The sequence below is a fragment of the Rhipicephalus sanguineus genome, chromosome 4 (genome assembly GCF_013339695.2).
Source record: "Rhipicephalus sanguineus isolate Rsan-2018 chromosome 4, BIME_Rsan_1.4, whole genome shotgun sequence".
Taxonomy (NCBI): Eukaryota; Metazoa; Arthropoda; class Arachnida; order Ixodida; family Ixodidae; genus Rhipicephalus; species Rhipicephalus sanguineus.
Window position 1 is genome coordinate 184031152 of NC_051179.1, and position 144179 is coordinate 184175330.

At 45.7% G+C, this 144179-nt stretch overlaps 2 protein-coding genes and 1 long non-coding RNA gene across 5 annotated transcripts; 2 read left to right on the top strand and 1 right to left on the bottom strand.

Annotated features, from left to right (window-relative positions):
* Nucleotides 1-914: 914 nt before the first annotated feature.
* Nucleotides 915-118347, top strand: LOC119390955 (ephexin-1). 3 transcript variants are annotated; one of them, XM_037658666.2, is made up of 16 exons: nt 915-1167; nt 8988-9132; nt 18663-18938; nt 19191-19242; nt 25847-25907; nt 35844-35924; nt 40432-40497; nt 48080-48170; nt 51698-51796; nt 65932-65977; nt 87023-87158; nt 97406-97966; nt 102612-103042; nt 103587-103666; nt 111920-112024; nt 118151-118347. In XM_037658666.2, the coding sequence occupies exons 2-16, from the start codon at nt 9003-9005 to the stop codon at nt 118324-118326; spliced, it is 2391 nt and encodes a 796-aa protein (XP_037514594.1). In that variant the 5' UTR covers nt 915-1167; nt 8988-9002; the 3' UTR covers nt 118327-118347. The 3 variants fall into 3 exon arrangements, with proteins under 3 accessions (XP_037514594.1, XP_037514593.1, XP_049270945.1); XM_037658665.2 differs by having other exon boundaries at nt 966-1167; nt 8983-9132; XM_049414988.1 differs by having other exon boundaries at nt 967-1167; nt 8983-9132; nt 48080-48164; nt 51695-51796.
* On the bottom strand, nt 65851-87116 carry LOC119390956 (uncharacterized). The gene is made up of 2 exons (XR_005183539.2): nt 87003-87116; nt 65851-66021 (listed from the first exon to the last, which is right to left on the bottom strand). It is a non-coding gene; the product is annotated as an uncharacterized LOC119390956 (long non-coding RNA).
* A 2680-nt stretch (nt 118348-121027) lies between the features above and the next one.
* Nucleotides 121028-138301, top strand: LOC119390957 (39S ribosomal protein L18, mitochondrial). The gene is made up of 3 exons (XM_037658668.2): nt 121028-121261; nt 134968-135199; nt 138038-138301. Exons 1-3 carry the CDS (start codon nt 121059-121061, stop codon nt 138104-138106), a joined length of 504 nt encoding a protein of 167 aa, XP_037514596.1. The 5' UTR covers nt 121028-121058; the 3' UTR covers nt 138107-138301.
* The last annotated feature ends 5878 nt before the right edge of the window (nt 138302-144179 follow it).

The following is a 144179-nucleotide window of genomic DNA, read 5'->3' on the forward strand; positions in this document are numbered from 1 at the left end:
GGGTTGTGGGCGTTTAACTTGGTTCGCGACAGCGTAGCACTCGAGCGCTGCCAGTTTCTGTGGCAATATGTAACGAATGTTACATTGCTACAACTGCGGATAGTCAAAACTTCAAACAAAGCTGGCGTTGCCCGAACACGAGGCTGCGCTCAGCGAATTAGGCAGTATCGTAATCGCCGGTGAATTTTTTAATTTGTCGTAGCTTAAGTCGTCGCTTCAGTTGTTCATCAGCAGAACATCCGTTTGAGGGGCACTTTTTCATTGGATGTTTGACTTGTCACTGGCCCATGTGCCGAACTTTAAATGGCTGAAATGAAAAAGAAGCAGGCATAAACAGCCTCCTGTGAAATAGCTGTCAGACAGGACGACCCGGGGACCTAAGCCAAGCTCTTAAAAAATACCCTGGGCCAGCGCCAGGGGGGGGGGGGGGCTCAGCCCCCCCCCCCATGAGGCAGTCCGGGGGGGGGGGCCCAAGCCCCCCAGCCCCCCCGTACTCTCCGCCTATGCCACGAAGTATGCGCGAAATGACGGCGTTGTGTTACTTCCCTATGCACGCGCGTGCGCGTGTTTAACTTGCGCAGATATATGTACACATGCGAGCTGAAACATTTCTGTGGGAAGCTGCACATCCAGCTCTTCCCCAGTAGACCACTGCGGCTGTGTACACCGGCAAGCGTGAAAAGATATAAATGTCCTTTGTTTACGAGCAAAAAAGCGCTGTATTTGAGCATCAGGTCGTTGCCTTATTGATTCGCAGTGACACTCAACCGCACACAACCTCTATTATAGCGTTAATGACTAACAGGGGCCAAAAAATCAAGCGCGTAGCAGACGACCGCAGCTATTCATTGCGGAGAGAGTCCATGGGTCTAGTACAGCAGCGCTCCTTGCGGGAGTTCACCGCGAAAGCTTCACGTTTCTCTCCCGTATTCGCGCGGCGCTTCGGTCACTTTCTCAGTCCGATAGGTCACTCAACCTGGCGGTTTCTGCAAAGGAGGTGTGACAGCTGTGTTTTAGCTGTCAAAATCGCGCGAGTTGGAGTGTGCGGACGAGCAGGAGCGCTCATGCAGCAGACGACAGTGTCATGACCCATGCATGGACCTAGGTGGTAGCAGCATGGCAAGACTCCTTGACGTCGTCCGGTGCCTTCGCCCATGTTGAGCAGCGGTGAGTCACCGGCTGTCCAGCGACCTACTTCGTGGGTCTGGCCGATGAAAGCTCGTCCAGTGCGCGGGTGTGGGGTCACTGCGAAGCCGGCGCGGCGGGATTATTCTCCGCCGGTCAAGTGGCCCACGCTTTTTGCTCCTTCAGAGCGATGTAATAAGCGATAGCCGGAACAAAGTTCTGCTGTCAACTGACATCTGTATTCACTTCTTGACGTCGCTCTCCTAAAGTAGAAGGCGGGGGCACATAAGTCGCACCTCCGTGTCGATTGCACAGCGTGGCAGTCAATAGGCAACCACCTGTCTTAGCTGACGCACAAGGACATCGCATGTCAACACAATGAAACGTCGCGCGTTATCTAGTTCCGCTTATCTCGGCAGCACAGCGCAAGGATGTGCTTGCCTCGCGAGTCCCAGAAAAAATACCAAGTAGGCTCTGGGTTCGTAGGTACGCTCGCGATTGTGCCACTTTTGAAATGTAATAATGATTTCATTAGTATACTTAAAACTCGATCTAACGTACGATCGAGACCCGATTTTACGAAGCCTCCGATCTAACGAAGAAATTTCCATTTACCGGCACGTACCCATAGAGTCCAATGTTATCAACACGAGTTCGCGAAAGGAACTTGGTGCCGAACCTGAGTTAACGAAGTAGCAAGAAGTAGTAACGAAGTTTTTCCTGAAACAAATGAGTAAATGAGAGCGGGGATTTCCTTTTAATTTTGACACAGACTGGTCTTTTGTTCATTCGCAAGGAGCGCTAGCGCGGCAGCCGCCATAGCCCTGGTCGCGCGCACGCTCGTCATCGTAGAACCCAGGGGCGTAGCCAGAATTTTTTTTTTTTTTTTTTGGGGGGGGGGGGTTCAACCATACTTTATGTATGTTCGTGCGTGCGTTTGTATGTGCGCCTGTATATATACGCAAGCAAAACTGAAAAATTTCGGGGGGGGGGGGGGGTTGAACCCCCCCAACCCCCTGGCTACGCCCCTGGTAGGACCGCAACCAAGGATCTTGGCCGCGCGTGTTGTTTTAACGCGATAGGGAGCAATATTCTAGGCATTGTCCAGTTCTACCATGTTGTGAAATTCCGCCGTTGATCAACACTGATTGGCCCAGAGGGCTGACGTACGGCCTCTCTGATTGGCTTAGAATGCCGCCATTATGAAATTTGACAATATGGCGGAATTTGACAGTGTCCAGAATAGCACCCAGGGTTCTATTTCGCAGAAGTTCCGGTGTCAGCGTCGTTAGTTGTGAGCAAAAAATCAGCGTTGTCCGTGAGCGAAAAATCAGGAATAAGGCACATAAAATAAATAATAGAAATGTTCGGTTCGAGTGAGGATCAAATCGAGGCATTCTGTGTGGCAAGCAAGTGCTCTATTGCAGAGTCACGCCATTGCTTGGAACTGCTTCAGAAAAAAACACTATATGAATGTCATTTAGTGGGAGGAGTCTCCTTAATGCATGTAGTGATGCGCACAGTGCCCGATTACATTATCGTGTTCTACTCTTGAAGGCAAAGCTCAAGTGTCTTCCGAGTTTTTGATATTTATTCTTATCTTTCCTCGTGAAATCAACTGCCTTATGCCGGATCGCTGGACGACCACCGCTATGTTGGCCGAAAGTAGGCGCTCGCTGATGCCGCCTGGTGGGCTGAGCTCAGTGAATACCTCCTATATATATTGTTAGACCATTTAGCCACCGTAGTCATGACCATACATTTATATTGACGAGGCTGCACGGCACGTTGATACGTGCAACAACAGGCGATAGCACTCTTAAGTACCAGATGGCGCAAGGGTTGGCGGTGATCCCTGTAAATAGTCCCCCAGCAGGGCTATTTTGTAAGCGTTCTATGACAGAACAAAACGAAACGTCATCAAACGAGAGGGAGCAAATAGCCAACAAGCGAGCTTAGGTAATTCAGAAATGTTTTCAGTGCATGGAGAAATATATAATTATTATAGCTGAACATAGGTATTGGCAGGCGTTGTTTTTGAAAGCTTGAAATTGAAGAGTGCGATGACTTTAACAATTTATTTGTGCTAATGGCTTGAGTGGATGTTAGGTGGTGTCACAATTTGTTCGGTGGTGGGGGGCTGGTTGCAATTTTCGCTAACTGTTGGCTGTATAAGCCAGGCAAAAAGAGGCTAATTCGATTCTCCGGCCCTAGCAATTACGTTTTCATCCAGTCCAAGTCGTCTGGAGACCATTTTGTATCCGTTCTATTGGATGGAACAGGGCCTTTGTTCGTTCTGTGCCTGTTCTTTGCCAAAATGATTGGCAGCACTGCCGTTTCTGGTCGCTATTCTGACGTCTGACCATCAGACGAGCCTCGACCAATCCCGTACGGCTCCCTTTCATGCTCTTCATGACGTTTCGTTCTGTTCTGTAACAGAACGCTTGCAAGATAGCCCCCCAGGAAGAGGACAGTGGTTGCTTACGTTACGTTCTGGTTTACGTGAGAGATGGAACTCCTCGCAACTTTCGGGCTCGGCATGCTCGCACAGTCACTGCATTCATTCTCCCCTTCTCTGTATATCAGCAGCTTGTCACAGCTTCCCATGACCGCCTGCATGGCTTGTGTCGCCCGGACATGGAGCCTACCATGTTCGGGCTGTCCTCGTGGACCTTCCGCGCGTGCAGGCATGGATTAGCACAAGTAAAATTCCGCGGTAGCTTTTGGGTATCATTGCGCTACAATTTTAGATTTTGAAGGACCAGACAATCCCTTTCTTGTTTTTATGAACTTTCCGATTTAATTAAATAATTGGACCATGGTTGTCACTTCGTTAAATCGAGTTTCAACTGTAATTACAGATTCATTCCATGCCAAAGCCAATTAAGCCATAGCTTGAGGAAAAATTATTTGCTGCTAGCAACAGGCACATTCTTGTGCAACATACAGTTTGGGCAAATGATTATGTGATCTGCGAAAGGCATGTCAAAATGAGCCGCCTACATGTCCGGAGACCTTATGCTGTTCATTGATTTTTTTTACTATTGTCCTGAAGTGGGCCGGCAAGAAATAGGCAGCCAGAGTATAGTTTTAATCAGGCATTACTTGTTATTTATTAGAACACAGTGCTAGCCTCAAATTTGAGGCTGTTGCAGAAAGGTGCAGGATACATATTAAAAAAAAAACACATTTCAATGAGGCGTCAACTAAATAAGCTAGGCAGAACAACGTTGTACATATGCACTCTATTTTCATTATAAAAATGCTAAAAAAATAAGAAAAACAGTAATAGAAGGCATGTTAGAATGTTTAGCACACAAAATAAGCACAAGAAAGAAAATGTAGAAAAATGGGATATTCATCACGCAAGAAATAAGCCTCGACAAGTACTGACGAAATTGTGAGTAGCAAGAAATCAAGGCAGGAAAACAAGAAACTGAGGAGTGAATTGGATGCGATAGTACCTCATAGCGTGCATGTACCCCGATCATAACCACAACGTATTGTTTGATATCTTGGTGACAAATGCTTCGAGTGTTGACAGTATCGTCCGGCAAGCTCCTTTTGTGGATGGCTTGGGGAAGGAAGGAGTGCATGAATATGTCATTAGGAAATCTGTACTCAGTTAAGTGCTTGGTGTGTTTAGTTTGGGAACTGCGTGTATGTGACTGCAGTAAGTAGCTGCTTTCTATGCCACCTTTAAGAAGAAGGAAACAAAACTTGGGTCGAAGTAGCTGGGCTTGATTTCGTCTAGTGGGAAGCTCGGATTGCTGTAAGGGAGTCATGCCAGTGATGCTCATTTAAAATAAGTCTAAGCACTTTTCTTTGTACACTCTCCAATGTACTGTTTGCAGAAGAGAAGGAAACATAATCCACTATAAAGCAAACGAGTGACATGTACGCTAGGCATTTAGAATCTAGTGATGCGGATCTAAGCAAGCATTTTAAAGGGCCCCTCCACAGGTCAGATATCCAATTTTAGTTAGACGCTGAAAGTTGTTGTGTGCCGAATGAAGAGCAGTATGCCGCAAGAATTTTTCAAGTCTGTTCATTACGAGCTGAGAAAAACAGTAATTTGTAGCGGCGTGAAATCATGATGCAAGGAGGCAAGTCTCAAACCCTTGCCACTCACCCCGTGTAGTCTTCACAAGCCAAATCCCTTCCCTGCCCTCTTCACCTGACACATACGCATGAACACGTCACGCGCATGCATGGTCACGTGCGCATGACGTGCCCGAGCCAGTCAGAGCACACGAGCGGCGATGCACGACCACTACCTTTTTTTTTTAATGTAGCAGCTGTGGGAGTTGTGTCGGCGTACTGCCTGTTTCTGCGGGACAGTCTTGAAAGTATTGACATTTGTACGGGCACGAGACTAGTGGCATCGAGCCAGTGCCGTGTGAACATTTAGGTAGACGCGGGAGAATAAATGAGCCTAATGAGTGCTCGGACGTGCCAGAACTTAATTTTCGTTTCCGGGGCTGGCATCTTTTCGATGCGTTAACCGCGGGAACACGAATGCACGCGGAACGGAGGCACATTAGCCCCGCATCTCGCCGAAATTCACGGGGAAAAATGAAAAAGACGCACACATTCCCTTTGTGTGCATCATTATTTCTCTGAAGTTTTATTCATCTATTCAAGAAACAAATTGCACAAACTACACATGTTGTGTCAAATAATTATCGCAGTGTCATGTGCTGCTGTTGGCGGCGACGTTAGAGCACAGTCATCTACGTAGAGGACCGAGGTCACAGCACTACCATCTACGTAGGGCCATTCCATTGTGTACGTCATCCCCTCGTTCTCTGGACGCGCGCTTGCGAGAAGAAGGGCAAGCAGCGTTCAGCTTGAAATTTGACCCATTTCCGCGGCGCATAGCGTTGCAAATTTTGGCAGACATGATCGTGAATGCCCAGTGTATGCATTGCGCTCGTCAGCTCAAAATTGTTAAACCTGGTGATGGGCCCTTTAACGAGACTACCAGTGCTTTTTTAACAACATATGTTACCTGCTTGTCCCATTTGAGATCTGATAAAACTCAAACACTATCTTTAACATGTGTCCTTGCAAATTATATGGGAAGTTCACAGGTTCTCTTCTATTTGTCGCCATCATATTCCCCGTTAATTCTCTCCTAATAACTGTCTGCCTCACTTTATACCAGTGTGTCATATTTTCAAGCACACTGTTTAAGGTTATCGGATCTTCAGCGCAGGTTATTTCCTGGTAGATAATATTGCCATCTGCAAACGTCCTTACTGCAGCAGTAGTGTTGATTTACAATTCATTGATAAAAAGAAGAAAAAGGATAGGAGCTGAAATGGTGCCTTGTGGGACACCAGGCAGCACATTGCTGCAAACATAAGAGTGCTCTTTGCAGTAGAGTTATTGCTGTCAACATGCAAGATATATTTTTATCCACTTGGTGATGTCATCACTGAGGTAAGGGATAAGTTTGTCTGAAGTAGCTTAGGATGGGAAACCCGATTGTACACTTTGTATAGATCTAGGAATATCATGTCAGTTTGGCAACATTAGTCCATTGTAAGCGCTAAGTCTTGAATTGTCTGAATCGGTTGAGTAGTCGTAGATGATCCTTTTCGAAAGCCATGCTGATTAAGGATGTACAATTAAGTTATTTTTTTTACAAGTGATACAATGTGTTTCATGATTAGACATCCGAAGATTTCGTCGGCTGTACAAGTAAGTGAGATTGGTTGATATTTGGATGTGTTAATAGGGTTGCCGGATTTATGTATTTATTGAAATAGCCTTTGCATTTCTTGGATTTAAATCCTTAGGTATAGAATAACCTAAGGATTTTAAGTGCAAATAACAGTTTTCCATGTCTCCAGTATTTCACCTACGTATTAGCAATGATTTTACAAAAATAATCCGTAAGTATTTTGACAATCATCCCGCATAGTGCTTCAATAATTGCGGCTATTGCGTCTGTCTCCGATTCTTTCTTCATTCAAGCCTCGTCAACGGTGTGCGAAGTTTCTCTTCAGGCAGGTTTCTGTGGTGCAGCTGCGTTCGAATACAAGCATTGTACCAAAGTAGCAGACGTCGTCTTGTAATATGTGTAATTCGGAGTGTAGTGTTCATCTTAAAGTTTGGATAAATAACTTGTGTTTTGGCTTCAGACTTGTCTCATTCCATCTTTTGAACACACACTGAATAGTGTTGCTGCAGATAACAAGTCTGGCCTAATGGCACCCCTCAGTGCATGCGCCCATTGTCACTCTTGCCTTCTTTGTCTTCTTTTTCTTTTCTATATATTTTTGAGCTGGAAATAAATGGACATGTTTTTGCCATGTGACATTCACTGGGTTTCATCTGGTAGCTGCTGGCCTCTGGCCAAGAGAACATAATGTTTGTGACAGGTTACTGTTGTGTCACTGCCAAATACATCATGGAGTGCAGGTAAAGAACTTCAAGCCAGCCGGGAAGCTTAGTGGGGACTCAAGTTTATTCAGAGAAAAGGTCAGGAGGGTTTGAGAGAATGGCCATTCTAGGCACACTGGTGACATTATTCAGAGTCAACATTGACTCCTAGATTGGCAATGCTTTAATTGTGTGACACCACAGCTACTTTCCTGGAAATGTTGTGCATTTGTTTATCGGTAACGTGACAGCATGGAGGGTGTTTCACCGATGGCTCCTTCATCCTTCCTGACAGTGCCACCCAGAAAGTGGTGCAGCAAAGCTGTGCAAGGCAACATCTCAGTGAAATGCCAAGGAGGCTGCATCTGTCCTGCAAACGGATGCAGCCACAATGCTCATAGACTGATGGAGAATTGCCTCTAGGGGTCCCTTGCACAGTTTTTTGCTGATAAGAGCCAGAACACATTGTTCAAGTGTCAACCAATTCATTTTATCACAAATGACTTTTGCAGAATCCTGCAAGGTGCAGTGAGGAGAACATTTCCTCTGAGCTTCATGCTGCAAACGGGTGGCTGAGAATTTTGTCTTTTTCTTCATAATTAAATTTTTTGCTTCACTTTGCAAGTCGACGCTTCATAGAATCTATGGGTTTTAGCGCCACATATCATGCTTCAGTCATGTTGTTAAGCAAATAAGATTTTAATTGTGTTTACTTTAGTTAACTGTAATTTACCTTTTATATGGAACAGTGCTTGTTGTTTCCTCGGTGGTGAAGAATATTGCAAGAAAAGACTTTTTGGGGGGGGGGGGGGCAGGGGGGGGATGCAACGATGTTGTTTGATGATTTGTGAACTGGTTTTCGGTGTTTTGATTTCGTAAGCTTGAAGCTTTGAATTCTTAGTGTAATGAGCCAGAATGCGATAATAAGTAATGCTTAGATGTGCAGACTTGTTTAGGTATGGGTCTACCAGTGTTTGGCCTGGTGTAGTTTTTTTTTAATGTATCGTTTTGAAATTATAGACTTAATTTTTCATTAATCAGTTTTGTTAAAATAGGGGGAAAAGAAGCTATGCGTGTTTGCTCATATTGCACTGAACCCAAGTTCAGCAGTGCTGTCTTTGCTGATTGTTGTGTTGTAGGCAGCAGGTATGACTGGCAGTTACTTTGTCAGCATGGCCGACCATCAGCAGTTTTGTTTTGTGCACCACCGTATAAAAACTGCTTTCACATGCTGAGCTGGAGCATGCATTTCACACCCACAGTGCAAGTTAGCTTTACTAGCTACTGTATCTTCGAGCAAAGCTAACTTAAAGAAGGCATGTTTTCAACAGTGTGTGCCCTATGTGTGATGCTGTGCATTCAGGACAAAGGTGGCTACTTGTTTTGAATTTTGATTTCTGACTGATTTTTCAAAATTGCTGCAGATGGGATCATGACTGGCCAATCAAATCTGTATTCTCCCACAAGTGCAGAGGACTCATCTAGCCATGAGTGGTGAGGGTGCCAAGCCTGAGGCTACCGTGTTGCCCATCCGACGTGCAAGTTTATCGCAGCAGGATGTGCGACAGCCTGTTCGGCACCAAGTGCCAGCAACGGGGAACTTGTCGAGGCCAAAAGGTGCGCATTTGAGTCTAGGCTGCGCATGAGAATAAGCAAAATGTGGGGAGATTACATTCAAAATGAAACCACATAAGCTTTCTTTTTTCAGCCCTGCATACCATTAGTGTGGATTGTTTGATGCACGCAGTTTCACATTACAAGAGAGATATCTGGGACCACGATTATTCATCTATATGAGGGTTTCCCACTCATCTGCCGTGAATTGCAGCTTCTTTCATTGTTGTTCTCTTTGAACTTCAGTTGTGCTACATGCTAGCTTCACATTTTTTTAGGGAGTGTTGTATGTTAACACACCGTTATTTCATTACATGTGTAGTTTCCAGTGCATAACTGTATACTGAAGTTTCAAACATGTGGACTGCGAAATCTAGTTTGTTGCATACTGTTGTGTAGGGCAGGAGCGCGGCGTAACCCGCGGCGGGCCGACGGAGAGGCCGAACGACGGGAGAGCGCATAAAGTGACGACGCAGAGACCAAGCTTCGGCGAGACTGACGGGAGACTGCTCTCCTGCGTTTATTGCAGGTGGTTTTAAGGAGAGAGAAGAAGGGCTATTCGTCAGCAAGGCACGGGTCACATGACCGGCATGGCCACGAAAGTGCATTTAGGAGTGTGCAGGCAGTCTACGTAAAGTGAACAACCAGCCTTAGACTAACGTGTGGTCTTCATAGACTCATCCGATGCTCACGAAAACACCAAATGGGACTACCCTCCCCCCTCTGGAGAGCATCGCCTTGATGTGTACATTGATACAGATAGGCGAATATGAGATAAAGATTTGATTATTTATTTATTTATTTGATACTGTCAACCAGGCCCGTAGCCAGAGGGGGGGGGGGGCCCCCCCCTCCCCCCAAGATTTTGATGGAGGGGGATGTTTTACCAAAAATAAATAATGGAAATCGGTGTTTTTCTCTAATGGTGATGGTTTTCAGCAGTTCAACCCCCCTGAAAAAAATTCCTGGCTACGGGCCTGCTCTCAACCTCATTCCTGGGATAATTACACTGAGGGTGACATGTTGAAAATATACTACACATAATATTCTTACATAAAGGTTAATATTCTAAGTAGCATACGAATTCACTAACGCTATTGGTGCCCAAATGCGGAAAGACAAGAAACAAAGAGACATTACAATACATTGAAAAGTGAACAGATACATGTTCCAGTCAAAATTTTGTCTACAAAATTAAAAAAAAGCATATAATGCAGTTTTAAAATCGGCAGACATTTCATTGTTGACAGCTGCTTTAGGAAAAATTCCACATTTGGACTGTGTCAGGAAAAATGGAGAAACAAAGCGCATCAGTGTGTGCTAAATTCAGTGCATGAATTCTTGGTGCAAGTGAAAGAGTTCACCATTCTGTGCTCTATTTTCAGTCTTTGCCAATTGGTCGCTGAAGCTACGAGAATAACTATTGTACTATTTGAAATACCCTTGACCTACTTTAGACTAATGCTGAGAGCCTAGCTTCTATTGTAACCTTCTTTATTTGCTACCTGTGATCACTCTGTACTTGCTTTTTATATTAAAGTGCCATTTTCGAAACGAGCAAATGATAAAAACCTTATTTGAGATCACAAGAAAGCAAACTTCAAAGCCAATAATTCTGAATTGTCTACTGTCATTGAGACACTTCTTAACAACTTCAGTGATCGCTGTGTTCAACTGGGAATTGTTTGCTGCTAAGGTGGACAAACTTATTACGAAATATACTCCTAACCGCATTGTCACCTCTAACCATCATGCATCGTGGTACAATGCCCACATAAGATGCCTATTTAATCGTGAAGAATCATTCTATAGGCCAGCTAAACCGTGATGCTGCATGTGGCTGATGACAAAGAAGGATTAAGGCTTAGCACTTTGTACTGAGTGGGAAGCTTAAAACCACGCACTTGTTGAGCACTTGGCATTGTGTGATGCCTGTCTGTTATTTTACTCTTCTGCCACACTATATTACATAGGTTAACGCAATTTCTTGCCCGGCATTACGCCTGTATAGAATTTTTATTGCGATAGCAATTATATGGACATTCTCGGCGGATTTTTGTCGTTGCCGTTGCCGTCATGTCCCAGATATGTATATGTATGTATATATAAATAAAAGCCACAAATAATAATTCAGAAGAAAAAATTCTGAAGTGCTTGACCGGGGTTTCGAACCTGTGACCCCTAGCTCTGCAGCTCGCTGCCTTTGAAAATTACGAAATGCCTCATTCGTTCGCCAGGATACTAACGGCAGAATACAAACGCCCGCCGCATTGGTTGAAACACACAGGACTCCACACATGGCGAAATTAAAACTATGTGAGACGCAGACTACGCTGCATCGTTGCCCACGCTGCGTTTGCGTAGTGTTGCTGGTGACCAACGCTACTTTTCCATTTTGTGTTGTAGCACCACGCCACTCGTGGCCGGTCGGCCAGGGAAAAAGAAGAGCGCCCCGTGGCTCGTGGTGGCGTGAGCAAGTGGGAACACTTTGGCTCTTGTAGACTTATGCCACAGGAGGAAAGAAACAAGATGGCTGAACTAGAATCACAGTATACTACAAACAAACCTCGGTGATACGAATCTCACGGGACCACGAAAAATATTCGTATCACCAGAAAGCATGAAAAATGAGCATGCGACAAAAGAAAGCTGGCGTCCATTTTCATTTATTGTTGTTCAGGGCCGCGGCAACATCAGGAAGAACCCTGAATGATTGTCAGTTAAGTTTTTGGAAGTCGGCAATCATACAAGCACTCGTAAATATACGGCCCGTACGCACGTATTTAATTAATGAACCAGGTGCCTTGTGACCTGCGACAGCAGTAGCCCCTTCCAAATTTTAGTATGCTTTTTTCCATGACACCGGAGTACTGTAGTGAAAGTACCGAAAGAAGCGCTTTGACGAAATGGATCAGGGCCAAGAACTTACAGAACCACGGTCCTGTGTTATGATTTTGTTATCGCGGAGGTGTTCAGGATGTTTTTTGGGAGATTTACGGCCGTACCCGCACAAGTGCTACCTCAACGTCGCGCATGTTGACGTTGTGAGGCCTGACTCCTTTGCCAAGACCGTCCTCGCCTTCTTTCGGTCCTCGACCACTTTTCATAGGATGTCTGATGCACGAGGCAGGCACGTGTAAACACAGTACAACAGCAGCCCGCGTCGACGCGTTAGAAAAAAAAAGCATGGCGCTAATGTCCTCTATAATCTAAACGCTAAGGCACACGGAGGCACATAAGAGCCTCAAAGATTTGCGCACACAGTCTCGGAGGCCGTGGCGCGTCTCTGAAGGTTTATTCTGACTGTAAGAAAAGTGTTTTTCTTATACCGTGATTCTGACGATTTCGCGGTGCGGCGCACGTGTGAGAGCGCATGCCCACGCTAGCGTTCCCGCTCTCACACGTGCTTGGTGCGTCTTCCGTGACAGCGTGGACAGCACCTCTTCGTACCTGGGTAGTAGCTTACGTTAATAATAATAATATCTGGGGTTTAATGTCCCAAAACCATGATATGACTATGAGAGATGCCGTAGTGAAGGGCTCCGGAAATTTCGACCACCTGGGGTTCTTTAACGTGCACCTAAATCTAAGTACACGGGCCTCAAACATTTTCGCCTCCATCGAAAATGCAGCCGTCGCGGCCGAGATTCGATCCCGCGACCGGTAGCGTACGTTCGTATCAAACGTCACTGGGTGAAAATCGGTTCGCAACAACCGTACTCCATTCCGTTGCAGGCCAATGGGCCTTGGCCGGGACCAACGAAAAATTCGTATCACCCCGAAATTCGCATGAGCTGTGATCGTATCACTGAGGTTCCACTGTATATGTTACAATGCGACTAGAATCCTGAGGCTAAAATTACAGCGCAAACGCACAAGACACCCACGACGAAAAGAAACATACGACTCAAGCGCTGACTAACAACTGCTTTATGCTTTTATACGCCAGTGCATATATCAGCCCGAGGCAATGTTACTGCACATGCACACACAACAATTGCTCTAAAGCAAAACGTGTAACAAGGATTATAATGCATTAGATACCCGAAGACATGAAATTATATTCGGATGGGTGCAGGGACAAAGAAGTAAAGAAGTAAGAAGGACAAAGAAGTGCGTTTGCACTGTAATTTTAGCCTCAGGAATACGTACCAACTAGAGCTTAATGAAGTTTTATCTTAGTGACCAGAATTGACGCCAGCAGGGAATGCGAGCCGTGGCTTCACGTGGCACTACCAAGCGCCGCCTTCATTTTCTTCTGTTGAGGTCGCGCGCTCTGCGGTTTTGTTTGCCGCCCAAAGGAAGGTGCTGCAGGGTCTTGGGACAATGCGAGCGCAAGAGCCCGAGAGTGGCTTGCGTTCTGCACATGCGCCCTGGCGGCTCGCAGTTTTATTGGGTCCCCAATTCTAAAACTATCTAGTGTTTCGCCTTTGTTGCGATGTGCGCCTCCGACTTGTACTTTGACATAGAAGGCGTGGACGACCGTGCTCGCGCTCTTCTCTCTTGCAGAGGAGTTTTGTACGTCTTGTGCTTTCATCGCAAAGTTTGCTTTGAAGCTATAGGCCACACGAAGGTCACTTTGCTCGCTGCAGCGGCCGCGTTTGTGAAAGGAGTGATCTGCTAGCTAGAAGAGCCAAATTAGGGGTTAGTTGAAGTAACAACTGTGACAGTTCGTGCTCGTCCTATGTATACCTGTGCGTTCATTTCGTGCCTCCTTCTTTGTGTTTGAGCGCCGCGCTGCAAGTGTTGAGCTGTGACAGTTACTCGCCTTGTGTGTTTTCTTTTCCTGCGTCATTTGTGCTTCAGCAGCCCGCAGCAAATTTCTAGCTGCTTGCTGGTCTTGAAGCACACGTTGTTGGGCTAGTCGGTTCATGTTCTTTCAGAAGCCACGGAAGTGGCTATTTCGCGCAAAGAAAACACAAGGGGGGGGGGGGCTTGAGGGGTCTTCCTGTGACATTCCCATTTCTTGCTATCGCATTCATTGCTTCGCTGTTGAGCCGAAACTGTGACTTTTTTGTAAAGGAGTTTCAAGCACCAGCGTGGCTCTGTGACAGAATACTCGACTGCAACGGAGAGGGCCCGGGTTCAAATCTCATCTTTTTTTCCTCTTCATTTTTTTCTTATTTCACGCAATAGCGGTTCCAGTTACCAGTGGCGGTAGACAACTACGGCACCGTTGCTGTGATCTCATAACAGCTTTTGCTGTAAAAAACACCCTGTATGTCTCCATGCCACCCATTTCCATTAATCCTTCTGTTATTGCTCATTTAGTAAACGACTTGCCTGTTCACTGTTCTCCCGGTCTTGATAATATTTGTAGCGAATTTGTGAAAAAGCACAGTTACCTCTTGTTCAGTTGCGCTTACTAACAAATATTTTTCCACAATCTTTAGATACATCTACCATTCCTACATAGTGGAAAATTAGTAATGTTGTTCCCATGTTTAAGTTTGGAAATAAACACTATCCAACTAATTACCACACAATTTTTCTTACAAGCACTTCGAGCAAGTTATTAGATAATTCACTTTATGCTATTGAATGTTTTTAATGTCTTCGTAAACAGTATGTTACAGCTAATCACCAGAGCTCTCTGAACTTGCGCGGTACACTCAGGTGTGCCAAAGGGTCGGTCCCTGGACCACTTCTGTTTGTTAAATTTAGATGAACAACCTCGCTTCCTCACTTTCTGCTAACATTCTCCTTCTTGCTGATGACTGCATCATTTTTCATGAAATAAACCTACGATAGTGACATTTTATGCCTCCAATCTGATCTAAACACAGTTGTCTCTTGGTGCAGCACATGACAAATGGATATAAACATTAACAATGCGTGTTACTAAAAGTTTTGACTGCGTGTTAACATACGATCTTAACAACATACTTCTAGATTTGTTGAATTGTTATAAATACTTGGGCATCTATATCATGTCTTACCTATCTTGTGCACTTCGCATTCAGTACACTAAAAATGATGCCAATTGTATGTAGGGCTACATCCTCGTAAATTCTCGAAAGCACCATCGGTACTAAAATTACTTCTGTACAAAACATTAATATGTTCCAAACTTGATTACACTTCATCTGTGTGGTATTTTTCCCATGATAACTTGATTACTTTACTTGAACTTGTGCAGAATAACTCCCTGCACTTCATTCGTTATAATTATAACCGTACTGCCAGTATAACACCAACAAAATCCATTCCAGTCCTTCCTTCCCTTGCTTCATGTTGAAAATAACTAGGCTAACCTTATTTCAGACATTATATTCCATCATCCTGCCCTATGTGACTCACTGATCCTTACACCTCACATCATATTGACTGCCATCGTAAGGTTGCTGTAGAATCTTGTAACACCTACTTTTTTTACCAATCTTTTTTGTCTTGTATGTCATTTGATTGGAACCACCTTCCACAGGTTCCTTTTAGCTGCAGCCGCTTCTTGGTATGGCAGATGGGTCGCTTGTGTTCACCAGAGGCTATTGGAACATAAGAGATCGCTAACCGGAGGCTCACCTTCTAATCTATCTTTACATTGTCGAGATTGTAAGTGCACGCCAAAATTTGATGAATGCGTAGTTGTGTACCAGCACAGGAATGAAGAAACGCGCCTGATGATTGAGGCATGGCATATCGAGAATAGTGGTAGTGCATGTGTGAGCCAACCGTCGATTAACCTGCATAAAGATGAAATCAAATGCCTTAACAGTTATCTTCCACGTTGACCGCCACGCGTGCCGGATAAGTAAGTTCGTCTCTTACCTGGGCATGCGCAAATTAGTTTTTGTGCCTTCTTTCTTATCCGCCATTGTGCGTCTCTTCAGTTGTTAGTTGGCGTTTGTGGTGTCGCGACTTCTTTCTTTTGTCCATATTTGCACGCCCAACTAGCTCAGCTCTCTGTTATTCTAAACAACCTACGTGTTGCTGGAGAAAGGCAAAAAAAGTGGGCCAAGAAGATCTGTGTTTATTTGGTCAGACGTCATATGCAGCGGCTCAGTTAGTTGGAGTTGGTCTGCCGCTTCACATGTGGTGATTTTTACCAGTGACATTCGCTAGTGCCTTTCACTGGGGGTGTGCAAATAGTGAATTTAGAACCGAATCGAATACGAATCAAATAGTGATGACGCCGAATCGAATACGAATAAGCATTGAACATCATTCGAATAGTTTTTGAATAACAAGAGAACCATTTCCAGAGCAATTTATTTGAAACAAATATTCACTAACTTTAACAAAGGAACATTACGATTGCTTTTAACCAACAAAAAATGCCACATTTATGTAAATACAGCAGCGACTGGAGCCTTCGACATATTTAGTAACTGTATGTTTTAACTACAGCAGTTACTTCTTGGTTATGATTCGTCATCACCTTATAAATAAAACTGAGACAAAAATGAAACCATGTTTGATGAATCAACGTCATCATGAATCCCATGGTGACGATAGAGTATCAGACGCATCGGCAATACTGGACTTTTAAGCAAGAACACCTTCATCCGGTGCCCAGTATAGCCTCAATAATCCCATAAAAGCTTGGGTTGCATGTATCTTAATAATTCAATAATTAAAACAACAAAAGTGATCCATCACTGTTTCAACGTTTTGTTCTTTTGGGGTCTTCCAGCCGGTGCCGATTATTCGAAAAGTATTCGAAATATATTCGGTATTTTGAATATGCACTGTTCAATTTGAGCACTGAATCAAATAGAGCGCTATAGACCCTTTTCATAATTGTAAAGCTAGCTTTCCTGCCATGCAGTTTGCCCAAGTAATGGCCGCTAGTCACTTACTGCAAACAGCGTGTTCTAGCGCATTTATGCTTACGCTATGACGTGGAAAATGTAGACTCGGCTCTCTTGACATAAATACGCATAATAGACAAGCCTCAGCACGTGCAACTAGGACCTCGTCTCCACTCTAAGCAAGAGAGGTGCCGCCATTAGTTGTTCAAATATGCAGCGCAGAGAAGCGCACTTGCGGATTATGAAAAGGGTCTATTTCATTTGTTATTCGAAATTTTCGAATATTCGCACGTCCCTACCTTTTACGTGTTGCATGACGCCGGCAGCAAGTTGAGGCCACTGGTAGCATAGTTGGCAGTGCATCTGGCTAATGTTCTTTAGCAGCCCAAGTGGCTGGTCATAGGTGTCATGGCAGACTAATAAAATGTCCACTCAGAAGAACTAGGAGATAGGGGCAGTTGCTGGCTATAAGGCATCCTTCCATGAAGGCAAGCCTCGAGAAACATAGCGGCACGAGTGCTTTCTAGCTGGTCATTGATGAGCCGTTTTTATGCATCAGCTAGCTCATTTAGAGCAAGTCGAGTATACTCAAGGTTCTGGTGGCTGATAAACATCATGCAATAAATCAGAGTTGGTTCGCAAAGATGAAACAAAGTTGCTGCAAAAAAGACTTGCCTCGCTACGAGTGTGAAATTCATAACGCTATTCTTTCATGATGCACCTCCCAAAACAACTTATGCCACATGTAAGTAGACGGCAGTATGAGAAAGCTGTGTAGGTAGACTTGAATATGAAATGAAAAAAAAAGAACATGAAGTTGCCTGACATATAGAACTTTCGAGTGATGTGTGTACCAAATTGGAAAATGGGAGAAAATTAATTTGTGAGCTGTAGACACGACAGACATGTTCCACTGTTTTCACGAAGAGGCTTCTCTCTTTGCGTACATTTCATAAAAAAAAATGTCAACCTAGGAACAGCTCAGTTGCAGCACGATCGCGACACATGGACGAAAGGAGGCACCCAAGAAGAACACACACGTGTCGGGTGTGCTTTCTTTGCGTACCTTCCTTTGTCTGTCGTGAACGCACTGCAACTACTGTGCTTCTGATGATTAACCAACAAGCCCGCAGTGCTACTCTCATTAATCTAGGGACCCTGGAAAATATACATATGTGCACAAAAAATTCCTCTTGTGTTATGAAATGTGTGATGTCACACTGATGTCATTAGCCATGAGGGATGGCTGAGCAACGCTTGTTGCTGGGTGAGTTGGTAGATGTCACAGGGTTAGTGCAAACAAAGACTCGAGAAAGAAGTAAGAGGAACTGAAAGGTTGGGCGCTAAACTTCAACTCTTTATTTGAAAAGCGCCCGACCTTTCTGCTTCCTGTTACTTCTTTCTCAAGTCTTTGTTTGCGCTAATAGGTACATAACCCTTTGAGCGATGGCTGGTTCACTTGCTAGGCTTTTCCTTTGAGGCCTTGTGTGACATGCTCGTTGGTGGGCCCATTTTAATGTGAAAAATGCACTACAGAGCACATTGATGGGGCTGAAATGCAGATATTTTGTTGTGCTTTACAGAAGCAGCCCATAAAGAAACCCATTTGCCAAAATCAATCTGGCTGCGACCTGCCTCATAGTCATATCGTGGCTTCGACATGTAAAAAACGCAAGAATTTTGTTATTGTGCAGATTGCGTTAAACTTGGGGGTGTCAAAACAGACAACCTGTCTCGTGTAGATGGTGCATGTGAAGTAAGCGAAGCCTCTCACTGGTGCAGTTGTGCCAAGGCCTGGTTCACGGGTGGCATCCATTGCCAAGAGCTTCGAGCAGCTCAGCTTGGCCGAGGGGAGGACGGTTACCAACCGCCGATCGTTCCGAGCCGCATCCGGCATTGTTCGGCCCTCGGCAGTGCGAAGGACGCATTCGGTGCTGACACAGCAGAAGCCACTGACTGCTGTGCAGGTGGCTGTGCGTAATCTGGAGGCCCGCTGTGCTAGTCCTGCCAAGGAAACTCCGGCCAATCACTCCTTCTTGTGGACAAGAGACAACAAGGGTACTTGCTAACACTACATGTAGTTGCCAAGGTTGCCATTCAAAGTACCGGTATGTTGTATGCTTGCACAGTTTTGTTGACCAGTTCTGTTCCCTGCAGAACTGGTCTAGACAAATCTGGTGAAGACACAAAACCAGCGTAGACAAATTCAATGCCAATAACTGGCACGCCTGAGCAACAGCCATTACAGTGCATGCATGGAAACTCAAATGTGCTCGATGTATATTGGGGATGTCGTTTGCCGTGTTGCAGAGCTGCCATATGGTGGATCACTAAGCAGTGCCAGTGGTGATGCAAGCAAGAGGTGAGTCACTGTGTTAGCTTATCTTCTAATGTGTGTAATACTGCCACACAAACCCTTTGGACTTTGAGGCTTCGAAAATTTTATTTGGTTTTTGCTAGTTTGGTTGGGATGTGTGAATGAAAGGTACAGTAAACCCTTGTTATAACTAAGTGAACGGGCAGTGGAAAAATTCAATATAAGCGGTAATTTGATAGCAGCGACTACTCAATAAAAGCTAAGAATGTCAAGCTTAAATTATGCTACAACTGTAAGGAAGTGTAAATACAAGATACTCAGGGAAGCACACCTTTTTGAGGTGTAACAAAGGCAGTCAGCCTTGTTTGTCTAGTCTTTTCGCCAGGCACGAGCGATTCCTGCTCCAATTTTCCTACACATTGCACAAGGCTGTAGTTGCCACGCATTTAAGTTTGTTCTGCAGCAGATGGAGGTACTGTTGAGTCTGCGCCATAGAGTTTCCTACTACATATAAAAATATTACACACATCTCCCCGTAAAGGGAATCCTGAGTAGCATGCGAAGCAGCTCATGGGTCGACTTAAAGTTCCGTAAAGAATTGCCGCGTGCTTGAACTGCGTGTCCGCGTCATCCGTGCCGGGTTGCAGCAGTTGCTTCAAGTGTTTCGCTGCCTTCGCCACTGACTCACGTTGCAGCGCCACTTTGGGATCCGCTGCTCAGCGTTTACGTTTTGCTTCGGCATTGCGTTGCCGTGCCGCTTCGATGTTTGCTTGCTGGCGTTGACATTGCGCTTCGGCTGCGCGAGCCCTCGTTGCTTCTGTGGATTCTTGCAGGCGGCATTTACGGCACGCTTCCGCTTCTCTCGCTCAAAGTTCGGGGTCGGCTTGCCGCCGCTGCCGCGAAATGGCAGTGGCTCGAGCCCTCTTCTCCGCAGCAGTAGCAGCAGCATTGCTGCCGGTGGCGCTCATCGTGACGTTTGACGGTGGCGTTGCCGGGAGGAGAATGAGCGGAGCGCGCGGGTCATTTTCATCTAGTGGAGCTGCCGTGGCGCCTCTAGCAGTCTCCTCCGGCAGCTTGGGCCAGCTGTTGCGCATGTGCAGTGGGGGTGTGGACGGCACAGAGAGGGAACAGGCTCGACCATAAGCTGCTTCGCATCTAAAACTAGAGGGAAATCTGGTGCTAGTGTCTCTTCAGGGCTCCTTGAGCGGTGCTTCAACCACAATGGGAATGATGGGACGTACAGGCAATGAAATCTGCTTTGTATGGATTTCGTGTTAGAGATTCGAGGTGCTTGTTTACCAAGCTTTAAACAAAGTGATGTCAAGTCATTTCCAGTAAGAATTTGCTTCATTCTTCTATAGGTAAAACTTACTGTAGAAGGTTTGCAAGACTGTGAGATTGAAATGAAGCCAGTACAAATTCAACCACCAGGGTATGCATTGCTCTGCAGTTGTGTTCCTGATTTGGCATTACCAAATAATGAATTTTTTTTACAGCATTGAAAACAAACATACATGTTTTCTCCTCGGAACTATGCATAATCTATTTATGGGAATAAAAATACTGTATTGAGTGAGAAACACTAAACGTACCCATCGTCTGCTGCAATGCCAGGTGTGTCTGCCCGTGTGCAGAATGATCCTGATAGCAGCGGTACGTATAGAACGCATCTCTCGCTTTGCTGTATAGCCGAGTCAGTGAAGTGCAATGATGCGTCTACTTGTCTTTGCCATGGTTTTGCAGCCGAGTTTACCGCGTCTTGGCAAGATGCGCTTATCATAAAAACGTGAACTCTGTGCAGTTTCCTGCACTGGCATTGGATGCTGCATCTGTGCAGAGCAGTGCAGGAACGTCACTTTGCTAAAACTGTCAAATACAGTGTAAAGTCGCAATGTCGTTGGAACCCAAGAGACCTAGCATGCTTCAGTCACTTTCAACAGAGGTACCGCTTGAATGCTTTGCGCCACACCCCACTACCCACCCACTGTATGCATTGTTGCAGCAAGGTACAGCTGTGGCACACTTAACGAAACTGAAACTGTGGAAAAAAACTTGCAGACAATTTGCTAGCTAATGCAATGCATCTGAAGCCTGTGCTTCCCATCATTCCCATGTTGGTTGAACGATTACAGTGCTAGATTGCCCTCTAGTTTTTATAGTATGAAACCCTATGGTCTGTGCAATAGTTGACATTTCACTTGGCTGTTCATCCATCGGCTCTTCATCAGGGCCATGAAGAACAATGTCAACTACTCCCGCATGCATAGCTGTGGCGACAACAAAAACAGCATTGTCAGCCAATGTGAATGAGTCAGAGTCACCTGCCACTTCTTTGCTGGCAATTCTGTGCACCACCTCATAGAGATTGCTGCAAGGCTGGTCATATTGTCAGGCTCGCTGGCACTCTTCTGATCTGCTATGGAGCGCAGGAAAAGCTGGTGTGCGTGAAGCAGGCCACAAAAGCATACGTGGGGTGCGCATAACGAAGCACTCCAACAACACGTGTTCACACATTTTGCAGCGGTCCAGTGCAGGTCCAGATGGGTGCACAGTGGGCACTGAAGTGACTGAGACCACTGAACCATGACTGAACTCTGAACTATGCTACCGCCAACCACCTACACAAAGAAACTAGCGTGAGCTCGGCCAGTGCCACAGAATGCCACTAGTGCGACTTATGGTTGAGTGACCTTGCAGTAGTACATCTGGCCGTTTCTTTGCGCACTATTTTTAGCTGCGCTCACTTGATCTGCTTGGCCCCGAACATGGGCATAGCAAAGAGGAAAAAGGGATCGCTGGCATTGAGGGATTCAGGCTTCTCTTATGAGGGCCCCTCCATCCTGTCCGCTCTTTTCTTCCCTTCCTCCTCTGCACACTGGCAACGGCGACAAAGGGCCACCTCCACTCGGGCTTTGCCTCGCTGGCATAAAATTTGTGTGTTTGGGTTGCATCTAAAAGAAATTTCTGTTAAAGCGATAATTCGAGTTAGGCAATTTCACTCTAACGAGGGTATACTGTAGCTTTTCAGACATAATGAACATAAATACAGTAGTGCCAGAAACAGGTCTAATCTGCAATATCATTTTTGTAGTAACCTGCAGGCTTCCCACAAAAAATAATTTAAAAATTCCGCATCCTGCTAGTCTGCAGTTGCACCACACAAAATACAAACATAAAGGGAGCATTTGAAACAAATAAACATTTTGTACAGAAATATTGGCCTTTTTTGAGCGTATGCAGTTGTACATTATCATATAATAAGAGGTTTAATGACCAGTAACAATGATTCAGCAGTTATTCAGTGTTAGCTCTATTCTCTCTCTACATGGTGTAGAACTTTCTGCATAAGGATAAACATAACCGAATTTAAGTTTATGCATGTTGTAAGACATACTAGCACTGCTCCTGTCTATCACATCAAGAATGTCTGTCTTGAAAGTGCTTCATCCTATAAATATCTCTGTGTTCATGCTTAATCTAACCTTACCTGGAATACACATACTACTCACGTGACTGATGCAGCTTTCTTTTTTTTTAATAACGCTTTCCCTGATACGACATCTTGCGTGCACCTTCATTCCTGAAACTGTTGCTCTGCAAAACAGTAATCCGTTCAAAGCTTGAATAAACCACATCGGTGTGTGACACGACAGCTAGTTCATACGGTAGAAGTGGTGCAAAATAGTTTCACTGATTTCATGCTCTCCAACTACAACAATATGTCAAGCATTGCCACAATGGAATCTTTTCTGCACTTTTCACGCTTAACATCATACTGTAAATCCATACATCGCATTCTGGCTCGTAAATTATTTCATCGTCCTGTACTATGGCACAAGCTTTTCTTCCTGCCCCGTTATGTATCATCTCGGGTGGACCCTTTAACATGATTAACATTTTTCATGTAAAACCATCATTTTTTTTCCCAGTATTTCATTCCGCATACGTCTGGAGACAGGAATCGCCTTCCGGCCTCTCTTGCTCCTATACTTCAAAGTAAATGTTTTAAAAATGCGTCATGCAACTTCTTTTCTTCTTCTTTTCTTTCTTCTGTGACCCTAAAGTTCTGCTCTACCTTCACACCCATTTTCATGAAGTAAATATTACTCTATTGGGGGGGTTCTGTGTTAGTTGCCATATGTAATATTATTGTTTATTATGCACTTTGTTGTTGTATTTACTGCTGTTGATGCTTTCTACAAATTAAGCTTTACAATTCTTTCTTTCTTTTTTGATTTTGACCCTGAGGATATCATAAATAATTAGGCATGTGTGAATAGTAAATTTTAGGTCCGAAGTGGATAGTGATTTGGTTGAATAATTTTGAAGCGAATTCGAGTAGTATATATCACATATTATATAGAAAGGTGGCATATTTGTTATGACCCAACTAACCTGCACAATAGTTTTAAAGTTGAAACAAGGCATATGCATATGCATACCTGCCAAGTCTCCCGGATTACCCGGGAGACTGTACGGGAGGTTGTACGGGTCATAGGTAAATCTCCCGGAAATCCAGCTTTGCCCCGCGCGTCCAGTGCTTTGTCTGGCCACATGAGCAAAGTTGTCTGGCCACGTAGTAGAAAGAATTCTTTTTTTTAACGATGGTAGAAAGGTTCAACTCAGTTTCATTGCGCATGAAGTAGCTGTGCACTTTGCGCCGCAGTCCAGCACTTAAAAGGGTAGCCGTTACCGATGTCTGTCGAGATAGCGCGTTCGCCAGCGCTCGCGACCGTCCCCGTCTCAACGGTGCCCCTTATGGTCCGTTGCCCGACGAAATAACTGGTAAGCAAGCGACGACAGGCCTCGCACGCGGAGCGATGTTATCGCATGTGCCTTTCGCGCGACGGCGACGGCCGGGTCGTTTCATCTCTGCTTCAACCGCGTTCGTCCCTAGCGCTAGCGCGCTTTTACTCGCACGTGAAACAGACGATGCGTAAGCGATGTTATCGGTTTGGACTCTGTACAGATCAGCGGCGACCGCAAAATCCCGCTGACAGTGTGTCATATAATTGCTATCGCAGTACCCCCCCCCCCCCCCCTATTGAGTAGATCTCCCGGATTCCGTTCCTCCAAACTTGGCAGGTATGCATATGTCATTCTTTTTGGTTCAAAGGGAAGTGGAAGCAACTGTGAGTAGTAGCAGGATTTGACTTTCGGTGGAATGCAAGTTATAACCTGTAAAATACGTTACGTTTTACAATTTACTATACTTAGAGCATATAAGGCGGTATAACGATCTTTTAAACTGAAAAAATGATGAATCGATGTGAGGGCAATACAGTAAAACCAATTTTATGGCAGTTCATTGTGGTTTTGCTAGAAAGTCTCTTTCCCTGAGCAGTGCAGGATGATGTACATGTTATGTGGATGAAATCAGTTCTATTGCATTTTAGATTCAGTTTTATGGTCGGTGGTGCAGTGACTTTATAAGGCCCCAATTGAACATGCAAATATTTGATTTATCATTCACTATTTCTGAACATGGACACACCTCTTAGCTGTAGCATGCTTCATTTTTTTCTGGTAGCTTTAAAGAGGCATGCCCTTTTTCTTTATTTATGTATTTATTCATTTATTCATGTTACCCTACAGGCCCCAGAGGAGCATTGAGTAGGGGTGGTTACAGAAAAATCACAATACATAAAGCATAAAAAGAAATTATATCGAAGAAGAAAACAAAGGAAATTGTACAATCGAAGGGAGAAGAACAAACACTATAAGCAAGTGCAGTAAAATACAAAATGAAAAAAAAGCATCTTTATACAAAATCCAGGGAACGTATAAACTTGCAGTTGCTCATGAAATTTGGCCGGATCTCTCAAAGAAACAATTTCATCAGGAAGGCTATTCGAAAGTGCGATGGCACGCGGCAATGCAGAATTATTGAATGACTACAAATGGCTTTTAGGGGTACTAGTTTGCATTTAATTACGGCATAATAGGACAAGATAAATATTGCCAAGTGCGCTTGTTGCTTTATTTTCACTCCCGGTCGTGATGACCACATATCAACGCTAGAGGCCCATGTACTTAATTTAGGTGCATGTTAAAGAACCTCAGGCAATTAAAATTTCCAGAGCCTTCCACTGTGGTACGTGCCTGATAATCATATCGTGGTTTTGGCACGTAAAATCCTAGATACTATTATTATTATCTATATTTTCATGTGACCAAGCTTCACTCACAAAAACTGTTACACATCTGTTACCACCACTTGGTGCAGGGGGTGCTTGAATGCTTGGAAACTTTTGCAATTGTTTTAAGTTGCTCTGATACGATTACATGCATGGCTCTAGACATGGAAGTTTATTGTGGAGCCAATGCAAGCACTAGCAATAGTATTGGCATGTTCAATCACACTTGTATAAAAGAAGACATGTTTCACTTGCAGTCAAATTATTGATGGCAGTGCTCACTGCTATCATTGCCTGTGAGTGCTGAGCACAGGTTCACCCAGTGAAGAATTCCATCTTTACTGGCGTGAGTGTTGCGTTCTTCACTGTCACAACCACGTGACTATGTCCAGTAGTGCTTCTTTACTGTTTTTGACATCCAACCAACTGTACCAGTCTGCCAAGTGTCGTGCGACAGTGTGTTAAGGGAGTGGTGCTCACTTGTACAAGGGTGCTCTGATCTGTTGATGCAGTAACTCACAGTGGAGCATGCCAGAAAGTGACAAGCCGTACGAGGACATCACGTGGGAAATGGTGAGTGGATCATTCTTGCCAGACCACGAGAACTGTGTGTGCGCTTTTCCTTTTTTCGCTGCTGCATGACTTCAGCTAGGCAAGGCCCCTGAGACTGCTTTCTAAGTAATGGTAGGATTACCGCATTGTATTGCCTCACAAGCGTTCTGGCACAAAGTCTTTTGCTGTGAGCAGGGTTACAAAGCACAGTAAAACAACGGTGGTACAAATATCACAGGGTGACGTGAAATATTTGTATCGCCAAAATTTCACCGAAAATTACGATGCTGCCTACTGCGAAGTCTGAGCGCAGCTGTTTATGTGTTTTGATTTTGCGATGAGTTGAGACAAACAATTTGAGAGCGACATGTATGTATTGTAAAAGAAGAGACAGACACAGCACTCGTTCACTGGGCCGGCTCTTCTATTCTGTTCCGTGCCACGTAAGCCCGCAACCCACAACCCACTTCAGCCTCCTTGACTTCAATCATCACACTCGGCCACACTCGGCCACACTGTGTCCGTGCATTTCATAAAAAACACACGAAATGCGACTTGTCAGTTCTGCCAAAGCTCTCTTTTCTTGAGACGAGACACGTGCACAGAAAAATTGTTTTTGCTGTGTTTGTCTGCACTCGTTTCACATGCCGGATAACCTGCATGTCACGTGTTCTCACCCAGCCTTTCAGTGATGATGAAAGGTCTTTCGTACTTCAGGTAAAGCTTTGTACCCAGCGACTGCGTGCATCGTTGGACCCACACCTCGTCTCCAACCTTGTACTGGCCGGCGCTGGTCGGTGACGGTGGTCATAGTACCGTTTCTGGGCCTCTTGCGCGTTTGCAGCTGTCTTGCATGCCTTAGCCCGGATGAAGCGGCAGGCAGTCTGTCATGAAGCTGTGCGTCTGACTTTTAGGGGGTGCCCAAATTCTGGACGGCAGACAGCTTCGGAATCTGCCCGTAGACAACTTCATAAGGTGAAGTTCCAATGGAAACCTGGAACACCGTGTTAATCACATATGCGGCTGCCTGCAGGTGATCATCCCAGTCTGCTTCATTTAGCAATAAGGAATGAGTCGAGCCAGTAGGGTCTCGTTGTACCTCTCCTTTGGGCCATTCGCTTGTGGATGGTATGCTGAAGTGAAATGATGTTCGACACCAGCATTTCGGAGGTACGATCGGAGTTCACGACTGCAGTAAGTAGTTGCTCGGTCTGAAATGATCTTCTTAGGTAGGCCGTGCTTCCATTCAAAACGGTCCTGTAGAAACTTGATCACAAAGCCAGCTGCGAGAGAGGGCACCGCAGCAATTTCCACAAACTTCGACAAGTGGTCCACTGCGACTACGATGTACCGGTTCCCTGCGGCTGTAGTCGGTAATGGATCAACGTGATCAATCCTGACAGTGTTGAAAATAGTGTCAGGGAGTGGAATAGGTGTCAGTAGTCCATGTTGGCATCCTGGGCGACGCTTATGCTTTTGGCAGACCTCGCAGCTTGCGACGTACAATTGAACGCTTCTCTCCATCCTTGGCCACCAGAAGCGTTCCGGGATCTTCCGCAGAGTAGCTTGCCTGCCTACGTGTCCGCCTTCTGTGGCATCATGGATGGCGGGCAGGATTTCAGAACGCATGGTCGATGGAAACACTTGGAGGTGGCGTTCTTCTTGGTTACTGGTCGAATGGCGTCGATACAATGTTCTTCCGTGGAGGACAAACTTTGAATTGCTCTGCGTGTCTTCGAGGGACGTTATTATTGCTGCCAAATCTGAATTGTACCGTTGAGAGTTTGGAACATCCTGCTGCGAGAACCAAATCCAGCCTTCTTTGGCTTGTGGTAAGCTTCCCTCGCGTGGGTTCTGCGACAGCGCATCGGCAACATGGTTTAACGCCCCTGCTCGATGCTTCACGTCGTTAGTAGAGCTGTGCGAATAGCAAAATTTTGGGTGCGAAGCGAATTCGAATAATAAAGATTGAGTGCGAATCGAATCGAATAATTTCGAATAATTTTCGAATATTTCTCAAACATTTTTCGAATAATTCGAAGTGAAATTACAGAAAAAGTTGCAGAGAATCCCTAAGTATGTTCTTGTGAGATAGCAACATGAAAGTGTTTCTTTTCGCTAGGTTGATGAAGCGCTGGTGGGGTCATATTTCATAGTTGTCTTTCTTATCAAGAATGAGGCAATGTAGAGGCCTAATTGTATTTGTGTATATGATTTGGTGCAACCAAAGTGTTGCCGACAACACTTTACACGTGATAGGCAGAGATGCCATTGCCTCAGCCTCTCCTTCTCTTTCAACTTCTGTGGAAGGCCAACTGATGTGGCAGACAAGGGCGTGCTCCCTTCAAGTCCGGAGTTACAAATCTGCCTCGTAGACGTCGATATATAAGAACATCTGAAATTTTAGATGCTGAAAAGCTTCGGCGTCCGATTTTTCAGACTTCCTGCCCAAATGTCAGGTCCAAAACAGCATTAATTGAGCCCCCAACTCTGCCACATCTTTCATCTCCATATTGGAACCAGCGTTTTCATGAGTTAATACATTTGCGACCGTAGCGGAGCTTGAAAGGCAGCTTTGCTGCAATACGGGGGTGTGATGAGATGAAGCATATTGAAAATCTAGGGACCACTTCCAAACGGACGTTGACCGTTTCTTGCCTAAGTTCGACCGTAACGGAGCTTGAAAGGCAGCTTTGCCGCAATACGGGGGTGTGAGGAGGTGAAGCATATTGAAAATCTAGGGAACACTTCCAATCAGACGTTGACTGTCTCTTGCCTAAGTTCGACCTTAACGGACCTTGAAAGGCAGCTTTGCCGCAATACGGGGTGTGATGAGGTGAAGCATATTGAAATCTAGGGACCACTTCCAACCGGACTTTGTCTCTTGGCTAAGTTCGACCGTAACGGAGCTTGAAAGGCAGCTTTGCCGCAATACGGGGGTGTGATGAGGTGAAGCATATTGAAAATCTGAAGGGGTCACTTTCAACCAAACGTTGAATGCATTTGTCTTTGGGAAGTTCGAATAGTTCGAATAGTAAAATTTCAGTGCGAATCGAATCGAATAGCAAACACTATTCGAAAAATATTCGAAGTTTCGAATATTCGCACACCCCTAGTCGTTAGTGTAGTCTTGCAGTTGGATGATCCAGTGGGCGAACTTGTGCTTCAGGTGTTGCTTAGCAAACACCCATGCAATAGCAGCATTGTCCGTGTCACCACCGTGAACTTGCGGCCGAAGAAGTAGTGACGAAACTTCTCGTCCACGCTTCATACAACGGCCATGCACTCCAACTCGTTTGAGTGATAATAGCGTTCCGTGTCTGATAACTTGCGGTTGGCGTAAGCTACAACATGCTCAACTCCGTCTGGGTCGCACTGAACGAGGACTGCTCCTAGACCAACCTGGCTTGCGTCAGTGTGAACCTCAGTGTCCCATTTGTCCTGGAAATGACTCAAAACGAAGCACTGTGTCAGACGGTGCTTGAAGGTTTGAAAGGCGGCATCTTGTGAAGGGCTCCACGCAAAAGTAGACGCTTTCTTAAGCATATTCTTCAGTGGAGCTGCTGTCGATGCGAAGTTGGGAACAAACTTGCGCAAGTACGACGCGAGACCAAAAAATGCCTGCAGCTGTTTCAAAGACATTGGAGTAGGGAAGTTTGCTACCGCTGCTACTCTTTCAGGCAAAGGTTGAACACCGTCTGCAGAAATGGTGCGTCTCAAGTATGGGATCGTGGCCGAGATAAATTGGCATTTTTCTCGGTTCAATCGGAATCCGGCATTGAATAGCCTTTGGAGAGCTTCATCCAAGTTCCGAAGGTGTTCTTCCTCTGCTGTGCCTACGATCGATGTGTCGTCCAGGTACACGACACAAGCATGATCTTTCAATGTGCCGAGGGCAATATTCATGGAGCTCTGAAATGTACTTGGCACTGTTCACAGCCCAAAAGGCGTGCGGTTAAACTCGTAGAGACCGGAAGGTGTCCGGAACGCTGTTTTGCACTTCTCTTCCTCAGCAATGTTAATTTGCCAATATCCCGCACGAAGATCAAGTGACGTGCTGATTGATAGTTCAGGAGCATCTTTTTTGTCCTGGGGTGGTACGTCCAGCAAACTTGTCCGTCTTGACATAGAATATTTAGATCCAGGAATTGTATCTGGTTGTTTTCTGGAGACTCAAAGGTGAACTCAAAAGACTCAAAGGTCCCATGCCCTGAGAGAAGAAAAGGAAGGTCAGGAAGAAACGTACAAGAATACTGCTTCCCTCCCGTATGTTCATGCCCTATTGCACAGGCTGAAGAAAATAGGAAGCAGGTATGGAATGAAGGTGTTTTTTTTGGCGCAGAACAAGTTGAATGCAATTTGTTCAAGTATAGAATGGAGGGCTCAAGGAAAAAAACTGCAGCTACCAGTCAACATGCACAGTAAAACATGGAGAGGTTTGTCAACTGTGCAAGTGCGGTGGTTTACAAGATACCCATTTCATGTGGACAAATGTACGCAGGACAGCAGTGTCTTAACAAAAGGTTAAGGGGAGACACTGCTCTTAAAATTTTTTTCTCATTTATTAATCGATTTTGATGATACTTGGTGAGTTTATGTATATTTGTGTGCTGATTTCAAATATTCAATTATTTTTCTAGTATAACTGGTAGTTTTTAAAATGCAATATATTTCATGTGCCTTTTGGGGAGGAAGATTTTTTTTTAACAGAGAGAGTTACAAAGTAAATCAGCGTATCAAAATAACCTGTAAATAGAACTGAGTGCAACGCAACAAAAATGGATGTTCTAAGCCCATTAGAACAAAAGTTACAATATGTTGAACATTCACGAGTGCGTCAATTTCAAGCTGCGATTTCCTTCGCGAATGTTCAACATACCATAACTTTTGTTCTAATGGGCTTAGAACATCAGTTTTTGTTTCGTTGCACTCAGTTCTGATTACAGGTTATTGTGATACGCTGATTTACTTTGTGACTCTCTCTATTAAAAAAAAATCTTCCTCCCCAAAAGGCACATGAAATATATTGTATTTTAAAAACTACCAGTTATACTAGAAAAATAATTGCATATTTGAAATCAGCACACAAATATACCTAACTCACCAAGTATCATCAAAATCGATCAAGAAATGAGAAAAACATTTTAAGAGCAGTGTCCCTCCTTAAGTGAGCACAAGTACAACCTGAAAGGAATCGCTGCATGCTCTCATTTGGCGGCACACTGAAATTGCGGAAACAGCGCATGTCATCTCCTGTTCGACCTAGCCACTGTTATGTACAAACACAAGGATACCCTCTCCAGAGAAATAATGGAAGCTTTCTACATTAAAAAGAATGAAGACAAGTGCATTAGCTGGCCATTTAGCACCCTCCATGACAGCGAAATAGCACTTCTGGACTTCGGATGAGCAGCAAAAAGAATGACATGTGAGAACCATTTCTAATCTTTGAAGTTAGTAATTTTTGCAAGCATGTATATCGCGGTTAACTGTGTATAGGCATGCAAGCTTGGCCCACCCTATATAAACATGTTTCTTGAATAAAAATCTTCAGCTGATAGTCAGCGCTGTGTCCTGTCGTATGTGTGCCTTAGCTTCTTCTTCGTTCTTGTCGCGCTGTAACATAATGAACTAAAGTTAGACGCAAGTGCTTGCCATGTTGAGCCTTGTCGCTGCCAAAAATGAGCATGTCATCCATCATGTTCACGCCTGGGATTCCTTCAAGTGTCTGCGACATTTTCTTCTGAAAGAACTCAGGTGTTGACGTTATTTCAAACGGCAGTTTCTGAAAACAGTCTCTGATAACACCCAACTGGCGTCATGAATGTATACTTAACAACTGGCTTTCGGACGACAACTTAATTTGATAAAAGCCAGAGTTGGCGTCCAACTTTGAAAACACAGAGGCCCCACTTAAAAGACCGAGGCTATTATCAACAGTTGGCATGACATAGCGCTCGCGAAGTACACTTTTCTTTAATTGCGTCAAGTCAACACAGATACAAACCGCTCCAGATGGTTTGAGTACTGGCACAATTCCTGTGCACCATTCTGTTGGTTCATCTACTTTACAGATTACACCATCTAGCTCCATACGCTAGAGTTCCTGCTTAACTCAGTTACACAAGGGTAAGGCGATGCAACGTGCGACATGAATTGCAAAACGTATCAAGTTCGGCTTTAGTCTAATTTTGTAGTCTGCTTTAATAGCTCCTAAACCACCGAAAAGCTCTGGGTAGGAAGCTTCAATGGCTGGCGCGCTGCTGACCGAGTCTGAGGACTTAATAACCTCCAGGACCTCAAGTGCTGGGAGACTCAAAAGTATGGAGTGTAATGGTGAGACCACGTACGCGCATTGCTGGACAGCACTATGTTACCACTGGATTGTGGCAGGAAACTTTCCGAGCACATTCAGTGGCTCATTCGAAGGGCCTGTTAGGGTTAGGTAGCACTTGTCCAACCTGGTAGGCAACCAGGAAATGTTGAGGGTACAGCATAAACTTCGGCACCGGAATCTACTTTAGCGAACACCGGAGTGCCATTAATGACGACCTGTACATATCGAGTACTAGAGTACTCCCCGTTCACCGCGCCACCGAAACACTCCACCTTGTCCATATGGAGAGATGAAAGTTGTGCCTTATTTGAATCACCTGCAACCTTTTTCTGACATACAGCTGCAAAGTGTCCGAAACAACCGCAGTAGTTGCATTTCACTGCTCTTGCTGGAGACGAGGCTCTGGGGTGCGCTCCTTGACCGCAGTTGTGGCATGACCCGGGGGTGTCTGGTTGCTCTGGGGCGCCGACCTTTTATTCCAGGTGAACAGTTCTTTGACGAGCTGCCCGAATGCGAATGCTGTCCTGAAGAATTCTTCCTGGGCTGGCCCTGCTTGCTGACTGTGCCAAGGTTTCTGATTGCCACTGCTAATGGTTCGACACTAGTTTCTTGCAATTGCTGCTGCTGTTGGTGGACAGTCTCCTTTAGGCGCACTTTTGCCAAAGTGCTGCCGAGACTCAAATTGGCATCCATTTGAAGTGACTCAGAGAGCTTAGCATCGCTGAGGCCGACAATGAACCTGTTGCGAGTCATGCGTCCTTTTTCCTTGTAGTCGCACCGGTCCGCCAGTGTGTGCAATGCGGTAATGAACTGTTCGACTGACTGTCCATGTTCTTGAATGCGTCGGTGAAAGCATGGGCTCTCATAAACAAAGTTCCTTGCGGCCGTTCTAGTTCTGGGTACAGGTACTTAGGGGTAATTATTACATCTGATCTTTGATGGAATGACTACGGCACCTATATTTAAAAGAAAGCCATGAGACAACTAGGTTAGGCAAACATTTCCCAAAGCTTCGAAAGATGTAAAGCCTTTGGCTTATAAATAAAACTTATATAAGGTCAGTGCTGAAATACGTAGCAGTAGTGTGATCCGGTCACACAAACACATATAAAGAATCTACATAAAGCATGTACTTCAAACCCCTTGCGGAGCGGTCCACTTGTTCTTTTCATTCAAAAAAGGTATTCCATGTAGGACTAACACTTTCATGAATTCTTTCTTTCCCCGTACCTACTGTCATAGGAACCGCTTACCCAAGGAAGTAGTCGAGTGCTCTGCTGTTTCCACTTTCACTACTGCACTTCTTAACCTGAAATGATGGTGCCCTTATCACCAGTGGTCTAACCACGCATTATCTAAAGCCACACACTTACGTCTACGATTTTTGTGATTGATAATTTGATATTGTGTACTGCATTCTTTTAATACTGTGGATCTATTTTTTTCGAGTGGTAAATAAAGTGTTTTCTGCATGCATGCCACATATGTGACAAGGTACCAAATATCAGCCAGGCTGCTGCGTATTGCATTACACGAAATGATGCTATATTATTTTGGGCCAATTTGCTACTTCCAGTTCACTCTTCTGCACACTACTCTATTTATATGTATTGCCGTGCGTGCTTATTCATTAATTTTTTTTGTGATCGAGTTTCACCCGCAAAATCTGTTACCGCCACTCGTCACAGGCCGTGCCGCATTGTTTATAAGCTTTGCAATTCTTTCAGACTGTCCTGTCAAGATTACGCGCCGGCCACCAGTAACCTAGTTTATTCTAGATCTGCTGCGAGCTCCAGCAATAACGCTGGAAGATTCGATGAGGCATGTATAAAAGCCGACGCATTTCACAGATGAGCAGATTATTCGACGACTGTGTGCGCTGATATCGTTGCACTCTGAATGTCATTCTTTTTACTGGGCACAAGTTCGCCCAATAAAGAGTTTCATCCTTACCAGCTGAGATTGCTTTCTTCGCTGTCACTACCACGTGACAGTATGCTCCTTTTTTTTTTGTGGCCACTCCCGCTTATGGCCCGATGTACACCTGGCAGCAAAATAAGTTGGTACGCGCAAGCGGCGACCGCAATCAGATAAAACTGCATCACCATGCCGTAGAATGTTGAGCATCTGGTGTTGAGACATCGCAGTGCATGTGCGTGTCCTTTCACGCTCGCAGCCATGTCTTTTTACTCGCTTGAAGCGGACTGGCTGATTACACGTACCACTTTGCAGTGGAGGTCGCTTTCTTTGTTCCATGTGTCATGCACTCAGTTCGGGAGGGGCACGGTGGGGGCGAAGTGTACACGGCTTGCTTTGCCCCTCCCTATTAACGCATAGCAGCCGGACCTTCTCTTCTCGTGTTCAGTAAACTGAAGCTTAAAAGTATACGTTGCTGGGCTAGTTGGTTCATAGTCTTCAAAATTGGATAGCGCGAAATCGACAAGGACTACGAAGGAACACAGAAGGACAGGACAGGCGCTACTTGCAACTAAGCTTTATTCAGAAAAGTCTCCCTACATATATACACAGCCCCGCCGCGGTGGTCTAGTGGTTATGGCGCTCGACTGCTGACCCGAAGGTCGCGGGATCATATCCCGGCCGCGGCGGCTGCATTTTCGATGGAGGCGAAAATCTCTGAGGCCCGTGTACTTAGATTTAGGCGCACGTTAAAGAACCCCAGGTGGTCGAAATTTCCGGAGCCCTCCACTACGGCGCCTCTCATAATCATATCGTGGTTTTGGGACGTTAAACCCCAGATATTATTATTATTATTACATATATACACAGCCGAGTGGTGCGCGCAGGCGCAATGCACATGACAGTCGCCAATTCTAATCAGGATAGGGAGGGCGAAACATATTCACATCATAACCAAGTTTCTAAGAACAGTTTTTCCTTACTGCGCAGACAACAGAAGTGTCACTTATACAATCACCGTTTTTCTTTTTAATGTGATAAGCCTCCATCACCACACCGTCAAGAATCAGCGGAGTTACGGGGGTTTGGCGCACGCTCCCAGCGCTTTCTCTCTTTTCTCGTGCTGACGAGCGCACTGGAAGCTAGACAGGGAGGGATGGCATGGGGGAAAGAAGTTACATCAGCGCGCGTCATGAAACGCGATCGCTCTCCCGCTGTGATTCGCTTGCGCGAGTGCGGCTACCGTGTACTGAGGAGTGCGGCGCCGGCAAGTGGCGGCACCCCGCGGCAAGAAGCGCATCTGATCCGAACGCCGCTCTCGATTTACGTCGGCTATCGGCCAATAAGCATGCTATGTCTCTTGCGACGTAAACGGACAGATCCGCGACGTAAACGGACAGACGCCCCGCCCACCGACGAGAGTGAGAACCGGCCTCTGTTTGAAAAGAGGGTGCCTGGGGAAACGGCAACTTCGCGCTCCGCTTGTGGCCTTTACGCGGCGCGCACGACTGTAATATTTGGCAGAGCAGTTCATAGCCGTGTCAGCTTTCCGCAGGATGTGCTTTTTCAACAAGCCCAAGGGGTGCTTCATGACCCCTTTAAATGAACTTGATGACACAGCTCATCGCACCTTTACCTGACTCACCTCATTGTATTGAAAGTAGCGTGCAAGTTTGACAGTGGAACCTCGATTGCTGCCGCAGGTGGACGACAGCAGCTCATCGTCGACTACGTACGAGCACCTGTATGAGCCCATCTACGATGTCCTCGACCATCAACCGCAGGTGAGGGTCTGACGGGGCAAGATTTCAACGTGAGAGCACGAATACTTGTAGTAAGGGCAACGACCTCACTTGAAATGCTAAGCACCAAAGCTGTTGGAGTGAAGGAGCTCCAGCAAAGGCAGAACATTGAACATCCTTTTTTATTTTTTTCGAAAGAGTTGTGATCTAGGTCAGGTGGTACATATTCTTCAGGACTGGAACCAGCCAAAGACGAAGCACAGAGGGGAGGAGTGGCGTGCACAATGGCACACGGTCGTGCGTGCCACTTCTCTCCTTTGTGCTATGTCTTTTGGCTGGTTTCATTCTTTTTATTTTTTTATTCAGCTGGATTCCGTGTAAGGCAATATATTGTAGGTCCTCGAGCATTTGCTGTGCTCTGTGCCAGAAAAAAAAACACTAACAATAGATAAAACATTTCTCTGTTTTAACAAACTACACTTAAAACACCTTTTCTAGTAAATGTCTTCCCAGTGTTGATGAAAAAATCCGTAAACACGGGGTGGGTGCTCGAGCCGACATTTCGACAAGGGGACTTGTCTTCTTCAAGGCTGGAACACTTGTCGAAACGTCGGCTCGAGCACCCTGTTTACGGATTTTTTCATTGCAAGCTTCCATCTTCCACTTCCTGCCGTTTTTTTTGGATTTCCAAGTGTTGAGACACCCTTGTTCCACATTTTGATGCGACAGTCATGTCTTAAAGTGCTTTAGATTAGGGGACACAAGAAGAACCCAATGTTTGCTTGGCTTTTACTGAAACCCAGTCATTTCACAAGTAAGGTGCAAGCCTCTCATGTTCCTGATACAAACATTCTCCAATTACAGTAGAATCCTTGTGATACGACTGCAGTTGATTCAGATTGTATCATGATCTGAGTTTTAGAAACGTTCCGGATGGACTATGTCATGTAGAACACATCCTGATTATGGCTTATAGGCACAGTTTTCGAACCTCCTGTGGGTGACAAACACATGGACCACTGGTGCATGCCTGCAGGCTGACAGGGCTGGTCTCACAAAGGAAAAGTACCCTCTCAAGGTAGACAGAACGAAACTACTGTTTGTCGCAACCGCTGCAGGTGAAACTTGGGTCGCTAATGACGTAATCATATGGATGACAACTGCAAAGTTCTTCAGGCACGCAACCAGCAAGATGTCGCACTTGGGGGTAAAAGTAATTAGGCTTGAAGCGTTGTCTTTCTCGTCGTTACTGCACAGTTCCCGCTGATGACCACGATGATTTGGACTGCACTTCTTCATTTCTCTTGGACACTAACGCCATGCTCTTTTGTACTGCACATTCACAGTGCTTTGCGCTCGGCACACTTCGAGTATTGTCGGAATTAATGCAGTTGTGGCCATGTATATATATAAAAGAAAAGTTTAATGTCATTAAATAATGTGTATGCTTGCTTGATCCAGAGCTCAAGTCCGAATGATCTAATTTTCAATATTTTTTAGGGTTGAACTAACGAGCTTTTACTAAATCACTTACTTTGTTCTTGTTGATCAGCTATGACAGTTCAGAGAATTCTATTTGATTTCTTGAATTCCGAAATTTTACAAACTGGTAACAATGACGATATTACCTTTAACTTGTTATTTTCCGACTGCTTGCACGCATTATAGGGATGGACAGCTGGCTGGAACGTGTGGCTAGATCCTAGTGGAAATGGAAAGACAAGGAACTAGAGTGAGAGAATTGAGCATTGTTTTCACAAGTTGAATAGGATTTGTATTTTTAGTTGTGCTTGAAGATCATAAAAATTAGTATACCGTGTGACTCGGTGGACAAGCATTTGTTCTGTGGAAAGGAGTCATTCATATTGCTATGTGTAGTCTGCTTTTGTGTAGGCACACCTAAGTTTTGCGTAAAGTTAGTCTGCATATTTTTAGACATCCGTACTTCGATGCCTATTACTGCGCTTATTCTATGCGTATTACTAGGTAAAAGGATTTGATGCTAGGAAGCAGTACTGCTTCCACGGCAACCATAGGAACTGCAAATCCATGTCGAGCCGGGGCACATGAGCGTGCAATCTCTCGAGGCTGTGGGTGCTCACATTACATCACTGCCGCTTTGAGTGCAGGCGAGCTCCACTTGCGCACATTTAAAACAACGCTCAATGGGTGATTGAGGTCAGGAATGTACCACTGTGAAAAGTGAAAGTTGTTAATCGCCAGCGAGGTTTGTATCGTGCATCAAGAACTGTGCCGGTGGCTTGCAGTGAGCGCCTCCAGTGCTGCGCACGTTGGCTGCTTCCTCTCTTCTGATGGTCCAAAAATCATTATGTCCTTTCTGTCTGCAGCAGATGACACTGAAAGCAAGCCTGTGGCATCTAAAGAAAGCTTTCACACATGCTCACGCTGGCTGGACGACACACACCGCAGTTCTGTTCTGTCTGTGAAAAGTGCAGTGCTGTCGGAACACTAGTTTTAGTCGGGAGTTAGCAGAAGTGTGTCCTTTGCGTTATGAAAGTGCCACTGATAGAATATTCTATTCTTGTGTGTCTGCAGACACGATATTCAACACAAGCCACGTGTTTATCACGACGTTCTGCAGCTTTGGGCATAACAGCAGAGGAAGATATACGTGTGTACTGCATACAGAAGGCGCTCACTGACTATTATTACTAGGTAAAAGGCAGAGTGTTTGTTGCATAATGTGAACCATGTGGTCAATTGACTGCATTCACTTTTCACAGGGATACGTTCCTTATCTCATTCACCCTCAGAATAATGTTTTCACGTGCAAATGGAGCTCACCCACAATCGAAGCGCCACCCATGTAGTGTGAGTGCCTGCAGCCTCGAGCGGCTGATCACGAGACAAAGCTGGCTCTGAATTTGTTGTTTTGGAATAGCTGCTTCATTATTATGTCACATTAAATTATTTTGAACAACTTCCATCTAAATTGCAGCATGTTAGGCTGAGTTGGTCACATTTGACGCATTATAACTTGTTTTCAACTCAAACAATGGAATATTTTTTTACGCAGAATGGTGGACAACGTGCTGGACTTCAGTCAAAGAGACTTAAAAAAAATAATAAAAATGGCTTTTCGAGAAAACTATTTTTAGATTTCAGCTGTAGCCATTCTAAGCTTATCAAACAGGGGATAGCACTCTCCTGCCTCTGCTCTGCCTTAGAACATGCGTACACGGTCTCCACCATAGTTTTGATGAACAAGTGGCTAGATTAAGGAGAGCAGGATTCCCGTGCGTCGCAATCACAAAGACGTATCAAAAATTGACAAAGTCATAGAAATCAGTGCACCAAAAAACAGCACACACTGAAAGCAGCCGCAAGCAAAAAAGATGCGCTGTTTTACCCTGCGCACACAAGCTTTCACAAAGCGCTACGGAGTGGACATTGTCTTTTCCTGCCCAAACAATTTGTCCGGCTTGTGCACCTGTGTGAACAAATACAAACAGCCCAGTACATCAAAAGAAACAAAAAAACGAATGTGGTATTAAACGCAAGTCCAAGTTTGTTGATTGCGTCGTAGAAATCGTGTATCAGATCCTGTTGTCGTGCGGCAGATCATACAAAGGGCAGAGTGGAAAGTGCCTGAATGTTCGACTGGGCGAACATAAGCGTTCAATAACACAAGTGACGCATTCCCACCTAGCAGATCATTGTCGTGAGTGTGGTTGTAGCCTACACCTTACGGACACCATGGTACTTTCTAGGCATAAAAAGCAGCTTGCCCGAGAAATTATCGAGGCCTTCCACACGAGTAGAAGGAACGAAAGATGCATTAGCCAGCCACCAATTAAGCTTTGGGATAAAAAATACGAATATTTGGTCAGCACGTGCAGTAATTTGACTTAGAATTTGTCGTGCGCATGTTTAGTTCAGGGGCAACAGCCAGGAAAGTTCTTTTCAATTGGAGCAATGTCATGTGACTTTTCTACTTGTAAACTCGACTTGCTGCCCAACCAGCAGGAAAGGAGGAGGGAGAGAGGAACAGTCATAGATTTTGAATGCATCTACTAGGGCCTACCTAGTTTCTAATCGGTAAAAATGAAGCACATTGTCTTCTGAGGAGTCCCGAGTCTTCGCATACCAAGTTTCAGAAAATTTGGTGAGCCAATGCTGCCGAAATATGAAACATACACATTGAAATCTGTGATTTCACGTGCGGAAATTTTCGCGCAAAATTTAAATACAAAACTGTGACCTCGATTTTCTCCTCTTAATAAACCTGTGATGGTGAAATTAATGACATTGCAGTTCTCAGAGTACAATTTATCAATCTAAAACGATTCATAATTTCACTTTAGTGTCTCTTTAAAAGTGGCAAATTTACTGCTCCCAGAGCTGCTCCAAAACGTGTCTGCCCGCTTCTGTCCCTGTTAGGTTGCATTCACTGTAGCCGTAGGGTACGCAGACGGGCAGCGAGACGTGCTTGTGCACCTACCATCATGTCCCACTTGGCCCTGCACTTTAAGCCTGTTTTTAGCTGATCGTCAGTGAATGCCGCCACTAACTGCACCATGGCTCGTAGGGGAACGAAGAAGCTTGTGCCAGCAGTGACATCCGGGTGGAGATCTCATCACATTGCACGACCAAGGTGGGCTTTCTGTGTGGCTTCATTAGTATACCTGGCAGAGTCTGCAAGAACATTGTCGTCTCTTTTAAATGCGAATGCATTTCTTAGTCGGGCCATGTCAGGCGTCTGTCGGTGTCCGCACGCCAGCAGGTGTTATCTCTCCGCTCTCACTCCCTCTCCCATAGCAACAGCTGCGGGTGCGCGCGCTTATCCTCGCCCCTAGCAACCGGAGCAGGTGGTGCGGGCGGAGTGGCGGAGAGTGAGTGGAGAGGAGGAGCGCGCTCTGGCGTGTGAGGGCGCTCGCATCCAAGCTCCCGCGTGTATGGAGAGAGTGTAGGAGAGGGTAGGTGCAGTGCTTTGCCGCTCCTTCTCTCACCGTTCGCTCTCCCTCCTCCCTGCGCCACCGCCTCAATGCAGTGCGTTTGAAACGTGTTTGTGCTGCCTTGGCACAGCCTGAAAACAGCGCGTTCTAAACGCGTTTGTGCTGCATTGAAGGCGGTGGCAACATCCCTGAGGTGATTACGAACGCACGTAGGAAGCGTTCGTTGAAAGAGGCGCCCAAAAGGGAGACACTTGAGCGCGTTGATGTGTCCAGCTTTACGCCATTAAAATTACTGCGCCATGTACTCTCGGCGCAAGAAATGCATTCACATTTCCTCACGATTCCCTCCGGGGAGGTGGGGGCATTTTTTTTGCATTTAAGATGTCATGCATCTGTCGTGGCAAGTAAGGTAAGGTGTCAAGTAAGGTGTCATACTGCTAGGCTTGAGGATGCTGTTTCAATTCATGGCCACGGAGGCCACATTCCGATAGGGCGCTCATGTATTCAGATTTAGGCGAACACCAAGGAACCCCAGGTGGTCATAATTAATTCAGGGCTCCTCGGTATGGCACACGTCACAATCATATCATGGTCTTAGCACATGAAGCACCAGAATTTAATTTAATTAACTTGCAATCACCAGTTGAAAGTCTGAAAAAAGAAATGTTTAGCACGAACGTGGCAAGAATGCTCACTGTGTTTCTTTGGGCTTTTTCAATAGAGGCACTGCAAGGATGTCATGCATTCAAGTCAAAGCATGGCCTCACAGTTAAGTTGCATTTCTGAATTTGGAGTTTAGTATTTGAAAGAGCACTAACCTGGGATTTGCCAAGGGCAGTGAAGGTGAACCCTAGCATACATTATTTCCACATAAGCTCAAAATAATGTTAAGACCAGGGTGTCAAACCAGACCATATAGTTCAGACATGCTGAAATTTCTGCCAATTTCTGCCAGAACTGAAGCCAAACCCAGACCAGTATTTTCAGATTGCACCCGAACCGAAACTGAATTTGAACAAAAAAATAATAATGACATCAGTTATCAATTCAGAAGTGGTTCATAGCATAAGTAAGAGTTGTTGCTGTCAACACAGAGATACTGATCCAAATGCAGACTCAGTGATTCTGGAGTGCTGCTGCTGAGACAACCGGCTCCCATAACACACATACTTAGCAGGTCACATATGCAAAAGAGTTACCTACCACTGAGTTAGAACATCCGTGCAGCCAGTCAATTTGCTGCCTCAAATTAGACAAAGGAATTTATTATTTCTCCAAACTCACCACATTTACACACATTCAGAAGGATGCATAATGCTGTAGTCTTTAACAAGCAGTGTACTGGACACTAGATGCATCTGCGATGCAGTGCTCTTTTTTTATCATTTATTTCAATTTGTTCATGCACCAAGATGTAATCCTGTGTACATTTATTGAATTGTGCAAATAGTTTTGTTGCCGAACAGACTGTGCAAAAATGTTCACTTTATTTCATTTCAGCTGATATTCAAGGATTGTTTTTCGCTGACATTCCTATCGACACTGTTTCGAAAATATCGCTCTTCGGACATGCATATAAATTTTTACTGATTTACCTGTTTTTAGTATGATTAGCATTAGAAAGTAAGACATAAAAGGAGCCCAGGAATGCATGCGTCAAAAGGCCACATACGCTTGTCATGCAAAGTGGTCTTCGTAAGGTGGCTGTGTCTGCGAACTTTTCGCTAAACTGAACTCGTGTTTATTTCACAACAGCGATTGCTGCTTCCGATCTGCCAAAGGGCTGATTTCTTCCGCCTCCTGCCAAAGCGTTCAGATGTGTCATGCACTCAGTGCAGCAGATGATTGGAAACACCAGGAAGATAAGTGGAAAGTCGCAGCAATACACAAGCACGCCAACTTACAACTGCAGTCACCTCAGCTTTGCTGCCTGGAGTGTTTCAAAATACCAGAGTTAAGTCGCTAGCACTTTGCAAATTGACACATTCAAGATATCTTATTGTGCCGAACTGGCTCGTCAACTGGTCATTGTTACGAACCTGAGATAAATTTTTGTTTATTCTTCATGGAATTGAACCGGAAAAAAATGCAGTAGGGCAAACCCAAATCACACCTGTACATAGTGAAACTTGTGGCACACAAAAAAAGGCACGGACAAAGAAAGTGACGGCAGGACGATACGCTTTCTCCTCTGTTTCTTTTCTCCTCTATCTCTATTTCTCTGTCACTTTCTTTTTCTGTGTCTTTTCTTGTGCACCACAAGTTTCACCACGTATCACCACCAACAAGCCCATTCTTATGTCCTTTCAAACCTGTCAAACCTGTATTTTTGTGTGTGTGTGTTTGACACCCCAGTTAAGAGCGATGTTTTACTTACGTTCAGAGTGAATTTTCTGTTGTGCTTGACAAGATTGCCACGTGTGCTCCACTGATGCTCCAACTTCTCTATGATACACAACCAAGGAAACCAACAGACAGTTAACTAATTATTAATTGGTTGGGTTTTATGTCTAAAAACCACAACATGATCATTAGGGATGCCGTAATTGAGGGCTCCGGAAATTTCGACCACCTGAGGTTCTTTAGCGTGCACCTAAATCGATAGGTACATGGGCCTCGAGCATTTCGCCTCCATCGAAAATGCGGCCACAGCGGCCGGGATTCAATCCCGTGACCTTCCGGTCAGCAGTTGAGCACCATAACCACTAGACCACTGTGGTGGTTACCAACAGAAAATTAAACTAAGGAAAGTAAAGGGGGACATGTTCTTTCTTTAATTGTAGTATAATATTTAGGTCATAGTCATTAGATCTATTTAGGTCAGTGGTTCTCAGCCATTGATGTTTCGGGGACCCCTTGTGGACTGGTGGAAGTGATGAGGGACCCCTTGCAGGGAGAGAAAGAGGGGTGCCATAAATTATCACAATATGCAGCGTGAAATATGTGCCTTTTGTTTCTCCCTGGCAAAGAATGGTCAAACTTAAGTGCCACGCCAATTCGATCTGAGCAGCTTGTCAATAAGCTGTGCGGTGTGCAGACACCTTCAACCTGTTTCTAGCTAAGTTTGCTCTTCAAATATGCCAGCCTGGAAGAAGCATGCCTGTGCGCATATGTCGTAGAAAACTGCAACAAAAGCTTTACAACCATATCATGGAGAAGGGGAAACATAAGTCAGCTCCGCCGCAATGCGAAAGTGTTACGCGGTGAAGCATACCACAAATCAGAAGGGGCCGCTGTTATGGGACAGTAACTCTAGACATAGTGTGCCTCCAAAAAAAGGCATTTTTTTTTTTCGAGAATCGGTATCACGGAACCCCAAATATGGCTTCACGGACCCTCTGGGGTCCGCAGACCCCCATTTGAGAACCACTGATTTAGGTCATAACCATTGCATTCCCTTGAAAAAAAATTTGGCAGATTCGACATACCGTGGAAAACATGCGACACGAAGGTGACTGTAGTGTAATTTTTTACATTGAGTGAAACGTTACAAAATGAAGCTAACGATAGGCACAAATGGTACATGCACATACATATGTTGAGTCGCACATGTGTTATATAACCAGTTGTTTACAGTTGCGTAACGATGCTAACAGCAACATGGGTATTACCAACGCCAGACGTGGTAAGCCGATATGTAGTTCACATAATTGTCTGTTAAGATGGAGAACGCACGCACGTTTCACGAACGTGTGTGCATGTGTGGAAGGGGTTCTGACAGTTCTCAGGTAGATGGCGTTAAGCGCAATTGTGATTGATGTGCACAATGCAGACCTCGCCAATTCCGCAGCTTGTCTGTGTGTGTTCGGTGTCTGGTGGCCGCCGGCAAAGTGGGATGCGGCCTACAATGAGGTTGTGCATCACCGTGTTCTTATATGTGCCTACGCCGCCACACCTGCAATGAACCCGCTTGCTGTGGATGACACACTGGAATTCCATATTGCACTGGGCTTATCGCTCCAGGTTTCAGAAAGTGCAAACACACCAATTTCTGTGAACAGAGTGTCTTTTTTTTGAGGACGTGTACGTGCACATGCACAGACTATACATTGAGAGCGGCGTGAGGTGATTGTTGTGGTTGGGGCATCGAATGAAGGTGGTAGTCCAGTCCAAGACAATGTCTAGAGGCGTATTTGCTAGCCGAGTCATGTCGTCGACAGACTGTGTCGATAGAGCCGGCGACATGTCGGAACCTGAAGTCACCTTTTGTGTTGGTGAGGTATAGGCCGTCGAGGCTGGTAGCCCTGGAAAGTGCCACGTAGACCAACTTCAGTGGATGGCACTTATCGTATCCGAAGGCTACCTGGGCATATGTGACCCTTTGGGACTTACTTATTGGCCTGGTGTGCGACCGATGGCGGCGCTGCGAATGGCGCCTGTATGACGTCAGAGTGGGAATTCGCGCGCTTTTGTCTGTTACGTAGGCCCAGCGCCGTGTTGAAACCACCGTTGTGGTAAATCTCAACAAAAAAACAGTTCAGTTGGTTATCTTGCGTCTGGTGGCTACTGACACTCCTCGAACAACCGTTGGTCTGCTTTTAACATTCATTTAGAACTACAGCTCTTTGTTTCGTAGAACTGCGGCCGCTTGTCTCCGGGGCGAGTGCTGCGCAATGGTGAAGTACTGCTCTCAGTGTACTCCGTCCGCTCGTGGAAAAGGCGTTAGCTTTCACAACTATCCTAAGCACCCGAAGCTGAAGAAGAAGTGGATAGTCAAGTTCAGAATGGGAAAGCGCCCCACGCCTTCATCGATAGTGTGCAGCAAGCACTTCACGGACAGTGACTTCTGCTACCCACTGTATACGCGCCTCGCCAATACTTAAGCCGTTTGTTGCAGGCAGGCTGTAAGCATAGGTGACTTACACCAGGTGCGATGCCGTCCCACAACCTGCCGCGAAGGCCCCTAGACAAGGAGCCGACGACGCGGCCTCCGAATCGCCTCGCAGGAAAGCGCGCCTTGTGAGCTCAGCTGAGCGGCGCAGGATATCTGAGACTACGGCTGCATTTGGATGGCGTACATACGTATTTTACTTATGAAAGCAAGCACGCGCCTAGCGGACTGCTTATCATAAATTGATAAGCGAAACCTGTTGCCGCTGTTTAGTGTACATTCTCTGAAAGTTTTCACCTGAGGCAGCACAGACACTTTTTCTAAAAGCGGGGCTCTTTAAGCTTTTCGTTAGGCTGTGTGGCGTGAAACTCGACCCAGCTTGCCTTTGTTACGCTAATCTCTGTGGCCCTGTGCGTGGTATAATCAGCGATTAACTATTTGTTATATTCTAATCCCCATGCGACGGCCCTGTGCGGTAATAATAGGAACTAGGACGTAATATCGTTCTCACTGAACCAACATTACGGGACCAACTGCGATCATGGGCATCGTCAGGGGGGTGTGCAACAAGGCGGTACTTGTGCACTTGTTTGCAGGACGAGAACTGTGACGGTGACGTGGTCTCCTTTGACGGCCTCAACCGCGCATTCAACAATGTGGCCTGCGTCGTACACCGCCTCGCCCTTGATGAGGCACTGCGACGTTTCACAAGCTTTATCTACATACTTGTAGATGCTGGAGAACGGCACGCTTACTGAAATATCGAAACAAACACCCAAACTGATTAGTATCGTACGACGGAAACAAGATAATGAGCGAGAACACTGACGTATAGTTTCACTTCCTTCCAGCAATGCGGTCGGTAGCATTGACGCACTCGTCGGCCATCCGGGGGATTTCTTGGCCCTGTCGATTGGGCCGCAATTAAAACAAGTTCAAGATTACACTCGAAAACATTCGTTGCAGGCATTAGTTGACCGTCGCGAGGCTGTTCGTTCGACAAAGTTCCCGCCTGAAGCAGACGATCCGCATACAGGAGCAGCGGCTGCTGCAGCGCGGTTGAGAGCGGAGTCCCCGCTCTGACGTCACACGCGAGAGGGCGCCCCTCCAAGATCTCGAGGCCAATAGTTATGGCATTTGCTTGTGCAAGGGAAAACTGTGTCCTCTTACACGAGATATTTTTTCTGGCATATATCGTGGTTGTGGTGGTTTGCAGTCCCATGGGCACTCATTTCAATTCTATTGAGGGTGTGGTTTAGTGATGTGCGTCGTCCTGGTTGGAACTACAATGCCAACCGTGGACGTTGGAAATTCGAGCCACGGTCGCATATGAGGTTGCCATGTTCGTCACGCTCGATGTACTACAAGGTGTCTGTGTTTCCATTAACGATGCCGTGGCTTACGTTGATGTTGGCCGTGATCATGTACAACTTGCCGATGCTCAGGTAAATTGAGGGTGGCATGTTGGCATCATTGGTCAGGGCATCCCTGTGTACCTGCTCATTCTTATAGCCAGTTATTTTATCGCATGTGGGATGACATAACACGTTGTCCACAACGTTGAGGCAACGTGCGTTATAGCAGTCGACGTCCACGTTGCTGTAGTATAGTCGTGTGCCGTCAGGGCACTTAGCGGCGGCTTCTTTGCGTGTCACAAAGTGGCTCTCAATCAATCTGGCGTCATACTCTGTCAGCATGAGCCCATCACCCAGCCTCATAAGAAATGAAGATAACACTGCATCATTCTGACGGACCATGTGGACGAGTGGATGGCAGTCGATCGTCTTCCAGGGGAGATCTGCCTTCAGCTCCCTCACTTGCCTTGCATTTCAGTGTGTATGTTTGCGGTTACTGTGTTGATTGAGACTGTGAATCACCTGTGGCTCATACGCGCATAACATGAACTGTGATATGCGGGTATGTGCCACACGTGACCGATGAAAAGGGTTTCATGACGTACGCGACAGGCATTTTGCGTTATTCATGTCATGACCAGTGAATCATGTTCATCATACACTGATCCCTTGCTATGCCAGTTTTGCTTTATTGCAATTTATGGAGGCGACCAGGAGGGTGCCCAGGCGTAGGCAGCTAGATAGATAGATACGTAACTAGAAACGGCCAAAGCGCCTGAGTTTCGCTAAGAAATGTTTCACATTTGAAACAACAACTAGTAGTGTCTCCTGTGATTTCCTTAGTTTATTTGTCTGTTGGTTTTCTTCGTCGTGTATAACAAAAAAAACTAGTGCTTCGAACAATTCTCCTGATTTTGTAAGATCTGTGCAAGTACATACTACATCGTAATCTGCATAAACTGGGAAATCTATTTCTCAAAGAAAGTTTGAAGAGGAAAAAAAGAATTGTCCACCCGAAAAGTGGGATTGTGAATGCCTGTGTACAGCTTTTTGTTGTTCCAGTTGTGGGGATTCGGTTGAGTGGTTCTTCTGCAGGAGGCGGCTGGAAAGGGCAGCCGGAGGAGACCCCTGGCCACTTTCTACGTGCAGCTCTCTTTGGACAGTGCTGCCACCACCACCACCACAGGTGGGCAAGCTCTGAAACTCAATGGTTTTTGAGAAATGAAGAAGCCCTCTCTGAAGGGAAGCATTGCTTGTGCAGTGTGCCAGAGTGTTGTAGCAGCAGCATAGGCTAACTCTGTATTTGCCTGCAGGGGCATTTGCTCTGGCAGGTACTCGGTGCGTAATGAGACCGCAAGCGCGAGCTAATGGTGGTGGTCTTAACCCCGCCCCAAATGTAGCCATGCCTGGCTGAGTTGTGTTCAAAGGAAAAGGGATTCTGGGAGTTGAGCCGATGCTTTGTGTTTGACCCTTTTAGGGCATCATGACCAACGCAGCGCACCCTTTTGGCCCTGGCTTCACGTAGACGGCACCCTTGGTTTGGCCTGCCTGGGGGAAATCGGCCATCGTCTTTTCTTGTCCATCCCGCACTTGAATTTTAGGGGCGAAGCTCCTTAAGGCGGCACCCGTTCGTCCCTCGTAGTCGTCGTCATCGTAGTAGTGCGTAACAAGTGTTACGCTTTGACCTCCAAGGTGGTGCCGGTGGGAGATTTCTCCTGTGCGTTGTTGAACAATAAAAAATTAGCAGCGTGCGCGTTAACTAAAAGCCGAATTCTTCTGTCTCTCATTCCCCACTAGCAGCCATTGGCATGTTCCAGTAGGAAACGTTAGTAGAAGTAGAAGTGTAAGTGTTAGCTAAAAGCCGACTTCTTCTGTCTCTCATTCCCATTAGCAGCCATTGTTTACCTCCAAGGTAGTGCCTGGTGAGATTTCTCCTGTGCGTGATTAAACAATAAAAATTTTGTTCAAAACGCCGTTGATTGATGAAATAAACCAACGAAAGACGCCAGATGTTTTGTAAAAGCAGAACGAAAGAACGCCAGATGTTTTTCCCAAAGTGTAGTAGTAGTAGTTGTATGTAGCCACCTCGCCCGATCGTCAGCGGGCGAGGTGGACCGGCAACGGCGCGAGGACCCTGCCGTACGAGAGTTAAATCACACTAAAAGACATACTTTGCGGGCGATACACTCTAGTGAGCTTTCAACTTTTCGTCTTAGTGTACATGATAAAGAAATTATTTCTACGAAAAACGCAAGGCACACCTTGAGCAATATGTTTGGTTTTGGGACGCTAAATGGAACCATGAGGCGATGCGAAGCCGGAGCACTTGCACGATCGCGTTCCGTTGGCTTTCGTTGGGCATGCTACCGACCTCGCGTCGTGGAACGCGCGTCCTGTCTTCCCTCTAGCCTTGCCTTTAATTCGCACAGGGCGAGCGGGGAATGCGGTCGCTCTTGGCGCTCTTTCGCTCGGGAGCGGACTTCTTCCTTGCATTTCACCGATCACAAGTGATAATGAAGGGACCACGTAAACCAACAGTACAATAAAAGTTTGATGTTTAATATATACACGATGATTCACACTCTTTATATTATGTACTGGGCGCATTTCACGGAAGAGTTTCACGGTTTACAGATGATTCCCTCCGTAGCTTCGCCCCACTCATCATCATTCACCCCGTGGATATGCTGCGATTTTTTTTGTTCCTTCTTTTCCCTGTCTGCTCTTCTTTTCTTATTTCTGAATTTGATGGTGAATAGGGTTAACCTGGTGTAGATGGGCAGCCTTGGTTAACCATATTTGGTTTTAGTGGCAGTATGCAGCTGGCATTGATGGGACATGTCAGCGTACGTTTCCTGCCAGATATATTTGTCGAACCTCTCTCAATAGCTGGTTTAGTTTCTCAGTTAAGGTAATGAGTGCCAGTTTGGTAAAATATTCTTGGCAAAATTCAAATTGTTGAGGTGAACAACGGTCGAATTTCTTCGGGTGGAGCAGTAATCGCGTGTAGGATAGCCTTTCCAGTCACATTGCCAAAGAAAGCAAGCATATAAACTGGCCTTCAACACTATGCATGTGGAAGTTCAGCGCACATCAAACCATCTCAGCTCAGTGAGCTGTTGCACCTCGTGGATATTACCTGCCACACAGACCCAATTGCATCTTTATTCAATACAGACTATGCTTGTGCAAATATCTAGTCGAAGCAAATAGCAAATAGTGTCAAACAGTTTCGAAGCAACTAGTTTGAATAGTGAAATTTCTATGAAACCTTGGTGTCCTCCTTGTTATTGGCACCGTGTGGTGTTGTGCAGTTGTGGAAGAGGGCCAGATTATTTTCTGAGCTTTTGAGTTTTGTCTTGCCTTTTTATCTGCTCTTCACTTTCCTCCTCCAAAGATGCTTACAAATATATGCAGCACTCTCTTAGAAACCTGTGAAGTTATTTTAAGCCTGGAATGCTTTAGCTCCTGTTGTAGGCTACCTTCGAGTGACCTTGAGCCAAAAGTAAGTGCCATTATCCGGGTACTCAAAATGAGACCATCTGGAAGGTCGAATGAAAAGAAAATGAGCAACCAGTGATGAGTTTCACAGCGCATGTTTTGCCACCACTTTGCGAGATGGCGCCCTGCAACACACGGCGCTAGAGTCACTGTGCATGGGTCGTCTGTGTGACGCACCAGTGTCCCGCCTGTGGACACTCAAGCCCGCACCGCATTGTGGATGCATACGCTAGGCAAAGCCCAGGATTTATCCCACACAGTGACAGGAAATACATATGGATCACTGCACAGTATGTTGAGGTGTGCCCTTATTACATGCACAAGACGTTTGCTAGTATAATCTCGAACCAATCCGCTTTGCCGATAGACATTTCATGCTTACATCTACCGTCGATTACAGGAGAGCCAGTCATTTTTTTTTTATTGCTGATATATAGGAACCTCGTTTTAATGAAATGCGTAACACAACAAAGTTTTCCACTCCAAGTGTGACTTCATCAGGCTGTATTACTCGTTTTGAGTAAGCATGCGTTGGCATAGATGGCTTGTGAATAGGCTGTTTCTATTTATACAAAGGTGTTTATTATTTTACCACTATTCAGATGATCAAGCGCTTCAATTGTATCTATAAATTGTGGTAATTCCTTCATTATCGCTTTCAGTGTTATTGTGCACCAAATCGCTGTGTCACTTGTAGTGTGATGTGCAGTACATGCAAACCAGGTTCTTGTCGCCAAACAGATTTCATGAAACTTAACTCTTCTTTCTCTTTTAAATACCAACATTTGATATTCAGTGGTGACTTTCCCTGAATACGTTTGTTCGATCCAAGCCAAATTTTCACTTTTAGAACTTTCCTATATATTTATTGTTCACCTGTACGGAACATTAACGGGAATAAAAACAAACCTGAGACAGAGGAAGCTCGGGCATAGACTCGGGCATACTTGTGGCTGTGCTTATGAGTGTGCCTTGTGGTAGCTGTGTAGCATTAAACTTCAGCACTTATTATGTAAAAGCATTGATCGCTATTCCCACGTACCGTCAAGCCAATTTCTTTCTCTTATCTCTTTTCTGGACCAAACCAGTTCAGCACTACAAATTGGATCTCCAAACTGAAGATGAGCGGGAACAGATGTTGAACAAATTGAGCACGAACCTGAGCCAAAGTGTTTTTTTTTTCTGTTCCTTGAATGTGTTGGTCGCATGCAGGGTCACGGCCACAGCATCGCCGCCGCTTGCGCCGCTCATCAAATGTGCCCAGGCGACCCCAGTCACCGCCACCACTGCCACCAACAGCAGCTACTGCAGGTGTGTTGAAACTGTTTACTTTTGCACATTGGAACCCACTTACCTTGTGCACATTGGAACCCGCTTACCTTGTGCACATTGGAACCTACTTACCTTTCACATGTACAGGGGGCATGGAAAGAAATGCAAACAGCGTGGTGTGCTGTTTTCATCGTGCACTGACCTTGGTGGCAATAAGGAGATGCTGGAAGCATTCTTCACTTTACATTGTTAACACAGTGCATTCTTGATTGTATCTTGGATGACTCTGGTAGCTGTTGATTGCCATCCAGGCTACAACCGCTTGAAAAGAAATGCGAAACAGCTGAGAATGTAGACGCCATACTGTTCGTGTTTCTTTCTTCCATCCCCACTGTACGTGCTCTGCAGGTGCCTTGCAGCAACTAGTACAGCTATGGCACGCTTGCTCCTGGTGTGGAGGAATTTGCCTTTCTCTGGTTAAATATTACTCCTGTATAAGGAGCCAAGCATGAGACAAATGACATAGCCACACTCTGTGAAAGGTGGATTATGCTACTTGGTTTGGATTCATTGTTAACACAGTGCATAAAACAACAACAGACACAACAGGACCACACACTGTGATTGATGAATTCAGCCAGTTGGTATTGATGCATTTATTACTACAGTGCAAGAACGAATATAAATAGTAGACACACAAAAATATAGCAGTAGTATTCACTCGTTATTACTACAGTCCAAAAAACAATGAGTAGACACAACAGGATTGCATGCTGTGCATGGCGGATTGGGCTTGGCGGTGTTGATTGATTGTTACTACATTGCCAGATGATGAAGATCTCAACGGGACCACACAGTGCCAATGGTGAATTAAGTTCTGGCTATTGATTCATATATTACTACAGCCCATAAAGCAAGAACAGTGGGCACAGCAGGACCACACGCTCTAAATGGTGAATTAGGCAAGTTGGTTCATTGTTATTGCAGTGAAACAAATCAAGTGCAGACCTAACAGGACCATATGCCATGAATGGGTTACTTGGTCATATTACAGTGGGGAAAAAAAATGAAGACAAAAAGTACACATGCAGTAAACACCCTGTTAATGGTGAACTGGGCTTGTGATTACAGATTCATTGCAGTTATACCTCGATATTACGAAACTCTTGATGCAGTGAAGCATTTCAGTCTTTATAACTTAATGTCTATACAACACCACGTATTTTTAACCTCAATAAGACGAAGAGTGCTTATCCCCTGCTTCAATGTAATGAGGCTTCACTGCAACCGCGGAGGAAGACCGAAGCAATAAACTGATGCTTCTGCTGGCGCCCGTGGTAACGTGGTTGACTTGCATATGGCTTTGCGAACACATGGTCCCAACTGCATGCACTCGACAAAGAACAGCATGCTCAATGCTCTCCTCGCCTTCGGAGAGGGAGAGGGAACACCAGCACCCGATACACTGTTCTTGTTACAGCCGCATCTCAAGTAACAAGCATGCGTAGCCATGGAGGCGACAGCAGTAATCGTCATGAGCTCTAAGTGCAAGCGATTGGGATCATTCTGGAAACAGATGTTGCTGACAAGCGAGATTCTTGCGAGTAGAATGAACTTGGAGCTTGGCTACAGATGCATTTACTGCAAATGGAATTTTTTTAGAGCGCAGCTCTTAGGTACCCATCATCCCTGGCCGTAATAGAGCAGATAAGCGCAGCGGTGAAGGACTTCCTGGCTTGTGTGCCTCGAGCCACGCGATGCTCTTCTTTTTTCTTGCCAAGGCCAGAAGGGTTACTCTAGGACCTTCGTCACCAAAATGGAAAAACAAAGAATAAACAATCAAAATATTAAAAAAAGGAATAAAACAAACAAACGTAAAGAGTTGTATGTAAATACAGTTTGCAGTGCCGAAGCAAGGAAATGAAGAAAAGGAAAGAAATATATGGTGGAACCCCTCTATAAGAGACAATGGAGTGCCTACGAATGGAATAGGGCTTGATGGTACCCTGCTCTGAAGAGACACCTCGTGTAGGGGACACCCTGGTGCGTGTCTCTTATTAAGGGGTTCAACTGTAGTGGAAAAAATTGGAAAAAGAACAAAAAATAAATATTAAGAAATACAATTTAGAAATAAGGAGTAGTCCGTGGCTGTATGTACACGTCTCCCTCATATTCTTTGCCTCAAGATATTGCCAAATGAAAACTGGCACAGACCTGCGCTCATCTTTTGCGTGTGGGAGTATCGTAATTTTCAGTAATTGTTCTTTCTTTTTTTGGTAAAAGCTCAGCTGCTACAAGCTTTAAACAGCCGAACAATATCTTTCGGAGCTGCTTGCACTTACCAGCTGCACTGCTATCTGCTCTATAAAATAAGTGGGGCATTTTGTGATCAATCCAACTTACACAGGACTTTTGCTTAAGTAATGCATAGCAACGACCGAAATTCGTGACGCCTTAAGAAGTCTTGGTCGATTCTTAATTTGGTGTACAACATCATGAAACAGAAAACATGGACACCATAGACAGAGCTGCTGTAATTCAGGTTGTCAGCTTGCTTTAATGCAATTTTGATTGCAGCTCGTTTGTTTTTGTGGCACGCAGCAGTTTTAGATATTGCACATCCATGAGGAAAAGAAGCAATATAGTTTGGTGAATGTGATAGCACTGGTGTCGCGCCAGTCTGGGCAACACCCGAGATTCTGATGACATGCTGCATTGACAGAATAGGCGCAATAAATATGCTTAACACTTATTGCAATGATGCATTTGACCTGCGTTGTCCTTTCTTCTTTTCCTTTTTTTCTTTTTCTTCTGTGCGTTTGATGCATGGCACTGTAAAGAGGACTTTGCCAGCGTGGCATCAAATCATGATTGCCAGATTACAGGTGTAGCAAAATTTCTTTTCTTTTTTTTTACGTCATTGAAATTAGCTGTTCTCGTACTGCCGTATTATATGAACATTCCTGCAGTACTTTCCCCGTAAAAAATGAATCCTTTGGCGACTTTACCTTGCACAAAAAGTCAAATTTCAAATTAACAAGTTTTGATGTAACGAAGTGAATTGCCGATTTCACTGACTTTGTTATATCGACATTAGGGTACAACTTTTTAAAAGGCAGTGGCATTTCTACCTCCAAGATGGATGCACACAAGCCTGCACCAATGGGCACACACTGACGTCGTGAGCTGTACGGCCGGTGACACAGAGAACAGCACCTAGTGCTTGAGCGGGACTATTTCTTTAGTGATGGAGGGGATCAGCTGCCGCGCTTTGGTCATCGGGACGGGGCCTCCCTGCATTTCTGAATCTTTCGTTACCGCGAGAAAATGGTCAGTTTTCATAGGTCTCGGGAAGAAATTTTTTGCCGGTATAAAATGTACTCCTGCATGCATTGCAGCATGCCTACCAGGATGTGCATAATGAAATGCTCTTTCCACAAAATATAAGTTGTAGAGCAAGAAAAATATTATGCAACGTATAAAAATTTGAAGTGTGGAACTTACCCGCCACGGTGGTCTAGTGGTGCTCGACTGCTGATCCAAAGGTCGTGGAATCGAATGCCGGCTGCGGCGGCTGCATTTTCGATGGAGGCGGAAATGTTTGAGGCCCGTGTACTTAGATTTAGGTGCACGTTAAAGAACATCAGATGGTCGAAATTTCCGGAGCCCTCCACTGCGTCATCCCTCATAATCATATCGTGGTTTTGGGACGTTAAGCCCCAACAATTATGCTATAAAGTGTGAAATTTTTTGTTGCCAGTTGATAAACAACAATTAAATACACGATATATACAAAAACATTAAAAAAAAAGAAAATTCAGAATATACATTTTGGAGATAAATGACCCAGGAATAGTTTAAAAATAATTAATGCTCTATGCAGTGCTGGTATTAATGTACATTAAAAAATCTGAATCGAGGTACTGCTTCATTGCTCGTGCCGTGTGGTGAAGCATTTCCTGGTTTAAGTAAGACACAGGTGCACTGTTTGCACATAATTTTTTTTTATGAGAAAAGCCTGCTGCCATTCCAATATAGTTTGATGCCCGGGATGTGAACACTGCCCATATAAGTCCAAAGTCCAGTGAACTTCACCAGTTCCTCTGGTGTCAACTCTTTCCATGAGCCACCTCTCTCTGCATTGGTTGGCATTCCAAAATATGCATCCAAGCATATTTATTTCTGTTCTTGCAGATGGTAATGGTCACGTCCGCAGCGAAAAAAAAAGGAATGAAATCACGTGCGGTCGTAAAATGTTTCGCATCGCTCCGTAGTGTGGGACCAAGATGCACTCCGGGCAGCCTTCTTGGCAGGAAAAGAAGCTTCTCAGCCAGCGGCAGCACGTCGCGCCCAAGCAACGTGTGGGCCTTGCACGCAACCAGAGTATCTCTAAGATCGCGCACAAAAGTCAGCAGCTACAAACGCGCGATGGAGACCACTTGAGGTCGTAAACGAAACCAACCCTTGAACAGCTGCAAATGTCCTAGGCTGACGCAAAGCATCGTCGCCATCAGAGCTTGAAGCTCAGGTGTCATCTTTGGACTCAAAGCTTGTCACTCAATTCAGGTGTGCCTGCAAGATAGTTCCAAGCAGAGCGTATTTCTCACGGCGCAAGCCTGTGCCTATGGGCGCATGACACCGCCGCCATGGGAGCGACTCCGGATGCAGCCGGCCCTCTGTCAGATTTAACGAGAGGAGGGAAACCAAAATTGCTGGAAACTGGCAGCAAAGGCCACCTCCACTCATTATACATGCGGCAGATCTCAGGGAATAAGTTTTGGCAGAATAAATCTTCCCTGACTCCAAACCATTCTCTAATGAATAGTCGGCATGAATTTCGGGCAATTATTATCGCTCAGCACTGTTGGATTGCGAAGCTGACACCATAATTTGATATTTGGCTTGCAAGGGTTTGTTTAATTACGGACCTTTCATGTTACTGAAGCATAACAATGAGCGGCACATATTTCTCTCAAGTGCGTCAGCCACGCCCACTTTCCCAACAACACACGCACATTGGTTCCCGCATAGGTCTGTCAAAAATCATTAAGTTGTCAAAGCGGGAAAATTCAAACTGATTTTGAAAGTGCAGTGGCTGGACTAACCACTAGCAGAAGCTAGGTGCATGAGAAACAAATCCAACACGCCAAAATCAGCTATTCAAAGCATCAATCACCGGTTAGCGATTTGAATATGCCTGGGGACAAAGGAGTTAAGTTGTACACAACCATATAGATTTAATGCTTTACTGCAAAAATGAAAAAGAAGGGAACAGGAGCACATGCTGTGACCATTGGACTAGTTTGCACTGATTTTTTATTACTATAGCGCAAAAAACAAAGGCAAATGTTTTTGTTTCTTGCACCATAATAATAATCAGTGCCAACTAGTCCAATTGACTGCTCTCTGTTGTTGCTTTAAGTTTCTTGGTGTGCTATAGATCTTCAGGAACACATCTCTATTACTTGCCTCAAAACGTTTATGAAATTTTGTGTTCTTGAAAATGCCTCGTTACAAGAATGTGTACTTGTGCTATGAAGTGGCTGCATTATAGTGCACCCACAAGGCCAGAACGCAGCAGCAGCAGTGCGACGTGGGACGGCGCAGCATCTTTCTCTTGCACTATGGCAGGCACTGTGACACCTTAAGTTAGTAGAGAGCAATAACCACACAAGTCAGGCACAGGTTGTTAACCAAATTTTATTAACATAGAAATGTATACCTGTAGCCGCTCCTGTTGCATGCACACAAAGAGAGAGATGACCCCGAACAATAAAAAAGTTGCACGTACAACCCACTAGCATCTTTGCACTCGTACTTGACGCTGACACTTCACAGCTTCCTCATGAAAGCACCTGCTACAACCATGGAGAAGGCCTTGTCCCTTGTCACATTTTGAGCACTTTATTTTAGCTACACCAAAAAATTACACCATTTCCCGCTAAACGGGACCATGAGGCGATGCGAAGCCGGAGCACTTGCACGATCACGTTCCGTTGGCGTTCGTTGGGCATGCTACCGACCTCGCGTCGTGGAACGCGAAGATGAACGCTACACGCGTCTTCTCTTCCCTCTAGCCTGGCCGTTAATTCTCACAGGGCGAGCGGCGAACGCGGTTGGCAGGCGTGCGAGAGGGGGGGAGGGGACGTGCATGCGCTGGCGCTCATCGCGGCGTTGCGCAGGAGAGAATTTTGGCATGTCTAGCCTGCGTTTCAGAGGGAGAATGGGGAGGGGTAAGAAAGAGGGGGAGAGGGGAAGTGGAGAGGAGGTGTGTGGAGAGGGTATGCACATGCGCAATAAGGGTGGTCCCGCCACACACCACCACCGGTTTGAACTCTGCTATAAGATGCTTCACATCTAAAAGGCCCTATTCAATCTTGGAACCTAACCTCGCTTTCTGTGGTCAACACACGACAAAGCAGTACTGATGAGGTCTAGTGTCCCTTGCAGTATGGCACGGCTTCTCAAACTGAGTCCTGCTGAACCTAGTAATTTTGTGAACACCGTCTCTGGGTACTGCAAATCATTAGAATAAATCCAACCCATTCCGTTTTTTTTTCCATTGCATTTCCACAGCTTGTCTATTTAAAGAAGAAATTTCGCATTGCATGTAGGATTTAATCTGCACTGAGGTATCCCATCATCCGAAAGAGGGAGAGAGCATCCGGCTACAATGCACAAGACACATTTGTGCAGACACTCAAGAAAGGAGACGATGAACGGTCGGAGGGGCATGCACATTGATGCGAGAGAAGCTTGAGCCACGATAGACAGTGAGAGGCCGGGATTATTTACATGGGGCAACGCTCTAGTGATGGGAGTCAAGGACGTCCAGGCTCAAATGCTGGGACACTAGTGGACCGAGCTGTGGCTGACAACCTTGCCAACGTTAGAGCAAGGCCCCTCAGCAGCACTGCAGCCACTCATGGCGAGTGTGAGCACAACTGACGCATTGCTGCTCCTAGAATCGGCTGGCACTGCCACGCCATTGCTGGAGCACTGCATTGGGCCAAGCCGCAAGTTCGGCCAATGAGCCCCACATCAAGAGTACGATAATCTGAGCACAGGTGGTGAGTGGCTCATTGGGCAAGTGCCACGAGGTTTTTACTTTCATTGTGAACAGAGCAAGACTGAGGCCGAGGCTGGACACTGCTGGCTAGTCAGACTGACTTGATGTCTCCACATTGGTCTCAGCGCTTAGAAGGCCACGGTTTCGAGACTGTCAATATGGTTTAACAAAGGATAGGCTAAATAGGACAGCATAGTTATTGGAGCCAGTGGTTTTTTATTAGTGCTAGTTTCTGTCAAGTTTTTTGTACTTTGTTTTCTCTATATGTGTGTTTCGAGTGCAGTGGTTTGTTTGGTTTAAATTGCTTTTTGCTTTGGTGCCAGTCTTGCCTCGTTCCACCTCATGAACACACCCCGAAAATCATGACGTGTTGCAGGCATATGGTGCCTACACTGAATTCAGTTAATTTGCATTTGCTTGAAAATTCTGCAGTCTCAGAGCTACTTCTAGGGGTGGCTGCCTGGTTTGTCCTTGTACTTGATGGGTGACAATATTGGCCATTTAAACAACTTAATATAATAGACATGCACTGAACATATTCGTACACTGTTTTTGGTTCCTACGTGTCAGTGTTGGCATGGTAAAGTTTAACTACAGACTAGTTTGTTTATCTACTGTATCAGGGCTGAAATGAAATTCATGAAAAGCATTTCAATTCATTAGCACAGCACTGCTGCATTTAGGCTTACCATTGTGATTAGTGTATTGAAAACTATTTCTCACTACAAGGTACTGGTGACGTGTGTTTGCAAAAAATAAAGTGAACTTGTTTGCATCCGACTTGTCGTTTGAAAACTTTTATGATGAAAGCAAGGGCATAACCAAGGGAAGGCATACTGGGCATGTCTCCTTTAGCATGAAGTACAGACTCACTCAATTCTAGCTTCCATTGTTGTTCCATCAAAGTTATGCATATCCCGTGGGTGAAAATTCCCAATAGTTTGAACGTGCTAGCATTTCGAACAGTTAATGCAAACATACCGCACTCCAACAATGCTCTCAGCAGCGCCTCCAAACGGCATTGCCGTGACTCAGCCGTGGAGAAGCTTAAAAGAGACCCCGTCAACATTGCTTGTATGGAAGCAAAAAACATGGTGGAAATCTCATGCCATCTCAAATGGCGAAGTCGCTGTTTCTGCATCAGTTCAGAACACATGTGTATGCACCTTCATCTGAGCCGCACGGCAGTGCACTCTTCTTTCGAACTGGAAGTTCAGGGGAGGGAAGAAAGGCGCTGTTTTCTGCTTCCACTCTGGCGGCACGAGCAAGGAATGCAGTCGTGAAGAGCAGAAATGCATTCTTCCAAGGGGAAAGGCTGCTTTGTGGCCAGCTGCTGATCCTTTTTTCTCCATTGTGAATAACCAACCAGTGACGTGATGACCTTGAATGCTACAGTGCAGAGGGCAGCAATGGCAGAGACCTAGTGGTGTCATTATTCTTAGTGCTGTGAGATGCTGTGTGTTTGCTTGGCTTTGGAGGGTGTGCATTACATTGTTACGTATGCAAGCGTCATGGAGAGCCACAGAATATACACCCACCAAAGGACTTCAAAAGAAAGATAAAAATTCTGCATGAAATTGCAGTCTCTTCCGAGGCAGAAATCGGCAAAACACAGAGAGCACTCTGTGAACGTGCATCCAAAACAAGAAGTCCATCGCTGCTGGGTATGAAAAGCAGCAAGTCGAGCCATGCAGGAAGAGGCTGCAGACATCAGCACATCCCCATCTTGAAGATGCTCTCATGATGTGAATTAAACAGGTCCATGCTTTAGTGCTGACGTACTGAAGCAAGTGCGCTTGAAACTAAAGATCTGCGTTTGCTGCCAGGAGGATCAGCCGTGGCTACTATCCTGCAAAAGCCTACAGGCTTGTAAGGCTTCAGTCCGCGTACTAGTAGTAGCAAAGGCAATATCTCGGGTCGTAAAGCCACATATCTTTTAAATTTGCCGTACATCACCTATACTGATGGTGAAGTTGATGTCACTCATGTGGGATATCTGCATCTATATTTATTTTCCTGACAACAAGCTGAAGAGTCAAATGGCAACGATGTACACTAATGCAGATGCAGGCGCGTGTTTTTGTGCGGAGCGCACACAGTCATCAGGTGGTTGGAGCCAATCAGACGCAATCGCTGCTCAGGCATCTTGCCAACTGCTCCATGTCCTCATGGCCACAATGCGCTGCGGCATTTTTCTTTTCCTTTTTCTGCCTCCACTCCTCCTTCGTTCACATTCTCTCCTCCTCCTTCGTCACACACTACTTGGCTGGCACACCTCCGCTTCTGGCATTATAACTAGGGGTGTGCAAATATTCGAAATTTGGAATATTTTTCTAATAGTATTTGCTATTCGATTCGATTTGAACTGGAATTTTACTATTCGAACTTCCCAAAAACAAAAAAATTCGGGAGATCCCACGTACCGTGGGAGTCGATGTTATGCGAAGCATGCGGCGGGTAGATGACTGTGGCGTAACGTTTTTTACTGAGCGACACGTTACAAAATGACGCTAAAGATTTGTATATATTTTATACGCACACACATATATGTTGAATAGCTGCATATGTGTTATATAAGCAGTTTACGGTTGGGTAACGCTGCCAATGACAACGTGGGTATTACCAACACCACAAGCGGTAAGCTGATATGTAGTGTATTACGTGTCCCGAGAGCGCACGCGCGTTTCACGAACCCGTGTGCATGTGTGCAAGAAGTTCTTGACAATTCTTGAACAAGGGCATCATCACCGTGATCAGTGAACACCAGCAGCTGGTCATGACTTGCTATAGGATCCGGTCGTGATCGTGGTGAAGAGGAGTCCATGTGTATTGAAGTATGTGGTATAGTAGAGCTGTTGGAATTCGCGGATGCCTCCGTCATTTCGTCGACAAATTGTCTGTCGACAGAGCCGGCGACATATCGGAACCTGAAGCCACCTTTCGCGTTGGTGAGGCATAGGCCGTCGAGGCTGGTAGGCCTGGATAGTGCTACGTAGACCAACATCAGTGGATGGTGCTTGTCCTATTCGTAGACTACCTGGGCGTATGTGGCCTACGTAGCCTAGTCTACAAATGGCTGTCAATCAATCTGACATTATCCTCGGTCAGCATGAGGCCATCGCCCAGCCTCTTAAGAAATGAAGAGGACACTTCATCGTTCTGGTGGACGAAGTGCACTTTACGATGCGGTGATGTGGATGTCATATGTAACTTGCGTTAATGTATTCCTCCGGGGTCGAGCAATGCTTCAATATAGCTTGCTGAATCATAGGAATACAAACGTAATGTTTATTAGACTGTTATAAAATCGGAGCCAACACTGGAACTACAGACGTCAATCTGATATGACGCCCGTATCGTAGGAGTATCATGTAGTGTTTATTGCTTTCTTGTAAAATTAGATAGCCAGCCCCACAACCACAATTGACGTTGCACCGCTATTACGCCTGCGGAGGCTATTTTTCCAAACCAGTTTATGGACCTGGCGTGGCTCAGTGGTAGAATACCCGATTGCCACGCAGAATACTTGGGTTCGATTCCTGCTGGGATCCCAATTTTCATTATTAAATGCGAAGCATTTCTTAGCGAACCTCTGGCACTTTGAGCGTTTCTATCTACGTATCTATCTATCTATCTATCTATCTATCTATCTATCTAGCCGCCTACGTTTGGTTGCTCTCACGGTCGCGTCCTTAACCTGGTGTAGACCAAAATTGGCATGGGAGGGTAAGAGCATTTCACGAATATGGCTGTCGGGTCATGACATGAATAACGTGAAAATCCTGTCGCGTATGTCGTCAAACCCTTCCCTCCCGACATGTGTGGCACATACCCGTTTACCACGAGTCGCGGTGTACGGGTATGCGCCACAGGTGATTGAAAGTTTATATTTACCCAGCAACGGCGAGAACAGACATTGGTAACCAAAATGCAACAGCGTTAAGAAAATCCGACAGCGGCAGCGTTGACCCGACGAATGTAAAGAATGAAAATTAGGATCCCAGCAGGAATCGAACCCAAGCATTCTGCGTGGCAATCAGGCATTCTAGCACAGAGCCACGCCAAGTCTATCAACTGGTTTGGAAAAACAGCCTACGCAGGCGTAATGTCGGTGCAAAGTCAATTGTGGTTGTGGTGCTGGTTATCTAATTTTGCAAGAAAGGAATTAACACTGCATGATACTCCCACGATGTGTACTCCTGCGATACAGGCCAGGGGCGTAGCCAGAAATTTTTTTCGGGGGGGGTTCAACCATACTTTATGTATGTTCGTGCGTGCGTTTGTATGTGTGCATGTATATATACGCAAGCAAAACTGAAAAATTTCGGGGGGGGGTTTGAACCCCCCCAACCCCCCCCCCTTGGCTACGCCCCTGATACAGGCGTCATATCAGATTAACGTCTGCGGTTCCAGTGTTTGCTCCGCTTTTATAGCAGTCTAATAAACATTGCATTCGTACTCCTATGATTCAGCAAGCGATATTGAAGCATTGCTCGGTGCAGGAGGAATAAAGCAACGATAGTTACGTATGATATTGCCATCATCGCACCGTAAATTGCACTTAGTCCGCCAGAATGACGGAGTGTCATCTTCATTTCTTACTGGGCGATGGCCTCATGCTGACCGAGGTTGATGCCAGATTGACTGACAGCCGCTTTCTAGACTAGGCTACGTAGGCCGCATACGCAGAGATAGTCTACGAATACGACAAGCGCCATCCACTGATGATGGTCTACGTAGCACTATCCAGGCCTACCAGCCTCGACGGCCTATACCTCACCAACGCGAACGGTGACTTCAGGTTCCGACATGTTGCCGGCTCTATCGACAGACAGTTTGTCGACGAAATGAAAGAGGCATCCACGATTTCCAACAGCTGTACTATACCTCATACTTCACTAAACATGGACCCCTTGTCACCGCGATCACGACCGAATCCAATAACAAATCATGACCAGCTGCTGGTGCTCACTGACCACGGTGATGATGACCTTGTTGAAGAACTGTCAAGAACCTCTTCCAGACATGCACACGGGTTCGTGAAACGTGCGTGCGTTCTCCATCATAACGGACAAGTGTAAGCACTACGTATCAGCTTACCGCTTCTGGTGTTGGTAATACTACAGTGTACTGTAGTAATACCCACGTTGCCGTTGGCAGCGTTACCCAACTGTAAACAGCTGGTTATATAACACATATGCGGCTCTTCAACATATATGTGTGCGTATAATATTTATACAATTCTTCAGCGTCATTTTGTAACGCTTCGCTCAGTAAAAAAAAATTTACGCCATAGTCATCTTCCCGCCGCATGCTTCGCATAACATCGACTACCACGGTACGTGGGATCTGCCAATTTTTTTCCATTTGTTGAGTCAACGCTGCCGATGTTGGTTTTACTTAACTCTCTAGCATTTAAGTTACCAATGTCTGTTCTCGCCGTTCCTGGGTAGACATAAGCTGTCAATCACCTGTGGCGCATACCCGTACACCGCGGCCCGTAGTAAACGGGTATGTGCCACACGTGTCTAGTGGAAAGGGTTTGACGACGTACGCGACAGGATTTTAACGTTATTTATGTCATGACCCGGCAGTCATATTCGTCAAATCCTCTTACCCTCCCATGCAAATTTTGGTCTACACCAAGTTAAGGAGGCGATCATGAGAGCACCCAGACGTAGGCGGCTAGATAGATAGCTAGATAGATAGATAGATAGATAGATAGATACGTAGATAGAAACGCTCAAAGTGCCAGAGGTTCGCTAAGAAATGCTTCGCATTTAATACAGTCAACGTCCTATTGAAAGTGACCCCTTCAGATTTTTAATATGCCTCACTTCATTACACTCTCGTATTGCGGCAAAGCTGCATTTCAAGCTTCGTTATGGTTGAACATTGCCAAGACACAATGTCCGATTGAAAGTGACCCCTTCAAATTTTCAATATGCTTCGCCTCATTGCACCCCGGTATTGCGGCAAAGCTGCTTTTCAAGCTCTGCTGTGGTCGCAAACGTACTAACGCAAGAAAACGCTGGTTCCAACATGGAGATGAAAGATGTGGCAGAGGTGGGTGCTCAATTAATGCTGAATGACATAATGCAGCGCTAAAAACACACACACCACAAGGTAAGGAACACAAACCGACGGGACAGGCACAATTAATGCTGTTTTGGATCTGAAATTTGGGCAGGAAGTCCGAAAAATCGGAAGCCGAAGCTTTTTAGCATCCAAAATTTCAGATGTTCTTATACATCGACGTCTACGAGGCAGATTTGGAACTCCGGACTTGAAGGGAGCACACCCTTGTCCGCCACATCAGTCGGGCTTCCACAGAAGTTGAAAGAGGAGGAGAGGCTGAGGAAATGGCATCTTTGCCCATTACGGGTAAAGTGTTGTCGGCAACACTTTGGTTGCACCAAATCACGTACATAAATGGTATTCGGCCTCTACATTTCCTCATTTATGATAAGAGAACTTTGAAACACCACCCCGCCAGTGCTCCATCAACCTAGCGAAAAGAAACACTTTCATGTTGCTATCTCATAAGAATATGCTTGGGAATCCTCTCTAACATTTTTTTCTGCAAGTTCGCTTCGAAGTATTAGAAAAATATTCGAGAAATATTCTATTCAATTCGCACTCACACTTCAATATTCGAATTCGCTTCACACCCAAAATTTTGCTATTCGCACAGCTTTAATTATAACTGCTTTTTCTTATTTGGGGCTGCACAATAAGCGGTACATTTGCATACATGGAGTTCCATAGGAGGGAGTCTGAAAGGCCATAGCAGGTTACATTATGAGTGGTCTGGGCTGTATATGGATCCTGGCCTGGAGCCACATCCCAAGAACGCTTGCAGCATTTGTCGCACAATATGTTGCCTAGCTGGGCAACATAGTGTGCGACCACCAACTAGCCCAACAGTCAACTCCCTTATAGCTGGGCATTTTTAGCACCATTGAATAGGAGACTGCTGGGTTCCCAAAAGAGTATGTTGTGCACCAAAATGTGCAGAGTACTTACTGTTTTTGTTGATGCCTGTAACAAGCAGCACATGTGGTGCTTTCACCGTCGATGTGACAGCCAGCGTGATGCCTTGCAGGCTCCTCCTCTTCCCTACCACCAGAGACCCCCTGTGCTGAGCCCAGGTGCGTGTATTGCAGAGCTGTGTGGAGAACAATCACGGTATTCCCTGCACAAATAGTGTGTCGCTGCTTTTTATGCTATCCACACTTTAGTTGCACTGCGTGTTTAGGTTACTTTGAACCTCTGTGCCAGTCAGCTAACTAGTTGTTGCCCAGCTTTTGGTCCTAGTGGGATCATGGCTGAGCGCCATGATCCCACGAGGCTGATGGTGCCATTGTACTTTTGCCAAGGTCCACAAACAGAGTAAGGAGTAAACAGAAAAAAGAATTTCATGGCAAGCATGGCTAGAATGCTCAAGTGTTACTGGCCGTAGTTGTGTACAGTGGCATTCAATTTGAGTTCAAACACGGTGGCCATGGTTGAAGGAGCCCAAAGCCCATAGACTAACGCCAGCTAACGTGAGATTGGTTTTGGAAATAACAGTAGTGAGAACTGTGTTTATGTCGCTAACTGTTTTCTGTGTCGGCACCACTGTGCATTGTTGGCGCCGCTTTGACCACGGGCAGCATGTTGCAACTCATATTGAGCGCAACTGTACCTAATATATTGTATAGATTCAAGAGCTCCTTTTGATACATTTATTACCTGTTGACTGGAGTGTATTGAACCTGTGAATAAGGTATAACTCTGTATGCTTTCTGTCTCTCGGGGACTGGAAGGCTGACTGAAGTATATAAAGATTTGCCAATATCACTATTTTAGGTAGAAGCAAGGAGGTGATTGAGCGAGAGATGCTAGAAGCATACCTCATCCGAAAGAAAAAAGATATATGTATTAGCGATACGTCGGTGGTACTGCGTTCAGCTGAATTTGATTTTTTTGATAGGTTTCTAAACTAGCACGTGCATTGAGAGTGGGCGATTGTTGGATGGGACGCATGGTGTGTTATTGCGCATGTGTGGCATGATGTATATATTGCGGTGGATTTGCAAGAATAAAATTAGTTGCGAGTTGACGCTCTTTCCTTTCGCCTACTTTCCTCGGTGGTGTGCGTCGTCGAATTTTCTTGGAAGTATATAAAGGTTGAGTTCATCAAGGTTGGGACCTTCCACATTAAAATGCAGCACTTTGGTAAGCTTTTTGCTGTGTCCACACAATGCCTGTTTAATCTAACATGAGGTGGTTGTCCCATTCTGCCAGTGTATTAACACGGTAGTATTAAAGAGCTCGTTTTGCAGAAATTCCAGTGCCGGCATTGGCATTGTTAATTGTGAGCAAGAAATTGGCATTGTCCATGAGAGAAAATTCGAAGCAAATGCAAATAAATAAAAGAATCTTTCGTCTGACTGAGAATCAAGCCCACACCTTCTGTGAGGTAAGCAGGTTTTCGAGCACAGAGCCACGCTGGTGCTTGGAACTGCTTCGTAAAAGAACGCTATAAGAATGTCATGTAGTGGGAGTCTCCTTAGCACATGTAATATTACATGGCAGAATCATAGGATTGCACCAGGTGTCAAAACATGTCAATTGCTTAACGAGAGGGTGGTTTAAGCTGCCCATAAAAGTGCTTACATATGTTGGTACAAAAGGAGTTTCCATACTAGTGCCAAAAATTTTTTGTACGTAGTAGGTTGAATCGAATTTAAACAATTAAATGTAAGGAAATATTCAAGTAAATTAGAGGTAATTTTTATTCATATGTGGTTAATTGCAATCTTTAAGTAACCTTGAGACTGCTTGAATCTCTTCGAATAAATTCTACAGACGATTCAAACAAGAAAAGCATCGGGAATATTATTTACAACACTATTACAACATATAACATCCCCTGTGTTTTCCTTGGCTCAATTTTCTGTTGGATTCATTTGGTTTTGCTTAAGAAAGAAATGAGCCCCTTGGAAAAATTGTCCTTCTTTCGTTCTTTCAATATCATTTGTGGTAAGTACATTCACAGTGGTGGGAATGCTGCCACAATTGCTGCAATGTGGTACGTTTCACTGAAGCTGCTGTGTTCATGCTACAAGTGAGAGACACTCTTGCAGTGCTGCTCCAAAACGTGGTCTTCAAGATGCACACAATGGCAAAAAATTTCTTGCACTACATTAGAGGCTACAAACAACAGAACTTGTGGCCAGTGCCAGGCAGTCTCCACCCTGTGTGAAGAGGGCTGTCATGTGTCCTGCATTTCTGAAAGCTCCCCAACGTAATAAAATTCGGTGTATGCTCATGCGTAAGTCAATGTGGAGATCTGTTGGTGCTGTTGTGCATATTTCCCTGCATTTATAGAGTCACTGTACATGGGTCCCAAATGCTTCCTTTGGGATTTGTGTGCGTTAACTCAGTGCACTCGTACCGTTGGCCTTTGTGTGAGCGGAGCAACAGTCTGTATCGCAGCAGCTTTCACCATGGCGACCACATTTTCTGTTTTGCAACATTGTGCGTGAGTTGTGTTAAAAGAACGGAACAACACCCTGTTATAAGAGAAGCACACGAGTGTGGTGCATTGGATGGTTCACAGCAACGAAAACGATGAGGGCTCTGTGCAGCGTGAGGTTCTCACGAGCACCCTGAGCATCGGTGCATCGAAAGCCAACTAAAATAAGCACTAGGGTTGCCACCTTTTACCGAAAAAAAAACCGGCCCTTCGGGGGGGCGGGGGGGGGGGGGGGAGTTAACAGGAGATTAATATAATGTTGAACAATAGACGCTGTGTCAATTCTTCGGCATGCATTGCCATTTAATGTAACATTGCTTTCATTGAGCCAAATAAACCTAATGCACAAACAAAAGCAGCACACTCAGCTAACCATGCAACTTGACATAAAAGTACCCGTGATTGGAATGATGCTTCGCTTATTAGTCTGAATGTGCTGCACTGAAAAGTAACCACAATGCTTCGTCCATAAAAAAGCTCTTCTTTGCGTCTGAATCCAACAGGCCAGTGGCATTATAGTTAAGGAACGTTAAAATGTGCCTATGCCACGAAAATGTCGCATATTCATGTACCATACACGCGCAATAATATGCTCTATTCCAACGATCGCTAGACTTGAAGGGATCCCAGAAAGTGGTTGACTAATAGCGTAAGAGTTTTGGTGATTGACGATAAATATTTACCGTCGTAGTTGTTAAACTACGCGGTCGGGGACTGACCGCCGGTCAGTCCCCGACCGCGCAGGTGGAATTCCTCAGTCAACACGTGCGGTCAACACGGAGAAGAGTAAAAAAAAAATATACTCGGGATACGATGAGCAAAAAACCGGCCAATGATGGCCGGTCTTAGGTGCAAACCGGCGACCGGCCCCTTGTATAAAAAACCGGCCCGGCCGGTCCAAAACCGGGCAGGTGGCAACCCTAATAAGCACCAGTCATTAAGAACCATGACATCTGTGAGGGAAAGAGGGAATCGACACGAGGGAGAGATGGGCATTTTGAAGAAGGGATGGCAGCTGGTGTGCAGAAGATGATTGTGACATGCATTTGGAGTCAGGCTCATGAGGCTTCTACCTAGCCGGTGATGGCCTGGCGTGCTTAGTGAGCTGACTAATTCTACGACTGTGGCACTGCTCTGGGGTAACGGGGTGCGGAAGGGCACGGTTCCAGGAGCTAGACCAAAAGGCCTTCCACTCAATCACCCATACAAGTTTCGCAGGGGCTGCGAGTATTAAGTGCAAACCATTTCTCGATGCCAAAATATGTCGAGCACATCTTAGTGTCAGCCACCGAGACCTGCTGTTTTCCTTCAGTGCTGCGCCTCTACCTCCTAGTGCTTGCCTCTGTCTTGTCCAAATGGCCATCATCACAATTTCATTTCCTATGGCTTCATTTTGTATTGTTCCATTTTTTAACATATAGTGAGCTCAGAGTTCACTACATGTCCTTTTATTCTTAGAATTTCACCCAGCCAGACAGAGTGCTGTCAAATATGTTTATCTTTAAACTCGCAGTTCGTTTGGTACTTCCATATTGTGTCATGCCACAAGTCCTGTGGACTTTTCCTTGTGTTACATTTTGTACTGTTTGTTGATACCGGTTGTTTGTGTGTGTGTGTAAGTTGCTACCAGCCTTGCCTCGTTGTAAAAAGGTTTGCTATCAATAACTCGATGACGCTGAGGTTTCTAAATGATACAAGAAGTTTATTTACATTATTTACAACTGGGGTTAGGTAGCTGAGGATCTTTCATCCTTCGTTGTTCAGTTGTCTGTCGTCTCTCTTGGGCCGCCGAGTTCCCCCGCTCCGGCTACTCTCTCTCTCTCTCTTTCTCTTGTTCTTTTTGGTCGCACCGTCTGGTTTAGCAAGGGGCAGTCTGGTCCTGTTCCTTATCCTGTTCCCAGAACTTATACGCTGGAGCCCCAATCGCCCAACCTTTCCCGTAGGCAGGCAAGTTGTTGGCCAGACACCCCGCAACGGTTCTGGTGAAGGGAATGATCTTTTACGTACTCCCCACCGAATGAGCAGAGCTCATTGACCTCTTGCTTCTAGCGGGTGGACAAGTTAAACAGGCCATTGTACATTGATTCCCCCAGGCAGGCGTACTATGCAGGCGCGGTTGCATCCATTGTGCCCCGGAAGAACTTCAATAATTTGCCCAACCTTCCATGCTTGTTCTGGGTGAAAGTCATCACGTGGGAACACCAGGTCGATGTCGCATAGCTCACTTGCTGCTGCACGAGTGGTGATGCAGTGGCAAAGCGCACAAGTACTATGCTCGCCAGCGTTTCCATAGCAAGTCAGACGATTTCTGGCGATACTTCCACTGACGCGATTGTTCTTTGGCGGTAGAAGCTGTTGGTTGTTCTCTGTGAATCGACGGGGAGGTTGGGTGTCTTCCAAGAGGATCATATATCCTTGCCGAGGCCTGCAGTGCAAACCACTTCGTATTTCGATTTACGGTGACAAGCTCTAATACCGTTCTGAGTGGATACAGCACCACGTTGCACTTCCTATTCCACTCGAGCCCCAGCACTGGCGTTATTCCTGACGTCGCGATCTCACTGGCACTACGTTGATTCTCAACTCCATTGGAAGTGAGTCATTGTTGCACTGTGTCGCTGTTAGAGCTCTGCATCTTCAGATTCATTTCAGCTGAGCTCAGGGTTCGCTGTGCTTTTTCTTGGAAAGTCATGACCTCTTGCACGGTGTCATGGCCCGTAATTTGGTCATCGATGTAATGACACTTCTTTAGAACGTTGATCGTGTCTGGTAGGTCAGCGAAGGTGCCAGCGAGATGGTGTATCGCCGTGGCCGAGCTCTTTCTCCTGAGGTAGTCGGGCTGCTTATCTTTAGGCAGGTGACTTTTAGCCGTCTGATGTGGACCTTGTGGGTTGCTCGCGTGGATGTTTTCTCGGCTGTTCAGTCCCAGGCGAAACGAGCCGAGAATCGCCTCAAGAGTCGAGCTGTCAAGCACATCTTTGTCCGTTGCGTGAGTCTTGTTGAACTCGACAGCCCACTCTGTGGGCAACACATGAAACAAGCTCGCGCACGGTATCGCATCGTATGTGTCTGGTTCAAAACCAAAATTCTTCAGCCTAGCGATGTTTCTGTAGACGTTGTCATACAGGCTACGGAGCGCATTCACGTCATCCAGTGCTTCAACTGTATGCACATTCAACAGCTCTGTGAGGTGTTCCTGCACAAGCGCGTCCTGTCGGACGAAGCGCTCTTTCGCTGTCTTTATGGCACACTCGTAGTTTTGATCAGTCCCGTGGATGCCACTCAGCGCTGCAGCCGTCCTGCCCATCGGTGCCTCACTGTGATACAAAAGATGCTCGGTGTTTGAAAGGGCACCATTGTCGTTGGAAGTCTCTTCTAGTCGGTCACCGCTGAGCTCTTCGAGTTACAGTTCTGGCAGCTTGAAGGTACCTGCATTGCTGGTGGATGATAAGGCCATTGTGCTTCCATTACCCGTACCTCCATCGGACATGCTCTTTTGTTGCAAGCACCGAAGTCGTATCCGCATATGTGTGATCAGCACTTGGTATTTCCGCATGCCTGCGTACTCCTCAGCGAAGTCGTTGTCACTAACGTGCGGTTTGATAAGCGTATCTTGCTGCTTCAATTCTTTGACGATGGACTCCAATTGATCTCTTACTGTCGCGATGCGATCATCTCCGTCTGACTCCAAATCATCTCTGGTCTTCAGTAGCATGAGCTCCTTGCTCAGCTTTTCCAGCTCGACGCGCAACACGGTAAACAACACTAGCTAAAAGAGTCCCTGTAGCACAGCCCAACCAGCCGCTATCATTTAGTATAACCAAACACTCAAATGCTCTCCCAAACATAAATAATATCCTCTTCAAGTATTATCCAATATTATCAAGCAACGAGTGCCTTAGAAAAGTGTTTCCCCAAGTACCAAAAGTCGTGTATCGCCGCAGTAGGAATTTTAAGGACATGTTAGTGCATGCAAAAGTAACACATAACACCTTGTTCGTGTCCAAGATGTAAGACTTGCAAACACCTTCAAGATGACGTTATAGTTGAAAGCACCAGAAGTGATTACGTCGATCATATAAAATGTAGTTTTACCTGCACTAGTTCAGACGTTATCTACATGATCGAATGTTTGTATTGTCACAAATAGTACACTGACGAAACGGGACAGCCTGTTAATGTTAAAGGGGCATTACGTGGACACAGTGAAAAAATTAGCGTAAGCAGTGGCACAGCATTTTAATGTAGCAGGTCAGAACCTGCGACGATCTCGAACTTTACATACTTCAGTGAAACTTCCGGTCCCCAAGAGAGAGAAAATATACAGAGTCATACCTTATTCACAAGTTCAATACAATCCAGCCAGCAGGTATAAACGTTTCAAAGGGGGCTCTTGAATCCATCTGACATGGCACATACACAACGAAAACCAATGAGTGTTAAGCCCTTCTAGGATTTTCTAATTTACCATTGTTAAGTGGTGATTCTGACAACTATAATTCAGTGAAACATGTACCCTTTCCCCCCCCCCCCCCCCCCCAACACACACACCTAGAGGTACATTTACAGCGCAAAAGTAAAGACACACCACAAAGAAAGAAAACGACACACACAAGCGCTGACTATCAACTGACTTTATTAAGGCGATTGTCAATGCATTTATACCTCCAAGGCAGACTTACCGCACATGCGCCACGCAATCAACATAAAAACAAAACTGAAACAAGGTGGAAACAAAGAATCGGTGTATTACATACGTGATGAAATGAAATCAAACTCAGATGAGTGCAGAGACAGAGACGTGTCGCTTATGCAAAGATGAGCCCTTTTTCTGATATGATAGGCTTCTAATGCCAGCCGCGCATGCTCATTGTGGCTCCTGCCAACACACACCTCTCTTCTTTTTTTTGTGTGTGGAATACCTCTTTCCTTTTGACTCACTCAAATCGTCACGGCGGCCTCTCCCCCACCCCCGCTTTTACAGTTGCCTTCTCCTCCTCCTTTTTTTATATGAAGGAGAGGGTACAAAGCATATACACACAAGCGCTAAGGAAATCAATGGCAGCCTTGAAAAAGACAAGTCCACTTGTCGAAACGTCGGCTCCAGCACACACAGCCCTGTTTTCATATTCCTCATCGCAAGCTTCCATCTTCCCCTTCCTGCCTTTTTTTTTTTGCCTAGTTACAATGGCATGCATCCACAGCATCTCATCAGCATCGAAGTGCTTGCCCTGCCATAAGCTGCACCGCTGTCACTGCCCGGAGAATATTGCAACATTTTCCCGAGAAAGCAGTGTTGCAGTATCCCAGTATTCTATATCTACTTCTTGACGGTCGACAAATGTTCATGTTAAAGAACTGCTCAAAATTACATAAAAAGTCTTTCATTACTGCAGGTTTCGTAGTACAGTAGCTTTTAGACACAAAAGGCCATTTTATTATTCAACGCTATATTATACTAACTCTCTACCAACCTGGAGCCTAATAATTTTATCCATAAAGCACAACAGCATGTTCTTCACCAGACAATGCAAATGGCTATCTTGTAATGAAAGCAAAAATGTCATAGTTCTTTCCAGTAGTAACAAGATTACGTTTATGCAGCGTGCACTTCCAGTGCTGCAGCTAAAGCCCCTCATTGAGTTGCGAATGTCAAGTGCATTGCGGGGACACGTTCGCCGGCCTAAGGTGATGGCAGTAAGGAGGCTGTCCATGGGAAAATGAAGAGCAGCGAGTTGATTTCGTCTTCCGGGTGATTATAACTAAACATGCATGCATGCACACATATACGTATCCCCTTCAGGCACGAATTATGATGGACTCTAAAAATGTGTCAAATTCACGCACCTTAACTCCAAGGCACTTGATCTTGCATCCCTAGAAAGAAAATGAGGCAATACGTTGTTTTGCACAATTTTCAGTAATTTATGTTAATTAGCGTGTAAATAAAATCTAATTATTCTGCAATCGGTTGGCTTCAATTCTTGCATAAAAAGAATAAACTATTAGGCTCAAGATGCTTGGCCAGTTTGTTTTCTGGTTGTATTTGTTTCGAGCAAAGAAAAATAACACTCTTGACGTCGGTCCTGTAACGCGGCCCATCAACCAATCATCTAACATGGTACTGTCTCCAGCAAAGTGATCTTCTGCAGCAGTATGCAGCATGATGAAGTAAAATGACCACTAGTTTTCCATTCGGGAAGCCTGTACAAAAGTGCATACTGCGTTTCAAGCCATTTGAAGAAACACGCGTTGTGTGACGCACCTACGTAGCTGATGTGTAGAATTCTACACACTGTCACTGAAGGCAATATAGATTTCACTTAACATGGTACACCTGTTCCAGCTTGGAGACTTAAATAGCATTTGGGTCCACGCCAAATGTCCTAGCCATTTTGGCGACCATCTCAGATATGTTCGAAAAAATCGTGCTAATTTGTAGCATTGAAAACAGTGAAATGCTAAAATATTTCGGAGAGAAACAAATTTGTAGTCGTGTCACATGTGCGAGGCTTCCAAGTTTCGCATAATGTCGTCTGAGTGAGGTTTGTCAGAAAATTTATTCTGAGCATATCATTGCACGTTTCAATACCAAATTTGGTTGACATATTAAGGACGGGTGTTTGTGTAACGTGTCCGAAGCTCAGTAATATTACTGCAACTTTTCTGCCACATACAACTCCATAAATCTTGTCAAAATCTTGTATGTTTGCATTTTTTCTCTCTTGATATTGCCCTAATTATGAATATCTCAGTAATCAATACTGATTCTACGGAGGGTAAATTTTGCGTTAAATATATTTTCAGACCACTGATGTTTCTTAATTTTTACAAGAACAAATCATGAATTTGACGAAATCTTCATTTTTGGCCTATATTGAGACACAATTTACACCATGTGATGCTTCAGTTAAAAATCACTTTTGTACCTGAATCGAAAGCAAATGAATAGTTCTTCTTATATGGCAAGTTTTATCATTGCATTTTTCACTTTTACAAAGAAAATAATTTTTGAGGTTTTCCGTTCGCGGCTATCTGACCGTTTGTTCAAACAACAGCTTCCTCATTGAAATTTCCCATTGCTGTCAATAGGGAATTTAAAATTATTTTCTTCCTTGAAGCAGAAAATGTAATGGTAAAACTTGCCATATAAAAAGAACTATTTATTTGCTTTTGATTAAAGTATAAAGCTTATTTTTAATTGGAGCACCACATGGTGTTAATTCCATCTCAATGTGGACCAAAATGAAGATTTTCTGAAATCCGTGATTTTTTTTCTGAAGATTTACAAACTTCATAATTATCATCATGCGCCTGACTGCACTCACTGCAGGGCAAATGCCCCTCCCATGTTCTGCCAATCAGCACAGTACTGTGCTTGCTGTGGTCACTTTATACCCGCAAGCTTCTTAATGTCATCTGCCCACCCAACTTTCCATCTCCCCCTCGCGCATTTGCCTTCTCTTGGAATCCATTCTGTCACTCTTAATGACCAGCGTGGTTATCTTGACCACGTGCTACATGCCCATTTGTTCTTCTTGATCTCAACTGAAATGTTCTTAACACCCATTCGTTCCCTTACCCACTCTGCTCTCTTCTTGTCCCTTAAGGTTTCACTGATCATTTTCCTTTTCATTGATCGCTGCGTCATCCTCAATCTCAATTGCGTCTGTCAATACTTTCCTTTTGAGGGATAATGGTAAAGCACCATTCATGATTTGAGAATGTCTGCCAAATGTGCTCCACCCCATTCTTATTCTCATAGTTACTTTAGCTCCATTGTTCGGCTCTGCGGTCACAGCCTCTCCTAAGTAGACGTATTCCTTTACAACTTCCAATGCCTCGCTACCTATCGCAAAGCTCTGTTCTCTTCCGAGACTGTTGCACATTAGTTTAGTCTTCGGCATGTTAACTGTCAGACCAACCGTTCTGCTTTCCTTGTGCAGTTAAGTAATCATGAGTTGCAGTTCGTCCCCCGAGTTACTCATCAATGCAATGTCATCAACGAAACGCAAGTTGCTAAGGTACTCTCCATTTACTCGTAACCATAACTCTTCCCAATCTAGGGCCCTGAAAACTTTCTGCGAGCACACGGTGAATAGCTAAGACGAGATTGTGTCTCCCTGCCTGACACCTTTCTTTATTGGGATTTTGTCGCTTTCTTTATGGAGGACTGTGGTGGCTGTGATGTCACGGTAGATTTCTTCCAGTATTTTTATACATGGTTTGTTGATGCCCTGATTTCGCAGTGCCTGCATGACTGCTGTTATCTTGACTGAATAAAATGCCTTCTCGTAATCTATAAAGGCTATATATAGGGGCTGGTTATATTCCTCGCATTTCTCTATCACTTGATTGACAGTGTGAATATGGTCTGTTGTCGAGTAGCCTGTAGGAAATCCCGCTTGGTCCTTTGGTTGATTCAATTCTATAGTGGCCTACGAGCAAAGAGAAAGAAATTCGGCGAATTCACTATAATTTACAAAAACTGGAATAGCAGTCATGTTTATTTTTAGCACGCATGTCACAAGGTTGCAATTTACAAACATAGGTTACAAGCAAAAAAAAAAAAACTCCTTCAATGCTACTTTTTATCAAGGGTGCTGACTGACAGATGCAGAAAGTTGTGGAGTTGTGTATCGGTTAGCTAGGAATGCAAGTTTGATTTGATGAACTTCATTGTTGAGAAAATACCTGCCAGAATGCTCTAGTGCTTATGTGGCTCGACTGCTGAGCCGAAGGTTGCTGGATCAAGTCTCGGCTGTGGCGGCCACATTTTCGATGGAGGAGAAAATGCTTGAGGCCGGTGTACTTAGATTTAGGTGCACGTTACAGAACCCCAGGTGGTTGAAATTTCTGGAGCCCTCCACTGTGGCGTCTCTCATAATCATATCAGGGTTTTGGGATGTCAAACCCCAACAATTACTCTTTCTCAAGAAAATCTGTTTGCAGAGCTATGCATTGCTGAACACCGTTATCATGGCTGCTGCTAGTTTCTTCAAACTCAAAGAGTCTGTGAAGCCAGCATAAAAGCTGCTGGCCGCATGCAGCCTGCAGGTTGCCAACCTCTGCTTTACAGCCCGTTCAATTCTCTCCATATTATACCTTCTTATGTCAGCTACCTGGTGGCTAATGATTAACTTCGAAAGCTCCGCCAATTTTATTTTGTCTGTTGTGTTTGAGGCTATCATGTTTTGACGCTTCTTAATGACATTTTTCATCTCCTGGGAGAGCTTGCCGGTGTCCTGTCTAATGACTGTACCTCCAACTTCTACTGCACACTCCATAGTGATACTCATCAGATTATCATTCGTTGCGTCAACGCTAAGGTCGATTTCCTCGATTATAGCCGGGTATCTGTTCTGGAGCAAGACCCGAAATTTCTCTACTTTCCCTCTCAGCACTAACTCATTAATTGGCTTCTTGTGTATCAGTTTCTGCCGTTCCTTTCTCAGGTCCAGGCAAATTCAAGACTTTACCATATTATGCTCACTGCATTGGATCTTGCCAACCTCTTCCACATCCTGCATGATGTCTGGGTGTGCGCACAGTATGAAGTCTATTTCATTCAGTTTCGCCATTAGGGCTCCTCCACATGCACTTGCAGTTCGCTTGTTTTCGATAGAAGGCATTCAAGATTCGTAAATTATTGTGCTCTGCGAACACTACTAATAACACCCCTCTGACACTTCTAGAACCAATGGCATATTCCCCCATTGCCTGATCTCCAGCCTGCTTCTTGCCTAGCTTATCATTAAAGTCGCCCATCAGTACAGTATACTGTCTTTTTACCTTACTCATTGCCGATTCCAGGTCATCATGAAAGCTTTAACTAAATGGTCATCATGGCTGGATGTAGGCGCGTAGGTCTGTGTCACTTTCATCTTGTACCTCTTATTAAAAGTTTAATTACGATACTTGCCACCCTCTCACTAATGGTATAGTATTCCTCTGTGTTGCCAGCTATATCTTTATCGATAAGGAACCCCATCCCCATTTCTCTTCTGTCAACTAAGCCACGATAGCGTAGGACGTGCCTGTTCTTTAGCCGCGTATAGGCCTCAGCTGTTTTCCTAACTTCACTGAGCCCTATTGCATCCCATTCAACTCCCTCTAGTTCCTCAAGTAGCACTGCTAGACTCCCCTCACTAGATAACATTCTGGCATTAAACGTTGCCAAGTTCAGATTCCAATGGTGACCTGTCCGGACCCAGAGATTCTTGGCAGCCTCCTCTAAGTCGCAGGTCTGACTGCCGCCATGGTCACTTGCTTCTCAGCCGCTGGGTACTGAGGGCCGAGGATTAATCGGTGTATTCGTGTGTGAGGTAGTGGCCAAATACAGCACCAGGGTGGCCAATCCTTCTCTAGTGAGGGAGTGCATTACCGGCTGTGGGCACCGGTGAGGCCGCTCCCCAGGCCTCTTTATGCAATTCCATCATCATGCATTTCTTTTCTTTATACAAGGTGTGTTCAAATGAAAAAGTACGAAATGACACTGTCGGTATAAATGCAGACTTTATTCAAAGTATACACCATAGGCCTGAGCACAACGGTCCCATTGAGCCAAAGGATTCCTTGTTTCCAGAATTCCTGTGGCTGTGACGAGACCCAGTTCGAGTTGAAGCGCTTCCGCTTCAGATGTTTTTTCAGGGGACGGAGCACATGGAAATCGCAGGGCGACATGTCCGAGCTGTAGGGCGGATGGTCAAGCTGCTCCCACTGGAATTTGGCCAGTTCCACGTGTGCGAGACATGTGGATGAGCGTTATGATGGAGCAGAACGATACCCTCTGTGAGCAGCCCCGGTCTTTTGTTCTTGATGGCCATGCATAGGCTTCAGAATGTCTCACACAGTCCTCCTCGTATACGGTCATCATCCGGCGATGACTGGTCACCGGTTTAACACATTCCATTGTCAGAAATCGGATAACACCTCGCTGCTCCTCAATCGTCGAATTTTGTAATGTGAACGCCATCCTGTCCTCTCACGCACAGCCGCATGAATTGGACGACACTCTATATAAGAGCCTCTGCTTTCTCCTGCGCATGCGGGTGCCCCTGCATGCTACGATCCACGGTGGAGACCCCACTCGCATCCCTAAATGTCTTGCTACGTTCTCCCATAGCAGCATAGGCATCTGTGTTAACAGTTTCGTTGTTACGACCTTTCGTACCTCTTAATTTGAACACACCTCGTATAATCCGGTGGGGAATTGGGCGGCACCAGGATTCGAACCACAGACCTCTTGCATGAGAAGCTGATGCTCTACATCTACACCATCGCTGCATGTTTTCCATAGTGTGCAGTGGAAAGGGATGGTGTTTTTTTTTACAGTCTGACGTCCTCTCAGCAACCAAAAGTGGTCTCGATGTCCAGAGGAAATTGTTCCCACACCACTGTGAATAGTGTGCCACTGTTACGAACTTAAGCAGTCTGAAAATATTTGTAATGCAAAATATACCTTCCGTAGAGTCAGTATTGATTACTCAGATATTCATACATGGCACAATATTACAAGAGAAAAAAATGCAAACATGGCAGATTTTGACTAGATTTATGGAGGTGTATATGGTAAAGAAGTCCAGTATGATATTATTAAGCTTCGGGCACTTTACACTAACGCCTGTGCTTAATATGTGAGCCAAATTTAGTATTGAAACGTGCAATGATATTCTCAGAACAAATTATCTGACAAGCATCACTCAGACGACATTATGCAAAATTCGGGAGGCAGTCACATGACCAAAAATGTTTTTCTCTTCGAAGTATTCTAGCAATTCACTGTTTTCAATGCAAGAAATCGGCACGATTTTTTTTAACACATTTGGGATGGTCCCCAAAATGGCTGGGACGTTTGACATGAAGTGACCTATTTGCATTGAGAAATGCACCCCACTAGTGATTTCTCCAAAAGGTCTGTTTGCTGTTCCTAAGTGAGGCTTTAGTTGCTCCAGAAGCTGTACCTAAGTGGCTTTGGTCAGTAATACCAACAGTTTTTTGCTGAAATAAATAACTTCTCTGCTGCTGACTGAAAGCCAGACTTCCAAGTCCAATCAGCAGGTCTGTTTTTCAAATCGGTTTGTTTTGCTTCTTTGCAGTGTTGCTTTGATGTCTTGCTGTTTGCTGCTTTTTCAAAACATTCTGGTGCACTCCTGTTGCCATTTTAGTGTGGATAAAACCTGCACTTATTCATTCTAGTCATTTAAATTTGTACTATATCATATCTGTAATAAGAGCAACTTTTATCCAGTTTTTCTTGCCTTCACATGCTACTGCAACGAGGGCATCTGCTAATAGTAATCGCCATTTTGCATGATTTAAAATGTGCTCCAAGATTCTCTTGGCCGTTACCATTCGTGTACAAAGAGCAGGCATTTAATGTTATCAGAATGGCCTGACCAGAGAGTGTTTGTGTTTTGTTAATGGAATTTATAATCTGAAAGAAGTGTATTCTGAATAAAGGATGGAAGGAAGGATGGTATATTAGATCAATGATGTTTTGTTGGATATATAGGTCTGTGCGGGATTTGTGCAGTGATTTGTCTATGGAAACCTTATGAACCTTGGAAGAAGGTAGAAATGGACTGCTTGTTTGTTGTTAATTAAGCATCAAGGAGCACTACTTGGTGTGTGTGATTAATTTTCTGGCCAAGAAATCTGTTGTATTTTGTATAATGTGACTGTATCCCGGAGTTGGGTAATAAGAGTAATTGTTGGCGTTTTACAGCCCTAAAGCACGTCATGATATGAAAGACACCATAGTGGAGGGCTGCGGAAACTTCGCCCACGTGGGGTTCTTTAACATGCGCCTAAATCTAAGCACACAGGCCTCTGGCATTTGGTCTCCACTGGAATGCGGCTGCCGTGGCCGGGATTCAACCCCGCAACCTGGAAGTCAGTAGTCAAGCACCATAACCTCTAGACCACCGTGCTGGATTTCTGGAGTTTGGTCGGAATCTAATTTTCTATAATGGATGTTTTCACTGAGTTGTGTGAGAGCCTGGTTTTTATATTTTTCCATTGGTCAGAATACTATTCTACTTCCTTTTTCCGCAAGGTTTTATAAGGTCCTTCCTGTCGGTGAGTTCTTCCAGAACACTGTGGTTTCAGTGAGATAGGTTCTTTTAACACCGTCTAGTTGTGCACAGAATTCTACAGTAGACTCTCAGTAAACGGAACCTGAAGGGACCAAGAAAATGTGTTCCATTTAACAGGAGTTCCGTTTACTGAGAGATGAACAGGAGTGCAGAATCCAAGTATGAAACCAATGATATTAAATGCAGTTGTTCCGTTTAAGCAGCAGTTCCGTTTAACAGATTTCCGTTTACTGAGAGTCTACTGTAGTTTTATGTTCCGATCTAGTTCGTGGCATTGTTTTGTATCTGGTGTACATGTGCTTGGCAGTCGCAGAGCATCATTGTCTGCATTTTCTGCATCCGCTCTATGAAAAAGAGGTATTTTGCAACATGTGTTTGCTTGTTAGCCGTTCTCACTTTGTGTAAGGAAGCTTGGTGAAGAAATGGGCTTTGCACTCCTCGAACATCACCTTGTGGTTCCAGCAATGTTCTCACCTCACGGCAATGGCAACTCGTAGACTGTGACATGTTTTGTTGAAATCACTAACCACGCTCCCATAAAGGGGTATTCAGACGGGGGAGAAATGCTCGGGGGGTAAAGGTGGAGCCTAGTGACGTCAACTCGCGAGGAGAAGTCTCCACAAATGCCCCCCACTCACACGAATGAGGCAAACAAAGGGGGAGACCAGTGTTACTAGACTACTCTGGTGGCTTGCACCACCCGTTTGACGAGCTGCAGACGACCATCGCTCTCTGCAGGAGCAAGTGCAACAATGTGGCCAAACAAGAGCCCAAAATTCCGCCATATCCCCCACCGCCGGGGGATTGTTTGTCCTTTCGGGGAAAACGTCCCCGTCTCCTCCGAGGAGGCGCGCGGGGGTCACGCCCACTCGCTAATCCGTGAGGTCGCGGTCACGTGATCCGCAATCCCCCCGTCTCCCCCAAGCATTTCTCCCCCGTCTGAATACCCCTTAATGTGCATTCAGTTACGCTACGCATCAGTCTGGGTATGCTCTCCCCAAATTTTATGCGGATGTGGTGAAGTCGCACACTGCCATTTCTTACGCCCAGATTTTTCGGAATCTGACGTCCTGCACCCAGAAGCTAGTACATTGGCTGCAGAGGTATGTGAAATATAAAACAGTTTTACAAATGAATAAAACAAGTCTACAAAAGGAGGTTATACTTACTCTTTAAATGCCATAACATTACTGATATCATTTCACGAACACAAGACTACTACTATAAACCAGTTTTACTCTGTCATGTGCACAACCTATGTGTTTAACCGGCCCATTACATTATGCTGTATGCCTGGTGTTAGAGAGAGAATAAGAAGAAAGGCAGGGAGGTTAACCAGGGCTGAGGCTACCCTGCACTGGGGAAGGGGGAGTTATAGAGGAGGAGATAAAAGTCACTCTTCAGCCGACGTCACTGTGCTGCGTTTCGACATCACAAACGGTGAATCAGTCCGGTATCCTTGAGAAAACGCAACAGCGCTTTCGTTGCCTTTCGGAACTGCGATGGGCAGCCCCATGGTCCCAATATCTTCTCGACAGCGAAAGCACTTCCGTCCAGTTGATTTAGAGCCCGACATACGCAAATGAGAGGCTTCACCTCCGCACTTCCTGGTGTTAGGAATTTGGTCGGAGAAGCAGGCTTACTGGCGGGATTCAGAGACGCTTGCAAGGGCAGCTAGGAAGAGGAGAAACTAGCACAGCACAGAAACATGCACTGAAACGCAGAAATGTACAAGCGGCAGTTATGCAAAGCACTGGCACAGAAGTACGATGCAAAGTGTGTCTACAGAAGAGTTCAAGCAAATAGAACGCTCACAAGTTGGAACTTGAGGAAGCTGTTGTGGCTGTGTCGCTCATCTGACAAGAAAAGGCAGGCAGGTCGAGGCCCCTCAGGCATTAGCGTTCGACTCTCGAACGTTCTATTAAGCCGATGTGTCTTTTCTCTCGAGCCTCTGGCTCCATTTGCCCATTCTTTTCTTCTCGTGTGCCACGTAGACACGTTCAGCAGAGCATCTTCAATGAGTGGCCCAAGGTTCTTGCTGCGGTGTGCATGCCTGCGCGCTTTTATCATTGTTGTGGCATCAATGTGGTTCATCACAGTCAAGAGTCCGACGGAATCCTGTCTGGTTGGGGACAAACATGGTGAAATAAAAGAAAAGCGCGGACCAAGGGAAAAGGCACCAAAATTTTAAAAAGACGTTCTGGTTCCCGCACGGGAGCCTTGTTCACATTGACAGCGAACGGCCTAGTAGCATACCACGCTGTTTGCTGTCAATGTGAAATCCCGTGCGGGAGCCGGAACGTCCTTTTAAAATATCGTGCATTTTACCTTGGTTGGCGTTTTTCTTTGATTCTGCGTTTCATCACACTCGGTCACAGTGGCATTCTTGCAGGTGAAATAGTCACGTCTGTTGCATTGAAACCTTGAAACTCCTCTGCACCAGCCTACTTTAGGCCTAAAGTCATTTTTTGCATGATAAAGTTACATTAACAATGTATGTGCGATATAGAAACATAGAAGAAGCTTTAAGTCACATACGGGAAACTCGCCACAAGTAATGAGAATATTACGAGCTGAAATAATTTTTTGTCAGCTTAGAATAGCCCGTACATGCAAGACGCACTCCTATATTTGTTGAGCTGTGATGAACCTCCACTTTGTGGTAGCTGTGGCAAACTGCTGACTATTCTTCATGTGTTGCTGTAGCCTAATGAAGCAAAGGAAAGCATAGCAGACATTATTTGTAGTTTTCAACTGTAGTGTAGTTATATTGGTGTAATGCCTTGCTGTAGTCTTCCCGTAGTGTTAGGAAGTTTAAGGGGTCCTGAACCACTTTTCAAAGTGATCTTCAATTGACCTCCGTATCAAATTTATTGCCTCGCAAATTGGTTGCTGCAAAAATTTCTCGAATCCGTCAAGAATGAGCGGAGTTACAGAGATATGTTTCACACTTTAAGCGCTTTCTCTCTTCTCTCATCTTGATGAGCGCGCTGGAATCCAGACAGGGAAGAATGGCATGGCGGAAAGAAGTTACGTCGGCGCATGTCATGACTTTGAGATTGCACGATGACATGCAATCACTCTCTGTCATTCTGATTCCTAAACGAGCAAGTGTGGCTACATTGTAATGTTAGCCAGCTAATGTCACGTGGTCATGACGGTGAAGAAGGCGGCAGTCGGACCATTAAAGAAACTCTTCACTGGGCGCCTAGGAAATAGAAAGTCAACGTATGAACAATACACGCTGTGCACCAATGGTGGCAATCACATTTGTCGGCCATCAGTAATCTCATTGGCAGCGGAGCATGCCGGCTTTTATACATCAGTGACCGAACCTTCCAGCGCTATCGCTGGTGCATGCGGTCTCTCTAGAATAAACTTGGTTACTCGTGTACTCCACATAATCTTAACGGAACAGTCTGAAACAATTGTGAAGTTTATAAACATTCCATTGCGGCCTACGACGAGCAGTGGTAACAGTTTTTTATGCGTGAAGCCTGATCACATCTATAATAAAGGGATAAGTGCGTGTGAGTCTATGGAGCGCAGCACCAACATGTGGCAGCACCCGATGGCAATAAGTGCATCGGATCCAAACGCTGCTCTTGATTTATGTCGGCTATTGGCCAATAGCATGCTGTCTGCTGTTCAACGTCAAACAGCAGGCACTGGCAGCTGCAAAGAGAGTGAGCACGGGCCTCTGTATGAAAAGAGGGTGCCTGAGAAAATGGCTACTTCATGGTCCGCTACTAAACTCTCCTTAACGCACACGAGTGTAGCTTTTGGCTGAACCGTTCATAGCAGTGTCTGCTTTCCACAGGATGCGATTATTTCTCCAATCCCAAGGGGTGGTTCTTGACCCCTTTAAACCTTACTGAAAAAAAAAAGAAAGAAATCTAACTCAAGGATGCAGGCTCGATTCCTGGCCAAGCCAGCTGCATCTCGATTAGAGTGATATGCAAATTGTATGCAGACTTAGGTGCACATTAAAACACACCACTATAGTATGCCTCATAATCATATTGTGGTTTTTGCACGTAAAACAGCACAAGTTATTACTTCTAAGAAAAGATTCACTTTTTGAGAGGAAGTCAGTTTTGCCTTTCTTTAGTGATGCTCTGCAGGTCATCCTTTGAAGCAATCCTTGTGATGGCCTCTTCTCAGAGGCTGCTGCTGTGGCTGTATCAATTATAGAAGGGGTGCAGGTAGAGGCCTTTCTCTCTTATGCCTCACTCACTCCCTGCCCTTTGGCCCCAAGGAAACTTGTTAATTATTATCACTTTTTCATTAATCTTAATCCTTCACTGTAAGTGATTTCATGGCTGCACTCTCGTTGCTCTGATTGCTTCCGATTTTTGAGAGCTAACCAAACTAACATCTGTGGATTCGTGGATCCCCTAAGGCTCAGAATTGAGCCTTTCTGAGCCCGTTGGTTCGGCATTGGTGGCAACCTGTAGCGCAATACAGATGACAACACAAAAGAATGTGGTCATCTTTCGTGTCCTTGTTTATTGCTCTGCTAGTTGCCGCTCACCTAATGCTCACTTTTTGTGCCTTTTTTTTATTGACATTGTCTGGTAACATTGTTCCTTCTGTGCATCTTTCTACTGATAACAAAGTTATTTATAGCAAATTCACTGATGACTCTGATTCTTCTATTCTTTAGTCTGATGTTAACCAAGATTTGGAATGGTTTATGGAACATGAAATTTACTTTTAGTAAGCGTAAACACATGCAGATTTCCCGATATAGAACCGAAGCAGCCACTTATGAACTTAGCAATGCTCCCCTTGACGCTGCGACTTCTTACAAATACCTCGGTGCACATATAACAAATTTCTTCAGTTATGAAAATATAACTTCTAATCTTTCTTGGATACTGCATGTAACTGTTACTAACTGTGCTAACCGCATGTCAGGCTACCAGTGTTGAAATTTCTGCCTTCTTCTAGTTCGGTCACATTACCTTTGCATGAAGAATGCCTAATGTGTCCTAAATTGGAATATGCAGCATTTGTCTCGCTCTGTGGCTTGGATTCACATCGTCTGAACTTAATCTGTGCTGAGCCAAGCATCGTGTTTCATGCTTTCCAGTTACCGTTGTCATTACAGTCATGAAAAAAGTGCTTTTATTATCATTGCTGTCACAACCCAGATTAATCACTCCTTTATGTCTTTTTCCAGACTCTATGAATTTGTAAGAGCAGGCTTGTCACAACACCTGCATACTGTTCAGCCCGCATTCATCATTTTAGCGTCAAACTGAACGTTCTTTTAATCCCCTTGTTTCCAGCACCCCTGTACATAGGAACAACCATCCCTGACGTGTTGTTGTTGTCGTTGGCTTTACTTAAAAATTGCATATGTAATACCACTTCATAGCTTTTGTCACTTTTTACTTTTCTGGCATTTTCCACCATTTATGTATCTCAGCCATATTAGTTGTTGCTGCATTTTTTTGTCTTGTTGTGGTGCCACAGGCCGGCTAGTGTTTGCTCTGTTATTTTCTGTTGTGTAATGTACGTAATCCCACTCATGAACGAGAAATGTACTACTGTGCTGTTGTGGATGACAGTGACGGCCGGCTGTTGGAGGAAGAGCCTTTGTACCAGTTCTACCAGCAGGCTGTGGTGCAGCAGGCATGCCAGTGGGGATCGGTTGAGGCAGATGAGCCTTGTGGACAGCGCACCCTCTGGCGAGAACTCCCACAGGTGGGCCATCTCTGTAGCACATGCTACAAAACCATATCAGTGGAACATGCAAGGAGCCATTTGTCTTGTAGTGCAGTTATTAATCAACAGCGCTTTCTTTGAACTGACTACGCCATACATTGCAACTTGTGCATGTAATGTCAAATGACATATTTGTGCACCTTTTTTGTACTTCCACCATGCCATATATGACGCCTCGGTCAGGAATGGAACCAACAACAAATGTCTTTAGTGAGCCTATATTCACAAAAAGGAAATAACGCTGCTGTTGTACTGCAAAAATGAACAGGTGCCATAAACACAGTACAATGACACTGAGCACTTTTGGCATGCCATAACACATGCATAGGAATGAGTAGTAACAGTGCAGCAGAATACTTTGCTGCAAAGGAGAGCCTACTTACGAAAAGGAAATTCACCAAAGAATAAGGATGGGCTGGAATGCATATGGCAAGCACTCCCAAATAATGACAGGCGGTCTGCCACTTTTCTTAAAGTAAAAAGTGTACAATCACCGTGTACTGCCAGTTTTAACATTTGGGGCTGACATGGAGTATAACAAATAAACTAGAGAAAAAATTAAGGCAGCTTTGCACTAGGGGCTGAACCATGAGAGTGAAATAACTAGAAGAATAAGGATGGGATGGGGCTCATTGGGCAAGCATTATCAAATCATGAATGGTAATCTACCACTATCCGTCAAGAGGAAGGTATATAACAGCTGCATCTTACCGCTACTTACCTACGGAGCAGAAACCTGGAGACTTACAAAGAGGGTTTAACTTAAATTAAGGACGACGCAGCGAGCGATGGAAAGGAAAATGATAGGTGTAACCTTAAGAGACAGGAAGAGAGCAGAGTGGGTCAGGGAACAAACGGGGGTTAAGGATATCATAGTTGAAATCAAGAAGAAGAAATGGATATGGGCCGGGCACGTAGCACGTCGGCAGGATAACCGGTGGTCATTAAGGGTAACTGACTGGATTCCAAGAGATGGCAAACGCGTGAGGGGGAGACAGAAAATTAGGTGGGTAGATGAGATTAAGAAGTTTGCAGGTATAACGTGGCAGCAGAAAGCACAGGACCGGGTTGATTGGCGGAACATGGGAGAGGCCTTTGCCCTGCAGTGGGTGTAGACAGGCTGATGATGATGATGATGATGCACTGGGGGTGCCAAGCCTGAAGGAAGTGCGGAGCTGGGCAGCCTTCTTTGTTTCTCTTCGGTTTTCACTTTCTCTACTCCTCTTTCTTTTTTTTCTGTTTTTTTTTTCTGTCTCTTTTTTCTCTCTTCATTTCTATTTATTTCTTCCTCTCTTTTTATCTATTTCTTTCTCTTTCTTGCTCTTTCTATTTTTCTTCCTATTTTTTCCCCTTTCTTTCTCTTTCTTCCTATTTCTCTCTGGCTTCCTCTTTTATTCTATTTTTTATACATGGTTTTGCCTGCGTTATGCCAAGCGATGACAGCATACGACAGCCCGGGCCTCTAAAGTGCTCCGCACTCCGCATCAAGGCGCTCAAAGAACAAGAGGAAGAAGACTTGTCTTTGGTGCGAGCGCGTGCGCGCTCAATATGATACTGATGGCTATGCTATTCGTGGTTTTGCCTGCGTTACACCAAGCTACGACAGCATACTGCAGCGCGTGCTTCTTTTGTTATTCATATGTAACTAGTGCGTTACACACGTAACCGCTGCTTTGCACAAGCCGCGACCTAATGTCTCGGAACCTTCCAGATTATTTTAGAATCGTATAGGCTCTAGCACGCAAACGTGAACAGTTGAGATTATTATGGAACTAACGCAGCCACCAGTGATAAGGCTCAAATGTTCGATGCCACATGTATAAATGCCGACGCGCCTTACTGCAGATCAGATTATCGACAGCCAATGCTCTGTTCACCGCTATCAGTGTAAGCGTGTGTGTATCACTTGTAGTTTGACTTCTCATTTATCGAGCACAGGTTCGCCCACATAAAAAGTTTAGTCTTGAGCAAGTCGACTGCTGCCTTCGTCCATGTCACAACCCCATGACTTCTGGTAGAGCTGCTGTTCATTCATGTTCCGGGTGCCCCCGTCAGGAGGCCATGAACCCAGCCCCATTCGTGAAGGAGACACCGACACCATCAGGGACAGTCAAGCAAGCCACACACTTAAAGGACTACCCCCTCAATTTGGACTACTACAAGACAAGCCAAATGCCACGGCGACAAAGACAACGGGCATTATGACAGCCACAGTGTCCCCTGCAGCTGCCGTGATGCAGCCGCTCAGCGAGCCGCAGACCTTCCGTGGATCGCCAAGTGAAGACCCCGAAACCTGGCTGGAGATGTTCGAAAGGGTCTCAACATTTAACAACTGGAACTGCAAGGACAAGCTGTGCCACGTGTACTTTTACCTGGAAGACACAGCAAGGACGTGGTTCGAGAATCGGGAGTCCGCTCTTCGAACCTGGGACATCTTTTGCAGCGCTTTCTCGGAAATGTTCACAAGCGTCGTCCGGAAAGAAAAGGCCACAGTCTTGCTGGAGACACGGATGCAACTCCCGAACAAAAGTGTAACCATCTTCGCAGAGCAGATGACCTGACTGTTCTGCCACGCTGACCCTTTCATGACCTAGGTGAAGACAATATACTACGACAGCATACTGCCACGTGCACCTTTTTTGTTATGCTTATATAGCTAGTGCGTTGCACGTGTAGCTGCTGCCTTGCACAAGCCGCGCTCTAATGTCTGGGAACCTTCCAGATTATTTTAGAATCTTCTTATAGGCTTGAGCGCGCAAATATGAACAGTTAAGATTATCCTGGAACTAACGTGGCCACCAGCGATAATGCTCGAATGTTCCACGCCGCATCTATAAATGCCAACGCGCCTTACTGCAGATCAGATTATCGATGTACGACGCTCTGTTTGCTGCTATCAGTGTAAGCGTGCATCGCTTGTAGTTTGACTTCTCTTTTACCGGGCACAGGTTCGCCCAAATAAAAAGTTTAGTCTTGAACAAGTCGACTGCTTCCTTTGTCCACGTCACGACCCCGTGACAGTACGATGACAGCATGTGACAGCATACGACAGGCCAGGCCCCTAAAGTGCTATGCACTTAAAAATTGAGGATCACTCGGCACACGATGAAACAGAGAATGGTAGGTGCAACATTGAGAGATCAGAGGACTGCTCAATGGGTCAGGGAACAGAGAGGGTTGACATTAAGGGATGTAAATGGACCTGGGCTGGCCACATAATGCATAGGACAGACAACTGGTGGACAGCCAGAGCAACAGAATAGGGAGTTTTAGCTTGAACGTATACTTCTTAACGTTACCGTGTTACCGGATACCGGATGGAATCTGCGCCTGTGCGAACCTTTACGGAACGTAAACTTTTGCGGAGCGTAAACTACTCGCCGGATAGGCTTTACGTTCACGGCCCTATCTCGCAAATCCACCTTCATTCATAGCTATTCGCGATATCCGCTTCGCGGAGAGTCCAGCCGCCAAGTCAAAATAAGCCGAAGTGCGAGCGCCACTTACGATCACCTTATTTCAGCCGGATTACCGAGGCTAGAGCGACCTAGAACACCGAATCCACAACCGTGAGAGGCCTAAGACGCTGACAGGCTGGATAGGTGGCACCATCTAGAGGGGCCAAGGTGCACCAGGCAAGCACAAAATTGTTATTGCAGAAACATTGGGCATTCTTTTCCCAATGTAAATGCCTTGCAGCGGCATTATTACGAATGAGCTGCCTTTTTAATCATCTTTTCCCCTCAAGAACACTAAGCGAAAACAAACGTGTCCATGATTGTGGTTGCACGAAGCGTCACAAGATGTTGACACCATCGCCCAGTAAGCTGGTATTGCTACACCCCTTCGCTTATACCGGGATACTGCACACGCTAAAAACCTCATGATTTTCCCGCAGCGTAATTCAATATTGTCTAAATTAAATGTAGTTTAAAAGCAGTTATCATCACCATTTAGTAGTTTGCGCAAACGTAATGGTTTACGTACGTACGTAAAGGTTTACGTTTGGGCAGCTAAAAAGCTTTACTAAAACTCGAGTTCCGATAAAACAGTAAACGTAATCCAGTAACGGTAATGTAAAGAAGTATACGTTCAAGCTAAAACTCCCTTATGGTTACCAAGGGATGGGAAACGCAGCCGTGGAAGGCAGCGAGTTGGACGGAGTGACAAAATGAAATTCGCTGGGATATAATGGAATCGGCTCGCACAGGATGGGGATTATTGGGAGAGGTGTTCGTCCTGCAGTGAACCTAACGAGCCATAAAATGATGATGATGATGAGTGGCATTAGGAGCTGTACATTTTTCTTTCTAGGGGAGATGGTGTGGTGTGACGGGTCTCTGACTCAATGTTATGGGTTTCATGCAACCAGGTAGTGTGGCATCATGGAGCTCTTTATACATATACAGGCTGTGCTTGTTAAAATGTGTTCCTGACCAACCCTCAGCCTGGTATGACTCCATCTACATGTGCGAGCGTGTTTGTTCACTGGACAGCACCAACATTGCAGACATGGGTGATATTACAATACATGGTGCTCACCATGTATGCACCATGTATTGGCCTCTCAAGGAAACATGTGCTCTCTATCAGTATTGGGATTACATGTTCCCTTCTGCTGCGCACCACAGTTTACAGGCATTAGCCATGGAGGAAGGAAAAAGAAAGGAGGGAGCATTACGTTACGCAATTGAAGCCCACCGTGTTGGCCCCACACATGATCAAAACGTCAGAGCGCATGGTAGGTTTTAGTACTGCCAGTGGCGTTCTGTTTTTGAACTTCCGTGAGCCGGCCGGTCTGCGCCGAACAAGCGTGCTTCGATTAAAAGCTACCGGGCGTCATACCCTGAAGTCTCGGCAAATCTCATTTCTGACGTGATCTTGTCGCAAAAGGTCACGTGTTGTCCCGGCACTGCTGGCTTCAAAACGGGTTGGCTTGCCAAGGCTGGCTGCATGATGTAATGCTCCCTCCTTTCTTTTTCTTTCCTCCATGGCATTAGCATACTCGGAAGAAACGGTGATACTGTGGCAAGGCATCTCATCAGGAAAACGGGTTTCACTTGTGTGCCTTCAGTATCAACACAAGTTTCTTTACATGGCTTTGTAATAGTGTAGTATTTGGTTGCACGCATTAATTACTCTTTGGATTTGCATATACTACAATTCAGTATATCATACACACATTTTCACTAAATAAAGTTACTTACGGGTTCATGCTCTTTCTGCACCTTTTTTTCCCCCCTCTTATGTCACAAATATTGACAGCTGTCCCCTCACTAGTCCATTGTCTTACTTTGACTGCAGAAATGTGAATGTTCGCTCTGTAATGCCTACACTGGGGTCCGCTGACTACATGAATCCTGAGCAGATAAAAGGTTACATCGGTTCTCAGTTCCTATCTTCCGGTGTCGTTAAGTGCTTTCATATCAATTCTCGTTCAATGTGCAACAAATATGATGAGTTTACTGTACTGGTGAATCGATTCGGCTTCTGCTTTGATGTGATAATGATATCTGAGACATGGTATGCAGATGACAGTGTGTTCACATTACCGATGTATCAGACGTATTTTGTTAACCGTCCAAGTGGACGTAGAGGCGGTGGTGTCTCGGTGCTTGTTCGTTCTGGTCTCGAATGTCACTTGATTCGTGAGTTCTTTTATGTCTGATAATTGCGAAGTGCTCTCTCTTCGTTCCAACCGCACCATATTTTCTGTTGTCTATTGTCCTCCAAATGGTGTTGCATCAGAGTTTATAAATTGCTTAGATGGTCTTCTTCAGTATGTCAATGAAAATAATTACACTATTTTTTGTGGTGGAGACTTCAACATTGATATGTTGGGTGATAGTGCACTGCGATTTGACTTTGATGTCACGGTAACTTCTAATGCATGTGCACATGTGATTACTTTGCCAACTCGCGTTACACAACAGTCGGCGACACTTCTTGATACATTTATAACTAACGTCGAATTATCAATGACAAAATCTGGTGTTGTTTGCTGTGACCTCAGCGATCATATGGGAATATTTTTGTGTGCGCTGAAGCAAACGTGTAAACGTCCATTACAGTGTGCTCGATACTATCAGTCAATAACTGATAACAGCCTTGAATCATTTCGTGCTGCTATACGGAATGCGTCATGGGATGACGTATACTGCGCAGTAGAAGCAGATACTGCATATGAAACATTTATTAATAAATTTAAAGCACTATACTCTGAGCATTTCCCTATGAAGAAAGCATCACGACGAAAGAGAATTCGGAAGCCCTGGATTAGCCTCTTTTTGCTTCATCGCATCAGTGTCAAAGACCAGCTTTACAAAACATTTATCAAAACTAGAGACCTTTCAACGCTATCGGAATACAAGGTATATAGAAATAAATTGAACAAGGATATAAGAGCTGCCAAGACGCAGTATTATGCGGACATTTTCCAGCGCAGCAGTGGCCGTAGCGACGCTCTCTGGCGGCAGCTATCCACTCTTCTACATCCTGGATGTAAAAGTGAAATACCTGATAAAATGATTTGCAACGGAACTGAAAAGAGTGGTCCTTCACTTGCTAATTCTTTCAATAACTCTTTCCTTGCGCATTCCCAGTCCACTGGTAGTATAGACGCATTGAAATTTATTTCACCGAGTGCCCATGGCAGTGTTTTTCTTTCTCCTGTTGATAGCCATGAAGTGGCCACCATATTTCGTAGCCTTAAAAACAGCACTTCGTTGGATGGAGACGACTTACAGATATTGCCTGTTAAACATGTTATCGACCTCATTGCAGCCCCACTGACCCACATTTTTAACCTTTGCCTTATGACGTCCACTTTCCCTGTTCAAATGCAAGTCGCTAAGGTCATCCCGGTTTTCAAGAAAGGCGATAAGAATAACGTTGCTAACTATAGGCCGATATCGCTACTTCCTGTTTTTTCCAAGGGCTTAGAAAAAGCTATTTTAACACGTCTATCCAGTTTCATTGAGCGACGTAACGTTATGACGCCATTTCAACACGGTTTCAGGAAAAATAGGTCGACTGAAACTGCGTTACTGGCGCAGAAAGAATTCATTCTTCGAAACTTTGAAGAAAGACGCCTAGTACTTGCCCTTTTTATTGACTTCAAGAAAGCCTTCGATAGTTTACATCATAAAATACTTCTTGCCAAACTTGAAAACTATGGGATTCGAGGACGTGCCGCTGGACTCGTGAACTCGTATTTGGCGCATCGACGTCAATATGTTAAAGTTAATGGGAACTCGTCAGAAACGCTAGGTATTACCTCAGGTGTGCCACAGGGAAGTATACTGGGGCCTTTTCTGTTTAATTTATATATTAACGACATCGTCAATATTCATGATGACTCATTTTATGTTATATATGCGGATGACACCAGTGTATTTTTCAGCGGTAAAAATCCTGACGAACTGATAAGAAAAGCTAACGAAATGCTTACGACACTGGAAGGCTGGTCGAAACTAAATGCGCTAGAAATTAATGCAGCCAAAACGAAAGCGGTCATTTTCCGCCCTAAGGGTAAAGCCGTATCATTTTGTGAATCTTTGACTTATAGCTCCAAAAACATAGAAATCGTAGCAGCCTTTAAAACCCTTGGTGTTTGGTTTACGGAAAAGCTGCTGTGGGATGTCAACCACGTGTGTTTAGCTGTCTCGCGTTTTGTTGGTCTCTTATATCGCAATAACTGCGTTCTTCCAACTAATATCAAATTGTTGCTTTTCAAATCGTTGTTTATGTCTCAAGTGAATTATTGCCAACTTGTATGGGGCACTGGCACGCACACAACCTTGGGGAAGCTCTACGTCCTACAAAAGAAAGCTTTACGCCTCATTTATAACTTGGCCAGAGATCACCCTTCTGCACAGCTCTTCCGAGCTGCCGATATCCCAACGGTTTTTAATACTTACGCCTTGTTCTTAGATATAAATATGAAATAAAGAACAATATTCCAATGCTTGCAGATTTGGCAGAGTTAGCTGAACACTCTTCTTCGTATCCCTTACGGCTCATGAGAAAGTACGAAACAAGAACACCACGCACAAATTACGGGGCCCAGATGCTAAGAGTAACTTTGCCTTATGTGTTAAATCTTTTATCGCAAAATGATTTTGATATTTCTTGTTGCAGGCCTGCGCTTCATGCTTTTTTCGTGAGCTGATACCTAAAATGTCAGCTTTGAACTTATCTTTGATGTATGTTTTTATTGCGTCCACCTGTTGCGTTCTTTTTTTTTTGTTTATATGTGCATGAATAATGTATGCTCTCTGCGTGTTTATACTTATGTACGCCAGTTTTTTGTATACCGTCACTGTATGCTGAACTGTAATCGGCTGGGAAGCCTAGTCAAGCTCACAAGAGCTTTTTCTTCCCATGCCCTCTACTTCCTGAAGTGGAAAATAAAACGATTGATTGATTGATTGATTGATTGATTGATTGATTGATTGATTGATTGATTGATTGATTGATTGATTGATTGATTGATTGATTGATTGATTGATTGATTGTCTGCATGATGTTTGAATGTTTTGTATGAGATGGTCCCCTGTGGTCATGTAAGTTGCCTAGGTATTCTTCTAGCTGTTTGCCAAGCAGCTAATCATTTTGTTCAAAGACACTCTGATGAGCACAGATAAGCAATGTACGAGGGTTATTCAAAAAGTAAGGGCCACTTGGTCCCCAACTTTTTCACTTAATTACCATTAACTTCTAAGCACTTTTAGTACTGCTGCGCCAGTTCCTTTAGTTCCTCTGCATAGAAGTTCGCTGCCTGCAATTGAACCAGTTGACAACGGCAGTCTTGAGTTTCTCACTGTCCTCAAACCATTGTCCCCCAAGCCACTGTTTCAAGGGCTATAAGAGGAAATAGTCACTTGATGCAAGGTCGTGACTGTAGTGTGGCTGGTCGAAAAGTTCCCAGCTGGAAATCTTGCATCTTCTCCGTCGTTCTGGCTGCGGTGTGAGTATGCACGTTGTCGTGGAGGAGAACGATTCCAGACAACAGTTTCCCGCGCCATTAATTTTTTATTGCCTGTCTCAGTTTGGTGAGCGTTTCACAGCATGTGTCAGCTGTAGCTCTGGTCCCATATTTCATGAAATCAACCAAAAGAATGCCCTTTTCGTCCCAGAAAATGGTAGCCATCTTTTTCCGACTCTAGTCAGGAGATTAGTCGAATTTTTTTCGGTTTTGGTGAAGAGGAGAGGTGCATTGCATTGATTGTTGTTTTGTTTCTGCAGAGGCTTAAAGTAATCAAGTCTCGTCGCCTGTAACAATGTGCGAAAGCAAATTAACTCTTTCTTGTCGGTAGAGGTCCAAAAACGCTTGTCTACTTGGCATTCATTGCTGTTTCAATTGGTTGATAGGCATTTTTGGTAACCACCTTGCACACAATTCGTGATATCCAAACTTTTCAGTTACAATCGTGTGAATTGTAGTGCGGCCAACGAGAGGAAATTTATCCGACAGACTACTAACAGTCAGTCGTCAGCCTAATCACTACTCCCAGTCCACTTGTTGAGCATTTTCATTGGTCTGGATGCTGGGCCTGCCACTGCGTTCTTCGTCACGCACATTTGTGCGACCATTTGTGAGGTCTCGACACCATTCTCTGACCTTTCCTTCACTCATCACTGTAGGTCCATAAACTAGGCACAACTCCCCATGAATTTGAGAAGCTGATAATCCATTTGCATGCAAAAATAAAATTACAGATGGCACTTCACAACAAGCTGGAGCAACGAGTTTCACAGACACTGTTGTCTGCATTCCCCAACAAGCCGACAACTACTGAGCCAGAACGATAACTTCAGTATTTTTGTGAAGAATTAACAAACGATGCTGTACAAATACATCTCTATTCTGACCTGTAAATATTTAAATATTGGCAAACGGCCCTTACTCTTCAAATAACCCTCGTACTAGTAGGCATGAAAGCAAGCCTGTGCTTTATACTTATTATGCTTACTCATATGTGTAAGATAAGAATGAATGTCTGGGTTAGGGACCAGTGGGTGGTTCATGATAAAAAGAGGTAGGCGCGCAAACATTGACACAAGAAAAGAGATCAGGACAAAGCTTAACTGACTCCACTTTGTTTTTCTACGCTTCATTTCTAGTACTCTGAGCCTTGATCTGTGTTCTCAGACTTATCTGCCTACTAGCTGAACTTTCTGTCGTTCTAAGCTTCAGTGAGCGAGCTTGGTTTGGCTCTATGCAGGTTCGTGCAAGTGGAGTACTGGAACATCTGACGGACACTGAGCAGCGCCAGCAGGAGGCACTGTTTGAGGTTCTCACCTCAGAAGCATCGTACCAGCGCAGCCTGCGCCTCCTTTCGGACCACTTTGCGCAAGGGTTGCAGGGCACACTCGAGCCACGCGAGTGGGATGCCCTGTTTGGCAGCCTGGCACCGCTGCGAGAGGCGAGCGAGCGACTGTTGGCGCGCCTCGACTGGGCCTGGGACGGCCCGCTGCTGTGTGAGCGGCGGGTGTGCGACGCACTGCGGGAGCATGCCTCGCAGAACGGGGCCTCCTACGTGCGCTACTGCTCCCACCAGGGCCACCAGGACCGGCTGCTGCGTGAGCTCACTGCTTCGCGGCCAGATGTGGCCTCACAGTTGCGCGACCTGGAGGTGGCTCCAAACTGCCAGGGTCTGCGTCTCCACTCGTTCTTGCTGCTGCCCATGCAGCGCGTCACCCGACTGCCCCTGCTGGCCGATGCCCTGCTGCGGCACGTGCCCGACAGCACGCCTGCCAGAGATGCCCTCGGGGCCCTCAACCAGGTGAGACCGACCTTGGTTTGGCATCCTTGTAAGCACTCGTTACGAAGGACGGACCAGTGATGAACACTGAGCCACCGTCTTGGACCTTGCAGAGAAAATGTAACATCTATTCGGCATTAAGGTGGTAGCACTAAGGTGTGACGAAAAAAAAAATCCACACAGAATCTTCTTTCAGAGTTTTCCAAGTGGTGATGCGTAAACACACGATTGTAGTATAAGTTCTGGGCATCCCTAGAATGCTGTTCTTTGGCAGCATGGTGTCTTTCATATTTCTTGCAGCGTTCGTCAGCGTCTGGCACGGTTGCTTCTGAAAGAGCATCTTGCAACCACCGAAATGCGAGTTTTGCATTAAATCTTTGCGAAGTATCAATTTTGCTGATGAACACAATCCTTCACCTCAGCTCTACATCGTGTCCTGCAGAGGGCTTTTATTCCACTACTGCGAAATTCAACGACACCTTCATAGAGGGTGTTCTCTTTCTACATTTGTTTTGCCCTGTGTATGTAATGCATTCATATGGTTCAGATAAATTCATATTCTGCAAGCATCAGTGTGTAGCCCAGTGGTTAAGACACTCGCTTACATAGTGCGGGGGCCTGGGTTCAAACCCCAGCACTTGAAAGAAAACTTATTTTGTTTTATTCATTTATTTTTTATAAAGAAGTACAACGCGGGTGTGGACAGCACGGGGAGGTGCCAGAGTGCAGGTATGGCCAGTTCTAGCAGCAGCACGAGCCGCTGCTGCGTAACACTGGCAATCCAGCTGTGAAGCTCTGCAGGGCGCACCTCTTCTTCATTATGTTGTCCCACCCTCACTAAAGACAAAGCCATGCAGGTGGCTTAAGGCATTGCGAGGACAACAAGTTCATGATACGGTTGGAGGTGATCTACGTGCACAGTCTTGTGGCCTCAGTGATGCAGGTCTGTAGTAGGTGTGAGAAGTTCAGTGAGGTAGTTCACGGGAGAAGTTTGCTGGTGGGGTCCATATGGTACCTGGTGACAAGCTTCAAGGAGACGCCTAGCATAGAAGTGGGAGGCACCCACAGCCAAATGAGAGTTGCGCGAAAACTGGTGGTGTGGCTGCCATCTTTGTGGCGAAATTTCTGTTGCGCTTGTTTCTTGAGTTGTGAGGGAGCAGGCAGTCGTCAACATTCTTCTGCATATTGCACAGCTTCGGGAAATGGTGTGCCCTCTGATGAGTCAGGATGGTAGGGAAGAGCAGAGTTGAGGTGACGGTTCTCGGCCATAGAGTAAAATAAAAAGAGAAAAGCCCATCGTCACTGGGGGTGCCGTATTGTAGGCATACATAATGTAGTTCGGCGTAGCGTAAGAAACAGGCAACAGACGAGCGAGAGGACAAGGACACAGCACATATGCGCTGTGTCCTTGTCCTCTCGCTCGTCTGTTGCCTGTTTTTTGCGCTGAACTACATTATGACTGACTCGCCCAACAAGCAACGTTGCTATGTAGGCATCATTACATAGGGAAGAATGAGGTCCCATTCGCTGTAATCAGAGGTGACATACATCAAAACCATGTTGCCAAGACTGCGGTTTAAATGCTCTGTCAAGCCATTTGTTTGTGGGTGATATGCGGTGGCACAGTGGTGAATAACATGGCATTCAGTGAGAAGTTCTTGAATGACATCTGCAAGCAAGACGCAGCCTCGATCGCTCAGCAGTACGCAGGGAGCACTGCAATTTCTTTATGGTGATGATTGTCTTATGGGATGAATGGACGGACATATGGAGAATTTTCTCGTTGAGTTGGCATAGAAATGTTTGCGCATTGAACACTTCGCCTCTTCGGCACAGGTGTGGTGGTGACAGATTTCCTTCGGTCACAAAAAGTGCCCGCTCCCAATTTATTGCAAGGGGAGGAGAGCGTGTGCGTGGTAGAGGTGGGTCAGAGCAGGAGTCCGTGTGTGCCCTGTGCCTCTATGGTCGTAAAGGCTGTGAGTGCTTCTCTAGTTAACCATGAACGAGCCACGTGTGCTCCATGCGGCAACGATCTTAGTGGACGGGTACATAAGTGCCCTTATCTAGCAGGTAATCTGCAGCAACATCAAAGACTTCGTGTGTGCCTAGCGTTGGAAGTCGTGTTATCCGAGAGTTTCGGAGACACGTTAAGGAGCTTTAGGACTGTTCATATGAGCACTGCGTATGTAAGGATGCTGCATCTCACACAGTGTGCATGAGCAGAGGTTGTGCACATGTGTTCTGTGCAAAAATGGTGTTTTTACTAGGGGTGTGTGAATATTCCAACTTTCGAACATTTTTCGAATAGTGTTTGCTATTCGATTCAATTCGCACCGGAATTTTACTATTCGAAGTATTCAAACTTCCAGAAAATAAATATAATGGTTTAAAACAACGGAAAATAATTGTAACGACGATAAATTGGCATGCAGCGTGCTTGGTGTTGCCTTTTCGGCGCCGACGTGCAAAACTGCTAGCGCTTCCACCGGTGCTCCGAGCGGTCACTGCGCGACGAGCCGGGTCAGGGCAACACCTCCTCTAGAAAGATGCCTGCAGCGTCGCTGGCTATCCCATTGTAGCCGTCCTGCCTTGAGTTGTGGTCGCTTGTCGAGAGATGGCACCACATGCTGCCCTGTTGTTTTCAATGGGGCTGACGTGGTTTGACGTCATGGATGGTAATGTGCACATGCGCAAATGTGTGTTGCAAGCGGCCACCGCGAGGATCACCAGCTACCGCCTCCATTAGAAACGAGGAAGGAGGGAAAGGGAAGGGCAGGAGGTTTTTGGCTCACGCAGCAGACATCTTTCTAGAGGAGGCGTTGGTCGGGGGGTCCGCTGCCGATGCCCATCAGTGGTGCCGCGGATCTAGCGGGCGATGCAATTAGTTGCTTGTGACGGAGCACATTGTGGCTTCTTGCATGTCCTCTGCAATGTCCACTAGCGCGATGTTATTGCCCACAACATTCGGATATGTCTCGTACATCAGCGCTCACAAAGTTAGGCCTAGCCACGACTCCGAGCAGTAAGCTCGGTCGCCGTGTACGTGGCCGCGGTGCCTGATGTTTTTAAGTGCGTCATGCTCGATCGCGAGTACAAAGAATCGTGCTGCAATGGTCTTCGTCACGAGGTCTGAAGTGCTGATAAGCACAATATCTAACCGCAGCTCCCACGAGTCAGTCGGTCATGGACGTGCATCTGCGATGTTCACGACGAGCGTGGCGCACTATCGTAATCTGATAATTCACGTTCCATTTGCAGCTGCTCAACTAAAGCGTAATTATACGTCGACCCATAAATACAGAGCGATTGCGAACGTGTCACTAAGTAGCACAATTGTCGATAGCCGTGACTTCGTGATGCTCAAGCAGCAGACAACGCTCTCCCGGAGCGAGCATTGGGGCGAGGCATGCTGAAGCAACATGGTAAACACAGCCAATCGGAGGCCTCAAAGCGAGCTTTAAACATTTGTTTTTTGTACGTGTTTCTCAGTGGAGGGCCTAGCTGAAGCTTGAAATTTGAAGACGGATAAATGCTGTTCCCGAAGAGCCCAAAATGACGGTGCCTGGTTGCGCCATTGCGGAGCTCTAATGTTTTTAGAATGCAATTTAAGATATGCTTAGGAATCCTCTGCAACTCTTTTTCTATAATTTCGCTTCAAAGCACAGGCCCGCGCAGTGTTCCCCATTAAGAGGGCATGGGGGCAGATTATCATCGCAGCCCCTCCTCCCCCCCTCCTCCCCCCCCCCCCCTCCCTGTTGTTTCAAAAAAATGAAAATGAAGTGATGATGTGCTTCTCACAATGGCCTGCCGTGGCCCCTGGCTTTTCTTAAGTAAGGATTGGAAGTAAACAGTTTTTGGAATGCAACGCCAGGGTCCTTCGGCTGTCAGTGTCGCTAAAAGCCTGCGTGGCCATAGGTAAACGTATGGGGCAGGCTTTGTGCCCCCCTCCTAGATGAATGGGCGGGGGGGGGGTGCTCTCCCCTCCCCCTTCATGCGCACGCCTATGCTTCGAAGTATTCGCAAAATATTCGAGAAATATTAGAAAACTATTCAATTCGATTCGCACTCAAACTTTATTATTTGACTTCGCTTCACACCCAAAATTTTGCGATTCGCACAGCTCTAGATTTTACTTATGCAGCGCTGCTATGGACACCACGTGTGCAGTACTATTGAGCAAAAAGTAATGGAGTGCAACATTTTTCCAAAAGGTAGTCTAGCAGTGAGAAATTTTGTTTGAAATAACCACTGCACAGTTAAAGTTCAAACTTGTGGGAGTTTTTTCCCATTCAAATACTTGCAACCATGCAAGGTACACTCGTGCAATCCATATTATCCGGCAGTTTAAATTAAGAGATTTAAATTTTTAAATGATTTGTGTTCTTCTGTACTTATAAACAGTAGTTGACAATTAGTGTTCTGTAATAACGAACTCGTCACTTGAAGCAAGAGACAGCTTTTGCAAGTGAGAAAACAAAAACAATGCAAAATTTGAGTGGCAGTGCCCATTCATCCATTGATTCATTTACTCATTCATTCATTGATTTGTTTTTAAAGTTTGCATAAACAGCTATAGCCTTCTTTACACTACGCTTGAAAATTCACAAAGAAATCAAAGGATGAGACATGAACAAGCACGTAGTTAATAAGTTAAATGTTGCTGCAGGTTGTAGCCGAGTGCAACGAAGGCGCCCGCAAGATGGCCCGCATGGAAGAGATGCTCCACATTTCACGCACCCTGGAGTTCCGGGAGTGTCGCGCAGTGCCCCTCATTTCGTCGAGCCGCTGGCTGGTCAAGCGGGGCCCGCTGGTGCGGGTGTCCGTGGACAGCCGGAGGCGTACCTGGGGGCGCCTGGTGCAGTGTGCGCGCACTTCGTTGCACCTGTTCCTCTTCACCGACCTGCTGCTGGTGACCAAGCGCAAGGGGGACGACTACTACGCCGTCCTCGACCACTGCCCACGCAACATGGTGCAGGCGTACGCAGAGGCCACGCTGCCTTCGCGCCTGCCCGACTGCTGCCGCCACTTGTTCCAACTCACCTTGCTACAGAACAGTGCCGGACGTACGGTCGAGATGCTGCTAGCAGCCGAATCCGAGTGAGCCTTGTTACTGGCTGGACTGAAGTGTTGTTTGTAACTCACATCTTGGAACATCGGTGCCAGATGAAAAGCCTTGCGAGTGATCAGCAAGCACCGAAACACATGTCAAGAGTACTAGTGTCTGCAAGCAGTGCCCTCTAATAACTTGCAAATAGAATATGTAAACTTCGTACAGTAAGTTCCTAACATGAAGCTCACGATTAAATTTATCCAGTTTTACATTACACTGGCTTCCGTAACTGATAAGGGCTGTGAAAAAGTGGACACAAAAAAAGCACCTGTGAGCAAACACTCTGCTTGAGTGGCATGAAAAAATGTGCAGCTGTGATATAAACAGGTTTCAGTATAGTGACGTGAACAGCACGTGGAACACACAAGGACGAGTAACCGACAAGGACTTGTGTGTTTCACACGCAGTTCATGTCGCCATGGAATACCAACTAGCCCGGTCACACACCTTGCTCCAGTATAGTGTAGTTTTACACTGTAAGCTTTTTTCTCTTAAGCTGAACTTGAGCTCGACAATGCCATTTGTTTGCAGGAGCGACAAGACACGGTGGATGGACGTGTTGACGCCCATGGTTTCCAGTGACCCTGATGAACGCATCTACGAAGAGTGGGGTCAGTCACTGTGTACAACACTGTTATCTCTTCTTCCATATGTGCCCCTCAAATATATAACCTCACTTCCCAGTTCATACAATTTCCCAACAGCATCACTCGCGATCTGGAACGCAGAAAAGACCGAATACAGTTATGCTTCTTTTGCACCTGTTAATGCCTTGCCAGAAAACACTATTCCAGTTGAACCCCTTTGCGTGAGAGACACATACCGGGGAGCAGTGTTTGTGTCTTATGTGAGAGGTCTCGTATAAGCGAGGTACCATGTTTTCATTTCATATCATCATCATCATTCTCAGCCTGTTTTCGTCCACTGCAGGACAAAGGCCTCTCCCAGTGATCTCCAGTTTATTCCATCCTGTGCTAGCTCATTGCATTCTATCCCTGCGAAGTTATTAACTTCGTCACTCCATCTAACTCTCGGTCCACCCCGACTGCGCTTCCCATCCCTCGGTAACCACTTCGTTGCTCTTACTGTCCAGCGTTTGTCTGTTCTACGCATTTCGTGGCCAGCCCAGGTCCATTTCTTTCGCTTGGATGTCAAGTAGGATATCTGCAACCCCTATTTGTTCCCTGACCAATTCTGCCACCCTTCGATCTCTTAATGTTACTCCTAACATTTTACATTCCATTGCTTGCTGCGTGGTCATCAACTTCTTCTCTAGTTGCTTTGTTATCCTCCATGTTTCAGCCCCATATGTTAGAACTCACATGCAGTCCTTATTGCCTTGTGTACTTCATTGTGATGAAGGCAGCTATAACCCTAAGGGTCCGCAGTGAATCGTGGGTAACAGCAGCGATAAGCCTATTCTAGGCGCTGTGACCACAGCGTGATGGTAAAGCAAATCTAGTGTAGTAGCAGGGCGTCTGTTGCACACTGATGTTGGTGGCCGGCAGTAAACACTGACAGCAACGATGGCGATGACACGATCACAAAGTGGGCATGAAGCGTGGTAGCGAAACAAGTGAAGATGAACAGTTGTGCAAGCAGTGACGCATAGCCTCTGAGACTCCAAAAGCATAGCCTCTGAGACTTGTAACTCGAACTTTTTTTTTTGCGTAGCCTGTTCTGGCCTCAGCTTGGCTATTGTCATGCTTTGAAGCTTTCAGTAGCTTTGAAAAAAGCAAGCCCACGATGATCAAGTGTCCATGGCAAGACAAACAGTGCAGCGCTGATTGCTACATTCACGTTTGCTAGGTAGAGTTGTTGTAAATGGGGCATAACACTTAAAAGAGCATTCGCTGTGCACTCAGGCTATTTTTCAGGCTTGTGGACACAACACATGCAATGCGTTTTGATTAGGGGTGTGCGAATATTCGAAATTTCGAATATTTTTCGAATAGTGTTTGCTATTCGATTCGATTCGCACTGAAATTTTACTATTCGAACTATTCGAACTTCCCAAAGACAAATGCAGTCAACGTCCGGTTGAAAGTGACCCCTTCAGATTTTCAATATGCTTCACCTCATAACAGTTTCGTATTGCGGCAAAGCTGCCTTTTACGCTCCGTTACGGTCGAACTTAGGCAAGAGACAAAGTCCGGTTGGAAGTGGTCCCTAGATTTTCAATATGCTTCACCTCCTCACACCCCCGTATTGCGGCAAAGCTGCTTTTCAAGCTCCGTTACGGTCGAACTTAGGCAAGAGACAGTCGACGTCCGTTTGGAAGTGGTCCCTATATATTCAATATGCTTCACCTCATCACACCCCCGTATTGCGGCAAAGCTGCCTTTTGAGCTCCGCTACGGTCGCAAATGTATTAACTCAAGAAAACGCTGGTTCCAATATGGAGATGGAAGATGTGGCAGAGTTGGGGGCTCAGTTAATGCTGTTTTGGACCTGAAATTTGGGCAGGAAGTCCGAAAAATTGGACGCCGAAGCTTTTTAGCATCCAAAATTTCAGATGTTCTTATATATTGACGTCTACGAGGCAGATTTGGAACTCCGGACTTGAAGGGAGCACACCCTTGCCTGCCACATCAGTTGGGCTTCCACAGAAGTTGAAAGAGGAGGAGAGGCTGAGGAAATAGCATCTCTGCCTATCACGTGTAAAGTGTTGTCGGCAACACTTTGGTTGCACCAAATCATGTACATAAATACAATTCGGCCTCTACATTGCCTCATTCTTGATAAGAAAGGCAACTATGAAACATGACCCCACCAGCGCTTCATCAACCTAGCGAAAAGAAACACTTTCATGTTGCTATCTCACAAGAACATACTTAGGGATTCTCTGCAATTTTTTCTGTAATTTCACTTCGAATTATTCAAAAAATGTTTGAGAAATATTCGAAAATTATTCGAAATTATTCGATTCGATTCGCACTCAATCTTTATTATTCGAATTCGTTTTGCATCCAAAATTTTTCTATTCCCACAGCTCTAGTTTTGATTGGAAGTTTTGTGCTGTGAGTTCACACCGTGCACTTGCGGCATTCTTGGCTCCTTCAGGTGCTTGTGAAGTGCACGCACAGTCATACTCGTTCCCTTGGCTTGAAGTGCTTCTCTGCCATGCGAACCCATTGGATTTAGGGGCTTTCAATCGTTTTGTAGCTGACTGACTCACTTTATGTTTGGTGAGGTTATCATAAACACAGTGATTCCACTCCTGTGCCAACTGCGCCAAATTGGATTTACTGCACCATCCTGATAATATTGACGGAAATTGCGCCAAACTGCACCAGCGTCTCGGGTTTGCATCTATCACCCGCAATTGCGCTGCCGGTGCGTCAAAACATGGGCAGTTTGATCTTGGGGCCGCCAAAGTTACAATCACGGATGAAGAGTTAATCCGCTAAATAAACAGTGCTCGCACGTGCATCCCGAGTAAGCCGCGATGTCATGCATGATTCGACGCAGCTTCTGTTGTGAAAGTCGGCTCGACAGCAAAACGCCCTCTCTGCAGGGGCTCGTGACGTCTAGGCCACTTGGTAGCGAGAAAGTGTGGCGGCAATTCATCGGCGGACGTCGTCTGTTGCATAAATGCTGCTGGTAGCCCGTTTCAAGCGTCGCACGGCACGTAATGAAAGCTATGTTCGGTAATAACTAGACGTGTGCCTCTAAATGTCTGTCACTTCTGTTTCTGGACATCGCGGAATGAAATCTGGGAACGCTAGCAATAGATATATAGAACGATATTGAATTTTCCGTGCTTCGCGTCCATTGAAGAGCACGTGAACGATGGGAACGCGTTGGAACTTTTTCTCAAATATATACTTTTTCCATGGATCATTGCTCGAAAGAGCTTTCACATAATTCCTTCCACCCGCACATCCAAGTTTATAATCGCTCTCGCAGTGAATACCCCCTAAAAGGCCCTGCCCTTTCGAGTGCTAGGATCCCAATTCGAATTTTTTGCTTGCTTTTTAAAATAATATCTCATTAATAAAAGCACGTCTCCTGGTCGGAGCAGCAGAAATTCGGTTTCGATATGCGCAGCTGTTAGTAGCGGGCCCGTCGCTGACGGCCATGGCGTCGGAAGGCCCACTGTGAAGCAGCTACGCCATGTTGCACGTCCGCCTCTCGCTGTCCAGGGTCAATAGCTGACGGTTAGCAAAAAATCACAGTTTTGCTTAAGGGCAAAGCAGTTAACGCGATACCAACAAATTGTATTGTTATACGAAATAAGGCTAGCAGCTAACTCGTTTGGATCCGATCTCGCGTAACTAAACAAAACGCTGGTGTATGGGAATATGGCCACTCTAGAGACCGAAATGATTTTCGTGCTGTCAGTTTCCTAAGCACGAAGACATTGCGAGCACAGCAAGTTTACGAGCCATCTCCTGATGCCTCGAGATAGTGGATGCGCCAGCGACTGCACCCTACGAACGACGCAGCCCCCCTCCCCTCCCCTGGCGTCCCTTCATGCTCCTTATGAAAGACGGGCGGGGCGTTTCCTCTCTGTTTGATGAGCCATCGACGGCAGGCTTTGCACGTGGGCTGATGTTATCAAATGCACCCTCCGCGCAACGAAGACGGCCGGCTCGTTTCATCTCCGCTTCAGCTGCGTTCATTGCCAGAGCTCGGAGCTCTTACGCGCGGGTAGAACATAGGATGCGCAGAGTTACGTTATCAATTTGTACTTTGGAAGGGAAATGACGACAACGGCGACGGCAAAAACCCATCGGGAGGGTCCATAAAATTACTATCACAATAAAAAAAAATTGATGAACCATTCCACTCTGTGAGGTGGATGACCAGCGAAGTTGTTTAGTGCACGGCACAGAAGTGACATGTTGGAGGCCATTTTCCTATGTAAAGCCAGGTTAACGTTCAATTAATTATTCAGGTGCTTGAAAGCAAATACAATTGCTTCTCCTGTGTACTCTGGGACATAGGCGTGCGCAGGGTTCCCCATCAGGGGGGGCAAAGGTTCATCGCAGCGCCCCCCCAGTCTACTAAGTCAATGAATGGGGCAGATTTTGCGCCCCCCCCCCCCTCTTTGGCGACTAGAAGGGTCAATGTACGGGGCACATTTTGTGCCCCCCCTCTTAGGTGATTAGGGGGGGGCGGCCGCCCCCCCCTGCCCCCCTGTGCGCACGCCTATGCTCTGGGAAATGAAATTAGTTGCTCCTAGTGCTCCAAGATGGAAATCTTTGCTGCTCCAAAGTGCTCCAAAATGAAAATTTTGCTGCTCCAAAAAATTGCTCCAAATCAGGAGTCCTCGGTAACATCACTATAAACAGGGACTGTGAGCGTCTGTTGTTTCCTTTTACATTGTATAACCAAAGGCAGACACAAGTCAAGTTAGCGGTTGATGGCACTGCGTTTAGGTTTGAATGTCTGTCATATGTAATGTTGCTGACCAAAATTCACTGATAACTTGTCCTTTACTACCGATGTCTTCTATATTCAGCATCCCCTGCAAAAATGGTCAAACTAATGGGAGAGGTCAACTAAGTGGGTGGATGGTATCTGTTATACCCATTTGTCTGTTACATCCATACCTCCTATAACAGGGTTCATCTGTATCTGGCACCAGTGTTTGGCTTATCACCAAACTAGTCATGCTTTCCAGCTGCTGGTTCCCAGCAGAGAAGTGGCAGAGTGTGGGCTTTTGGGAGGAGTAGCAGCCCACCCTGGCAGCTATCTTGCACCCGCCCCTGCCACAAGAAAACGCTGGCTCTTCCCACACCAGCAAATCACCGTGCTGGCCGTTGCACATCACATTCACAGCTATTGCCACAAACCCTATTGGGATAAATGCAGTTTTGACAGCATGCATCTTGTAGAGCGGTTGGAAGCACGCTACACACTTTAAATAGGTGATTACCTAAATGCATCAACGTTTCCTTTCGCCTCTTTCAGTGATAACGATTTAGTGTGCATTGCTTGCAGAAATGACACAGCTCATAGCCGCTGTATTAGTATATGGGGGGACATGGGCATCGGATGTCTGAAAGTTGCGGGAAAAATCAATTTTTCAAAACCATTGGTGTCAACATGTGGAAGGCCTTATCCGTGATGTATCCATATAATTTCCTGCAATTACCTAGAGGGAGAACTGGCACTGCATTGCTGTTTTATGCATTGGAATGCTGGGATGTGTCGGGTCAGATTGGCATTGTTTGCAAAGAGGCCAAACACCTCGAAGGTGCGTCTGGCTTGAAGTGTTCTTTGCTGTCACAATGGTTCATTTTGTACTGAAACAGCACGTAATTGACCTAACTTCTTCCTAGCATTACAGAAAAACAACTTTTATTTAACTTTGATAACTTCTGCTTTGATGCATGTACAGCATTATGAAATGCAAAAAGTTGCGACCGGCCGCTAAGGTTGGCTGACAGATAACAAGACATCTGTTTAATCTTTTCACTGCTTGATTATGCCCTGCAGGCGAGTAAATTTTTATTGTAAAATTTTATACGGGTGAATGAGAGCCGTCTATGAAGATTTTTTTTTTTAGCGAATCCATTTTTGCAGCTGTATCTATGTTTTGAAGCCTCGCTCACAGCCAGCCAACACAAGCCTCGCACACACACATACCATCATTCCCATGATGGCACAGCACTCCTTAGGGAACTTGCATAGGTGTTGGCGCCACATTTCCCTTCAGGTATTAGTTTGAGAAACTCTATGGCTGTGTCATATAACTTAGGCAAGCACGCACTATAAGTGCCAGCAAAAAAATAATTTTGTCAGTGCGAATGCCAAGACAGGAGCATAGAATCGCACAAACACGGTGCTTTTCGAGGTGGTGCATCTCGTCTTTCCCATTGCCAAGCGCCGCCACCTTGAAGTTGTTGAAAAGCTAAAAGTTTTGCCTTTTCATTCCCACGCTCCTCACCTCCGATAGCCACACAGAGAAAATGCAAATATGAATTTTTAAAGAAAAAGAAATCTGGCACAGTCAGCATGCACCAGCAGTGCCAGCGGAATTCTCGCCAGCCTGCTCTGAAAACATTGTCTATCCTGCCATTTGTGATCATAAGGCTGCAAATTGTTGTTCACAAAATAAAGGAGTTTAAAAGCCAACAAATGCGCAAGAAATGGAGTGTATGCATCTTCTGCTCTTCTGCAAGTTTCAAAAAAAAGCTGAATGTTTTCGAGCACACAAGGACTGGATCAATTAAAGTGCTAGCGCTCACTGTCAGCATGCACACACACAGGATGTGCAGCCCGTCCACCTCGGTGTTACAGTGGTTGTGGTGCTCGGCTGCTGACCCAAAGGTTGTGGGTTCGATCCCAGCCGCGGCAGTTGCATTTCAATGGAGGCGAAATGCTAGAGGCATTTGTATTGTGTGATGTCACTGCACGTTAAAGAACACCAGATGGTCGAAAATCAATAAAATCCAACAAAATTGGCCTAGAATTGCTTGCAGTATACTATCACTAAGCACAATGTGATCCGAAGTAGTAGCAGCCATCAATGGGTTGAAAGCCGGAAGTGCAGTCCCTTTTCTGGAAACTTTCGAGTTCTTTAAGGAACCATACATTATTTCACTTCTGTGAATTTTTTACAGGACAATTACTGCATTAAATTCAGAAGGCTGTGGGATTGGGCATGTTAGTACAACATGATTAGGAGTGCAAATTAGCGCAGCCAACAGGAGGGGACAGAAGAGAGGACACAGTGCTCTGTGTCCTCTCTTCTGTCCTCTCCTGTCGGCTGCACTGATTTGCACTCATAATGCATTAAATTCATTGACTATGATTTTGTAGAATGTAAGGAAAGATGAGCACAGTGTCTTGGGTGCTTGGCATAGAATGAGCCTATGTTATCTGGTGGAGTAGAAAGCCAATTTCATAACACTTATGTCTGTTGACCAGTTTCTGCTCATTGGTAAACACTGGCTTGCTGCATACAAAGAAGAAAGAAAGCATGGCTCTGCTATCGCAAGCACCAAAAACCAGTGGAGCTCGGGGAAGCCGCTCTTGCTGAACCTAACTTTTTGCTGGGCTTTCCCCAGCTCTGCAGGTCTTTGGCGTTTGTGATAGCAGAGCCACGCTTAATTTTATATTCACTGCAAGAAATCGCTAAGCAAGCGCCATGTCACTCCTTTTATTCCACTGCACGAGCGAAGAGGACTGCCGAAGTGAGCGAGCGGGGAACACGAGCCCAGAAACATGTCTGAACATGCCCACACAATGAGAGTGCTGGAATGCTAGCATTAGGGTGCCTTAATGCCAGTGTTGCGAACAAACGCTTGCATTGAGGTGCCCTAGCTAGCACAGTGTTGCAGCGCTCCCTCAGGCGCATGCGTTTGTGCACCAACACTTCATGTGTGTCCATGGTACGGGCCTCACCACGCTTGCGGTGGCCTTTTCCGCATGACGTAGTGATGACGTCACTGCGGAGCGCTCTGGCCTTCTCCTGTCTGTAGATGGTATTGTGCCACTACCCCGCTTCCCTGCTATCCTCTAGCTGCATTGCTCTCCTCCTTTCCACCTCGCGATGCTATTTTTAGCTCGGTGAAAACTGCACACGACGACATGAGAAACCTTGCGAGGTTTTAACAGCTCTGTTGTAAAAACACTCCCAGCACGATACTATTTTATTTTATGAGCAGCATTGTCCTAACTTGTTTTATTTCCACAATACGTCAGCAAATGTCACCCGGTCATAACATCAAGTGGTTGATGATGCCACGATTTTGAAGCCACCTAGTTAAAATAACTTGTTTCTTGACCTTGGTGCTTGCCTCTAATGAGTGCAGTGAGCCAGCTTTGCCAGCAAGCAAGCTTGCTGGGTAAACAATTTTGTGGATATTTACTGTGTGATGCACGCTGAAGTCCAGAGTTTTTCTTTCCAGACTGCCCACAGGTGCAATGCCGGCACGCATACACGCCACAGCAGGCTGATGAACTGGCATTGGAGGAGGCTGACGTGGTCAACGTGTTTCGCAAGATGTCCGATGGTCAGTGCACATTTTTTGTGGGCTGTTTGAGCCAATGGCAGAGCGTGATGGCCACCAGTGCATCCCATAGAACGGCATAGAACGGTATCCATGTTTTATTACTATGTTGAAAGCAGATGCCTGGACACTCTTGAAAGAACAAGAAGGGTTTTCAAACTTGAGTCTTTTTCGGGGTGCCCATTATGCTTGTATACAGTCTCACTAGTTTCGTTAAAGCATAGAAGTGGCGTCAGCTGCGCACTAAGTACTGTGAGAGCCAAAGTGCCAGCATGTCCACGGGAGAGGAGGCATGTGTAGCCTCATTGCCTCTGCATCTGTCTTGGACATCTCTGTGCGGCCTTCGTTATTTATGGTCGAGCGTGCCATCAGTAATGAAGAAGGCCATCACCCTTAATGAGAAACTCGCAATATTTAGACAGACCGTTTTTGTCTCCCGTGACACTCTCTGCACAGCGATGGCGCATGCACACGGCTTTCCACTGAGCCTTAAAGGGTCCCAGAAACAGTGTTTTGAAATTGTGTTAACGCTTAGGCTACAGCACAATCAAATCATTCGCACCATAAGTGAAGTCATGCTCCTTTTATCAAGACAGCTATGGGCAATAGTACATTGCCCTCCTCGGCACTGCTTTTTCTCGTCAGTTGCGCAGCCATCGATGGCAACAGCAGCGCATACGTTCTGCTCCAGACCGGATTCCACTTGCGCACGGTTGAACACTGCGCCGTTGCATACTCTGCAAACACTCAGAAGTATGCGAACAAAGTAAAGCATTCTCAGAACAACCACCGAAAAGTGTAATTGTGGGCACTGTGGTGGCATCTTTGTGGGTGAATTTACGGCCACAGATGCATGTATCCTGGCATTGATCGGATAGTGAGAGCCCAACGCTCACTGTACCAATGAGATACTCCGAGTGGCAGTTGCCTTGCTCGGGCACACGATTTCTCAGCTTGACATGTTACCAATCACTGGATTTACAGCCCATAAAGCAGGAGGAACGATTCAAGGTGTCAGAGAAAAAGAACCTCTGGATACACTGTGGTCCCACAGCTCACTTAAACATGATGCATGTTGTATCACGTGCAGACGACGTTCACTGTCCACTGGAAGTCCCCAAGTGTAGAAGTAAACTGTGATGGTGTAGTTACTGTTCCAGAGCAAAAGCTCTATTACTCCATGTCTAGACAACCTTGAGCTACTGGAGCGCAACGCAACGCGCATCCTGCGGGCCTTGGCAAAAGAAGATCTGGACGGCTTGAGGCACAAGACAGAAAAAAATAGCACAACGCTCTTGGCTCTCGGCCAGCTGAGACAATGCAAACCCAGCTGTTGCTCTTCCGTCTCTGCATCTCCCTCACTCCAAGTCGCGCCACATGATCCGCTGCAAAGAGGATCATGTGAACTCGCAGCTGCACTCGCTCGAAGCCTTGGCGCTATGGTACAACATGACTAGGTGAAGCTTTAACAGCTGCTTCACCGGTGCTTGGTACCTCTGTCTCGCCCTGGATCTGTGCGTGCACTTTAGCACAAGCAACAGGCTGAATCCAATCATTCAGCAAATGCAGCTACACGGTAGGCTGCAAAATTCCAGCCATAGGCAAAGCTTTTTAAAATAAATGTATACAGTAAAAGCTCGTTAATTCGACAGTCGTCGTTAATTAGGAAAATCGGATAATTCTGACGTGGTCTCTGGTCCTAGCCACTGTATGCATTGTTTAATGGCATCAACCTCTCGTTACTTCGGTCATATTTGGCTGCGACCCAGTTAATTTGTACGTTCCTCGAAGTGCGCTGTATCAGAACTGTGACGAGTGGAAGCCAGTAACAAAAGAACATTTATTCACTTGACGAATGCATATATAGAGCACTCTGCATGATAACTACGTGGGGTGTTTATCTATAGTTAGTTTCACTGGTGGTGGCACATGTGCACACATGGCATGCAAGCATTGCTCGATACATCTCCCTGCGGTCAAATAAAACAAGTTAATTGATTAAAGTTATCATCGTAGCCTAGTCGACCAGGTGATCTTGTCTGCTGTGAGGATCTGCGAAGGGCTTGCTGAGGAACTGAAACTTCAGAGCTGCACTGACGTTGATGGCCCCGAGTATCGGCTTGTGCTGGGGGATCTGTATGTTCCTGCTATGCTCACGCTGGAGCCATTCCGGCTCGGTGAGACCATCACTTTTGTCGCTCCATGAGGACTCACTTTTCGCTGGTTCCTCACGATACTACTCACGTGTCCTCAGTAGGTGATGCAGATTACGTCGTAAACTTCTGCCATCCTCCGTAGCTACCTCGTACAATCTTGGTGCGACTTGTCCCAGCAGTGGTGCCTTCCGGGTCCATGCCTTGTCCTTGACTCGTACGACTTTGCCTTCCTTGAATGCTGGCAAGCATCTGCCACAAGCTTCGGGCTGTTTGTGTTTAGTCACATGAACGCTTGAGTGATGGCTCAAGTCTGGAATTCTCAGTCACTCACCAGGTGAGCGACCGTCTTCGAGGGGGGATAAATGGTAGCTGAGTGGCCCAAGCCAGAAGTCCTGTTTCATTTCTGCAGTCTTCTTCATGATTCGTTTGACAATTTGAACGCCTTTCTCAGTGAGACTGTTGGACTAAAAATCTGGGGCTAGACGTCACATGCTGGAAGTCGTACCTGGAGGCAAAACAGGCAAATTCATAGAATGAAAACTGAGGTCCATTATCGCTGGAAACTTCTACTGGAATGCCATATCTGGAAAAAATAGCACTCAGATTACAGATATGGTGGTCAAGTCACTTAATCTTTCTACTTCTGGGAAATTGGACAAAACATTAAAGACACAGAGGTATGAACTTCCACCTTGCTGGAAGATGTCGACTCCAACTCTGGAGCATGCATACTACGGCATGGGCGTTAAATCAAGAGGCTCACTTTGCCGCGTGTAAGCGTACTTGTGGCATGCGTATGCTCCCGGCTCCCGTATAAGCTGCCTCAGTTCGTCTCGCACTACGTCGACGACAGACAGTGCAGTTGTGGTCTGAGGTGCTTGCAACTTGCTGAGTTCTTCCCTGATTACTGATCAGATTAGCTCTCGCAGGGTTTCCATGTCATTCCGTACGCCTCCAGAGAAGACATTGGCAGGTGAACAGTTTATGTCCCGGTTGTATTGCCGAGCCCGCTAGTTCCAACGTTCTTTGGATGGCCGTTGCTTCGGAATGAAACTCAGTAACTGTGTTTGTTGGGTTTCGGACGAGAACAGCGAATAGCTCCTGCTTCACTCCATGCATAACATGGCGCAGCTTCTTATCCTCGGCCATGTTGGGATTGGCACACTTGAACAGGCGGATCATGTGCTCGATGTACATCGCCACACTTTCGTTTGTGAGCTGGATCCTGGTTTTAAGAGCAGCCTCCACCTTTGCTTTGCGATCTTTGCTGGCGTAAGTAGCCAGCACTTGTCATCGAAATTCCTCCCAGGTAGAGAAAGAGGTTTCATGGTTCTCAAACCACTTCTTTGCAAAGTCCTCCAAAACAAAGTATACATGACGGAGTTTCTCTCTCTCGTGCCATCCATTCAAGATCGCCACTCTCTCGAACAGGTCCATCCAATCATCCACGTCTTCGAACGAGTCATGGAATACTGGCGGCTTGTGAGGTTGATTGATGACCACATGTGCCGGTGTTACCTGGCTAGTCGTAGTGGCGGCGTCCGTTGTCTTAGTTCCCCTTGGCGTGACGTGAGGAGGACTGAACTCAGGTGAATTACCTCAAAGATGGCAGCTGGCCCTCTGATGTACAGGTGTCACTTCCATGGGATCGACGTGGTCGGGGCTACACTGTCTCGTGTTCATGGGGCTTTGATTCATATGCCGCATCTCCACCAGAAATGTAGCGATGCTGAAGCACACAGGCTAATACAACAAACGTATTTATTAAGGGCAAACCTGTGCCCACAACTCAAGGGAAAATAATGACATTGAATCGAAATTGAATTGAATCTTAGTTTTGTAAAACAAAAACCTGCCCTCGTCAAGCAAATTCGAAAATCTCCACTGAACCAGACCTGCTTTTCGTGAATTACGCAAGAATGTGATTTTGATGAGATCCTACAAAAAAAACTACTGCACTTGTTGGTCTAAAAAATTTTCTTGGAATACTATGAATAGCTTATGCTTACAAAATGCTGTTACCTTGCAGTTTTCGGGCACCCTTTTTAACGAAAGAAAAAATCACGAATATGGCGCATTGTTCAATAATGCTTTAATTACAGATTTTTTTTTGCTTTGCTGGTATGACAATCAGCATTTCCACAATTTTCCAAAGCGTTGCCACTTATTAGGTTAACAATTGTGCCAAATATAATTTTCAAGTAGAATGTCAAACACAAACCGAAAATGCTTAAGTAAGGACAAGTTTCTAAAAATGCAATACAATAGACTCTCTTAAACGAAATTGCTACTTAAATGGAACAACTGCCCCTACTATGATTGGTTTCATAATAGAATTATGCACCCCTGTTCATCTCTCAGTAAACGGAACGCCTGTTAAACGGAACATGTTTTCCCAGTCCCTTTAGTTTTCATTTAACGAGAGTCTACTGTATTTTGAAAATCAATTTTAAAAAAAGGCCACCTTCGATTTTCTTTTAAGGGGCCCCGCAGCACTTTTCCAAGTAATGGTCGAATGGCTTCATTAAAAGAGCTTATTGCTTCACAAATCGACTGCCACAGAAATTTTTAGCATCCATGAAGTACGAGCGTAGTTGTTGCATGCTTCCAGCGCTTTCCTTTGGTTCTAGCGAGTGCGCTGAAGGCTACCCAGGGAGGGGGATGACAAAGGGGCACGAAGATGCGTCTCTTCGTCAGCGCGCGTCATGACCTTGAGCACTTTCTTTTTTTCTTCAAACACGCCGCTAACTTTCAGTGTGATCGAGAGCACGCACACGAGCATGTGGCGGCATCCCGCAGCGGCCACAGTAACTATGCAGCTCACGATGCTCAAATCAGCCATTGTCCATAGACTTTGTGAATATAACGTGGTCATTTTGGGTATATCGCATCATTTGTCGAGAGAAGAGGGAGCAATTTATAGCCGACTGTAAGAATTAATTGTAAATTCCAGGTCGCGTGCTGCACAGTAGTGTTTGACTCGTGTGTTCTCGGGAGCCTCGACTAATGATTGGCATCGTTTTCTGACCGTGCTCAAAAAGTGATTCAGGGTCCCTGGCACGACGAGCACAGACACGGCGCGATAGGGCCAGCTAGAGCAAGATGCTAGTGCTACGGTGACGTCGTCTTGAAGCACAGATTCACCTAGCGACAGTCAATGCATGTCAGAGTTGGACTGGGCCGAGAACCACACTTTCCGTCGTTCACATTTGTTTTCATCACGGTAGTACATGTGTCTACGTGATGTGAATATATTGATGCTATTGCCCAGGTTCTTTTCTGTCTTATTTATTTATGTACCTATTTATGTATTCATTCATTTAAAGATACCTTACTGGCCTCATGGAAGGCATGATGTAAGGGGGGTAACGCAAAAAGAAATAAATGCATTGCAAATAAACATTCTTATATAATATCAATGCATATCAGCATCTTTCAGGGAAGTACAAATTCTAAAAAGTTAGAACAGTGGAGTAGCTAATAAATTTTATAAAGAAGGTAGTGCAGAAAGTAAAGATAAATTTCTACCTTGCAACGTTTAGTGACATTGATACCAGCATATTGCTTGGAAACCGAATACTAATAATAAAAATAAATTGCGATACAAAAGCAGAACAGTTGAGCAGTGGTGCAACACTGCTCAACTGTAGAATACAACTTTACATAATGCAAGAATGCAACAATAATAATAGAATATGTAGAAGGAATCTATGTACTGTCGCTAAGCATTTGAGGTGACTACTCGCTTAGGCTTGCAAAATTATTTGTTAGCATATGGCAGAAGCTATTATAGTAAGTTACTAAATGCATTACTTGTACCATCATTGTGTGTATAGCAAAGGTGTAGTCTAAATGAGGTGAGGCAGGGTTTTTTGTTGTTTTTTTTTTTAGATGTGCTACAGTTTGTCGACAGGAATTGTGTGAAATAGTGAGAGCAGTGTTGCAGCACTGACTGTGTGCTGACTCCCCGCAGGCTGGTATGAAGGAGAGCGTCTGCGAGATGGTGCACGGGGCTGGTTCCCAGCATCGCACACAGTGGAGCTGGTCAACCTGCACGTGCGCTCACGCAATCTGCGCCTTCGTTACCGTCTCCTCATGGCCTCCCAAACATTGCTCGAGAAGCAGCAACTTAACAAGAGCGATGCCTAAATAAACTGCTGTGTTTTGCACCATGTATGTTTTACTTGTGCTGGTAAGATAACACAAATTGCCAGCCCAAAACGCTCATTTTTGAGTGAAAATAGTTAGCTTATGAAATGACGAGGACACATAGAGATGTGGTACACTCACGCGCAGACTTTCAACAATGTTTAGTGTAGAGAGTCTAAGAACCACTTTTATAGGCAGCAATCATCACAAGTGTGCAGACTGTGCGCAAACATCACATATATGTCTTCACACAGATGGAATAACTCTTTACAGGAATATCCTATCTCCTAAAGATAAGTGATGTTTGCAGTTGAAGTTGTGATCTCGAGGCCCTCCGAGAGAGTAGTAGAAAGCATGGCATGGCCGCCGCCGCACTCGCGCGGCAGGAAGTACTGCAGGTCTTCTTGCTGTCCAGACCCTCAAAGTGCTTTTCGAGCTTCATGAATCTTTTGTGCATGCAAACCCATGAAGCCGAAAACCTCTAAAAAACCTCTCGAGACGGCCACAAAAGCTTACAGACGTCTTGGTCTGTGAGAAGGCTTAGAATATATATTTTTCAAAATTTGACCTTCGGGCCTCAAATGTGTTAGCGTACTCTTTATTTGTATTTTTAGAGGTTGGTGTCACGAGAGTCTATTCCAGCAAACACGTTCATAATGTCTGCTTCAAGAGCTTTGCTAGACATTTTGTCTGAAATTGCATGGCTTTCTTTTGATAGTTTGTCTGAAAGCGCAAAAAATGACAGAACGCCACGTAAAAAGAGCAATGACTGTCGGTTTTATTTTTTTAGATATGCCGCAAACGTAAGCTCAATAATAATTAATTTACATCACAACTGACAGAACATCGACAGTTGGGGTAGTACAGTATTTTCAAGCCACAGCACACACTGGCTAACGATGCCTCTCGGGCATGATGGCTGACATTGGAAGCGAGGGAAGGGACAGGGAAGAGCTCTGTAGGGCGCTTATTCCCCTCCCTTCATCTGTATCTTCCTACCTTAGTCTTCCTACGGCTGCTAGCCGAAAATGCGTGCTGTAAGGCTGTTATAATGGCTTGTTTTATGTTTGTAAATCCATAACAGCAATGTTACGAAAAAGTCTAAAATAAATTTTAGGCTTGAGCTTTTCAAGTTTTTTTAGCCATCTCTTAGCGTGCCACTAGCAGGACTAACTGATGTATCTGTAGACGCGAATGTCTTGACCAGGACTATTACATTTCTCAACTATCCATTCAAGACATTTTTTTTTAAACACGAAACAGCTTCTCTTGTGTTTAACAGGAAGCGAGATGTTGAACGCATTAATTGGAACAATGAAGGCGTTCCGCCATCCACGTCAGACGGCATTGTGTAGAAATTTCAGGTGTTAACTGATTCCTTTCAGATTGTCATGCATGTATGTAATTGTATGCTGCAATCGTGAAAAGAGATCATGCCACGCCAACTATCCCAACCTTGGCGCTTGACCATCTGCGACTTGATTGAAAAAAATTCGACTACCTAGTTAAATCGAGAAGTCCCGCAAGCTATCTTTTGGGAAAGATTTTCAGTGCCACAAGCTGCGTGAAGTTTTTCGGAACACTCGAAACTATATATAACTCGCAAAACGCGTCAAAAAATGTGTTTATTTTAAATTAGGTTGCAGAACATGCATCTTGCCTGCAGAACAGGTTTTATGGTCTTTTATGCTTTCATGAGGTTTTTTTTTCTTTTTTGCTACCTTAAATGTGGACAATATATGGTCCATCTTTGGTATTTTTTTATAGAAAGATAACATTTAGTGACATGGGATTTTTGATCGGACTGATTGTCAGAAAGTTTTACTGTAATCAAAGAATAGTTTGAGATGTATATAGCAGGAAATGCTGTGTACAGCTGGTGATAATTAAAGCTGAAAAAAAAAGTTAATCATTGCACATGTTTGGTCTTAAATTTAAAATCGAGGTGGTCCTAGTAAAAATGTGATAAATAGCGCATTTACTATAGAACCTTCATTGGCTACTGACTGAGAAAGCTTTATCAAATTACTTTTTTGTTTTAAGCGAGAAAAATATTTTTTGAATTTGTGTTCTGCCGGTCTCTGTGCTTGTACGTGTTTAATCTTCGTAGGGACGCGTCCTAGCCGTAAGTACAAACTGCGCGGGCGCGACGTCTGCCACCGAACATCTGGTCCACATAATCAAGTCTGCCCGCGCTTATTTGAATGCAAGTGCCACTCTGAGTCAACGAGAAATGCGAACCCTACTAGGGTGCATTTAGCCATCCAATGTCGGCCTCGAACAAGTCACGAGATCATGAAGAGGCTGTGCGGCAGCGGACGAGCACAACTGACAGTGCTCACTAGAGTTAACTAGTGAGCCTGAGGTTATCTCGGGCTGAGCCTGAGATAACCAACAAGCGAGCGTCTCTCTAACTCGTCGCAGTCAAAACGTTGCTCCAATGTCCGAAGCACTGTGCAAGCCCAGCTAGCCGTCGCAGAAGCAGTTGCATAGAATATTTCATTTCTGATTGCGTTACGTGGTCACTTTATGGGGTAGATACCAAGGTAGATACTTTACTGACTTTACGTGCAAGGAACACTAGTCGATCGCAGTGCTCCCTGGCAGCGTGATCGCATGATTCTCTCTCTCTCTCTCTCTCTCTCTCTTTTTTTTTTGCTTCCGATTGAGATAGAGAGATGTTTTCAGCTGATGTGCACTCTAGCGTGTGGGGATGTTTTCCCTCATGAGAAATGGCGTCGGCGTTGCTGCGCGGCGTGCGCGGTTCTTGCCGGCTAAGCCGGCGCGTTTTACACAGCGGAAATGCGCTGAGTGAAAATGACGCGGTGTCGAGCAACTTTACGAACCGCAACCCGCGCAACTTGGAACAAATGCTGCTGGCACACAAGCACGGGGGCTTCGAGCTCGACAAACCCAGCTGCAGCTACTGGCACAAGTGCGTGCGTCGATTTTTTTCTTGTTACGTCTGTGTTGGCCGAGGCTTGCTTTCTGACTCCGCTTCCTGCTGCTTTTTGCTCCCTCGTCAGCGCATGAAGCACGTGAAGATACTGCTGCTTGATTAATATTGCAGAAGAGCACCAAGTTGAGCTAGTTGGTTGACGTTCATTCCGCAATGGTTTAACTGCGCTAATACAAGGGCTACAGAGAAAGTAAAGACAGCTTAAGAAAGCACGCAGCAGATATCTTTGCCTCTGGTTGATATCTCTGCCATTGTAATCAGCGGCTGCATGAATATCGGCTGTCCTCGTGCAGCCAGGGTTAAAAGAAAAAAAAAAAAGGGAAGGTTGTGTGCGAGCCAGACACATACCAAAAGTAGGAAGTTATAGTTAATAGTTAAGCTGCCGACCGTGACGCAGCTCATACTGGAATAAAAGAATATAACTTGGAGCAGCCATTAGGCTGCTTCAGTAGATCACTGCGCAGAAACTGTGTAAGTGTCCTTGGACGTCATCTTCATAGTGAAATCGGGACCCTTCGCCGAAGGCTGAAAAAACTTCCACACAGAATTGCCACTGGGAGTGTTCTTAATAATGCGTAAGCATTTCCTACTAATCGCCTGCTGTTTTGTTGCCGTGCGCTGCTGTGTAGCACTGCCAAAGAAATCGTGAAATGGACACGGTTGCAGCATCAAAATGTTAAGTGCAACCAACTTGAGACGATGAAGAGGAGGCAACCGTGAACTTTTTGTTACCACTGACATTCAGTATCACACCTTTGTTCTGCGTTGAGACCTTCCCTGGAATGTCGTCTGGTACAGCGTCCTTCTTTCTTGCATATTTGTCAGCATATCGCCGTAATTCTGCTGGTGCAACACTCTGATATGGTTCAGATATCTTCATCTTGGTCGAGCGTGGGTACTTGGCCCAGTGGGTGAAACACACAACTTCTTAGTATGGAGTCATAGGTGCAAAGCTCAGCATTACCAACTGTAAAGAATGACAAGCAAGCACATAGCGTTGCAACTGTAGTCAAACTGATGGTTTATTCAGGGTTACCAGATGGTGCGAGCCTCAAACCGCCAAATTGGACTCTGAGGTAGCCCAAACATAGCCCAACGCGAAAATTTGAAGTAGCCCAAATATAGCCAAAATCAGCAAATGTATGCGTGAATCCGTTGTATTGCGTAGTATATTTTCTGCTATTCAATCCACAATGATTGAGCGATGGCTGCAGAATCTAGAAATTTAAGTGCACGAAAGTGGCCGAAAAATGACAAACTGCCACCGGCAGGGTCACTGAACCTGCAACCTTCGGATGGGCGGTCCCCACGTGTCACGCGATCTGCTAGCTTTACTTTCACAATCATGTGCCCACTACTTCCCCTTTTCGAGAGACTTGAAAATATGCGCCAATAACTGACCAAGCGCCAACCCCCCCCCTCCCTCTCGACGTTTTTTCTTTTCAACCTGTTCTCCGGCACATAATCCCGCAGCAGCGGTTCCTGTGAGTCTTTAGATATGTGCACGATTTCTTAGTACTTGTGCAGTGTGATGTCTCGGGGTCGCATTCCGGGTTGTCGCAAATTGTTGGGGAATTTGAAGAACGTCTTTCCACCCTTGTCAAAACACGTGAAATCTCAGACACACAACCTCCGATTCAGTTAAAACTGTAAATGCACGCGTATTCAAGAAAGCATTTCATAAGAAACACAGGTGTGCATTCTACTTAGAGGCACTTCCGCTGCTATCTTGGATTTTGGTCTGGGACTGAGCAAGAGGGCCCCCTCCACATCTTTCTTATTATCTTTCACTGTGTGGTGGGGGGAAGGGGGAGAGGGGGTGCTTGCTCGCCATTATACGGTAGTAGAAGTCAAGAAAGTCTAGAGAAAACGTGAGCCATCAACACGGTTGCAAACTGACGACACGTGAAGCCCTTTCTTGGGCTACGTCACCAGTTGCAGGGATCGTTCAACACACTGGAATGTTCTCATGGCGCGACCTATTAGCGGCATGTGCATGTAAGCTTTGGCGTTCTTTGTAGAGAGCCTTTTAACAGAAAACGATCACCACCTTTCTTGGCTTCTGCACGGGAGTACAAAAGCTGAAGTCGCGCCTCGGTACTGCATTTTTGGGGGGTCAGGCATGTTAACAACAGCCCAAAGGGGCTTATGGCGGCGGCCAGGGGGCCTTCGTTGACAAGGTGCATTAGAGTTACTAGAGAGTTTTAGTCCTGGGTAGAATATACAGTGACTCTAGTCCTGAGGACCCACAGACGATCGCGTACGCACGCTCCTGCTTTCCTTCGTATTCTCCGTGAGTGCAGCTGCTGGGAGTCCCCGGCACTTGTAAGTCAGGAGGTACAGACGAACGCAAGAGCGTGCGTGCGTAAGCCGTTTGGGGTCCCCGATACTAAAATTATCTATATTTTGTGGCTTTTTGGAATTCTTGCCTAGTCAATAGCAATGTAGCCCAAAAATAGCCACATAGCCAAAGAGAAAAATTCGACGCCAACTCGAACAAAAAGTAGCCCAATTTGGCTATTAATAGCCCAATCTGGTAACCCTGGGTTTATTGGGCCAACCCGTTGGAGACCAATCCCGAGCCTGTGTTGCCAGACCACCTGGGTGCCGGCCCCCTACCGGTACATCTTCCCTTCTCTGGAGAAGGGAAGGGCCTCGTAGTCCCGTAGATAGCCTGGAGGCCTCCGCACTCGAGTAGAACGTCGTAAAGGTGGTGTCGTTGGACTGGGACTTGACGACACTGCAGAGGTAGGATTGGGCTCATCGACAGTTGGCTCCTGGGATGTCGCTGCAGATTGGGGGCACTCTGGTGTTTGTGGCATTGTTGGGCATGGGGTAACCTCCGGAGGCCCTTCATTTGGCGCGAAGTCCTCATCCAGGACAGCCTCTGGCTCGAAGGGCTCGTCCGTCTTTAGAAGATGCTGCCGATTTCTTCTAAACTGTTGGCCCCCTTCCGTGCGAACAGTGTAGGACCTTGGAGCCACTGAGCACTGCACTTGAGCCTTAGGACCCCAACACCCGTCCTGGCGTATCCTCACAATATCTCCTTCATGTAGTATCGGGAGAGGTCGACCCTGTGTTAAGTTCTGAGGGGGCTTGTGTACTGGACTCGCGCTAGGCACTGCAAAGTCCGGCAGCCTTCCACGAAGCCGTCTTCCCATGAGCAGCTCGCTGGGTGTTCGCCCATCCTCTAACGGGGATGTCCGGTAATTCAGCAGTCCCACCCAGAAATCATCTTCTACACCCTCACTTTTCTTCAACAGTCGTTTCACAACTTGGACTCCCTTTTCAGCTAAGCCATTGGACCTGGGAAATCGCGGGCTGGATGTAGTGTGGAGAAAATCACACTTGTGTCTGAACGCCCTGAACTCTCGACTGGTAAATTGAGCACCTCCATCTGTACACACTTCGAGCGGTATTCCATGGCGGGCAAACATCATTGAAAGTTTTGATATTACCGCCTTGCTGGTTGTCTGAGATAAGTACTCTACTTCGGGATAGTTTGAGTAAGCGCAGTAAGCTACCAGATAGCTCCGGCCACCGTACTCGCAAAGGTCTACGCCAATGCGCTGCCATGGTTGCTCTGGGACTTGCCTCAGTATCAGCGGCTCTGCTGGTTGGCGGTACGCAAACTGACGACACTTTTCGCAGCGGCTAACCAGTGCCGCTATGTCCGCATTCATTCCTCGCCAGAACATCAACAATCTGGCGCGGGCCTTGCACTTGTTAACTCCCAAGTGGCCCTCATGCAGGCGCTTCAGCATCTCTTGACGCAGACTTCTGGGTATCACCACTCTACTGCCCCGCAGAAGAATTCCATCTATGCATGTCAACTCAGAGGAAAATGCAGCCAGCTCTCCATTGACAGGTCTCTGCTGTTGTAAAGACTCCATGACATGCCTTAGCTCAGCATCTTCGTATGTTGCCGCAGCAAGGCGGGCTTTCATGTTGTCACTCACAAGGACGGAGAGAACGTGGGCAGCGTGGACGGTAACATCATCTTGGTCGGGGTCAGGGCTGTGAGATGCTGCGCCTTGTATCCTGGATAGCAGGGGCGTAGCCAGGGGGGGGGGCTTATGGGGCTTCAGCCCCCCCCCCCCCCCGAAATTTTTCGTGCTCTCATACACCACCAACCAGCGGCGTCACCCGGGTGGTGGGATTTATTGGGCTTCAGCCTGATTATCATTTATTTAATTATTTATCTTTTTATGACCCTCAAAATGTTAGCAGAAGCAAGTTTGATATCGGGCTCTACACAGATGGCTCAAAAGTGGATGATGACACAAAACAGCAACTGCTAGCTTCTCCTTGGATTCCTCCGCCATGCTACATGTTTAAGTCTATGAACGATTTTAAGCAGAAACGAATGTTTACGTGGCTTGGCTGGACAGGTACCGATGGCTTAGCTTCTCAGCGCTTCAAGAGGGTGCGTTTTGCCGAGTGTGTGTCCTTTTTAGCAGAAGTGAGATTGGCAAGGGCCAACATGCGCGCACTAAGGCCCTCGTATCCAATCCATTTCAAAAGTGGAAGCACGCCCTCGAAGTCTTCGGTGCACATGAAGTCACTAAATATCACAATGACGCTCATCTGGTAGCCGATAGTTTTCTTCAAACCTTCTCAGGATGTGTGCCCAGTGTTGTTGATCAGCTGGACCATGGCAGGCAAATTCAAATAAGAGAGATCCGAAGGAAGTTACAGCCTATTGTTGAGACAGTTCTCTTTTGCGGGTGGCAAGGTGTGGCTCTCCGTGGACATAGAGACAGCTGGTCCCATGGATTCAAGCACAGCCTCCTCTACAAATACAGGCAACTTCAAAGAGCTGCTTCGCATGCGCGCGGATTGTGGCGACACAGATAAAAAAAAGCATTTGGAAAGTTGCCCAAATAAGGCCTCATATTTTAGTTTGTATGTACAAAACCACATTATAGAAATCTCTGCTGCAATCATCAAGGAAAGCCTAGTCGCAAAAGTAAACGCTGCAGGCTGCTTCTCCGTACTTGCTGATGAAACGACGGATGTTGCGGGTATCGAGCAGCTTACTGTTTGTGCAAGGTACCTTAATAAGGATGCGAACGGAATCGAAGAAGTGTTCTTAGGCTTTGTGCCAATTCACGACCAAATGGCCGGGCCCTGGCCGACACCATCATAAGGCTCCTTATAGAAATGGGAATTAACATGCAGCATCTCCGTGGTCAAGGCTACGGTGGTGCAAGTTCGATGGCCGACAAAACGAATGGTGTTCAAGCTGCTGTCCGTGGGAAATATCCAGCCGCACTCTATGTATTCACTGCGCGTGTCACTCCCTTTATCTAGTTGTGTGTGCAGCATGCTCCATCACAGACATTCGAAACTGTTTTGGGACTCTGAAGGCGACGTCAGCCTTTTTCCGTAAATCTTCTAGCCGCTCACACGTTTTGTGAAAAGTGATAAGTTTGAGCTGTCCTGAGCCTACAAGGCAGCGCCTTTTGGGACTATGCGAAACGCGCTGGGCCGAGAAGCACGATGCTGTGCTTTCATTTGTGAGCCTCTTTCAGCCGTTGATCGCAGCGCTAGAGGAGACTAAGTTTAACGGAAATGGCGAAAGTCCAGTGCAGGCAAACAGTCTAATGTTGGCACTCTTTTCACCAGCGTTCCTTGTAAGCCTGCATGTGACGGAACACGTGTTAGCACTGACTTTGCCACTGTCAAAGAAGCTGCAGACGAGGAGTATCGACATGAGCGCTACCATTGACGACATAGAAGTGATACAGCAGACAATTGAAAGTGACCGCAAGAACACGAATGTTTCTTTCTCAAAAATATTTGCACAAATGCAGGCATTGGCAGAAAAACTGAATGTGGAGATCACCAGCCGTCGAGCCGGTGTCCGGAAGCAAAACCTTGGGAGCAATGCATTCGAAAGTGCGGAAGAATATTTTCGCAGAACCCTGTTCATTCCGTTCATGAACCACGTACTAGCCCAGTTAAACCAGCGGTTCGAACAGCACAGGACACTTCTAAAGGACTTTTCATTAATTGTATCATCCGCAATACCACCAATGCAAGATGATCGGGAGAAAGGAGCAGAAAATCTCCTGACCGTTTTTGCGCATGACGTCGAAACGAGGGCTGGTTTTGGAGAACTGCGACTATGGTGGACAAAGTGGGCGAACAAAGCAGCAAACCAGAGCCCCGGTACAGGAACCGATGCCCTCTCTCATTGCGACAGCAGGTTCTGTGCGAATGTGTACAAGCTACTCCGGATTCTAGTCACCCTTCCAGTGACCACTGCCAGCGCAGAGGGAACGTTTTTAAGCATGAGGTTACTTAAGAACTACTTACGCTCCACGATGTCTGAGGAACGCATGGTTGGCCAGGCACTTCTGTACGCCCACAGAAATGTCGACATCAGCGTGTCGGAAGTCATTGACCGCTTCGCTAAGCTTCCTCGCCGGGTCAACGTTGTCCTTTGATACCGAGCAGGACAAAAATCAGCGCAAACGAAAGGAAAAGACACTACTGTTCCAGAGTTCAGGTCAATGAGCCCGTAATTCTGACGCAATATTATTGTTCACCACCTTTTAAAGCCGTGAAGATTTTGTACCTTTTAGCAGTTAACACTGTGACCTAATATAAACATAAGAATACGGGCATCAGGTGGACATTACCAGCCGATCGACAGCTTCACCTTGTTCACTGAGAGGTCGGCATACGCGGCGTTACCAAACAAATTCAACTATTGGGAAGCCGTACTAACAGCATTGTTTGTTACTTTCATTTGTCGTTTTTGTTCTTCATTGCTTTTTGAACTAGAAGCGGCAACCTTCCTTTAAATTGAGTGCAAAATAGTGGTTCGCCCTTTTAAAACAGTTTTGAAGTAGTTTCTTTCGTTATTTCTGCGCTCTTCCTTTATAGTTCTGTTTACATGGTGCGTCCGAGACAGCAGCTTGGCCCAAGGACATATCAGTTGGCCATTATGTATAGTGATCATTGCTTAGTTCCGTTTATTGATTGCATATTTAAATGTACATTTGTGAAGTTTTGCATAAGCATACTGCGCACTGTTTCCGGTGACTTATATTTTGCCTGTATTCGAGGTGTACTTTCCCATTCTTGCTTTTCCCTGGCCGCATCATTTGTGCAAAAAGATGAACATTTTGCATAAACAATCCGCATTAAAATCCTGGTTATTTCGTGGACTTCATTTTTTTGTTATCAGGCACCTCTTCAGTTCAAAGCTGATGCAGTTCCGAAGTTTACGTGATATTTGCCGTACCTGTTACACACACACACAAACACAAAGATTGAAGACAGTTATTCCTGGAAAGATTTTGCGGGCATGCCAACATAATATTTTTACGAAAAAACACATTTCTTACTCGTTCTTAACAGAGGGCAGCATTCAAGAAGTGATTTGCAGCATCTAATACAAATTGTCACTGGTAATACATATTAATGGTAATACCAGTGACAATGTATGTACATGGTAATACATGTACATACCCACGCCGCTTTTGGAAAATTATGAAACCGGACGACAAAACCACAGTCTCTCTTTGTGACACTACTGGATCCCCCGTTGCCGACTGCGACGTTCCATCCGTCAACTCTGCATTTTGTTCAGTCTTTACTAACGAGCCTAACAACGAACTTCCTGATTTTCCGCATTTTGCTTTTCCACCAATGCCAAAGATTACATTCAATTCAGAGGGAATTGTAAAAGTTATTAACCAATTAAAGAACTCTTCGTCATGCGGTATAGATGGCATAAACGCCAAAATTCTGAAAAATACTAAACATGTATGTAGTTCCATATAGTCAATCATTTTTCAGCAGTCACCCGACACAGGTGAAGTCCCATTAGACTGGAGAGTTGGGAAGGTCTTTCCGTTCTTCAAGAAAGGTGACCGCTCATTTGCAGGTTACTACCGACCAATCTCGCTCACTAGTGTTTGTTCAAAGATCATGGAACACGTCATCTTTTCTCATGTTGCTACATTTTTATCATCCGTAAACTTCTTTCACCCAAACCAACATGGCTTTCGTAAAGATCACTCATGCGAGACCCAACTAACATTATTCCTGCACGACATTCACCTTCATATGGACCGTAACATCCCAATTGACACACTGTTCTTAGATTTTGAAAAAGCCTTCGATAAGGTACCCCACTCCCGTCTCCTTCAAAAAACCTCGCGTCTAAACCTTCATCGGCATGTTTTTAACTGGATTAAAGCATTCCTAACAAACCGTAAACAATTCGTGCATGTTAATGATCACTCCTCCGACCTCTCGCATGTCTTGGCCAGCGTGCCCCAGGGTATCGTCCTAGGGCCTCTTTTATTCCTAATATACATTAACGATATTCCGCTTTCCGTTGAATCTAACATCCGTCTTTTTGCTGATGATTGTGTCCTCTACCGCCCTATAAATAACCCCACCGATGTCTCCTCTCTACAGCATGACCTCTCACGCATTCAGCAGTGGTGTACCACCTGGTTGATGTCCCTTAATGCGAAAAAAACATTACTAATTTCTTTCCATCGTCGCCGAAACCACACGCCGGCTACTTACACAATCAACAACTGTCATATAGCTGCTACTGACTCGATTAAATACCTGCGTGTCCATCTTTCGAGTAACCTATCTTGGGGCGACCATATAAATCACATAATTCACTCCGATAACCGCGCTCTCGGGTACACACGCCGTAACATTTCCATGACACCACCTTCCGTTAAACTACTCGCTTATAACACCATTGTCAGACCAAAACTTGAGTATGCAGCTGCTGTCTTTGAGCCCCACCAAACTAATCATATCGAAATACTTGAGTCAGTGCTGAACCGAGCAACCAGATTCATTGTTTCAGATTATTCCCGCTACTCGAGCGTCTCCGCCCTCAAATCCCAGTTAAATCTTTCTACCCTCGCTCTTCGTTGTCGTATTGCACGTCTCTGCCTTTTTCACAGATTCTTTTATTCAACCCCGCGTGACAACCACCTCATCCAGCCAGTCCATCGAGGTCATCGCACAAGTCATCCAAATGCTGTGATTCCGCCATGTGCCCACACCACCTCATTTCAGCAGCCCTTCTTTTTGCGCACCACCCGAGACTGGAATGACCTTCCGAACGAAGCAGCAGTCATCCGCGATTTTGCGCGCTTCAGAAATGCCATCCAGGAAGCACACTCAACCACATCCTAACATACACCTTCATCGATACCGCCATTTTATGACGCCCACCCCTCATGTAAAGTCCCATATGGGACCTTTGAGGATATAATAAATAAATAAATAAATAATAAATAAATAAATAAATAAATAAATAAATGTTATTCATATACTTAGTCGCTCTAAAAATTCAATGAGGAGGTCGCGCTGCAACGTGAGCCCCCCCGAACAAAATTCCTGGCTACGCCACTGCTCGATAGGGTGTCGGCCAAGACCAACTGCTTCCCCGGCACGTACTGGAACACGACATCAAATTGCATCAGTCTCAAAAAATATCGCTGCAGACGTGGGGGCATTTCACACAAGTTTTGCTTCGCTATTGAAAGGAGTGGCCTATGGTCCGTTTCGACTAAGACCTTGTAGCCCAATAAGAAGTCCTTAAAGCGTTCACAAGCAAACGTCGCAGCAAGCGTCTCCTTCTCAATCTGGGCATACTTGGCCTCGGAGCTAGACAAGACTCGCGACGCATAAGCCACCGGGCGCCAGTCTTGGTCATGCTGTTGGAACAGTGCCGCGCCTATAGCAAAGCTTGACGCATCGGCCGAGACCTTCGATGGTTTCTCAGGGTCAAAAACCGCTAGAATTGGCGATGATGTGAGCATCTTCAATACATTCTTCCATTCACCATCATGTTGAGCCTCCCATACAAATGCCGCTTCCTGCTTTATCAGGGACCTCAATGCCTCTGTTTTCTTCGAGAGATTCGGAAGAAATTTCCCAAAATAGTTTACTGCTCCCAGAAACCTTTGTACTTCCTGCTTGCAGGAAGGACGAGGCATGTTGGTAATACAGCTGGTAAGTTCAGGGTCCGGTCTAATGCCAGCTTTGCTTATGCGGTCACCCAGAAATTTCACTTCCTGAGTAGCAAATGCACATTTGTCCCCGTTTAAAGTTAGTCCTGCCCTTCTTGCCGCTTCTAGCACCCCCCGAAGACGCTTGTCATGCTCCTCCTTCGTCGCTCCCCAAACAAGAATATCGTCAATGTACACTGCAGTTCCTGGCAGACCCTCTAATATCTCACTCATCGTTTTTTGGAACACTTCGGTGGCAGACGCAATGCCGAATGGCAAGCGTAGGAACCGGTACCGTCCGAATGGGGTGCCGAACGTACAAATTTTAGAGGAGCTTTCATCCAAAGGGATCTGGTGGAAACCGCAATTAGCGTCAAGTTTGCTGAAGAAGGTCGCACCAGCTAATTCCGATTCAATATCTTCCCGACGCGGGAGTTGGTAGTGTTCACGCTTTAGGTTTCGGTTTATCTGACGGGGGTCCATGCAAAGTCTCAGTCGGCCATCTTTTTTACGAACAGTGACAAGCGGGCTTACCCAGTCAGTGGGCTCGGTGATCTTGGCGATAATGCCTGCAGCTTCCATGCGACTCAGTTCCTTTCGTAGCGGTTCCTTGAGAGCATGAGGCACTCGTCGAGGAGGCATAGCAGTAGGGCGTGCCTCGTCGCTCAGGTGTAGATGGTACGGACGCCGGGTACATCCTAAACCTTGAAAGAGTGAAGGGAACTCCTCCTGCCAGTCTGACTCGGCCCTGCTGATGTCATACACAGGCGAGACTAATCCGAATTTCTCGCATGACTTCAGGCCAAGCAACGGTTGGCTGCCTCGCTTGACAACAAAGAATGGTACGTTTTCTTGCTTGCCTTGAAGCTGAAGCGAGAGCGTCGCTTGTCCCAGGTGCTGAATGACGTTTCCGTCGTAATTCGTCAACACCGTGCTGCATGGGCGGAGCATGGCTTTTCCGGAACGCAGCTTGCGAAAGTGAGCATACGGTAGTATGTTGGCCTGTGCCCCTGTGTCCACCTTGAGCCGCGTCGGGTGTCCAGCCACGAACACGTTCACGATCCAGTCTCGCTGCCCCAAGACGCTATCGACGCGCACTGTTAAAATATCAAAGTCTTCTTCCGACTCGTATGCTCCTTGCTGTCCATCGCCGGACCTTGGAGTGCTAACTTCATGAACCCTGGCACGTCTGCAGCATGACGCGAAGTGATTTTTCCTCTTGCATAATGCACAAGCCTTGCCCCACGCTGGGCATCTTCTTGGTTCATGGACCCTTCCGCAGTAGCCGCACCGACCGCGAGTTGAGTTTCTCTCCGGCGTTGCCGATGATCCAGTGACACGGTGCACGTTCACTTCGCTACTGGCAGCGTTCTCAAAGTCCGGTTTTGCAACGCTGCCACCTCCGCCGCTTTGCAAAACTGTATTGTGGCTTCTAACGTGAGATTCTTCTCGCGCAATAGACGCTCACGGAGCTTTTTATCATGAATGCCGCACACAAGCTGATCACGTACTAAAGAATCTCTTAAGTCACCAAAGTTGCAGGTCTTTGACTTGAGTTGCACATCTCGCAAGAACTGCTCGAATGGCTCCCCTTCTTGTTGATGGCGGGAACGAAACACGTAGCGTTCGAAAGTTTCGTTCGTCTTTGGAATGCAATATTCCTCGAAAGCTTGAATGATGGCGTTATAATCTTCACGTTGCGCTTCTGATAGTGTAAAAGTGTTAAATACCTCGATGGCTTCAGGTCCCGCGACGTGCAAGAAGATAGCAGCTTTTTGCGCTGACAAACGCTCTTTGTCCGAGACTGTTGCTTTGAAGAAAAGTTCAATGCGCTGACGGAAGCGTTTCCAGTTCTCTGCGGCATTATCAGAGAGCACCAAGCGTTCAGGAGGGGGTAGGCTATCCATGTTTAGCGGACGAGTTAGACTTCTGACACCATGTAAAGAATGACAAGCAAGCACATAGCGTTGCAACTGTAGTCAAACTGATGGTTTATTGGGCCAACCCGTTGGAGACCAATCCCGAGCCTGTGTTGCCAGACCACCTGGGTGCCGGCCCCCTACCGGTACACCAACGTTTTTCCTTCTGAACTTATTTTGTTATATTCATCAATTTCTTTGTAGGGAGTCATCTTACATTACAGGCAGACCGACGGTTTCCTTCGTTTAGCAGGCATAGATATGTTTGCACATTTCAGAGTAAAACGGAGAACAATACCTAGCCAATTCAAGAAACATCCCAGCAGCTGCAGTAATGCTGTGAACTTCTTTGCACATTAGAAACGTCAAAAGATCAAGACTCAACATTTCGGTTAATTTCAGTATCTAGACAATTAAACTGTGCCAGTACTAGAGCTCCTTGTCAATAATTCTACCATAGAGCCACGCCTGTGCTCCAAAATCATTCGCCAAAATACCCTATACGGGTGTCATGTCGAGCAAAGAATCACATTAACAGATGTCATATAGCGTGGTAGAAAAGTGAAATAACACCAGGCATCGCACAACGCAAATTGCATAACAAGTAGGTGGTTTAAAGCTTTCCACCCATTACAAATGGCTCAGCCATCATACTTTGTCATCAGCCAAAACACCAACAAAGTGCAGTCATAATGCCTTACAGATGTGTAGCGGGTAGCTCACTTCTTTGCAGAATGCTGAATAATGGCACAGTGGGTACTTCCCTGTTTTACAAAAATTATGATGGTTTATGGCGTAGTGGGTACCTTGCAACTGTACTTGCAGTAGTTGCCCCAAGAGTAAAGTTTAGAACGGGCTCTACAGAGGTTATTCCTTCATATTTCGTTGTGACTGTACTGCATGTTCTGGGCAAGACTGGCATTTTTATATAAAATCCCATTGTTATTCTGCGCCTGTGCCATAGCCTTCTCTTGTCCCATCATTTAGCATGGTCCTAGTAAGTTCAATAAAGTACCAACAAGCTCAGTTTTTAACCCCTCTGCTTATGCAAAACCTGTGCGACCAAAATTTGAAAATGCATGTGCGATCTTTGGCTCGCACCAATGTAACTAAATCTCTCAAATCCTCTCAAAACAGTGCTACTAGATTTGCCTTTTCAAATTCTATTTGCCCCACCACAAGATCTGATCGAGAACTTGTCTCTGTCAAAGAAGTTTACATGTTCCGTGTGCCAGCTGACACAACACGGGCCTTCCAAACACCGTTGTCCCTTCACGAGCCCATACGTTCCTGCAGTCACAAGCAACACTGCACACTTTCAGTCTGCCATTGAATCTTCTCACTCTTATTTGGGACATCATTTGCATATCCACCGCTATGTAATATTCCAACGGAACCCTCAGGACACAACTAACAATAAAAAATTAAGTTCTGTACTAGACTTTGTTAAACGTGAAAGAGTGAAGAGATTTTTGGCAAATGCCTTTTTTTGTTGCACTGCAATGTTCCTTTGCGTTGTTGCAGCAAGCCTACATGTGCAGAAGAGAGCTGTTCTGAATAGAATTTGGAGTGACAAACGCAATTAAAAGCCAACTTCAGTGCACCTGTTTTCGTATGAAAGCATTAATACAGGCACCAGATGCAATGAAATTTACTGGGACAGTTCTTACTTTGAGACCTCCGGTTCTTCACTCACCATGCAAAAAAAATGTATATATCGCCACACCTGTGAATAAATTTCTTCACTGTCCTCGTGCAGGTTGGTGTTTGAGAGCAGTGGGCAGAGTTTGAGTGGATCTGTGGTGCATGTGGACGGCCAGGTGGTGCTGCAAGTGTCAAGCTCCGAGTGGGGCATACGGAAGCAGCTGGTCAGTGCTACAGATCGCAGTGCCGCTGCAGCTGTGGCATCTGTGCTGGCCAGGCGCTGCCTCGAAGCAGGCCTCCTGTGCGTACAGGCGCCCACTGGGGACCAGGAGGGCCCCTCCCTGCGGGTCAGTGGGACCTTTGCTCTTGTTTTACACCATCGATTACTGGAAGGCCAAGCCTTCTCAATTTTGTTTAATTTTTCACCAACACCTCAATGTTGCAGTGATGTGATGCAATGAATCTGTAAGCATTTTCTTATATTTGGGTTGTTGTAAAAGAGTTTTTGCAGCTTGCCAAGTTCAGTGTTTGGCTCCCTGGTAATACAATGCAGTCCATCTTTACCAACTAGCATTGGTCCTGAGCCATCAATATCTGTGATATGTGGGAACTCAAAGATGGCATGGCAACCTTTCTTTCGTTTGTTTTTTTGGTGTATTACTCATTTTCTTAAAGTAATATTGCCTGATTTAGTATAAAAGTATATTTTACTGGTGCAGCTTCAGTGTTATTTTAAATTCTTGTTTGTGAATGTATCTCAATCAACGAATCAATTTATTATTTCGGTATGTGTGTATGGACAACATCCTAGCTTCATACAGACCCCAGAACCCTTTCAAGGGTAGCAGCACAATGCCATACATTAACATGTGGTGTTAACAATTAACTACGAGACACACAAAAATAAATAATATCTTGAGCTGCCAGTTGGTTCTTTCTAATAAGCTATTGATAACTGACATTGCCACAGTTATTAAGTTGGAAGTTATTAAGTTCGAACTCGCGTTTAGAAGAACTGTGTAAAGAACTGTGTAAAGAACTGTCATCCACTGCTGGAGCATCGTCACCATGTTAACTCTTACTCCCATCAAAGGTGAAACTTATAGTATATTATGCCCTATTTCTGTCCTGTCTTAATTACTGCAGCCTATTTTGGACTACCACATTCAAAAATAACATAAATAAAATTTCACTTTTGCGAAAGAAGGTTTTTCGACATTCCTTACCTGGCATTAACTAAAGTGGTCTGTTAGGATTACAATGTCGTATTGGTTGAGCACTTATAGAAATTTCAGATTTCGAGATCTTTCTACTTTTCAGACGCTTATAAAGAATTCATTGTATCTATATCATACCTGATAATCATATGTTTACTTCTCGTTTCTGAACTACCTAGAACTCACAAGCACTCCACTTTAACTTACCATTCATTTTGAATGAATTTTGTTAATTATAACTAGGGCTACACACTGGCAGTTATGCCGGCATTTTGCATCTGAGTTGTAAAGAACAGGTCTTGTGTGGTGATATTTAGTGTGGAGGGCCTTGTTAGCATGCTGTATTTACCATGTCCTATTTTATTGAATTTCAGTTTATTTTGTTATCTTTTAGTGATGTTTCTTTATCATTACCAGGACTGTGCTCATCATTGTATAAACCTCCTATGTTTTGATTCCACATTCTGTGCATTTATATTTTCTATTTTTACATGCCTACAAAAAGTAGCAGCAGACTTATATGGGTGGAAGAAAGGCCAGATGATGAAAGTATAGTGCAGTGACATTCGAGAGGCTTCTGCAGTACATTAACATGACCATTGACTAATAGTTAACTTGAATGCAAAGGATTGTCGGTGAGCATCAGTTTTTATAGTGGTGATAGCACTATTTTGGCCAGTGTGTGACGAATGATGGCATTGTTATGCGACAGAAAATTCCAGCCGAGAATAAGTTCATGAGAGCATGAGGAAATCATGATAAATTCAATGGCATATAGGACATGTGCTGTGAGATCACTGTTGGTGAATGCTGCTAAGGAGTGCATGTGTGGAGCACTTGCTGTGAGGGACAGTCTAGAAAGTGGCACCATGACTTTTCCAAGTAAGCTGCAAAGTTTGGTGTCCATAACACATACGGCAACTGCATTGTCCATGAGTGCAGATGTGTGAACACCGTCACTTTTATTACGATAAACTGACTATGATGAGCACTTTTACATTTCAGTGGCATTGCAGCCCTTGTCTTCCAAGGGGGATGAGGCCGTGTCAGTGATAGCGTACGATGTTGTTGGGAAGGTGACACAGCTGAAGATGGGTGGTCTTAATATGGACAGGACGAACTTACAGTATGGCTTGTCATGAATGATACGACATTTGGCCTATGCACACGATTGCAAACGGGATGCAACATCACTGACGGCGCCACACGCAAGGCATATTGTGTGTGCACCATTGATTCTCTATGGCAGGTGTCATCTATGCCCTAAGATGTGTTGTACAGAGCAGCTTGTGAGATGATTGCAAGGCATACTGTGGCCGGGGCCTAGTCATGACATTAGTTTTACCAGCAGGTTCCAATACTTAGCGTAAAGTATTTACTGTGATTAAAAAAAAAAGGTCAGTCAGGCAATCTGAAAGTAGCAGTATGCCTGCACAGAATTGTTTAAATAGCAAACATTCGTTTATTTTTTATTGCTGTGCTTATTATGATCGCATTTCTTTACTCGTGTGGTACATAATTATGTAAATTAAAAAAGACGATTAAGTTGTAAACTGCACTGGAAGAAAAACTTGGGCTAGTTGGTGGTTCATCATTGCGAAGGAAAAACAGCTGTTTTTCCTTCACAAGTCATGAATGTGTTTATTGGACGCTGGCGTAAGGGTTGACCAGTAGCTGAACCAACGATATAATCCACGGGCCCCGAGCACGAGCGGCATCTACGAGCAATGCACGGTAGGACGGACCCACTATAGATGGTGCTTGAGAGGATGCTCCACTGTAGCTCTTCGCTACAAAGTGCTATTCAGCAATACAAACATGACACTTCTGGTGGGCAGATAAAGTTATGTTGACTTATGGCCAGCCAGTGCCTTGTGGTTAGTTATGCTAAATTGCTTTTGCACTGTCCGTAACGTGAAGTCTACAGTCATTGTGATCGCACATATTTGCCTTTCTTTTATGATGCAGCTGCAAGCTTTCCTGGATGGCATGAAGGAAGGTGGCGTCCTGCTGACTGAATCATGGAGTCCTCACTGACTGCAGTGCAAAGTTGCCTCTGTTTAGAAAGTTTCATGCTACTGACATTTTACGAGAGGCATGGTGTCAGTTCTCTGCTAATAGAGCATTGAAAGTCTTACTTACTGGTGCTGGCAGCTCGCTAGTTTGATGCTTGTGCTGGCAGTGCTCGTTAGGGAAAAGGCCCGTTTGAGAAGCGAATAAAAAGCGTTATTTATTATTGCTGTACAGCATGAATGTTTAAACCTTGCATTTGTCATCTATGAATAATGTCACTGTATGTGGAAGAGCACAAGAAGAGAAAGTGAGATACAAGGAAGGTTTCGAAAGCCGGCGCTTACTTAATATGCTGTACAATTCTGAAGCAGGCAACACATTAATGGCAGCTACCTACAAGTATGATTTCATGCAGCAATAGGTCCTATACAGGATGTACAATGCACATGGGGACTTCTCCGGGGTATCTCGGTAACGTAGCCAGGAGATAACGACGGCCGTGTGAGGCGTTTGCGATGCTGGCACTTGCCGCAGCTCGAAGTGTATTGCTTTGTAGAATGTCGCATTCTAAGTCAGTGAAAACACTCTAGTATTTGATGTAAGGTGCGAATAAATCTAAAATGTCTTTACGTCAAATTATCACACGGAGCAGTGGCGAAGCCAGGGGGTGGCACACTGGGCCTGTGCCCCCACCCCCGAAATTTTTCTTTGCCATGGCATACAGAGCACAAAATGACACTCGACCACATCTGCCTGCCCGGCCCCAACTTCAGATCAAGGAGGTGCCCCCCCCCCTCAAAAAAAAAATTCTACCTACGCCCCTGGGACTTTCGACCTCCTTCACCTGTGTTGAGGGCAGGTGAATCGCATGTAAAGTTCTAGAACCTCGGCGCGAGCCGATATGAGTGAGCGGGGAGGAATATATTTTATTTGTGCAAAAAAGTTGGGGCAGCTTCGCACTAGCGGTGCAGCGTGAAGGAAGTGCGGAGCTGGGCGCTGCCTGTTACTCTTTAGTTTAGACGACAGTCGTCTGCTCGCCATGCACGTGCAGCCTCTTGTGTTGCTTGCTCTGAAGGTTTAAAAAGATGTCATAGATGGAAAAAACATTTTCAAGGTGTGAATCTCGCCAGAGGAGAGTGGTTGATCGACCACCTTTGCGGGACTGAGCAGATAGACTATTAGCAAGTGTGTTTGGACCCCCCGGGTCCCTGGGCCACCGCGTGGTCCCACGCCACGTCTACACGGTCATGCCTGTTACCGCGATGACATCGGCAGCCCGAGTCACCGCAGCAAGTTGCGACGCCGGGTCCCCAGACGAGAGCGGGACCTTCCAGTCCTCCCAGCTGGAGATGGTAGGCTGTCCCCGCGGGGGAGCATCAGCAGGAGTTGCTCGGAGGATTTCACGCGAGACGGACGTGTCGCCTGCGATGCCCCGCTCGCCCGTTCAGGACGCGCTCGTGCCTCTCGCCGTCGACGCTCTGTGACGGCTGCCTCGACCGCCATGCCGTCTCTCATCGGCGGGGCCTTCGCCGCCTCGTCACCGACGTGCATCGTGCCCCTGGCTGAATCGTGGCCCCGTCCGTGAACTCCTGTGACCGGCTCCCCAATCTTTCCTGTCCTCTTCTCTCTTCGTCGCGCCTGTCGACATCCGATGACTTCCTTTCCTATTTCTGTCTACTTTTCTTTTATAAGACCTCGTGAGCTGGTATGGTGGCGTAGAGTTACTGTATATGCTACCTAAGGTAGCATATAGACGTCAGACTCTGCCCAGGCGGCGCTGCGAAAAACACCGCCACCAGCGCCCTCATCGTAGCCCTGGCCCTAACTGGGTAGTGCAAAGAGAGCCGCCCGCAAGCGCATGTGCATAGGCCGCAATATAACCCTCCTCTTTCGTTGGTGTCGAGGCGCGGTTTCCTGAAAATCAAGGACCTGGAAAGCTTCTTCCGCCAATCCACGCTTCAGAAACAAAGGAAGCTGATCAAAGCGAACTGCGAGTACAACAAAATAAGTTTTAGTTGTTCCCGCTCGCTGCAACTCGCAAGTACAAGCGAGCGTCACACGACACCGAGTTCGAGGCAAGCCCTCCGACATCCATTCTCTAGAGCCTAAATGCGTTAAAATCGGGTATATACGTATGCCACAGCGATAAGGTACCTACATACACGATCAATTTACTTAGCTATGCATCTTACGATCAGTGGTACAAAACTCGGTTCATCAGAGGCGAATGGCCCCGGCGATTTTCGCCTTTTCAGTTGCATTCTCCCTTAAGTCATCTCTCGCTTCCTGTACATTGGAGTGTTTTATTACGCATCCTCAAATGGTCTCGTGATGGTCGTCTTCCGTTATGTACTGCAAATGGGGATACGTGCGTGTCCACTTTCGCGGGGTACAACCAAAGGCAAAACCGTGGACTCCGAGATAGCTACGGCACCCGCGGAGGACACGGGCGAAACAAACCTGAAGGGGGTCACGACCAACATTCTGCGATTTACTTGTATGACGCACGTGGTGTTAGCTAGTTAGAACCAGAACTCTGAGCCTTCAAAACGTACATATGTCTGCGATGCTGTGTTGTGACGACCAACTCGTCGCGGTGTGCGTATCACGCGTCTCCAGTCTGCCTCTAGCTGCTCACTTCGTGTTACACGACAAGCACCGCGGTAAGAGCATCTGCTGAGCTTCATAGTCAAGGTTACCACAGTTTTGCATCAGGGCTACGCAAAACAACAGCAGAGCCACATATTCATGCCACCGGTTGTGGAGAACGCGGGTACTTCGCTTACCGAACACGCTCGCAACGGCCCGTATCCAGCGCTCTCGCCTTTCTTCTTCGTACGACAACTATGGAAATCGGTAAAACTGAACGTTGTTATTCAGTCTTTTACGTCCGTGGCAATTCACAACGCAACAGTGCGTCTTTTGCGGAGTTTCTTCGTAGCGTGCGGAGGGCTCTCGTCTGCTGCTGTTTTCGCCGTCGTTCAGGCGAGTTATCCAGCAAGCACTTCACGACGGTTCGGTGGCGCGTCCGACTAGCGGAGAGCAATTCACAGCTCTCGTTCTGAGTGCTAAATGCGCAAACACACGCGATATTAAGCTCAATCGTTGTTTCGCACTCGCTAGTTGCACCTGGTCCCATAGCAAACTATGCGAGAGAGTCGGTCTATGCACTACTCAATACTTCTCCGACAGGTGGCGCCACACATCTTGGAAACTCCAGAGTCTGACGTCTATACAGTAACTCTATGGTCTCGCCCTCTACCGGGCTAGCGGCGCACTGTTAGGATTGTCGCCTACGGACCCGTCTGCATGTTTCAAGGCGGCGGCTATGGTTGCGGCGGCCGCTGTTCTCGAAGAACGGCCACCGTAGTTTTTTTTTTTTTTTCTGTCTGCGTGTGCAAATACGCTGTGCTAACTTATGTGTATTTATGTTTTTCTTTCTGTCTGAAAAACCTCTCAAACTACAGCCGTTTAAAGCTGTAGCCGAAAAACCAGCAGGCAGCGACTCTTGTTAAAAAAAGCATTCCACAAAACTTCGTCCCCTATTCGCCTCAAGCCATTCGAGAAAGAGAGACCCCTTTCAGTCATTCTTTTCACTGAAAACCGAACTGCGAGCCCTACCAAAAAAAAAAAAAAAAAAAAGGCCGACAAGACTTTAGACAAACCCAGCTGCTTGCGCCGGAAACAAGTTCTTTTCCGTCCCTTCGCTCGCCGCTCTGGCTGGCAAGAAATCACGCGTGAGAGCAGAAGACGCAGACAGGCACATTGCCCCTCTAGGTGGCCGTTGTCAGCCTGCTATCTTCCTATTTCTTTGTGACCTTGTAAGCTTGTGTATACATTTAAAATAAATAATAAAAGGCGTAAAAAAACGCACGAGAGTGGGGATACTTATGGACGGAATTCGAGGCGTTGCTTACGCAGTCCCGCACAGCTGCGGCAGAGTTGTCTTTCATTTTCGTCCGACTTCTGAGGTAACCCGCATAATTTTAAAGCTAGTTGCTTCCGAACGGTGTTCCTACAGCTGTTGTGCCAGCCATGCACGCAGAAGTACGAAAAAGTACCGGACTACTGCGACGTTTTTACGTCCTTTCGGCGAGGAGCCATGCGTTTCTACCGTGACTGCGGGCACGGGAGCAACAAACGACAATCCCAAGTTTTCCGCCGCGGCCGTCCGGTGGCGCTGCCTGTTCGGTTTGAAAGGAGATAAGAGAGTCTCGATAGGGACATTCCCAGGACATACGCTGGGGACAGTCATGAGGCAAGCGAGTGAAAAACTCGCAGCTAAAGCTCACAGACGTAACCTGGTAATGGCGGCAGGGCTAAATGACGTGTTGAATGAAGAATCGTCAGGACTAGCGACGACCTTGGTGAAAGGGGTCGATAACATGCGCACCGTGTCCCCCCAGGTGCAAATTGTGGTATATGCACAATACCGGAAGTGCCAGTGCGCAATATCAACTTGCAAAGAGCGGTTGTCGAGGCAAACAAGGAGGTATGGCGAATTAGTCGAGAAAAGGGTTTCGAGGTAGTGAATATAAACAGGGAGGTGCACAGGTGGGGCGGTTTCCAAAGAGACAGAATTCACTTCGATAAGAGGCTTGGTCATGAGGTGGGCTGGCGACTGGCAGGACGCGCATTAGCTTTTTTGGGGGGCACGCGGGCCCTTCGGAGTCCGGGGTAGCTAGCAACAGGGAAAACAACCAGGACTCTTTGACAGGTAGTATTGGGAAAAACCAGAAAAAAGGTAAAAGAAAAAGGGATAAGGCGCGTGTTGCAATTAGTTACATAAACATGCAGGGTGGCAGAAAAAAGGCAAAATGGTTAGAGATTGAGGAGCAGTTAAACAAAGAACAGATAGGCGTTTATGCGGTTACAGAAACACACCTTAGAGACTTGGAAGAGCCACCACATATTGAAAATTATGTTTGGGAAGGGTGCAACAGGATCACATCAGAAAGGAAAGGTGGGGGTGTAGGAATGCTAATTCACCGCGGCGCCAAATGGGTTAGAATGAAACAGACGTGTTCAGAGCACCTCTGGGTTTTGGGCACAGTAGGTGGAAAGAAAACGTGGCTAGGGGTTGCCTACCTGTGGACGGGAAATAACTGCAGAGAAAAGAATCAGGAGATAGTGGATTGCATGAGTGAGGATATTAAGGAATTTGGTAATGGGGCCGAAATCATCCTTCTAGGGGACATGAATGCCAACATACACGACCTTGACGGATATTCAGACACCAATGGGAAGTTATTACTAGATCTCTGCGAGCAACATAGTCTGGAGATAGTTAACACGGGGCCTAAATGTGACGGCCAGATCACGTGGGAAGTCGGAAACAAACAGTCAAGTATTGATTATTGTCTCATGTCTGAAGGAATTTATCACAAACTGAGAAAAATGAGAATAGACGAGGAAGGGATTAAAAGCTCGGGTATATAGTGATCATAAACGAATAACATTACAAATGGGATATAAAATTGGAAATGAGAGCATAGAATCAAAGTCTGGCACCTCGTATTTAAATGACAAACAAATAATAAATATGGCCACAAGAGTCGAGGAAGACGTAGGCAAAATACCAGGCAAGGACTGGGAGTACAGTGAGCTATTAGATCTAATGACGAAAGAGATAGGGAGAGAGAAGAAAACTATTTGCTCGAAAAGAAAGAGGAAGCCAAAAAGTTGGTAGAACAAGGAAATCCGGGACCGGGAAGCGATCGAGAAGCGGCGTGAAGCATCACGGAATCATAGAAGGGCAAAAAAGGACAAGCGACCGCAGGACGAAGTCAACGAAATATGGGAAATATATCTAGAGAAAAAATCCATTGTACAGAAATTGGTCGAGGCAAAAATTAAAGGCGAAAGTGAACGCTGGGTGACAGAGATTCACGAAAAAAAGGAGGCCGCACCTAGGATATTTTGGAGCCACATAAAGGCGCTAGGTAGGAAGTCTGTCACAACGCAACAACATATTCTCGATGAAGGAGGAAATCAATTGGAAGGGTACGAAGCGCTAGGTTACATTCGAAAGGTAACAGCCGATTCGTTTAAAAAGAGCGTCCAGGGGATGTCCCCGGTGAGTAAAAGTGTGGCGGAG

What these genes read in the sequence shown, in the direction of transcription:
- LOC119390955 (XM_037658665.2), top strand. An exon ending in ACCAACAGCAGCTACTGCAG is followed by an intron (nt 51,797 to 65,931) that starts GTGTGTTGAAAC and finishes GATGCCTTGCAG; the next exon opens with GCTCCTCCTCTTCCCTACCA. An exon ending in ACCCCCTGTGCTGAGCCCAG is followed by an intron (nt 65,978 to 87,022) that starts GTGCGTGTATTG and finishes TGTGGATGACAG; the next exon opens with TGACGGCCGGCTGTTGGAGG.
- LOC119390957 (XM_037658668.2), top strand. Translation starts at nt 121,059, where the DNA reads ATGGCGTCGGCGTTGCTGCGCGGCGTGCGCGGTTCTTGCCGGCTAAGC. An exon ending in AGCTGCAGCTACTGGCACAA is followed by an intron (nt 121,262 to 134,967) that starts GTGCGTGCGTCG and finishes GTCCTCGTGCAG; the next exon opens with GTTGGTGTTTGAGAGCAGTG. An exon ending in AGGAGGGCCCCTCCCTGCGG is followed by an intron (nt 135,200 to 138,037) that starts GTCAGTGGGACC and finishes TTTATGATGCAG; the next exon opens with CTGCAAGCTTTCCTGGATGG.